Source organism: Parasteatoda tepidariorum, chromosome 6 (genome assembly GCF_982258835.1).
Source record: "Parasteatoda tepidariorum strain Cologne lab strain chromosome 6, Ptep-v5.0, whole genome shotgun sequence".
Taxonomy (NCBI): domain Eukaryota; kingdom Metazoa; phylum Arthropoda; class Arachnida; order Araneae; family Theridiidae; genus Parasteatoda; species Parasteatoda tepidariorum.
Genome location: NC_141760.1, coordinates 97,283,806 through 97,427,984, shown reverse-complemented (window position 1 = coordinate 97,427,984; position 144,179 = coordinate 97,283,806). Strand labels below are relative to the sequence as shown.

General features: G+C 29.0%; 1 long non-coding RNA gene across 1 annotated transcript; it reads left to right on the top strand.

Moving 5' to 3' along the window:
- Nucleotides 1–28,617: 28,617 nt before the first annotated feature.
- LOC139425212 (uncharacterized) lies at nt 28,618–137,114 on the top strand. The gene is made up of 3 exons (XR_011636489.2): nt 28,618–28,721; nt 58,868–59,100; nt 136,572–137,114. It is a non-coding gene; the product is annotated as an uncharacterized LOC139425212 (long non-coding RNA).
- The last annotated feature ends 7,065 nt before the right edge of the window (nt 137,115–144,179 follow it).

Here is a 144,179-nt window from a genome sequence, read left to right as displayed (position 1 = left end):
AAACAATTTTTTCAAGTCTATTTGTAATTGCAACAATTGTAAAATTTCCTATACATCGTCTCACTTGATATGCATTTCCAGTATTAAAAATGAAATAAGTACCTTTTTAAGTTTTTCAAAATCTTCTGTTCCTTCGAATCCGTTCTGTAAAGAAAAAGAACTTAATTTTTTAAGACTCCTAAAAATGCTTAAGTTCTTTAAAATCCGTTCTATAAAGTAAATAACGTAAGTTTCTGTTTTCCAAGAAACGTATCTCAAATCTTGTTACAGTAGTAAAAATAATGAAAAAAAAAACTCAGTGGTGTAATGAGCTATGGTGTTTTTTTGCAGTAAATAGCAGGTTTGAGTCCATTAAAGCCACTAAGCTTTCATAGTAAAATGAACAAGTCTTGGAGTCAAAATTTTATGATCCATAAAATCATCCGCAGTTTCTTTTACTTAAAGATATTTATCATGAATATTGTTTTAGAAAAGGGAAGAAAAAAAAGACTCGCATAGGCAGTGTGAGAAAACAACTTGAATGATTACGGTAAGAAAAGTCGAATGAAATAATGCCTATTTCCGCTGCTTGTTACTTTATTTCTTCTATTTAGGCTCTTTAATGAACCAAGTACAAATAGATTTAATACCGAAAATATTATCTAAAGTCGAAGAGGATTTAAAAATTATTGGTATTAGGATATATCTAAAGATATTAGATTTTTAGATAAATAAGGATTAGAAAGATATCAGAATTAAAATTGTATCAGGATTAAAGGAACAGGATTACGCTTCGGAGAAAACTGCCAAGCTTTTTGGCTTTCCCATAGAGTCAGAAAAACGGTAAATTTTACCATATTCTGATAGTTATGACTATACTTTTTTTTCTCGATGTAATGAATAATGATTGAAAAAAGGTTCAGAGAGGCCATTCTTAGCTAATAGAATAATTATTTTATGCGTGAAACTATCATTCTGTTACACGTAGTATTGCAATATTACTTTGCTTTAACTCTAGTTGGGTCTTCCTAAATTATTATTGGCCAATCCTTGCTCTTCTATAATTTCAGCTGCTTCAGTGTTCTTCCTTAATTTCTGTCCCGCCAATGCTTGGTATTTTCTTATTTTGAGATATGTTATTTTCATGTTTGTTGTTGAGCCACCGGAATAGAAAAACCGATTCGTAATAAATTAGTTCCTATCAATGTAATTTTCAGCCCACCTCAGAAGACAAAGAAACTCCATTATCATGCACTGAAACAAAGTCGACTTCGCGGACGAAAAGACTTTTTGATGGAATTGACCAGTCCTTCTTTACTAGGAGAGGATAATTATCAAAGCATCCACAATAAATTGGCAAGCGGATTCTAAACCATAACACTTCTAGTAATAGAGATATTTTACGATAGCACTATAATCAGTGTGGGTTGGGAGCAGCATACTTCTCTATCAGCCATCACCAGGATTCGATATTGTTGTTGTTGATTTACGTAGCACTTGATCTGCACAATGGGCTATTAGCGACGGTCTGGAAAGCATCCCTGAGGATGATCCGAAGAAACGCCATCACAAATTTGATCCTCTGCAGAGAGGTTGGCTCCCTTGCTCCGGTAACCCGACGACCTATGCGTGAAGGCGAGCATTCCACGATAGAACAGCTTAACGGAACTGATACCGCACATCCTCAGTCCCTTTGTGGCTGATCAAAGTGGTCACCCATCCTCTCACTGACAGCAGCGAATGATGCTTGACTTCGGCGTTACACTGGGAACAGTGTATTAACGATGCGGGACACCAGGATTCGAACGGGAATCAACTCACTGGGAAGTGAGCGCTTTACTTAATAAGCCATTCTGACTCTCTCAATTGATGTTACAATGCTCGATGGGATTATTTATAAAGATAATAGAAATCATTTTGAATTCATGTCAATGCCAACTTAGTGGCAGCCATTTTATTCTGATAAACGCTCTCACGTCAAATACTAGTTCAGTAATATCCATTTGCTGAGCAAAATCGTTCTCCAAAATAAAATCAAACTCTTGAAATCATTGCAAAGCAAAAAATAAGCATTTAAATACGATTAATGTAATGTGCTCTTAATAAAAATAAAATCTACATAAAATATTTTTTTCTTTAAGACAAACGTGACTTTAGAGCTTTGTTTGTTGATGAAACTAAAAGAACACTCGACATCAAACGCTCAGCGCATATTCGATCTAACCAACCACTTCTAGAACAAATTTAGCTCCAGAAAGAAATCTAGCGTGAGAGCTCTCGCCACCTGACAATCTTTCGGAAAAGTCTGTCATCACTAACTCCCTCCGAAGCAAAGTGTTTCGGCTTAACTGATGACCACGGGTCATCGCCCAATGACCAGGCTCCCGTGCTGTGATGGATGCGAAGGAGTTGAGAAAATTGGATAGGGTCCCAAGATGGAGAATGTGTTCAAGTGACAAAGTGGTCAAATACAGGGAAGAGGATCTGCCTTATGGCTCGAGAACACGAATTCTGGAGCTGTTGATGAAGTCCATTGATTTTCTCCTCTATCAAATTCGGCTGACAGTTAGACCTGGAAAATCACCTCTTCTTCTCATATAGGAGAGGAAGAAAGTAATCATATCTCAAATGAGGATTGTACTTTGACTGAGTAAGCATGGCGTAATTGCTTTGGTAAAAAAAAAGACTTTACCCCTAAAATACATAGATGTCCATGCAAAAAAATAATCATACCTCAAGTTATATCTTTGAATATTTGAAATAAAATATAAATAAAGGTATAATTTGAAACAATAATTAATCATGTCCCAATTGATATTTTTAGTTGTAGTTTTAATAAGTATTTTGAAGAAATCAATCATACCTTAAATTGTAACTTTAATCATAGTTTAAAATTCTGAAGAAACTAGTCATACTCGAAATTCTAACATTAACTAAGTTAGAAGAAATTGATGGTATCTCAAAATAATACCTCAAATAATAATAATAATACCTCAATAATAATAATCATCATCATAAGTGGTGCGGATCGTATTTTGATTGAGTAATACGTCATTGCTTTGCCTTGGTAAGATAAAATTCAAACATGAATATTTACGGGGGAAAATACTTTGTTAAAAATTAATTATACCTCAAATTATAACTTTCAATATTTGAAACAAAATACAATTGAAGGTATAATTTTAAGATAAAATTAATCATGTCTTAAACTATATATTTAGTTATAGTTTAGTACGTATTTTGAAGAAATCCATTGTACCTCAAATTGTATCTTTAATCAGAGTTTAAAATTTTGAAGAAATTAGTCATACCCGAAATTCAAATTAGTATATTCAAACTAGTTTAATTAAGTAAAGTTAGAAGAAATTGATAATACCTTAAAATAATACTTCAAATAATAATAATAGCTCAATAATAATATTATTAATAATAATAAGTAATATCTCAACTGAGCATTACATTTTGACTTTATTTCTTCAAAATACGTATTAAACTATAACTAAAGATATAATTTAAGACAGGATTAATTTCTTTTTCAAATTATACTTTATATATTATATATTAGTCATATAATAATATATAAAGTATAATATAAAGTATAAAATTCTTTATATATTATATATTAGTCATTGCTTTGAAAAGAGACTTAATCTGTAGAATATTTATGGATACTTTTATCTGTTATGATAAAATATTATGATATTATATTATGATATAGTTAAAAATTAATTATACTTCAAATCACATCTTTGAATAGTTGAAATTAAATGCAATTGAAGGTATAATTTGAAAAAGAAATTAATCCTGTCTTAAATTATATCTTTAGTTATAGTTTAATACGTATTTTGAAGAAATAAATCATACCTCAAATTGTATCTTCAATCATAGTTTAAAATTCGGAAGAAATTAAGTCATATCCAAAATTCAAGCTTAATTATTATTGAAAATGTTTAATAAATTTATCGAGATTCAAATTATATTTCTAATTATTATTTCAAAGATAGAAAATAAATAATTTCTCAAATTATATTTTTAAATATGCGTGAAAATTTAGTAGAAATTAATCGTACTTTTAAATATAGCATGAAATTTGGAAAATTTAAGTAATCTCTAAATCTTTAGTTAAAATTTATTCATAACTTTGCAGTTATAAGTTTGCAAATATTAATGATACATTAAATGATATGTTTAATTAGAATTTGTAATTTGAAACAAATTAATTATACCTTAAATAATATTTCTAATAATAATTTGTAGTTTGGGAAAATAGTCACTTTGAATCTAAAAATTGTGCAAGCTCTGGGAATTGTGCTCTCTCTCTGTGTGTGTGTGTATATAATATATATATATAAGTAGTAATAGCAGGCATGTATGCGGCGGAAGTGATGGGCAGTCAAGGGGTGCTTATTTCTGCCCCAACCGGAAGTTGCTTATTTCTGCCTCGTCTACAACCGGAAGTTGCTTATTTCTGCCCTCCTATGAACCGGAAGTTGCGTATTTCTGCCCGCATGCTTATTTCTGCCCGCCTGAAAATCGAAACTTCGTCTGCAGCGTCATGGGGAGCTTATTTCTTTTTTTCTTAAGCCTAATATATTTTTAGTTTCGGTTTCTGTTTTTAATTTAGTTTCGTTTTTTAAAATATTATTTAATTTATTAGTTTTTTGAGGGTGGCAACACTTATTATTTCAATATTAGTTTTTAAGGATGGCAACACTTAGAAACTTTGTTATTTGGGATAGAAATTGTGTATTATGAACTTATGACGTCATCTTTTATTACATAATACATAAATGATACCATGCTTTTGATCTAGTGGCGCCATCTATACTTAAATGTTAGAAAGAGACTATATTAATAACTCTTAATTTTAGTTATTTATTAATATAAATATAGTTGATATAAATGACTGTAATTATTTTAACCTAATCAATATTAATTAATACATTTTAAATAAATTGATTCAATATTAAAAATTGTGTTTACGTATGTCTACTGCGAATATTAAAAGTATTAGAATTAAAGCTATATTAATTTTTAAATCAATGAATATTATTTTATAAGATTAGATATTTATCACCATCGTTCGGATCTACGGCTATCAAATGTAGTCTTGTCATTTTTGAACCCAGAAGACAAGGGAACTCCTAGATCTCGAGACAATACATGTCTTCGAAGAGGACTTTGTGACTGCCCACGTTATATGAAGAGGAAAACCACGAAAAACCTCCTACGCATAGTCCGACGACAAGTAGGGGTCATGAAAACTGAACAGATGGCTTTGGTTGTACCTAATTTTTAGTTTTGAAAGACGCATTAATATAGATATTTAAAGAATATAAATTTTATTTTAATGAAAAAAAAAATTATCTAATTTAAAAAAACTAATATATAACAATATATCAGCGGTGTTCATTCAATCATATATTTAAATAAAAACTTGTTTCATCTTTAAAACTCATAATTTTATCAATTAAATTAATTTTATTGAAATATAAAATTACTTATTTTTTAATCACATGAAAAAATATTTGAAATAATTTTTATTAGAAAATGAATAACGACATATTTACATTATATTATCAATTATATATTAAATTTTCCTTAAAATTACAAATGAATTAAATGTAAGAAACATACAATGGGGGATTTTTGCCGCTATAAATTCATTTATATTCAAAAACATATTCATTTTATTATTATTTAATGTTATAATAATGCAAATAACTTACTTTATTTTTAAATTAAGAGTACACATAAAAAGTATCTTTAACGGATACTGATTACGGAACTTGAACAGATCACTTTCTCACAAAATTTTACACCGATAATTTCTATCCAGGCCGTTTGGGGTTTACACACGTTTTATCAATTAGTCATAATATCAAGTATAACATGGTGCTTCATACTTATTATAGAACGTGAGAATACAAATATTTCTCATGAAAATTAAGAAGATAAATCTCACTATGAGACATTTGAGTTTTATCTGTGTGGAACATTTTATCAATAAGTGAGAATTTAAAGCATATCACTGATTATTGAGCGTGGGATTATTACTATTTCTCACAAAAATTTAACAAAATAGAACTCCGTATCCTTTGAGTTTTATCTTTATTTTATTAGTTAATCACAACTGTAAGGATATAGTTTATCTATATACACGAGGGTATGGGAAGGACATAGTTAGAGCATATCTATATCAATAGTCTTGATAACAATCAGTATATATAGATCTGCTTCACGGATGACAATTATGTTGGAAATATTATTCCCTATGTTGTGGTTGTAATTTTTGTGCAGCAAGAATTTTATTTTGAATTATCGATTTGCGTATTAAGCGGACTACCTAAACTTTGGATTACTAGCCATGTCTAAGAGAACAAGAGATTCTGAAAAAAAAGTAAATAAATAAATTTAAAAAGCACTAATGTAACTCAATACTCACAAACTTTTGAATATACAGAAAAAATTATAACTAATAGTATGTAAAATAAAAACAGCTTAAAGGTAGAACACAAATAAAACCTAAGATACTCCATATACTTTTAAGAATATAGGAAAATATAATTAAAAATGTAAAATGAAAAAAAGAATTAATTTAAATAGAAATTGTTTAATAAAATAATGAAAGGAATATTACTTACTTTTTTTTCAGAATCTCTTGTTCTCTTAGACATGGCTAGTAATCCAAAGTTTAGGTAGTCCGCTTAATACGCAAATCGATAATTCAAAATAAAATTCTTGCTGCACAAAAATTACAACCACAACATAGGGAATAATATTTCCAACATAATTGTCATCCGTGAAGCAGATCTATATATACTGATTGTTATCAAGACTATTGATATAGATATGCTCTAACTATGTCCTTCCCATACCCTCGTGTATATAGATAAACTATATCCTTACAGTTGTGATTAACTAATAAAATAAAGATAAAACTCAAAGGATACGGAGTTCTATTTTGTTAAATTTTTGTGAGAAATAGTAATAATCCCACGCTCAATAATCAGTGATATGCTTTAAATTCTCACTTATTGATAAAATGTTCCACACAGATAAAACTCAAATGTCTCATAGTGAGATTTATCTTCTTAATTTTCATGAGAAATATTTGTATTCTCACGTTCTATAATAAGTATGAAGCACCATGTTATACTTGATATTATGACTAATTGATAAAACGTGTGTAAACCCCAAACGGCCTGGATAGAAATTATCGGTGTAAAATTTTGTGAGAAAGTGATCTGTTCAAGTTCCGTAATCAGTATCCGTTAAAGATACTTTTTATGTGTACTCTTAATTTAAAAATAAAGTAAGTTATTTGCATTATTATAACATTAAATAATAATAAAATGAATATGTTTTTGAATATAAATGAATTTATAGCGGCAAAAATCCCCCATTGTATGTTTCTTACATTTAATTCATTTGTAATTTTAAGGAAAATTTAATATATAATTGATAATATAATGTAAATATGTCGTTATTCATTTTCTAATAAAAATTATTTCAAATATTTTTTCATGTGATTAAAAAATAAGTAATTTTATATTTCAATAAAATTAATTTAATTGATAAAATTATAAGTTTTAAAGATGAAACAAGTTTTTATTTAAATATATGATTGAATGAACACCGCTGATATATTGTTATATATTAGTTTTTTTAAATTAGATAATTTTTTTTTTCATTAAAATAAAATTTATATTCTTTAAATATCTATATTAATGCGTCTTTCAAAACTAAAAATTAGGTACAACCAAAGCCATCTGTTCAGTTTTCATGACCCCTACTTGTCGTCGGACTATGCGTAGGAGGTTTTTCGTGGTTTTCCTCTTCATATAACGTGGGCAGTCACAAAGTCCTCTTCGAAGACATGTATTGTCTCGAGATCTAGGAGTTCCCTTGTCTTCTGGGTTCAAAAATGACAAGACTACATTTGATAGCCGTAGATCCGAACGATGGTGATAAATATCTAATCTTATAAAATAATATTCATTGATTTAAAAATTAATATAGCTTTAATTCTAATACTTTTAATATTCGCAGTAGACATACGTAAACACAATTTTTAATATTGAATCAATTTATTTAAAATGTATTAATTAATATTGATTAGGTTAAAATAATTACAGTCATTTATATCAACTATATTTATATTAATAAATAACTAAAATTAAGAGTTATTAATATAGTCTCTTTCTAACATTTAAGTATAGATGGCGCCACTAGATCAAAAGCATGGTATCATTTATGTATTATGTAATAAAAGATGACGTCATAAGTTCATAATACACAATTTCTATCCCAAATAACAAAGTTTCTAAGTGTTGCCATCCTTAAAAACTAATATTGAAATAATAAGTGTTGCCACCCTCAAAAAACTAATAAATTAAATAATATTTTAAAAAACGAAACTAAATTAAAAACAGAAACCGAAACTAAAAATATATTAGGCTTAAGAAAAAAAGAAATAAGCTCCCCATGACGCTGCAGACGAAGTTTCGATTTTCAGGCGGGCAGAAATAAGCATGCGGGCAGAAATACGCAACTTCCGGTTCATAGGAGGGCAGAAATAAGCAACTTCCGGTTGTAGACGAGGCAGAAATAAGCAACTTCCGGTTGGGGCAGAAATAAGCACCCCTTGACTGCCCATCACTTCCGCCGCATACATGCCTGCTATTACTACTGTCGTAGGCAAAGCTTTTTCGATATTTCATCATAATCTTAGCAATAGTACTTCTTTTAAGAGTAATGTTCCTAGATGCACACCTTATAACACTTAATTGAGTAAAAGTAGCATTCCTTATTATGTGGGGAATGTCTTTTCTTTTTAGCAAAATTAGAATAAACTAAATCAGAAATAAACTTGGATGAGATCGTGAGCACTAAGTATCATTAGTTTTTATAATTCAATTCTTCTCAAATAGAGTCAGAGTATTCATGTTGTTGAGCTTAATTCAAGTGTAGTACAACGAATACTCTTTTGTCCTTTAGAAAATTACTATTTTAATACTTGAAAAAGAAATCATCCCTGTTTTGAGAAAATCAAAACGACTAGGAAAAAGACCTCAACAAATATAAATTATGTCTGAGCTAAATCTTAATATAAAATTAGGAATAAAATGTAATAAAATTTTAAAACTTAAGTACATAAGTCATTAGTGTCTATTAATCGGAGCAGCTATTCCAATCTTCACAAATCAAAATATTTTAACGAATTATTTTATTTCAAATTCTAAGAAAGGAAATTTAAAAGTGAATTCGAAGTTTAAAAAAAAAACATATTGAGGTCGGATTTTTTGTAGGTTTCTAATTTTACACTAAAAAAAGACTATATTATAATATGTTTACTAAAATACTAAAATAGACTTATACTGGAAAAGAACTTTTCGATTGAGTACACTCTCTTTCAATTTTTCGAGGGAAAAAAAACTTCGAATTAAAAAGGTAGTTTCAGGATAAATTAAAGTTGTGGGGCTTATAAGCACCACTGGATGTGATAAGATGACTAAACTCTTCTAATTAAAAATATTTTTTCTCTAAAGATAGAAATTTTCTTTAAATATACAGTAATTCAAAAAGGATAAAATTTCTTATTATTTAGTAAATTTGTCTTCTGCTGGTTTGAATCACCAACAGAAGAATTACAAACCAATTTTTTTCTTTAATTATAAGTAATTTTTCTACTACTTTCAATTAGTCTGTCAAAGATAAAAATTATTTTACAACTTCTACGTTTAAATCCTGAAAATCTTTTTATGATAACTTTAAAATTATATATAAATGGAGAGCTGCTTCATTAGCAAAATTTTAAAGTAAATAAAAAAATATATACATCTTTCACATTATAGAAGATCAGGTGAAAGCGCAAAATAACAGCTGCATTATGTCCATCTTCCGTATTCTTCCTCACCCGTCAGAATTTATCTTAACAGATCTCAGCTGTTTAGTGAGCTGCAATAAACCATATATTTTGAGAAGAACCTTCTTCGCCAAATATTCGAAGGAGTTATAAGTACATTTTTCAAGTCCTAATATCTTCTGATATTGATAATATTTGCAAACGATTTTGAACGAATTCGTTTCTAAAAATATTTATGCGTTTTTAAAGAAGTTGATAAAGTAATAATGTGAGCTCTGTTACATTTCACTTAATTATTATGTCGTCTTTTTTATTATATCTGTCTATTTTTTTTCTTCATTTAATTTACAAACAGTTTATAATAAAATTGATTAGCAATACCAATGTTTTTTAACAAACAACCTTACACTCCAGAAGATGTTTTTCCATAGAGTTACTCACATATTTTTAAATTATTTTGTATACAGTTCTATTTAAAATAAAAACTATCGCAATTTTTCTCTTATAAAACAATAATGATATTACGAACAAACACCAGAGTCTCCTTTAAGATTTCATGAAAGCAATGAATATTTTCGAGTACTTTGCATTCTTTTTTATGGAAATGTGGCGTGTCTGTTCTTCAAAAATACAAAATCTGACTAGCTATTCCGAAAATAGTACTCGTTCAACTTCACTTAAAATATTCAAAATTACGTAAAATGACTTTTTCCTATGATATTTCACCAAGCTTCAAAGCCATCCTGATTTGCATTTCAGCTAGAACACAACTTTGTTATCATATAAAGAATCATTTCTTTCTTTCCAGTTCACGAAGGAATAAACAATTTGAATTTTAAAAACGAAATAAACTAATCACGAAATGGAATCTTTTTCGCGTGCATCTAATAATAGAAATGAAACGTGAAGAAAAGTAATTCAGAGCTATGCATGCTTAATCATTGCTATGTAAGAAATATGAAAATTACATAGCTCGCTGAAATTCAGCTCCGAGGCAAACAGTTTACTTATTTCTAAAAATAAGAATCATCAATTACTTTTCTTCAGTTTTATTTTAATGTCATGTTTATCTAAAATATCCTGTGCTACTCTTCGTTGAAACCGAAGTTGGAAAATAATTGAAACAAAAAATATTTAATGAGGATTTAATAGTTCGCTGAGCTTACGAATGCTAGTATAGTTAAGTTAGTAGACAAAATGTCATTACTCATTTGAATTGAAAGCCGTAAAATATTACGCAAATTTTTTGAAATAAATTTATTAATAGAAATTTTTAGAATAATGATTTTTATATTTTGATTTTAATCTTCGTAAGTAAATATTTGTGCAAATTAAGTTTGTTTTTGGCATTTAATGATGTTCGCGGTAAAGAATGGCTTCTTAAATATTCATCTGCTTTTCTAGGTGTTTCAACACAAGAGGCCGAAATTTAAACTCGATAGACGGTTTTATTTTTCTTATTTATAATTCTTTTACTTAATTTTTGCTGGTTTTAAAAACTATGCTAGTCTGGTTAAGAAGTTGAATGCTTGATTACTATTACTATACTGCATAATAATAACATTTCTCGTGAAAAATAAATAAATAAATAAGCATAATTGTGACAATAAAAACCAAAATATACGATATTTCAATCATTATTTTGTTAATTTTTTCCGTTCATATGGTAACGGTTTTCCACAAATTCTGGTTTTCAATATTGCAGTTCTTATTAACAAATATTTAGTAAAAAATGCAAAACTGAAAAATCAATTTAACGGAACAAATTGTCTTTATACCAGCTCTAAGGCATCATGATAAAACTTCCAATTTTTATCACATTTACCAAATTTTATCAGATATTTTAAGATTATATTTTATTGCAAATTTTACAAAATCAGTACGAAAGTGCTTCGGTAAAAATTACCGAGCTCTTTGGAATTCTTATAGACCTAAAAATACGAAACATTTTGCAATATTCTGGTAGTTTAGACCATACACTTTTTCTTATCGTACACGTGTTTGTTTTTAGTTAATATACTTGGTGAATTTGAAGAATTTTGATGAACCTGTATATTTTTATTCCATTATTAACATAAAACTAAATTTTATTGTGAATTTTAGAAAATCATTGCAAAAGAGCTTCAGTAAAAATTACCGAGCTTTTTGGTGTTCCAATAGACCCAGAAATACGATAAATTTTGCAATATTCAGGTAGTTTTGACCATACACTTTTTCTTTGTGCACACGCGTTTGCTTTTAGTTAGTATACTTGGTGAATTTGAAGAATTTTAATGAACTTATTTATGTATTTTCATTCCATTATTAGCATAAAATTACATTTTATTGTAAATTTTACAAAATTGTTACAAAAGAGCTTCGGTAAAAATTACCGAGCTTTTTGATGTTCCAATAGACCCAGAAATACGATAAATTTTGCAATATTCAGGTAGTTTTGACCATACACTTTTTCTTTGTGTACACGCGTTTGCTTTTAGCTAGTATACTTGGTAAATTTGAAGAACTTTAATGAACTTATTTATGTATTTTCATTCCATTATTAGCATAAAATTACATTTTATTGTAAATTTTACAAAATTGTTACAAAAGAGCTTCGGCAAAAATTACCGAGCTTTTTGATGTTCCAATAGACCCAGAAATACGATAAATTTTGCAATATTCAGGTAGTTTTGACCATACACTTTTTCTTTGTGTACACGCATTTGTTTTTAGTTAGAATACTTGGTGAATTTGAAGAATTTCAATGAACTTATGTATTTTCCTTCCATTATTACCATAAAATTAAATTTTATTTTAAATTTTACAAAATCATTTCAAAAGAGATTCGGTAAAAATAACCGAGCTTTTTGGAGACCCAGAAATAAGATAAATTTTGCAATATCCAGGTAGTTTTGACCATACACTTTTCTCAGTGTATACTTGGAGAATTTAAAGAATTTTTATGAATTTTTGTATTTTTATTTCAATAACCAATTCATTTCATGGTTGTCAGAAAGTATCTTTATTTGGGGATTAACGTTAAATACAGGTGTCTCCGATTTCTCATAGGTAAATTGGAATCAAAGGGAAATCTAGCGATTTTTTCCAATCACTACTCATTAGACTTTTTCCCGAATCCAGGGTTCGAAAAGGGCTGTGAACATTGCCACGTGTCAAATCTGGATCCCTGATGCTACTTCCCCTCATGTCTATTTGACACCTCACGCAAAACAGAACGGGATGATTCGTAGAGGGGTGTGTGTGAGTATTAAGGACCTTGTTATTTCCGTCTTACGGGATTACTATCAACCGAGATTGGTACGAGATTGACGGACAGACAAATTTTGCCGAACATTCGAACATGCATCTTTCAATTATATTCTAATACGTTAGAAAAGCAACGAGAGAAACAACGTTATAAGTAGATTTTTAAAAAATAACGTTGAAGAAACTTTTGTTAGCTACATATAACGTTAAAAAAGCAACTTTAAAGCAACAAAAAACAGCCTTATAATTAGTGAAAAAAGTAACGTTAAATAAATGTTTTGTTATCTACAGAAAACGTTAAAAAAGCATCTTTAAATCATAGGAAAAAAGTAACGTTCAAGAAATGTTTTGTTATCTACATATGACGTTAAAAAAGTATCGTTAAAGTAAAGGAAAAAAGTAACGTTATTTTTAGGAAAAAAAGTAATGTTATTTTTAGGAAAAAAATAACGTTAAAAAAACATTTTACTATCTACATATAACGTTCAAAAAGCAACGTTGAAGCAAAGTGAAAAAAGTAGCGTTATAATTAGGGAAAAGTAACGTTAAAGAAACATTTTGCTATTTGCACATAACGCTAAAAAAGCAACGTTAAAGCAAAGGGAAAAAGTAACGTTATAATTAGGGAAAAAAGTAACATCAGAGAAACACTATACTATATACATATAACGTTAAAAAAGCAATGTTAAAGCATAAAAAATTTACTTTATAATTAGGGGGAAAGAAACGTTAAAGAAATGTTTTGTTATCTACATATAACGTTAAAAAAGCATCGTTAAAGCAACCAAAAAAATTATTGTAATAATTAAAAAAAAGTGACGTTGAAGAAACGTTGTAAGATGAAAGAACGAAATACCGTTGAACGATCTATTAAGAAATGCTGATATTTTGCCGATATTTTCGTCTTACAGGGTTAATATCAACCGATAATGAAATGAGATTGGTGACAGATACATATTGCCGAACATTCGAACTTGCTTTTTCTAATAACATTATAATACATTAGAAAAGCATCGAGGAAAAAAAACGTTATAAGAAGGCAAAAGAAGTTGCGCTAAAGAAACATTTTGCTATCTATATATAACTTTAAAAGTGTAACGTTATAGCAATGAAAAAGGCAACGTTGTAATTAGAGAAAAAAAAGTAACATTAGAGAAACGTTGTAAGTAAAAAGAACGAAATATCTCTGAGGGATGTATTAGGAAAAGTCGATATTTTTAAACATCACGATAACGATATTTTTAAACATCACGATAACGATATTTTTAAACGTATTCTCAAGGAAAATATTGGGGATACAATCTTTGAAGCAGAATTAAATATAATTCTAAAATTATCAAATGCGATATTATCAAGATAAATTTCGAATTTAAGACTGCGACGAGTATCAATAACGATGATCACGGGAAACGAAATTATTTTGAGAATTGATAAATTTCATCAGAGTAACAAAAATATTGATGAATACAAAGATAAAGAAATCACCTAAGAATTTAAATCAGAAAATTTCGCGATTCATCATGAAATATCTAATATTTCCTGACGACATATCGCAGCGATAATCATCAATAATAGTATTATTTTGAGTATTGATTGAGTAAGTTCATTTTAATAAAGAAACATTGATTTTTGTAAAATGATGAAAATTAGTTAGTTTAAAAAACACTGCGATACATTCAGAAATACCGATATTTCCTGAAGTGACGAGAATCATCAATAATGGAATATTTTGAGTGTTGAATAAATTAAATTTGCGTAGCAAAAATATTGAACCATGTGGAAATAACATAAATCAGTTAGATTTTATTTTACTTTATCACCGGCGTTGAATAGCCGACCCAATTTTGAATTTACGAGTTACAATGTTCAATTCCTCTGTCTTGTAATTTTGAACCCAATGCATAAGACAAGGGAATTTCTATATAAGTATGGGGTGATATTTGCTTTCGTGGAGGACATTTTGATGGAACGTACCAGCGTCCGCTATACAAAAACCTCCCACGGTTATACTGATGGTAAAGAGACTCTAATCCATGATCTGTCTACCACTAAGGATCTTTTACGTCAGTCTTGCGGTTGGTGCGAGTCGGGTGCGGAATTCGTATCGACTAGCCATCGACTAGTATCCGGTTTACTTCATTGGAAGGCGAATGCTCTTTCTCCTGAGCCACCACTGCTCCGGGTTCAAGTAGTGGAGGGAAAATTTGCTTTCGTGGGAGATTTTCTAACCAACATTTAAGCAACATGGAGAGGAAAACCACAAAAACTTCACACAGTTAGCCTGACAGCAAGGGATATTTTTAAGACAGCAGTGTGGTCGGTACAAACCAGGTGCGGAATCCGTATCGACCAGCCTTCGTTAGGATTCGAACCCGGGTCACCACATTGGAGGCGAGCGTTATTTGTCCTGTGCTACCACTACTCAAAATCAGTTACATGAAAAAAATGTTGCGATATATTATGAATTGTGATATATTACACTTCTGATTATATCACTGTATTAAAAAAGCCAACACAATGCACCAAACACATATGCAAAACCTGCAAACTTCTGTTTAAATGGAAGGTAAAAAAATTGAAAAAGAAGTTAACAAATCTAATAGGATTTTCTCTCAGACAGTTTAAAAATAATAAGGCAATGAAAATTTTAATAAAAGAGTATTCCTATAATCTGATAAAACTCTCAATACAATACTATTTATTAGTTTGCTTTTTTTTTTTTTTTTTTTTCATTTTACTGATCTTCAGGTTGCATGGTAACAATTTATATCAATAAACTATTAGCATCACTGCAGTTGTCTGTAAGCCTAAAAATACTGTTGTTGCATATGTGTTGCATAAATTCGACACAATGCTGCTAGTTACTTAGATACATTGAAAATAATTCAGGATCTAACCACGTTAAAAAGTAATGCCACTCAGAGTGTCAGTATTTTATACCATAAAATCCATTTTTACCGTAAATATAGAACAAAAATTCTGATATACAATAATTTCTGCAATAATATTTACTGTAAAATTACTGATTCCATAGTAAATATTACTGTAAAATCAAACATTACTGATTAAAAATAAAATTCACAGTAAAAACGTTTACGGCAAAAATGCACTTTACGGTAAAATAGATTTTACGGATGCTTCATTACCGTAATTTGATCAAAACATTTTTACAGTTTAATGCATAGTTTAGAAAAACAAACAAGTTACTTGAACAAAATAAATTTTTCTGCATTTTTCCTTTTAAACAAATAATGATTTTATACTTTAAACTGGCACAACAATATTACATGACTCATTTAATAAGTATCTTTCACTTTAATTTCATGATCATTAAATAAGACAGGATGCGCTATAAAATAATCCGTCGGCGCCGAGATATTCATTCACAATTGGAATAAGAGTGCTTTAAAATGAGTCTCATCCCTCTTCAAAAGTCTGAGTGCAAAGTTCAAGCAGAACAAATTTAAAAAATAAAAAATGAAACTATTTTTTTACGTATTTCCTAGAGATTGTTAAATGGCAACATTCCTACTGAATTATAAACATTGTTTAACTGATATGGCGGTTGCGTGTCAATTTTTATATCTTAAATTTTGTTATTCTCTTAATGTAAGTGGGAGATATAAATTTATTTTAAAAAATTTTATCACGTAAAAATCTTCATGGGTGAGATTTTGTTTACATAAAAGGTTACTGATTATTCAAAACTTTTCATTTTAATAAAAACTAGTTTATTTATACAAAAAAAATTAAGTATAATTAGATAACTTGAATTGCAAATTTTAATACACATATAAAAAATTGGATGAAGTTCTATATGAGAAAAACTTTAACATTGTTTATAAACTTGTGTTATTTCAGGAAAAGAGGATTGTCTATTGTCTGTTTATAACGATTGTCGTTTAATATTTTTTTTACAAATAGTACTTTTATTACCACTAAGTCACCACTATGCCAACCGTAATTACGAATTTTTCTTATTATAATCAGTGAATAAAGGAACAAAGAAAAAATAGCGAATCAGTGAGTCAATGATTATCTTTAGTCAGTGACTTAGTCTATTACTTTAGTCTATGACTTTCTTTAGATCATGAATCAGTTACATAATGTTTTAGTCTCATTATTCTATTCTTCAGCTACTTTAAGTTGAAATTTGATAATCTTCAGACATGATTCTTTAGATTCATGAATCAGTTACATAATGTTTTAGTCTCATAGCTCTTCAGCTTCTTTAGGTAGAAATTTGATGATCTTTAGTCATAATTCTTCAGATTCATGATTCAGTTGTATAATGTTTTAATCTCCTGATTTTTCAGCTTCTTTAGAAAGAAATTTGATGATCTTTAGACATGTTTCTTTAGATTGATTCATAGTTACATAATGTTTTAGTTTCATGATTTTTCAGCTATTTTAGGTTGAAATTTGATTATCTTCAGACATCATTCTTTAGATTCATGATTCAGTTACATAACGTTTTAGTATCATGGTTCTTCAGCTTCTTTAGGTAGAAATTTGATGATCTTTAGTCATGATTCTTTATATTCAAGATTCAGTAATATAATATTTTAGTCTCATGATTTTTCAGCTACTTTAGGTAGAAATTTGATTACTTTTAAACATGATTTTTTAGATTTATGATTCAGTAATATAATGTTTTAGTCTCATGATTTTTCAGCCACTTTAGGTAGAAATTTGATTACTTTTAAACATGATTTTTTAGATTCTTGATTCAGTTGCATAATGTTTCAGTCTCGTGATTTTCAAACTTCCTTAGGTTTAAATTTGATAATCCAGTAGCTTTAAAATAATATGCTTCCTCTTTGGTTACTATAACAATAATTTTATGTTACAAGTTCCTTTCATTTCTTTCCCATAGTTGCTGATCTTTATTTATCATTTATCTAGTCAAAAAGTATCATACATTTCTTTATTTTACTTTTTTACATTAAAGATTCATCTTTCATTATCCTTATATCATCTTTTATAATAATGTATCAATAGTCTTTTTTTAATAAATTTTTTAATTAATGCCATATAATGAATTACTGCATAGTTCACAATTTAAACAAAACTTAATTATCTAAGAACAAATCGCGTTCATTGCTTACAAAAAAAACTACATAATCTTCATTCCCTCAACTATAACTTACATGAAAATTCCCAAATGCCTCTTAACATCAAACTCATTTTCCTAAGTCAAACACCCTTCAGGAAATTTCAATGACAAAAGAAAGATCTCGCTTACAGTATGTGTTTAAGTCACAACTATCAATCCTTACTTTAATAAAGGAGAAGGAATAAATAAAAATAAAAAATGTGGAGAATCATTGAAAAATAAGAAAATACTGCCCTATTAAACCATTTTGTGTAATTTGTAAGAGGGTATCACAGAAATCAAGTGTTAAAAAAGATTTGGGGAAAGAAAAAAAAACCCTTCTAGACAAATTGCGCCACAGTATGAGGAAAATGAGTGAGAAGGGCTAATATAGCGTAAGATCCCGTTATTCAGAGAGTAAATAAATACAGTTCTCTTGTTCAGTATTATCGGAACTCTATGTAGCGGATAATGAAGGCCGCGGATAACAAGGTGTCGCCTGCCTCACTTTTGATCTCTAGTACAGGGTTGTAAGAATTTGGCGAGTTATCATTGACTTAAATTCACTATTTCAGGATGCAATTTTCATGACATTGGAATAAATTTTCTTGAAAGTCGAAGCTAGCTTCTGTTTCATTATAACATTATTTAAAGAAATTTGTAAAACAAATAAAATAAAATAAAATAATAAGCTGAGAAATGACAAGGCACATTCTATTTTATAACCGGCATTAAACAGTTGACCCAACTCTGAGTTTACGACTATCAATGTTCAACTCAGTAGCCTTGTAATTTTGAATAAAATAAAATAAAATAAAATAAAATAAAATAATAAGCTGAGAAATGACAAGGCACATTTTATTTTATAACCGGCATTAAACAGTTGACCCAACTCTGAGTTTACGACTATCAATGTTCAACTCAGTAGCCTTGTAATTTTGAACCCAATCCAAAAGAGAAGGGAAATCTTCGATTAAGCATTGTGACAAAGTTGCCTTTGCGGAGGACTTTTTTGATGGAACGAACCAACATTTGCGTTTCATGGAGAGGAAAACCACAAAATCCTGCCATAATTAGCCCGACAGCAAGGGGATTCTAACCTATGGTTCATTTACCAGTGGATATTTTACGTCTGCTCCGTAGTCAGTGTGAACAGAGATTAGAATTCGTATCACAGCTGGGATTCGAACCTGGGTCATCCCATTGGGAGGCAAACCTCTATCCCCTAAGCCACCGCGGCTAGAGGAGGGGTATAAAAAAGATGTACGGTTAAACTTATTTATGAAAAGGAGAAAATATAAAAATAAATATTTCATGGATTACTAGTTTAGCAATATTTTTATAAATATTTTAATGCTATATCTTTCGGATGCATTTAAAATCGTATGCAATTTTGATAGAAATTAATATTTTTTTTATTATGATGCAATATTTTAGATGCATTTATATTTTTAAATAACTATATAATTTATATAATTTTTTTATAATTTTATACAATTTTTTTCTAATTTTATACAATTTTTTTATAAATTTTAATTTGGCAACAGGTAAAAATCGCTATTAAAGACCAATTTTATCTCCATACGGTATTCATTTTTTAATGATCATAAGACATTAAAATTTCTTGAGTTGTAGTTCTGAAACTTCAGATGGATTAAAATTTTAAATTCTTTTAACGGCTTTCATAACATTGAAGAACATTTTTCTTCTGTTGCATGAGACATTTTCTAACAGGTATTAGATACTTTCATATCACTGAATCCAAATCTGCAATCTCCCCCCAGGCTAAAGTTTTTTTCTTTTAAAAAATGACATTTTTGGTCCATATTTTTTGTCGAAATGAACCATTTTTAAAACATTATATATAAAAGGAATTCGCATTAATCTTGCAACAAACTTTCAGGGGAGTTAGGGTACAGCAAAATGATTAAAATTGCATTGAACCCCCTCCCTGGAAGTGTCGTCATACGCCACTAGGGCTGCTTCCCTATTATGAACTGCTTCTTTGTGGGCTTTAGAGCAGGACATAATAAGGAAGCAGCCCTAGCGTCGTACGACTACATTTCCATGCATGTGCTTCTATGCAGTTTTAATCCTAAATACGCGCTCTAAGTCCGCTAGAGCTTTGTTGCTACATTTACGTGAACTTTATTATAGATAAAGTTTTTAAACTTGTTTATTTCAAGAAAAAAAAGGTCTAAAAATGTCATTCAGAAAAATCTGTAACTTTAGGAGCAAAATAAATTTAAAAATTTGAAATCCCACACCTGAATCAAGCAAGATCAAGCAATTCGATAAATTTGTTCCCCAGTGTTATTAAAGTAAGTGGGAACGTTGTTAAGGATTTAAGGAGCGTTATTAAGGATTAAGTTACGCTGTAAATAATTTCGGATCAAAATTCAATAAAAAGTACCGGCACTCAGGCTGTCGTTACTTTTTACCGTAAAAACTTACAGAACAAAAAATATGGTGTACCCTAGTTTTTACAGTAATAGTTACTGCAAAATCATTGATTCAAAGTATTTATATAAATATTATTGTAAAAATGACGGCATGAAATTTTTCAGTAAAAATTTATTTTACGAATGCTGCACCCAAAGTGCTAGTACATTTTACTGTAATTTGATCTGGAATTCAATACAGTGTACCAACATTTTAAATTTAGCATTTGTAAAAATTAATTTTATTTAGCACACACTTTTATTTATTCATAACATAAGAATCTCTTCACGATGATTTCTGCTTTATGTACTATCAATGGACTGAAAAATCATGTGGCATGACCTTTAAAATACAATGAGGATCCATATATCTTTGGATGACATCAAAATAATATTAATGCCACAGCGATATTTACCTACAAATTATATATTGATTTCTAATTAAAAGGTTACGTAAAAATATTTCCTGCCATATTCATACGTCATCCCTTCTTAATATTATTCTCTGTTATTATAACGTTTTCGACATTGCTTATTATTCAAAAGTGAAAGCTTCAAAGTGAAAGTATTCATTTGATATATTATAAAATAATCACATAATAATTGCTTTAAGCATATGTGACACGCATAAAAAGTAGAAATAAAAGAGTTGATTTAAACTCATAATTTTAATAAATAAATAAATAAATAAATACATTTTATTTTGATAGGAAAACAACTGAAAATCGCAAATTATATTAAGTCATAATTTGCCAAAACTTGTTGCAACCTATTCCCTTCAAACAATAGTTATAATTTATAATTTCAACCCAAGCTTAAAAACTCTCAATACTTATGAATTAGCTTCTATAATAACCAAAATAAAAATTCTGATCAATGGCACTTTTAGGCACTTAAATGAGTTAACATTTCATAACGATATTTTCTAATATCTTTACGAATAATATTCATAAAGATATAAAGATATTTTCATCTCTCACCTAGTTGGCGAAAGAAGAATCCTCGCCAAAGATCAGTGAAGTTAACCCTAACACGCCGAGGGCAAAAGGGCGCACAATCTGTCACCAGTCCGCGTTTAGAAGACTTTAATTTCCGCAGCCCCCGACATGTTTGGGGTCCAGAGAGAATACGCGTGAAAAGGAGGGCAGGGGCTAGGGGTAGAAGTAAACGTCGTCGGAGGCGCCCTGGCAATACTACATTGTGATCAGTACACTCCAGTTGTACACACAAGCCCCGGGGCACTTGAATACTCCAGTCCTTTATTATATTGAGCGAAGATTCTGCTAGCATTAACTGACTGTGATATTAGGATCTGTGATAGAGGTGAAAATAATAATAAATGTAGGAAATGATTTTTTTTTTCTTCCTAAACATGCCACTTCCGCTATTGAGACCCTTTCCGCTTCCGGGTAGCATTAATTAATGTTTTCCGTACAGTTTCGTATGTGTAATGATATAACATTAGAACTATGTAAAAAATTTCTCGAATAAAAATGTCCTGGTTTTCTATTTTTAAGGCAAGCTGTAATTGAAAGAGTTGTTATTTGTTGGGTAAATAGTGATAAGTTGACTGCAAAGCTGTCGATTTAATGAATTCGAGTTTGATTTACTATTTGCTGAAGGATTGTCAACAAAGGGATTTTATATTAGTTGTCATTGGCATTATTTACAATGCATAGTTTAAATAGTTTTATTTTATTTTTTTATCAAGGGAAAACTTTGACAAAAATGGATTTGTATAGTTTCAATATTCATTAATTGTGCAGATGAATGTTTTATTTTATTTGTTTTGATGCAATATTCTTTTCAGACTGATAACTTTTAAACTTTTACTTAAAAGAGACATTAATTAAAATTGTGTCGATTAAAAATCAAGTTTTTAAGCTTTTGTATCATAAAAGTAATTAACCGTTTTGACGCAGAATTTTTTTTAAACGCATTCTTCATAATTTTTTCATTATTTTATATTAATTTAGGCCAATATAAGTGAAAAATCATGCATTTATCATTTTAATAATTTAATTTATAGTTATGAAACACCGGTTTTATTTTTCTGCGTTAAATGTAAAATCTTTTAAACTCGGTTCACATTAAACTTTTTTTTTATTATTATTATTTCCGCTCGGTTGCAGTTATTTAGATCTAAAAGAAACTGTGATTCAACATATATATATATATATATATATATATATATATATATATATATATATATATATATATATATATATATATATATATATATATATATATATATATATATATATATATATATATATATATATATATATATATATATATATATATATATATATATATATATAATCGTCCGTAGGAACACCGCGGTGTCCTATCTGCGTCAAAGGGAGGGTTAACTATCATGATTAATTTTAAGTATGTGAGAAATATTACATGAATAACACATATTGAATTCTATAAATATAATATAATATTTTTTATAAGAAAAATACTCTAACATGCTTAATTAAGCATTTTAGAATCTGTTCTAATTTATGTAGTAGCTCAAGAGCCTAAACAAACTATTAATATTTTTTGCGCATTAGCATTTTTATATATTTTTTGTTTCTTATCACATAATGTAAATAACAATGTGGAATCCTGCACACAAAATTTCAAAATTTTTTAAACTAGCTAGAGTACGTTTAGTTCTACTGTTGCTCTGTGTTTGTTATAACCAAGATTTCAACCGTTTTCTTACATCCTAAAACTGAATAATTGTATTTTATTGCCAAGCAGATTTTTATCTCCAATTGAAATTCAGATCAATTTCCGATTAAGCAAAGTGCTAAAATTAAATGGAGCTCTGTGCTTGACAATTGTTCAAGTTTTAGTCTTTTTCTGAACACCATAAGGACAAACTAGTTTGGTAATTAAGTCCAAACCCCACAAAAAATTCCCCCAGATTTTCCAAAAGTGATGTGTTTCACGTTTTTTATCCCTTTAAGTTTGACAAAATTAAACTATTTATTTACTTTTAACTAGAAAAGTAGTAGTTAAAGTTTTACTTTAATATTTAACCTAATGAAATATTCAGAATAGTATTTGAAAGAAATAGCAGAAATCGATATATATATATATATATATATATATATATATATATATATATATATATATATATATATATATATATATATATATATATATATATATATATATATATATATATATATATATATATATATATATATATATATATTTATATATATATATATATATATATATATATATACAATAATATTCAAAATATTATTTAGTTTATTCGACAGACCCACCTGTTTGCGAATTTGCAGTCGTATCTCATTACAACATTGAGTAAAGTTTTTATCGATGATTATGTCTGTCGAACGTAACAGTCTTTTATATCGAACGTAACAATATCTTGTTTTTTCGTCACCGATATACAACCAACACTCAACCCAGTGACAAAAATAAGTTTCAGAGTCAAAATATTTTATTTATTTATTTATTTACTTATTTTATTTGTTTATTTATTTATTAGCACACAATGATGTTTTTGTAAAATTGCTTTTGGGTTTGTAAGAAACAGCAGAAATTGCAACCGTGTTCAAAATAATATTGATTAATTTCGATCTAATGCTGAAATAATCACCTGTTTGTCACATTTACAGTCATATCTTATCGCCACATTGACTTATGGTTTTATCGATGTTTAAAAAACGAAACAGCTTCAGGATATTTCGCTAAACATGACCAGAAAGTATTCAACAAGTTGTAAAAATAAGTTTCGGAGCCAAAATATTTTATTTATTTATTTATTGGTACACAGTAACGTTTTTGTAAAATTTCAATTGGTTTTGTAAGAAACAGCAGAAATTGGAACAGTAGGTACTCAAATAATATTAATTAATTTCAGCCTAATACTGAAATAACCACCTGTTAGTCGCATTTACACTCATATCTTATCGCAACATTGAAAGTGATGATTTTATCGATGCTATAAAAAAGAAACAGCTTCGCAACATTTCGTTAAACGTGAACGGCCAATATTAAACAATTTGCAAAAATAAGTTACAGAGTCAAATGAATTTTTTCTAATTTTATTTTATTGAAATTTTCATATTTTTTAATCTAAAAAAATTACAGAGAAATAATAAAAATTGCGATCATACTCAAAATAATATTAACTTATTTTAATCTTCTGCCGATAGTAACACCACGTACATGCACTCCCTATCTCATATCAACATTGACTAAAGGTTTTATCAACGTAAGCAAAACGTAACAGCTTCATGTTGTTTCGTTAAACAGCACGGAGCAGTTAAGTTTTACTTACGTCGATAAAACCTTTTCTGAGCCAAATGAATCTTTCTTAATTTCATTTTTTTTACTCCATTGAAATTTTCATATTATGCAATCTAAAAAAATCGCGGAAGAAACAGTAAAAATTGCAATCATACTCAAAATAATATTAACTTATTTTAATTTTCTGCCGATAGTAACACCACGTCTCTCCCTATCTCATATCAACATTGACTAAAGATTTTATCGACGTAAGTAAAACGTAACAGCTTCATGTTGTTTCGTTAAACAGCACAAAGCTGTTGCTGTCGATAAAACCTTTACAGAGCCAAATGAATCTTTTTTAATTTTATTTCATTTAATTCCATTGAAGTTTTCATATTTTTTAATCTAAAAAAATCACAGAAGAAACAGTAAAAATTGCAATCATACTCAAAACAATATTAACTAATTTTAATCTTCTGCCGATAGTAACACCACGTCCCTCCCTATCTCAAATCAACATTGACTAAAGGTTTTATCGACGTAAGCAAAACGAAACAGCTTCGTGTTGTTTCGTTAAACGTCGGCGACCAATATCCAGGTGAAGATAAAGGAGGCGAAAAAAGCAATTTTTGCGTGCAAAGATCTTCTTAGGGAAGCGGGGGAACCTATACAGCCGCCGATGGCCTAATCAACGATTACGCAAAGAGAAAGGAGAGTGCCTTGTGAAAACGACCACGTGACCTTTGCTAGTATATCCATTAGAGATCTATCAAGAATCCATTAGATGTACTTTTAGCTCTTTCTGTCTGACCACTGCACACGCGAATGTAGCTGAATTATCCATTGTGGTGTCCGAATTGAGAACACTTTCACTGAAGGTGATGAAGAAATAACAGTGGTTGTGGTAAATAAACAAGCATGTTGTAAATAATTTTTTTATCTCTGTTTTTTTCATTGGTTTATAAATCTGAAAGATGAAATTGACTTTATCGTTCTCTAAAGCTGAATTTCAAATTCACCGAAATTAAAAACGCTACAGTTAGAATACCTTTGAATTGGAAGTACAATGTTAATTAATATTTACTAAACTGAGTGTTCCGTAATCAATGCCTTTAATGTATACATTTTTAGAATTTCAGTCAGAAAAAGTATGCACATTATGGAAAACAAATTATAATTAAGCAATGAAAAAACATTTCCATTGAAATCTTGTGAAATACTTTTATATTTGCCAGAGCGAGAAATGGCCTCTGAAGATGAAAAAACAGAGGTTATGGTAAATAAACAAGCATATTATAAATTATTTTTATCTGAAAGATGAAATAGACTATCGTTTAAGCTGAATTTGAAAACTTTTTAGCCAAAGAAATTACAAACGCTACAGTTAGAACGCCTTTAATTTAAAGTACAGTGTTAATAATATACTGTACTTAGTGTTCTATAAGCAACGCCTTTAATATATATTTTTAGAATTTTAGTCGAAGAAAGTATACACATTAGGGAAAACAAATTATGATTAAGCGATGAAAAAATAATAATTAAATCGAAATCTTGCAAAATACTTTTATTGTAGGCGGGAGGGAAAATGGTAGAACCAGTTTAATTACCTGATTATACTTGACAGTGTTTTAAATAATCGTCTTTCGACTCCTATCTGCTTCCTCCAGCAATAAAAACAGTGAATAAACATTTATATGCTATCTGTAATGTTTATACGCTTATTAGCTTCATTTTTAAAAAAGATTCGAAAAATATATATTAAAGTCAGTCAATACGAAACACCACGCATAGGCTATTTTGGAAAAAAAGAATTGATAATACTTCAAAGCTAAAGTAGAACGCAACAGTTGTGAATAATTGTTACGAATTTGCAACACTTATAAAAATAGTTTCAAAAATAACAGTTTTTTCATAAAACTAAAATTAAAAAAAACCTAAAATACGTATGTAAAAGAGGCCCTTAATTAATTTAGAAACCTGTAAAGACAGCCTTGAATTTGATTGTTAGTTTAAATTATTCTTATTAATAAAGCGAATGAATTAAAGAAGTAAACAAGAGAGAAAAAAAATTTGAAAAAACATATTGGTGAATAGGCGTATCAGTGAATTTGTTAGTGGCCGAATCATTGAAAGAGGGGAATCAATAAACTGGCGAAACGGTTTATTATAAACTTGCTAACTGCCTTCGGAGACCAATTGGACCAACCTCACGAACTTACTGAATAATATCATGCGACTGGGATAATCAGGTTGGTAGGGCACTGGGCCCATGTCCAAGAGTTCGTGGGTTCGATCCTAGCCGGCTAAAGACTCCCCGTGTAGTAAATGGTGACTGATGCACGTTAAATCTGTCTAGTCGCTAAAGTCCTCCATGTTCCCATAGCAAATCAATACCTCTATGGCTGCTGATCCGGGAGTTCCCTTGTCTTCTGGGTTGGTTCAAAATTACAAGAGTACGGAGTTCGACCTTATTAGTCGTAAACCCAAAACTGGGTCGGCTGTTCAACGATAGATATAAATAATAATAATAATAATATCATACAAGCCGTGGTGGCTCAGGGAATTGAACGTTCGCCTTCCAATGAGATGAACCGGGTTCGAATCCCAGGGATGGTAAGTCGAAACGAACTCCACATCCGGCTTGCACCGACCACAGTGCTGACGTAAAATATCCTCAGTGGTAAAAGGATCATAGGTTCGAGTCCCCTTGACGTCAGGCTAACCCTGGAAGGTCTTCGTGGTTTTCCTATCCATGTTAAAAAATGCGGGTTAGTTCCATCCACAGAATAAAAATCCTCTAGGACGTCAAATTTCTCCCAATACTTGATCCGGGAGTCCACTTATCTTCTGGATTGAGTTCAAAATTACAAGGATATGAATTTAAGCATTGGTAGTCGTAAACTCAAAATCGGGTCGACTGTTTAACGACGACTATAAAGTAATATCATACAACATAACAGCCTAAAAAATAAGAAAAATACAACAATAGAAATAACTATCTAAAAAAAAACTAGAATAAAACAAAGGTACATAACATAAATATTAAAACAATTTCATTAAGAAGCAATCGTTCGATCTGTAACCAATTATTTAGTTCAATACAAATCATTAAGTAAGAAAGCGAGAATTTCTCAATCTTATTCAGAACATCTTGGTATTTAAATTACGTAAATTACACAGAGTTCAGCACATATTACAACAAAAAAAATTACTTTTTTAACCAAAGAAATTTCTCGCTTTCATTATACCCTTTGTTTTAAAAATATTCCAACATTCCTTTTCAACTCATCAAGTAATGGTTAAAAATTTATAAACTAAAAACATTATTATCATTATATCCACCATGGCAAATCATTCTCAAAAAAAATATCGAATAATAACGCAAACATTCAATTAATGCGAGAATGTTTTCATCATTTTTTCCTCAAATATCAAAGATTTTTTTATACCTAAAGGTAACCACACTAATTTAAACTGCCCTTACTCAATTTGCTAAAAGAACGTTTTTATTCGGCGTCAATTATTTTGTTTATTTTGCATATTAGTCTTAGATCAACGGACGAAAATAACGACGGCGCAATTGATACCTTCGAACCACTTCCATCTAGCAGCAACTCAGAATTAAAAGATTGTCGTTTCAATTAATCCTATCAATAACCTCGACTCCATTTTTATCAGATCTCTAAAATCAAGCCAAAAACATCGTCTCCTTTGTCTAAGCAGTCGCCAAACATATCATTAAGCAGCCAGCGTATCGTGTGTACAAACACATTATCAAGCGGCAATTATCGATGGATTGGACTTACAGAAAACAATTAGAATTCGTCTGGTAAGTAATTTTTTCTTATTTTGTAAGTGAAAGGGGTAAAGGTAGAAAGGGGTTGACGCAGGAAAAAGAAATTTCATACCGGATGTATAAGTGTGTCTTGAACTGTAAAACGATAGTATCGATATTCCTTTCCCTTCCTTTAGTGCTATCTGACGCGTGACGCTCTTTAGATCCTAATGGCCAGTATGATACAATAATACGTAATAAATACCCGCCAGATGGAATAAGTTGATAAGAGCCCCCATTGTTTTTGGCTGGCATTGGCGCAGATGCAGTTCGTCTTGACAAATCTTCATGATATTGATACCTCCAGATTCTGGTGGCCTTGTTGGCTTGAGATCTTACGCAGTTATCTTCTCTTTCTTAGTTTTCTTGGCGAGTTTTTTGATTGTTTGTTTTTAATCGGTCTGGTGACAGGTTAAAATGAGGCCGATGTTGAATCACTGTCATTAATTGATTGCGTCGACCGTATATGTAATATTAATGATTGAAAAAGAGTTTTTTTTTAACCATGTAATATTGACCTTTATAACTTGGGATGCGGTTTTTCCAGTGTCAAAGATAGAAATTTACAAGGTTTTTATGTCAAAACTTTTATGTTTAACTTTCTTGTGCTCAACATTTCTGATATTTTTAAATAAACATGAAAAAAAGGCAAGACTTTTTTTTGGAATTTGCATGTTTATTTATTTATTTATTTTTATTGAGATTATTGTTGTTGTTGTTGTTGTTCATTTACGTCGCACTAGAGCTGCACAATGGGCTAGTTGAGATTATTGAGATAGATATTAAAAACAAATTAAATTGTAACAAAATTTTCATACGCTTAAATAATTGAATCACTGTCATTAATTGATTGCGTCGACCGTATATATAATATTAATGATCGAAAAAGAGTTTTTTTTAACCATGTAATATTGACCTTTATAACTTGGGATGTGGTTTTTCCAGTGTCAAAGCTAGAAATTTACAAGGTTTTTATGTCAAAAATTTTAGGTTTAACTTTCTTGTGCTCAACATTTCTGATATTTTTAAATAAACATGGAAAAAAAGGCAAGAAATTTTTTGGAATTTACATGTTTATTTATTTTTATTGTGATAGATATTAAATACAAATTAAATTGTAACAAAATTTTCATACGTTTAAATAACTGAATCACTGTCATTAATTGATTGCGTCGACCGTATATATAATATTAATGATTGAAAAAGAATTTTTTTTAACCATGTAATAGTATTGACCTTTAGAACTTCGGATGTGGATTTTCCAGTGTCAAAGCTAGAAATTTACAAGGTTTTTATGTTAAAAATTTTATGTTTAACTTTCTTGTGCTCAACATTTCTGATATTTTTAAATTAGCATGAAAAAAAGGCAAGACTTTTTTTTGAAATTTGCATGTTTATTTATTTATTTATTTTTATTGAGATTATTAAGATAGATATTATATTCAAATTAAATTGTAACAAAAGTTTCATACGTTTAAATAATTTTCAAATTTTCATGAAATTATATAAGATAATTTCCAAAAAATAGATAAATTAAATTTTTACTCATTCTTATTAACAGAAAACTGCTTTAGAGGTTAGAAAGAAAAAAAAATTTTTTTCAAGATTTACAACAATATATCTTAAACATTCCAGTACAAAATGTATTATAATCTGTCAATTTAAACTAAGGGTAAATTTTTGGAATTCCCAAATTTTTAAAAAAAAAAAATAAGATGTTTTGAGTGTCATTTTTATACAATGACATGGGACCACTCGTTTTTTGTTTAGAGAATGACACACACTGACCAGTACCATAAAATAAAAGAAAGAATGAGGTCGAAGTTAATCTAGAAACTTCCTTTTACAGTTGAATTTTTAAACATAATTTGGCTTTGTATTTTAATTCCAACTTAAAAAGTTTCTAGTCTCCTTCAAATTTTTAAAAAAGAAAAAAATACTCTGTCAAAAACAGAGTGATTGTTCAAGAATGGTCTCAAAATTCAATGGATTTTAATCCTACTGAGAAGTTATAGATATCTAAGAAGAAGAAAAAAAGTGATCACAGGTTTCCCATTGGCAAATTGGTTGTTGTCTGTTTTTTTTTTTTTTTCAGTTTGAACTGTAGATTAGAATTTCTGATTCTTAATTAAAACAATAAAAACGAAAATTTCATTCAAATGATGAAATTCGCTTTTACAACTCAAGAAGTATTTATGGGATCTCTTTGGTCCCATATCTCAAAAATAAACTCATTAACTTAATGTATAACAAAATTAAGAGTGAAAAAAAAAAGAATTCTAAAAAAATTGTCAAACAGCGGCAGTCGCCATAGCAACACATGCAATGACGACGCATGCGCACTGTTTACTATTACTCTTGAAAGCAGTTGAGAAGTGTGATGACGTCCAAATAATGTGTGCTCGCCATCAAACCCAAAACACCACCTATTTTTCCAATGGGTTAAAAAAAAAAAAAAGGAGTAGACAAAAACAAGCGAAAGAGAAATAGCCTCATTTATTCATTCCGATTCTAGTATGGTATATGGATGATGAAAATGTTACAAAATGTCAAAACTTGCTAAAATCTATGTTAAAATGAGTGAAACTGGTTCAGAAATCAAAATTAATAATTTCATATTAATATTAATAATTTAATTAAATATTAATAATTTAAATTTCCTAATAACTAGTTTTCGAAATATGAAAATGATTCTGTAAATATGCTCATTACTGCTTCATAAAAATTTTTTAAATAATAGTTTCCAAATTTCAAAAAATATTTTATATCAAGCTTTCATAGTCTGTTTTGTGTAATTCACTTCGAATAATTTTTCGAGCGTTTTGAATTTTTTATTTCTTTATACTGAATTATGCTTTTCTGTCTAAGCATCATTTAGTCAATATACCTAAATGACATTAAGTTTTCGGATACTTTTTCGTATAGTTCTTTATTGTACTGTGATGACTTCGTTTTTATGTGCCTGAAGAAACATGAGCAAAATAAGGAACATTAGTTTATTAGTGAAAATTAGTAATAGTTCTAAAATTACAGTTCGTCGTCACGGTTACTCAAAATCATAAGCTTGCGCATTAGCTTAATAGTAGAAACTACGCTTTCTTACATGGTTTTCAACAAAATTATTTAGTCATGGTCAATCTAATATCACAAGAAATTTACTGCAGTTTAACATAATATTCATTTAGTCATGGTTTATTATTTTAATCATTGTTATTTCAATATGGTTTTACTTAGAATTTATATACATTTCCTTAAAAAGCACAGGATGAACCTTTGAAAGAAATGTGTATAAGATAGAAAGATTATAAAGTTATAATATTCACCTCATAAAAACAAACGCACGCAAGGTAAATTTAGTCTTCTCGCAGTGATTTTATGGCACTTTTAGTTCTTATCCAATACAACTATACGCACTCAACCAGTTTTTTCAGTCGTAAAAATACAATATAACGATTCGCTGATATTTGCATCGTTGATTTTAATAACCGAAATATCAATATCAACGCGTTTAAAAGCAGTAGTAAATAAATCTGGAGCGTTTTTTCTCGCTCTAAGAATATTAAATTCCCATTTTTAACAGTTTATGGTGTTTTGTAGCTACTCACACTTCCATTAGTACTTACATTTCAGGCTACTTAAGTGATTAAATGGAACCTAAAAACTTAAAAGTCGTTCGCAAAAGCAGACAGTTCTCATGTAAATAAAAGAAGATGTCATCCGGTTCGGCAATCACGGAAGACGACAGGATTAGATTGTTATGTCCCCCGTAACTTGTCGTTTTCATAGAACTTTCTGATACTGATGGATATTTGTTATGTGATGTAATAAGCCTAATTTGTTTTATACTTGAATGAATTTTCTACCTACTGTGACCATAGCTTTTTAAAGAGGCATAAACTCGTAATTACTCGTCTTTAAATACAGACCATAAAAGGAACATTTCTAAAAATTCGATAGGGACTTTTCAGAAATTAGGAACATAGAATTGATTGAATTCGAAATGTGTACGTGATAATCATTGCCTTAACTATGTCGTACAATACAAAAAATCAACTAAGTGACCAAAAAATAAATTAAGTGATTTATGTTTTTGTCTTTTTTCTGTGACAAACTACTTGCTGCAAATTATTAATCAGAAAATTATCAGTTTTCTGAAATTTCATCTTAGCTTAGAGAGTAATAGCAATGTTAGCAAGGGGAAAAGTAGAACACTTACTTTTTTTTCCAATTATACAATTGCACTATGGTTGTTCAAAAATTTTTGGAACCTTTAGGATGCAGATCGCATAAAATTTACATAGTCCCCCGTAACTTAATGTTTTCACAGAACTTTGTTATACTAATGGTCATTTGTAATGTGATGCAATAATCTAAATTAGTTATAAATTCTGCATAAATTCTTAACCACTCTTCTTTAAATACAGACCATAAGATAACATTTCTAAAGTTACTATGTGTTCTCAAAAAATTTGGACTGTAGTACTTGGAATAAATTAATGAAATCCTGAATTCCCTGCAATTGGTAATCACTATCTTTACTATGATTGTTCAAGAAATTCTGATGGACTTCCTGATGCAGGTCTTATATTTTTTTCATGATATTATGTTCCAAATAGCTTAAAGTTATAATAGAACTTCCCCATACTGATGGATGTTCGTTATATGATGTAATCATCCTAATTTGATTTAAGCGCTCCGGTGAATTTCATACCAATTAAGGCCATGGCATTTTAAAGAAGTATAAACTCTAAACTACTCGTCTTTAAATACATACCAAAGAGAAAAAAAATGTCTAAAAATTAATAGATGTTTTCAAGAAATCTGGACTGTAGTATACTTGAAATAAATTAATGAAATTCTGAATGTTCTACAATTGGTAATCACGGTCCCTACTAAGATTGTTCATGAAATTCTGAAGCACTTCCTGATGCAGATCTTATGATATTTTCTTCATGATATAATGCTACCCATATCTTAAAGTTATAATAGAACTTTTCGCATATTTATAGATGCTTGTTATATGATGTAATAATTCTAGTTTGCTTTATGCGCTTCGGTGAATTTCTTACCTACTAAGGTCATAGCATTTTAAAGAAGCATAAACTTTGAACTACTCATCTTTAAATAGAACTACTCATCTTTTTTTTTCTTTTGAGAAAAAGAAAAAAAAATCTCAAAAAATCAATAGATATGTGGACTATACTGGAATTATTCAAAATATGGTTCAACACTTTAAATTTATTCATATTTAGCTCTTTAAACATAACGTACATATGTTGATCAAGTATTAGTTTTTTTTTTTTTTTTTTTTTTTGCAATATTTTCTGCTAGATATAACTTTTTAGTAAAATCATTATGGTTTAATAGAAGAAAAAAATTAATAGTGTATGTGCATATAAGAATATTAATAATTTAATATGCCGACCGGCCTGTGTAGGGGGCAGGGAACTGTCCTTGCATCAGAAAGGTTCTGGGTTCGAATCCCGGGCAAGGCATGGATGTTCTTTCCTTCTCTGTACTATCTGTCCTTACTGTGGGAGCGACGTTGGCCCACCTTATATGGTGCCCTTGAAAGAGAGGCCAACAAAATCGCCCTGTATATGACTTAATTGACGAATGTTAACACAGGTGGGCATTAGAAAAAAAAATAATAATTTAATATAAGTACCTAATCTATTTATATAAAAGAAGTATAGTTACCAAAAGAAGATGATGAGAGTGTTTGAGAAAATATTTTAAAGTTATAAAAGTCATAGATTGGAAATATCCTTGTAAATTTAACCAAGGATTTTTTGGAAATATGTATTCTGCTAAATATAATTTCTTAGCAAAAACACTAACGTTTAATAAAGGAAAAAATTAATAGTATATGTGGCACATAAGAGTATTAATAATTTAATATAAATACCAAATATATCTACATGAAAGAGGTGCATTTGCCTAAAGTAGATGGTAAGAGTGTCTGAGAAAATATTTCGAATTATAGAGGTCATAGTTAGGAAATATCCAAGCAAACTTATCCAAGAATTTGCTCGATTCAATTTTTTCATATAAGGCTATAATATAATTCGCTTATAAATCTTTACAAAAACCTTTTGCCATTTAAAAATTGAAATTTTTCATGAATTTAAATCCCCTTTTTATATTTCTTCAACTATAGCGTACACATATTAACTATAACTAAAACTCAAAACTTTCGAAACTTCAAAAAAGAAGCAAAATTAGGCTGCATACAATGCAAAGCATTATCTAATATAGCTTCCAACAAAATGGATAAAGTTTTAAAAAAAATATTCCTTAAAAGTAAATATCAGCTTTTATAATCAATCTTAACATTAAAGACTTAAAGACCTTTTTCTTAAAAGCCCCTCAACTCGGATTGAGAGAAAATAGCTCGCTTTTTCCGCTCATATGAATAAATTTAAATCAATTTGCATAAAACGGTACTTAGTTTGAATAAACAGACCCCTTATAAGACATGGAAAATTCCGGAGATGGGGGGAAAAATCCGGTATCTATGCGTACCTTTTCATCTTGTCGCATATAAGCGGAAACGAGAAAAATATTGCATTTCTCAAGCTTTTTCTTAGACATGATAAGTTATGACAAGGAAATTTATACTTGTCAGCAGTCTAGATACGAGATTCTAGATACATTCTAGATTTTGAGAAATAGAAGAAGCAGTTATTGCGTCTATGGAAAATCGTAAAAAAGTGATGAATGAAACTGGGTTTCTCGGATTTCAGAAAGAGTTAGGAATATTTTTATTCCCTCAATTTCCTGGTTTGAAATGCTTGCATATCACGACCTTAAAAGATCTTATTTTTTATTTTATTTCGTGTGATATTTGCAATAAGTCTAAATACAATAGCTCTGTTATTGTGTATGAAACTGAATTTTCAAAATGAATTTTTACTTTTTATCAATTTTGTGCTTAGAATTCTTTTTTAAATAAAATTCTCTGTAGCAATTTATATTAAGAAAAAGTAACATATCATTAAATAAAGCTCAAATTTATAGAAAAAAGTAATATATCATTAACTGAAACTCCAATTTATAGAACAAAGTAATATATCATTAAATAAAGCTCCTATTTATAGATCATTAAATAAAGCTGCAATTTATTAAAAAAAAAGTCATATGTAACTAGAAAAAAAACTTCAATTTGCAAATACTGCCATTGAAAATCAACTTAAAAGTCACAAATTAATATATAACCTAGGAGAGAAAAAAGCACTATCGAAACCAATCGAATCACAAGTGAGAAAGACAACGTGAAACACATCAAAACCAATTTGTTTGCCTGATGAAATCTGGAGGTGTTTCTAATAACCACCTTTCAACTTCTCTCTGTTTTCTCCCACAATCAAATAAGTTTTGATCTTTTTTAATCCCATCTTCCTCAATGGTGATTTAATATCGAAAACAATCGAATCACAAGTGAGGAGGACAACATGAAACGCATCAAAACCAATTTGTTTGCCTGATGAAATCTGGAGGTGTTTTTAATAACCACCTTTCAACTTCTCTCTGTTTTCTCCCACAATCAAATAAGTTTTGATCTTTTTTAATCCCATCTTCCTCAATGGTGATTTAATATCGAAAACAATCGAATCACAAGTGAGGAGGACAACATGAAACGCATCAAAACCAATTTGTTTGCCTGATGAAATCTGGAGGTGTTTTTAATAACCACCTTTCAACTTCTCTCTGTTTTCTGCAGCAATCAAACAAGTTTTGATCTTTTTTAATCCCATCTTCCTCAATAGTGATTTACTATAGAATTTTCTTTTTTTCTTTTCTTAAATAATAATTTATGATGCGTATGCTTTTTTTTTCTCACAATTTTTACAAGGCTTCTGAAAATTTATATGATGGATGATGGTCATATATGCATATATTCTGGCCATTATGATGGATGGTCATAGTGGAACTTCCTATAAATCATCGAAATACTCCTCTTCACAATTATACTGCTTGGTTTTGATACTTTGTTATTAACAATTTTATTTGTTCTCCATACTAAGCGAATTCAATACCAGTAGCAATAATACACAAAAAAAGGCGAAGTGAGGTTTTGAAGTTGTGGCAATGAGAATTACATATTGTGTGAATTTGTCTTCAATAGCGTATAAATCTAAAATGTATTCTATTAAAAATTATTAGTACCAGGCTATCAGAAATAATACATGAGTTAGTCTAAATGTTTCATACAAGTGATCAATTAGTCTAAATACAATAAATAGAGTTAGAAAAATAAAATAGAGTTAATTTATGATATAAAATAGAGTTAATTTATGATATAAAATAGAGTTAATTTATGATATAAAATAGAGTTAATTTATGATATAAAATAGAGTTAATTTATTGTATAAAATAGAGTTAATTAATTCCAAAATAGAGTTAATTTGAAAGTGTAAGGCTTTAGTGTCAGTCTTCCCTAATAAAGTTATGTTATGTTTCGATTTTTTTTTCCACGCTCGAACATAATTTACAACCCCTACTTTTTTTACTTTGTTTTTGATGGGGATTCGAAGACTTTATTTTAAGATTGCTGTTTAGGAACATCGTGTAGATATTAACTCATTAAAAAATGTGTCTCTAAGTGATAAAACAACCGAAAAAAACTCGCTTTATTTACATTAGTACTTACATTTTGATTTGATATGCAAACATTATATGACTTAAAACTTTGATACTATAAAAGTTTGCAAATAAATGTACTTTGCGTAAGATGGAAGAAAAAAAATTCATTTAAGTTTGAGAATTATTAACTCTTAAACTTGTAGTAAAAAATGCCATGCCGGCCACTCTGCAACCTGCAGAAACGATTTCGTAGCGCTGTGCTGTCTGTGGAAGTGATGTGCTGAAAAGACTATGAAACTTAAAACGAGTTTTTTTTTATTGATTTGACACATTACCAGAAGGAGAGAGAGAGATTTTGGATTGTCAGATACAAATCTTAAAATCTATGTTGAAATTTTTAAGCAAATAAGAAATTTTTTTTTCAAGATTTATATATGTAATCAGTTTCCTATTTGAACTGTTATAATGACAGAAGTTTATTTCTATATATCGTTACCGCGTAAAATTACTCATAATTTATTTTTTCTTATGGTATTACACAATCTGTAATTTATTTCAAGTACAATTGATTAATTTTTTAAAACCAAGTAACCGTTCGTTTAGTAACATAAATGAAATCTCATGAATGAAATGCTGTTGCATAAAATTATTACAAATAATTATACTATTCATAAAGAGCATCCTAGTTAACTAAAGAAAAAAAAGTAAAAGATTTCTGACATACCAGGAATACCTAAAAAAAAAATTTCATGATTACTATGCAGCTAACTATTAGAAAAACTATTTCCTGATAAGAATTTGAAAACAGTCATAAAGGATTGTTCAATTTATTTTTGAAAATACTACTAGTAGATTGAATTTCTCTTAATAACTAATGACATCTATTAAAGATAGACTTGAAGTACGTCCATAATTATTTGTAAGCAAATTATCTCTCATTTTCCCACCAATTCTGTCAAGAATTTAAATAAACCGCATTGATAGAACCTCCGAGATTCATTAAGCTCTATTATTGAATACAATTTCACTCACTTCCCCTGATGAGATAATTTATTTCCAATTGACACCTAGAATAATTTATTTTAGGAATTGCATTCAACTGAATCTAATAGGCATGGAAATTCTATTATAAATAATAAATAAATCGTTATACGGATAAATTTGTTGCCCTCAAGTTATAATAATTGACACTCAATAATGTCACATCAGCTACTACAGGACATTAACCTAGTAATTTTTCCAGACATTTCCAAATAGATACGATGACAGCCCAATGAGGAGAACAAAATGGCGAAATCCGGAATCAGATTGACAGTTTGTTTCCAATTTACGATTTTCAATAGCATTGCTTCGGGGAGATAAATCCGGAATATTACGCAGATGCGGTAATGAGCGGTCAATCTCATTAAAATTTCAGTCAAAGTCAAATATCCGACTTAAAACTACACCAAAATCGTCCATGACAGACAGTGCTGTGATAAGGTGAAACTTTCGAGAAAGCATTAAAAAAGTATTAATTCTATTTTTTTTATTTTACTGTTGATGCTAATATCATTTGGGCACCGAGAAATGATGGATGGTCTGCAATAAAGTTAGTCACAATATAAAACGGCGTTTCTTTCAAAAAAATAAAAGGGAGATTTGGTAAGGAGGAAAAAAAAACTTCTATTTTGCTACAATGGAAATCCAGGTAAGTGACACATCTTTCTGAACGTGTCAGCAGTCCTCATCAGTCAACGTCACTTGTGACCAGCTACTTTTTATTTTTTTATTTTTGCTTATTACCGCTCGGACTAGGGTTACTTCGTAAGAGAAATGTATCGCCAGTTTCCGGTGCCATTTTCATGCTTAAACAGTTTAGATTGAATTTCTTCAAGGAAAGAAATTAAGAAATTGAAATATATTTTTCTTAAATGACTCTGGTTGTATACTAGAAAGATGGAGTTCATAGTTAGTATTTTATTTTATAACCATCATTAGACAGACTACCCAATTTTTTGGGTTTGCGATTACTAATGTTTTACTCCTCAGCCTTGTAAATTTGAACGCAATCCAGAAGACAAGGGAACTCCTGGATCAAGTATAAGGGTGAAATGTGCCTTCGTGGAGGATTTTTTTTATGAAACTAACCCGCATTTGCATTACGTGGAGAAGAAGACCACGAGAACCTCCCGCGGTTAACCTGACGGCAAGAGGACTCTAGCCCATGATCCGTCTACCACTGAGGATATTTCCCGTCAGCACAGTGGTCGGTGCAAGCTGGATGCGGAATTCGTTTCAGCCAGCCATCTCTGGGATTCGAACCCGGTGCACCTGATTAGAAGGCGAACGTTCTATTTTCTGAGTCATCACGGCTCTTATAGTTAGTATAATGTAATTATTTAAATACATTATTACGGATATTTTAACTACCGCACCAAATTTTACCATTTTTTTGTAAAAAAATCATTTATACCAACTCAAGTTTGATATCTTGCGCTTTTTATGTTTACAATTTAAAAAAAAAAAAATTATTCTATTTTCTATAGTATTTCTAAAATAACATTTTTTTTATAAATTTTTATGAAATTTGGTAATTTGCATGCCTGATAACTTTGTTTTAAAACTACAAATCTAAGTTAGCGTAAATAAGAAAATTACAAGCCGAAGCCCCTGAAAGTTTTAGTATGGGATTTAATTCTGAATATACTATATGACTGACTTAACCTCATCTAGTTTCAGTAGATGACTAAATCTCAGCTAGTGTCAAAACTGTTTGGAATCTGTCAAACATTTCGATAAATATACACCGAATCGAAAAGCGAAAGTAGTGACATTCAAAATTTTTTAAAAGCCATCCAATGATACAAAGCTCAATCTTTCACTGCCACTCCCGGGGTGGGGTGTGTGTCTGGAGGACAAATAAATCTTAATACAATCTTATACAATCTTAACACGATTGCATTAAAATCTCTGAAATCTTAAATATGAACTTTTTTTCCTTGCAGATTCGTATTCTCCAGAAAAAAATTAACCTCATTTGAGTCGTAGGCCTTACAGATGGCGCTATAATCGAGAGAAATTAAATAGGGTACAAGCTGTTTAAAATGATGCATCTTGAGACCCATCAGATTAAGAAGATAAAAATAGACATGTTTAAAGAAAAGCATTTTATCAATTTTTTTTTTAATTTCTTTATTAAAAAATTACCAAAACCTTTTCACTTTTATTAATATTTATTTTTATTTTTTTCTATATGGTGGGTTTCGATTAACCATCATTTTTAACAGTTAAATAAATAAAAGACACGTTATAAAAAATTTTTATGTTTTTTTTTCCTTCATTTTTTTCTGAAAAAAATACCGAAACATTTTTAATTTTATTTATTTTATTTCATTTATTTATTATTTATTTATTTTTAATTTATTTACTTATTTTTTTATTTATTTTTTGTTTATTTTTTATTTATTTATTTATTTATTTATTTATTTATTTATTTATTTATTTTTAATTTAATAGCTCTCGATTTCCATCATGTTGAACCGTTTGTACCCAATTTTAATTTTCTTGGTTAGAGTGCCATCTGTGAAGTGCAAAATGGAGTAATTCCAATAAGATTACTTTTTTCTGGAGAATCCGAATCTGTAATAAAAATGAGCAGCTCATATTTAAGATTTCATTGATGTCTTCTGACCCACCCTAGGTGATAGGTGGAAAAGATCGTGTTTGGTATCACCGGATAGCTTTTAAAAAATATTGAATACAGATGCATATAAATACAAAGAGATTAATTGTAGAGTATCCGTTTTCGTTTTTTTAATAATTTTTTTTTTTTTTTTTTGTAATTTCTATTGAATCGAGTTTTTATTGTGTGCTGTTTAGTTTTCATTTAGTTTTTCTCGTTTTCATAACGTTATTTATTTATAGAAATTAAGACCTTGAAGCCTATTATTTTATTAAATATCTCTAGTAAAGTTAATAACTCGCTAGAAATATTTAAGAATAAGTAATTTGTTTATTTAAACCATTAAAATTTAAAATGCAACGAAAGATGCGAGCTTAGAACGCTCCGCATAAATTAATCAATTTGATATTTAGTAATATATGTTAAAATTTCTTCTCATTTTGATCATATAGAGCAGGGGTGGTGAACCTTTATACACCAACGTGCCATTCTTTCTAGAAAATTGTTTAATGAGATCATAGACGTGCCGTCAAATAATTTTGACTTCGTGATTATTGGGAAAATAATAATACTAAATACCATCAACTCAAAATTCTTTATTTACATTGAAAAAAAAAACATTTTGCAATGTCTCAGTTATACGCGTAATTCAACTTAAAGTAACATCAGTTGCTGCAGATTAAATGACAAATAACTTATATTAGGTCGTAAGAAGTTAGTTTAAGTAGGACTGTTAATTTTTTTTTCTTGCTAGTCATTTATTATTAGCTTTTTATGGTTATTAATTGTTTTTTCTTAGCATTAATTGTTAATTTCTTTATTAGTAATTTTTTTATTATTTTGTGAATTTTAATTTAATTGTTACATATGATTCATAGTGTAATAACAATTGATAGTGCAATAACAATTGTGATCGGTGGCGTGCCCAAAATATTGTGTCACGTGCCATAAATGGCACGCGTGCCATTGGTTCGCCATCCCTGATATAGAGTATAATTTCTTCACTTTTTTATTTAAGTTGAATATTTCATAGCCGAAGTTGTTAAACTTTTTTTTTTTTTTAATTTATTTCTTTTTTTTAGGGTATTTTTTTTCTTACAATTTTAGGATTTAAATGAACATTATACAATTTTTATTGTACCTATATTTTTTCCGTAGTTATCCTGTGTTATTTAAGGCATCCAAATAAGTTTATCCTCGTATATACTTGCAACAGCATAAGAAAAGAACCTCACAAATAACAGAAGTTTCTAATGGAATAAAAACCGTGGTAAAACGTACAAAATATTTTTTTTTCACCACCAAAAAAAAGAAGAAAGATTTATCGCCAAATCAGGCAACCCACTAATATGTCATTGTTAAAAGTCACTCCTGCTAATTGCGAATGACAGAATATTTCAATAGTTGTGTGAGATAATCCTTCGCACTCCCATCCCAAAAAGCATCCTTAAAAAGACGTTTACCCGGCGCCGTCCAAAGAAAACTACAGACGCTACTAAACACAAAAATGATCGTCTTTTCTGCGTATGGATTTAACAGGATTAACAAATAACAATAAAGTATGGAAGACGAAGAAGAAAAAAAGCATTTTAATATCCATCTTGAAGTGCGACTGCATTTTTGAGTATTCCGAACCGGATATCAACGGACGTAATTTTCTATTTAAGTTGTGATGGGATAAATTCTTTTCAGAATTCTCTGAAAGTCCGTACGTTTCATTTCTATCCTATTTGTTTGTTATTGGTTGATGATAAGAAGTTGGATTGGAGATTGGCGAGAATAACAGACACTTTTTTTGTCGTGTTTCAGGCATTAAAGATTATATTTAATCACTCGCTTTTCGTTAAACTGGAGAATAAAGAGGCATTTGTCCCTTGCAAGTATTCTTTAGTATCTAAAATAAAGGGACGAATAATTTTGGATTAATGCAGGCATTATATTTTAACAAATTGAAAATGGTGCCAAATGGTGTTGTGTTGTTAACTGGGTATTTTAATTCTAGTGTTATTAGTGCTGGTATCTTCCCTAATATTTAGGTGAATTTATTAATATTAAGTGAATATATCTTCCCTAATATTTAAGTGAATATATTTAAGTGAAACTAGTCAGAGGGGCTGCCGAGATAGCCTGGTTGGTAGGGCACTGGGCCCATGTCCAAGAGTTCGTGGGTTCAAACCCGAAAACTCCCCGTGTAGTAAATGGTGACTGATGCACGTTAAATCTGTCGAGTCGCAAAGTCCTCCATGTTCCCATATCAAAAAATTAATACCTCTGAGGGTACTGATCCAGGATTGATTTATATATATATATATATATATATATATATATATATATATATATATATATATATATATATATATATATATATATATATATATATATATATAGGGCCCTATAAATTATGCGAAGATGCGGAGGATGCGGAAACCCGCATAATTTACAATTTTCCGCGTAATTGCAGCATATCTGTATAATTTTTACTTTTCAGCAAAATGTATTCGTTTACCAGATAAATTTCTCCTTAAGGGTTTTTTTTCAATTGAAATATATCTTCTTTTTCAATTCCAAGAATCTTTTTGGTCAGGTGGTCAGTTCTTTCCAAGAATCTCCCCCCCCCCGGCACATAGCTTCTTATCAGTCGCCATTATCTTCAATAGGAAGCTGGTTGAACAGCTTTCGCGGTGTATAGACAATAGAGGTCACCTCTATGGTATAGACCACAGAGCTAAAAAGTTGGGGAAGAATGACCCTCCCCCAAACTCCAGTCCCACCTCTTTTCTTTGTAGTTCCTGGAACTCCACAAGATATTGCTTGAGGGCCATGCATTCCGCTTTATTCATTCTTCGAGTATGCATGCGAATCTTTTCATTTATTGATTTGAAATTAGTTTAACTCATTTCCACACAAATAGTCACTGTAAACATGTCTCTATCTAAAATTAAAAAAAATGCCATCCATATTTCTGCACAGGATAGATGTAAGCAATATCAGAGTATTTTTCACGCTTCGGATGGAATAATGTTCTGTACCTCGTGTAATATTGCCGTGGATCACACAAGAAAGTGTGTTATCGATAAGCATTTGGATAGTAATCGTCACATAACAAATAAAAGAAAAAATGAACAAGAGGACAGCGAAGTGCAGAAAAAAAAACAAGCAACCGTGTCATCAATGTTCAAGAGAAAAACCGAATGTGCTGAAATGCGCAATCTTTTAAACTTTGAAATTGTTGACGCATTTACGAGTGCTAATATTCCGATTGAAAAACTGGATCACCCCAAAATGAGAGATTTTCTGACGAAAAATATTTCGGGTGCAAGTGCTTTACCTTGTGCTAATTCTCTTCGCCAAAATTATTTACCAAAAGTATTTGAAGTAAAGAAGAATGAATTGAAAGAAATTCTTCGTACTACTGATTCACTCTGCATCGGCTTCGATGAAGGCAGTGATGATAAAGACAATTATGTTTTACATATTTTAGCTGTCCCGCAATTTACAGATACTGCAATGATGCATCCTTATCTTCTTGATAGCATTCATCTTGAAGCTGTACAATCGACTACAGTTTCTCAAGCCGTAGTGCAGTGCTTGACAAATATGGAGATTGATTTCAACAAAGTTTCAGCAATCTTAACAGATAACGCAACTTACATGACTCGGGCATACAAGGAAGTGTTGCGTACTCTACTGCCCAATTCAGTGCACATGACCTGCAATGCTCACATTCTTAATTTAGCTTCTGATCAGTGGCGTGAACATTTTTCAGAGGTTGACAAATTCACAGGAAACTTTAAGAAATTGTTCAAGCATTGTCCTGCAAGAAAGCGCCGCTATTTAAAGTTTTTAACGGATAACAATAAGAAAGCTAAACTTTGTCCAGTACCAATAAAGACACGGTGGAATTCTTGGTTTAAATCAGTGCAATATCATGCTGAATATTGTAATGTTTACATAGAATTTTTTAGCAGTGAAATAAACCTTACTCCTGACACTGCTTGTCTCAATCAGTGCAAAGTTTTGGTGGAAAGCAAGTACGTTTGCAAAGATTTTCAATTCATTGCAGAACACGCTCAGTTATTAATGGATACTCTTCTCTTTTTCGAAACATGTGGTGTATCTATTCATAAAGCTTACAATAAGATTTTTGATCTGCGGTCTAAACTTCGATGTAATTCTCAGGCATCATACTCACGAAAAGATTCGCGCAACGTATTTCTTCAAGAAGTGTTTCACAAAACAATTGCAAAGTTGAATACTTACTACTCTCCAGAACTAGACGTATTCAAAAAACGCGGGCCCAAGTTTAGTCAACCTGCATTAAACTTCATGAAAACTGCTCGAGTTTTCGATCCAGAACAAATAGTCAACCTCAATATTGAAGACGACGATGTATTCAAGAATATTCCAGGAATGAGTGGTCAAGATATAAAACTCGAGTATGCTGCTTACAAAGAATATGTAAAAGAATGTTCAAACCAGGACATAATTAGATTCTGGAATTCAGAGGTAGTCTCAGAGAGATTTCCAGAACTTACAAAAAAGGCAAGACAAGTGCTCTCAGTGCTTCCTAATTCAGTAGATTGTGAAAGAGCAGTATCCTGCTACGGCCAAATTTTTACAAAACAAAGACAGAGTTTGAAAGAAAACGCAGCTTCTGGACTAACTTCTCTCCATTTTAATAAACTTTAATAATTGTTCTGATGTAGAAAATGGATGTACAATGCATAAGAAGGTAATTTAGTTGAAATATTTACTGTATTCATTGAAATTTTTTTATTTATTAAAACAGGAAAGAAAGTTGAACTTTTTTAAGAGATTTTTTTTTCAGTTTCAATTGTTTTCTGGGTCATTCGCAACCGATATGCATAATTTTTAAAAGACACCGCATCCTTGCCGCATAATTTTTAAAAATCGCCGCATCCTAGCCGCATAATTTTTAAAAAATTTCCGCATAATTTATAGGGCCCTATATATATATATATATATAAGACTAGTCGGTCAGTGTTAACCGGAGCTTTTCTACTTTTTATGAGAACCCTGCTATTGGCCCCTGCTAAAAAACTCATGCGTTTCAAGTCTATTTTATTTTCCTGGTATCATTAACAATGTAATTAATAGACAATTTTGCATCGTATTTGCATCATTGAAGATTATATTTAATCACTCATGTTTCTTTGAATTAAGGAATAAAGAGCCATTTTCACTTTTTACTAATATCTAAATTAAAACAGCAAATAATTTTGGATTGATGCAAGCCCTGAAATTTATAAAATTTTTGTAAAATGAATACCTTAATTCTATGGATGATAGTGCTGGTTTCTTGCGAATGAGAGTGAAACTAATCGGTCAGTGCGAACCAGAGATCATCTGTCTTCTCTAGAAAACCCTGCTATTGGCTCAATTAGAAGTTGAATTGAAAATTGACTAGGATAACAAACACTTGGGTGTCGCGTTTGGGGAATTGTATTAAATATTATAATTAACCATTCTGGTTTGGTTAAATTGAAGAATATAGATACTTTTTGTTCCCTTGTAAGCATACGTTAATATCTGAATTTGAATACCAAATAAATGTGGAGTGCTATACTCAACAAATTGGAGAAAGAGGTGTAAAATGGGGAATTAGTTTTGTAAACTGAGTACCTTAATTCTAGCTACTTTCTTGTGTATGATAAATGTATGTTAGTGAAGCCAGTCGCACAGTGCTACCCAGAAATGTATTACAAAAGCTCGTATGTTTCATTTCGATCCTATTGCTTCTTTTTGATTTTGCAGAAAATTAAATTTGTTTTAGTCAGATATACACCGAAGAGGCATTACATTATGACCACCCTCCATCTATAACAATGGGCTCGCCCAGGTTTTCATGGTTTCTTGCCCAGGAACAATGTTTTCATGGGGCACATTAGGGCCCATAATCCTCATAGAACAATCCCTGACGTCTGTAAGCTACTTGAACACAGTTGCAGACCAGGTTCACCCATTCATGGCAACAGTTTTTCCTGCGGGGGATGGTGTTTACCAACAGGATAATGCACCATGTCATAAGGATCGAATCGTCGAGGAACATTCCAGTGACTTTCAAGTCATGTCTTAGCCCCGAAATTCACCTGACCTTAATCCAATAGAGCATTTGTGGTCCTACTTGGAAAACCAAATTCGTGCTGCCACGCTAACCCCTCGCAATGTGAGGGAACTGCGGGACCAGTTGGTGAGCGCTTGGTACCAGATAAATCAGACTACTTATCAGCTCCTTGTGGAATCAATGCCACGGCTGGTGCTAGCAGTTTCGAGGGCTAAAGGTAGTCCTACATGTTATTAGCAGGGTGATCATAATGTAATGGCTCTTCGGTGTATATGTGTATACATAGATATACAAGAAGGCTCCGCTGCTTGGTTGCTATGCTTGCAAACTTCCATGGTTCTCCCGCAATCATATGTGCTACTCGAAAAAAGAAAGAAGAAAAAAAATGTTTTTTCAAAAGTCAAAATTATTCAATTAAGATGTATTGAAAAGTGCGTAGTAAAAGTATGTCTATTCCATATTCAATATTCCATTCCCTTCCATTTTATTCTATTCTAGTTTAACTAAACCATGCCAATCTGTTCTATATTATATTTCATTTTATTCTATTCTATATTAAATTCCTTTTTATTCTATATTAAATTTCTTTCTATTCCATTCTATATCCTATTCCATTCTATTCATGTTCTATTTTACTCCATATTCTTTTCCTTTTTATTCATATTTTATTCTATTCTATATTCTATTCGTGTCCTATTTTATTCATGTTATATTCTGTTCTGTATTCTATTCCTTTCTATTCATGTTCTATTCTATCGTATATTCCGAATATTGTATTGTATTCTATTCCATACAATTGTATTGTATTATATTCTATACTTTATACATTGTATTACGTTCTATATTTAATGCACTGAAATGTATTCTATTATGTATTGTATTTTCTTACATTGACATTACAAAACGCCAACACTATATAACACTTCTGTAGCCAGAAAAGGACAAATCAAAGTAAGGAGAATAAGATTTTCCAGAGAAACCCAATGATTACGAAACAGGAAAGGGTTAAAATCCCTAGAGATACCTGACATTGGATCCACAGAAGGGAGTCGCATGTTCTGTGATGTTGCCCCTTTGGTTCCTCATTAAAAGCACCCCTTTAAAGGAGTCCCCCCCTTCTTTTCACACCTCATTGGTGGGGCATTACGTCCAATTACTCCGGATAAATGTCGGAATGAGATCTAGAAGAGAAGAGGAAAAGGCTTAATTGGAATAGTCTTAACATCGTTTTGGATGTAGCAGCTTAGATTACCCCCGAAAACCCTATCATGTCGAATCACTGATTTAAGCCACATCTATTCTATTGTTATCGGTAGTTTACGTGGAAGAAAAAGTACGATATTTCTTTACAACAGAAACAAAATTATCTATACTTAAAAATTATTTTTCCCTTCCCTTTCTATATCAAAAATTGGTTGTTGAAGGTATGTTGAAATTAAAATTGCTCTGAAGAATCCTTTTCAAAATAACAAAATGTCCTTAATCACCAACCTCAATGAATATTATCAAAATCCTTGCCATTAAATACAGTCAAAAAGTATACACATCGGGAGTTTTAATTTAATTTAGGAGCAGAAGAAAAATTCAAAATTGAACAAATTAATGAGCCTACACTGTTCTGTGCTGCTACACTGTTAAACAATGAGCCTACACTGTTCTGTGCAATAAGCCTACAATGTTCTATTCTGTAAGCCTGAACAAGTTCAAGCTAATTAAATGCTTTGCACATTTTCTTATTAGCTTAAAGACATATGTGCTGATATTAAAGTTGTTCATAATAATGTAGCTGCTCAGAATACATGCCAAAGGTTAATTGCAAAATCCTATTTTTTATGAACTGCCGACGTCAGTCTACAATGCATCAAGCTAATTAGAAAAATCTTGAATGTTTTCTAACCAGCCTGACAATTTTTAGGCTTATTACAATGAGTCCATTGATCTTTAGGCTATTTAGAGAATATATCATATATTACCTAAGCAATTTCAAACCATTTGCAACGAGCCTACGCTGCTCGCTGCATTAAGCCTAAAGAAATTCAAGCTAATTAAATGTTTCTTGAATTTTATATTTAGCTTAAAGACATATGGGCTGATTATAATAAGCCGACCAAAAAACCAAGCTTGATAGAAAATAATGGAAACCTTTCCAATTAGCGTAGCACTTGTAAGAGGAAGACATCGTATGAAAATGAATCGCATTTTTAAATTAAACTAAAACATATGTATTCCAAAAATTAAACTTATCCGAACTTTAATTTTTCTGACTTCTTCTCGAAATAATTGCAGCTTGAAAAGTTTAAAGAATTCTCTTGGATAAAAAAAACTTGTTATAGAAAATATCAGAATAAAAAAATATATATTTCTCACCTATATAGGTATTCTACTGAAATTTTTCAGTATACATATATGCAAGTACATTACAAATGAAATTTCATCTTAAGCCCTCATACGAACTTGGCGAGAAAGAAAAAATTATTCAGCAATCTTCCAACGCCAACACTTCACTTTCTAGGGAATAAAAAAAGAAGACAATGTGACAAGAAATCCTATTTCTATCCGTACCTTCATGTGGTTGAATTTGCATTTCAGGGGGGACTCTGAGAAATATGACACGGCAGTCATATTTCGAAGACCCAAAAATTTTCTCGTTTTTCCAAAAGGGGTGCATTCGCATTTCAGGCGGTTTGATCTTGTTCTATCAGTAGGGGAACTCGGTTAAAGGCTTGGGAACACTGTCTTTCCAAAACATTTTGAACGTCAATCACTTTTTTTTTTGAAAATGTATGATTCAGAGAAAAGTAAATGTGAAACTCGGTCCATTGACTTGAGACTCTCAAGTTAAAAATTTGCATACTTTTATTTACTTATACTTTCCTTGCCATCGAAAATGCATTATTTCTGTAGCGAAGAGATTCGATGAAATTCTATTTTAAATTTGAAACCGATTTCATAAATTGCCTCAAAAATAAATTAAAGGGGTCACTGCAAGTAACAGAATCCCTGTATCTGAAACGTCGATAAGTGTAATTTCTAAAGAACATTTTATAAAAATCGCCGATGCAAATAATCGCCGATGCATCACTTTAACAAATTGCTTTTTTTTTCTTTTTTCTCTTTTTCTTTTTTTTTTTTTTTTTTAGATTTTCAACAAGACTTTATTTTCTGATAATTTTTTTTAAAAAAATCATTAGATTGTCAAAGTTTTTTCAGAAAACTACTACTTAGTATCGAAATTTGCACTACTAGTTGTCCGGCAGTGGACTGATCGTTAAGACACGGTTCCCAGCAGATCACCGAAGTCAAACATCACTGACTGCTGTCAGTGTACGGGTGGGTGACCTCGTGGATTAGTCTGCATAGGGACCGAGGGTGTGCGGTATGGGTCCTCGTTAAACTGTTCAACCATAAAGTGCTCGACTTCGCGCGCAAGTCATCGGGCCACCGATGGGGGGGGGGGTGCCATGCCCTCCGCAGAGGATCAAAATTGTGATGGCATGTCTTCGGATCATCCTCAGGGATGTTTCCCAGACCATCGCCAATAACTCATTGTGCAACTCTAGTGCGACGTAAATGAACTACAACAACTACACTACTTGTTTCTTTGTTTATCCGAAAAGCTTGCGCCGATGTTTGGTAAGTATCACTTAGGCATGTCTAAAACTGTTTAAAATTATGGAAATTGAAAATAACGATGAAATCGTCATTCGATTTCAAAATGAAAATCATGCAAAAAATCATTGAAATTTTCGATCGATTTCGAAGGGAAAACAAGTGACGGAAATCGGTGACGCATCTCTCCCATTTATACTAATTAGAGACATAAACTGAACAAAAAATTCCAAAAATGAGAAAGGTCTTCGGTGATTCGACAGATGTTGGTAAAGCACAGTTGTGATGCTCAAACCCATCCACTTTATTCACAAGACCTTGTGCTTTCAGATTTCTAGCTATTTCGGTTATAATTAAATTTTCTTAGTTGGAAAAAGGAAAGGTTATCTGGAGAAATATTCAGGAAGAAATGATTTTTAGTTACAAACCTGTTTTTGATATGTAATTATTTTTTGAATGATTTTGGAACAAAATGGCACTCATAAAATTTAAATTCTATGCATCAAAATTCATAATTTTCCTTCAAAATCGGTAAGAGCTTTTAGACAAACCAATGCATGCTTTTATATTGTTAAGAAAATCAGTTGAAAATTGGGTAATTAATCGTGTTTACGGAAATGGGGAACACTGCTGTAAGAGGACGTCGTCATTTAAAGTTATCACTAAAGCTAATTTTATCCGGGCTCGTATCAAGTTGAAAAAGTTTTTTAGAATCAATTATGGGGAACCCTGAAATCGATAAAATGAACCATTATATAGTGCAAATCTGTTACTACCTTGATAAGCTTTAAGTTAAACCATCATTCCTGTCAAGTTGAATTTTATAAAATAAAGATTTTATAAAATAAAGTTTAAGAATCGTGATATTACAATAGAACACATTAAGGATGCAGCGTATTAAACTTGCAGCATCCTGACTCGTATCAAGTTAAAAAGCGCTGCACTCTTGGCAAAGCTGGTAATGTTATATAGAAGTACCTTAAGCCATTATACTGAGCAAATTTACTGAAACCGTAATAAGGTGTTAAGTTACAGCATCATTCAGATAAAGTTGGTTCATTATATGCTGTAATCAAGTTTGAGAATTATCATATTTTGATGGAAACAGAGCACTTTGCACTGCACTCTTGGAAAAGCTTGGAACGTTGAGCAATTATATTGGTTTCTTGAACCATTATACGATGCAAGTTTGCTGCAACCGTAATAAGATGTTGAGTTAAACAATCATTTCGATAAAAATGAATTATAATATCGCGTCATCAAGTTCAGGAATTATGATATTGTGAAAAAGCCACATTAAATTTGCAGCACACTAAAGTTACAGCATTCTAACTCGTATCAAGACAAAGTCAAAAAGCCCTGCACTCTTGGAAATATCGTAATGAATGTACCTTGAACCATTATATGGGCAGATATGCTGCATACGCAATAGTGTGTTAAGTTACAGCGTCATTCCGATAAAGTTGATTCATAATATCATGCAATCAAGTTTAAGAATTATGATATTTTGATGGAACCACATTATGGTTGTAGTATATTAAAGTTGGTGCATTCTAATTCAAATCAAGTGAAAAAGCAGTGCACTGTTGGAAAAACTTGTAACGGTAAACCATAATATAGGTTTCTTGAATTATTATACAGTACAAGTTTGCTGCAACCGTAATGAGATATTGTGTTAAACAATTAATCCATATAATAATGAATCATAATATCGCGTAATCAAGTTTAAGAATTATAATATTGTGATAGAACCACATTAAAGTTGCAGTATCCTACCTCGTATCAAGTCAAAAAACGTTGCACCCTTGAAAATCTTGTAACATTGAACCATAATAAAAGTAACCATTATGCGGGTAGATTTGCTGCAATCGTAATAATGCGTTAAGATGCCCCATCATTCTGATAAAGCTGATTCATAATATCATGTAATCAAGTTTAAGAATTATGATAGAACCACATTAAACGTGTATCAAGCTAAAAAGCGCTGCTCTCTTTATAAAAACTGGAATCGTTGAACCATTATATGGTGCAAATTTGTTGCAACCGTAATAAAGAGTTAAGTTGAACCACCATTACAACAAAGTTTATTTATGATATCATGTATTCAAGTTTAAGAATTATGATATTATGATCGAACCACATTAAAGTTGTATCATATAAAAGCTGCACAGTCCTGACTCGTATCAAGTCAAAATACGCTGCACTCTTGGAAAAGTTGCAAGTATTGAACCATAATATAGGTACCTTAAACCATTATATGGTGCAATTTTTCTGCAACCTCTATAAAGTGTTAGGTTCCGTTAAAGTTGAATGATAATACTGTAAAATCAAATTTAAGAATCATAATATTACGATAGAACCACATGAAGATTGCAGTATATTGAACGTTATTGTAGTTCAGCAAGCTCCAAAAAGTTTTTAACAATTACTCTTTCATTTTTATGAATTATGAATTACACTTCCAGTAGAATTTTTTCACGAAACCCTACCGTCAAATTACGTCAATATATATAAAACAGGTTTTATTGAAAATTTCCAATCAGACAGCATTTAAGAATCCTGCTGACAGGAAATTCTGATCCCTTAAAACTGCACCCTCGGCTAAATGTAAATCGATACCCCCGTTTAATAAACCAAAATAAGCTGATATTCTTTAAATATTTTTTATAAACATATTCTCATGGTCTGGCGGTTCCATAACGGTACCCGTTTGTGTAACTGTGCCGAGGGTATCATTTCCTATACCTAAAAGAAGGAATTGTATCCTATGCGGTGAAATTTGAACCGGTGATTGTCGTGGATATATCTGTTTAGAGGACCACCCTCAATGTTAGTGTTCTGTCCAGAAACAGATGATGGATAGAATAAGGAAATATTTTGACTTCTGAAAGTCACCCATATAAATGAAAATCGTTCAAAAAATATCTTTGTTTCTTTAGCTGTAATGTGCAGTCGCATTTAACAAGTTAAGGAATTGCAAACAATGAGGAATTAAATGCATTAAAGAATTTTATAGTGTTTTTTTTTTTTTAAATTTTTTTACTTAAAATTGCTTTGCACGCATTTTTTTATACATGAAAAATAAATATGTTAAGCTTTTATGACATATAGCATATAGAAAAATTACGTCCATAAAATAAGGATGTTTACCTTTTCCTATTTGTTAAATTTTAAAATTATCTAATTTTTTAATAAAAAGCTGTAATTTTTTTTTTTTTTTTTTTTTTTTTTTGTAACATGGTTTTGAGTGTAACATAAAATTTTAACGTCGAAAAAAATTTTTGGTGTATATTTTGATAAACAATTTTGATGTACAATTCGCTAAATGAAAAAAAGAAGGAAAAAAAAGGATCATATTTAGTTACTTTTGATCTAATGATTGAATCTTCACATTCTAGGACTCCATTTTAAAGGCTCGAGGGGATGACCTCAAATATGCTAATTAATTGGTGCAGACTATATTTTAAGTCTCGAAATCAGACACAAAAACATACTTTCTTAGAATATACATACTTCTCTATCTACGGATTCGGGTTTTTGCCCCAAAATAAAGGGAGTAGTCGTAATTTGGGAAATAAAATTTCAATAAAATTTTAGTCCTTGTGATATTTTCCATTTATCAAAATAGATCACTACATGAATATAATTTAACTGCTTAAAAAAATTGATTTTTTTTCCTCAGAAGTTTCTGCTTGAAAATAACAGAATGTATCGTAGTATTTTTTTTTTCTTTTCTTTTTTGAAATTTGAATGATGTTTCGACTTTTTTGCTTTTTTTCGAAAGTGTGTACTACATAAAATTGACCAAAAAATATTGAAACGATTTTAATAAAATAAAAACAGCATTTTATTATTGTTCATATTTATAGCAATCGTTTAATATTGTGTGCAGAATTAACTTTTGTTTATCTTATAAACTATATGAACAGTAAAAATATCACGAACTTTACTGTAGGAGAACTCAAACTTATTTTTTCTTTGTATTTAACTTATAATATTTTAGGCAAAAAGCCAATTTGTAAGAATTTTAAAAAAGAAACACGAATTTCTTGTCCAATATTATAATTTCAATTAAAAGTACCAATTAACGAAAATTTAAGCAGAATTTTTTTTAATTTGCTGGATCATAGCTATCATGTAAACTAAATTACAAATTTATTACGAAATAGCCGTTCTTAGTTTATTGACGTAAACTATTAGCAGTCGTAAACATGGACAAGATTTGCATTCTTATTAATATTTATGGACGTAATTAAATTTCCGTTTCCTTTCTTTCTCGTATTATAACATTTCAGAATTATTTACTGCAAAAAAATTCTAATCATCGTTTTTCTTTCCTTTTTTTTCTATTACAGACTTACAATCTAATAGTTTCCAAAGATAAAAACAATTTTAAAATACTTTTTTAATACATCCATTTTTCAGTTTTAATAAATAATTTCCTTATTAACTCCTCATTTCAGTAGTGTATGAACCTCAATATACTTAAATGTCCTCTCTCCAAAATTCCTGAAACAAAATAACATTAGCGATTACGACTTATTTTCCAGTCCGGCAATAAATATTATTTCTGATGATTTTAACAAAACACCAACGCAAAAACCGCAAAATTATTTTATTCAGAATAAAAATAAGAAAAAGCCGTTGGCTAACTCTCCCTCAAAAAGTCTAATCCTCTTCCTAGACAGGATCATCGCCAAATTTAACCACTTAAACAGCTCATCTACGAGTCAAGGTGTCAATTATGCTTACGAAAAAGAAAACAGATTATTTCAGCAGGAAAAAACACCTTAACTTTTTCTTAAGGATCTACGAATTACACATCAGAAGTGAAGAAAAAATTATCTAATGTACAAAAAATAACATTGACTAAGTAACTCTAAGCATCCGAAATTTCTTAATCTTGTTGATCGAGTAGCCTTCTCGCAGCATGATCCGCATACCAGTCCGTGTTTGCAAACTTCAAGATCTGCAGGGAAGGGCAGTGAGAGGGCCTACCGGGGGCCCACCTGAATAAACAATGGGCCTAAAATATCCCAAAGTGAGAAATCTCGCCATACGGGGAGGATGAAGAAGCCTGCATTAGATAGAAATGACCTGTTTGCGACTGCGTTTGCACAAAAGATTGGTAATCTGATAGCCATGTTTTTCGTTCAAATGGTTGTTGCGTAGTACAGGTTGCATAAACATAAAAACAAGGAAAGTGAAATGAAGGTTAGAGTTATGTTTAAAATCAACACAAAATCAGTTACACATTGTTCATGTTTAACTTTATCAATATAATTAAATTTCTGAAAAACGTTAAAGCAAAACAAGTAAAATTCAGGTCAAATTTATGTTTTAGATTGGCTTATAATTCTACGTACAATTTAGCTTTTCGATATATTGAGTTTTTGAAAAACGTAAAATCAAGGAAAGTTTACTTAAGGTTGGATTTATGTTTAAAATCAGCACATAATAAAGCACACATTGCATATTTTAATCTTCTCTATACAATATTTTAATCTTCTCAATACAATTCAATTTTAGAAAAAATAGAAATAAGTCAAGGAAAATCAAATCAGATTTATGTTTAATATCACCACATAATCAAATAAACCCACCGTATTTTAGTTTTCTGGATATTCGTGAATTTTACATAAAATACAAGCAAGGCAAGTAAAATTAAGGCGTCATTTGTGTTTAAAATCAGCATGATCAGATACGCAATGCATATTTCAACTTCCTCGATGCAAGTCAATTTATGAATTAATTATTCGTTACAGATTACACCAACAAAAAAATAACAACAATTTTAAAAACTCTTATTTTCTTAAAATGGACGATCAATCCCTTGTTATTCTAAATTGGGTTTAAAAATACAAGAGTATGAAGTTAAAATTTATTTCAAATTCATTACTTGGCATGAATATTCCTCAAAGCAAACACCTTAATTCATAAACTGAATTGCATCGAAGACATTGAAATATCCATTGTGTACCTGATCATGCTGATTTTAAATCTAAAGCATATCTTAATCTTACTTGTCCTGCTTATATTTTATGTAAAATTCAATATGCATATTCTGTTTGATTATGCGCTGATCTTAGTTTAAAATTAACTAGAATTTCACTTGTCTTGTTTTTATCTTTAGTAACCTGTACTACGCAACTAGTTAGTCGAGTTAGATTCATGTTTAAAAATCAGCACGTGATCAGACGCCCTAAGTACTTTTTAACTTGATTTGATTGGTTGACTCCGTTACGGAATAGAATTGAATCTATTTTTTATTATCATTATAATTATTATTGGCGTTGAACAGTTTTTTCTTTTTAGAATATTTTTTGTACAAAGCTGGTGAAATTTATGTTTGCTGGTAAAATTTATTATATCTCATAAATTGAGCCATGATGGCGCAGGGAATAGAGGGTTCGCCTTCTAATGAGGCGAACTGGGTTCGAATGCCAGTCGATACGAATTCCGTACCCTGCTTGCATCACCCACAGTGCTGACGTGAAATATCCTCAGTGGTAGACAGATCATGGGTTAGAATCCCCTTGCCGTCAGGCTATCCGTGGGTGGTTCTCGTGGTTTTCCTCTCCATGTAACGCAAATGCGGGTTATTTCCATCAAAAAATCCTCCACGAAAGCAAATTTCTCCCAATACTCGATCCAGGAGTTCCCTTGTCTTCTGAATTGAATTCAAAATTGCAAGGCTATGGAGTTGAACATTAGTAGTCGCAAACCCATTTAATTGGGTCGGTTCTTCAATGACGGTTATAAAATAAAATAAAATCTCATAAACAGTCAATGGCCAGGATAGTTTGATTGGTAGGGCACTGGGCTCATGTCCAAGAGATCGTGGGTTCGATCCCCGCCGACCGATGACTCTCCGTGAAGTAAATGGTAACTGATGCACGTTAAATCTGTCGAGTCACAAAGTCCTCCATGCTCCTATAACAAATCATACCTCTGTTGGTACTGTTCCAGGAGTTTCCTGTCTTCTGGATTGGTTCAAACTTACAGGGCTGCGGAGTTGAACACAAATTGGGTCGGTTATTCAACGACGGTAATAAAAAAATAAAAAAATTAAGAAAAATTCTTATAAATTGAAATGCAATTTTCATTTCAACCTTCTAGAATATTTATATTATGCATTCGCTTAAAGAATATTCAAATCCAAGTAGCAGATTTGGAATAACTTTTATCGCCACATTCTTGTAATTTTAAAAGCAATTAAAAAAAATATGGGAAATTATATGATTTCATGAAAACACCAACAAATAGTACAACAGAAATATGCCCTAACCCAGATTATGCCATAATGGCCATGGCATTATAATTTGAAATTTTGAAATATATTGATGGGAAATTTGTATTGATTAAAAATATTTTTTTCGAAATATGTTATTAGGAATATATAAACTGTTTTTAGAGTTTTGCCTTCCTTTGCTTATTGTAACTTATTCAGCTTAGTGTAATTTGAATAACAAAACGCAAACTTTAAATAATACTATAATTAAGAAATTTGAGAGAAATTTGTAAGTGAGAAATTTTATAAATAAAAAACCAGCGCTGTTTTCTTTTTTTAAGAAAAACTAATTTGTTCATTCTTGTAACTGTTAATAGCGAACGTAATAACTATTAAAACGTTTAATTTTCTTATTCTTCTTATTATTATTGTTGTTTATTTCATTTATTTAAAAAAAATCAAATGAAAACAAATGTCGAGCAATAAGTGAACCAGAGAGAAATTTTATAAATAAAAAACCAGCGCTGTTTTCTTTTTTTAAGAAAAACTAATTTGTTCATTCTTGTAACTGTTAATAGCGAACGTAATAACTATTAAAACGTTTAATTTTCTTATTCTTCTTATTATTATTGTTGTTTATTTCATTTATTTAAAAAAAATCAAATGAAAACAAATGTCGAGCAATAAGTGAACCAGAGAGAAATTTTATAAATAAAAAACCAGCGCTGTTTTCTTTTTTTAAGAAAAACTAATTTGTTCATTCTTGTAACTGTTAATAGCGAACGTAATAACTATTAAAACGTTTAATTTTCTTATTCTTCTTATTATTATTGTTGTTTATTTCATTTATTTAAAAAAAATCAAATGAAAAAAATGTCGAGCAATAAACAGTTATTCTTTTTTAATCTTTGAATAACAATTTTCTCTTTCTTATTTTTCTTTTATGACTCTCCATTTCTTTATAGAAAAGAAGAACGTTTTTGATATGTTTGAATGTGGATACGAAAAACAGCCATTTGGTTGAAAACTCACGAGGTTTTCAGGAACCAGGGAGAATTTTCTCCTTACTCCATCGGTAGGAATTCACTGCCATCTATCGGGATTAGGATGAAACACTTAAACACAACCAAGATTTTAATACTGAGTGTGTATGAAGATGCTATGTTCACGAAGCAATAAAACAAGTTCTACTAAACAGGTAAGAAACACTTGTTATCTAATTTTTCGAACTCGTAATTCCTAAATCATTCATTGTGTTCAAAAGGACTAGTGATTATGTCTAATTATCTACGGTATTCAACCAAGCGCAATGTAATTTCGTACGTAAATTGAATGTACTTATTTAAGCTTTGATTTTTAGATTGATGAGTATTTAATGAAATAAAGATTATAATTAGTTCAACTACTTTGAAGAATGAACGTGATGAATTATTTTTATTCCTGTTTAATAATACTTCTTATCGGTCAAACATTATGAAAAATAATATTGAAAGCAAAGTTTTTAAGTTTTAAAAAATAAGAGAGATAATATCTCTTTATTATAATCTCTTTATCATAAGTATAAATTAAATCGAATCTCTTATAATTTTATTAATTTTCCAGAATTTTTTTACACAAATATAAATTGATATATTGCTAATTATAAAATATGTTTCTAATTGTAAAATATACTTTTAATTATAAAATATATTTCCAGTTATAAAATTTTTAATTACAAAATAAATTTCTCGCATTACACATTTTTTAGTAATTAACGACCAGATTTAGAAATCCGAGAACTTTAAGCACAAAACTGTTGAGAGTTTAATCGATCCTCAAATTTATATGTTGTTCATTTACAATATGTTTTTAAACATTTTATAACATAAATAAATTATAATAAATTTGAAAATTCATGCTTATATTTATTTCACTAATGCTTATACATATTTATTTTCTAATAGACAATTCTTAGAGAAAAATACACTCACAAAAAAATATTTGTAACATTTAGGAAGAGCCCAGCCATGTAAGTACCGGACCTCTCAGGCCTTTTAATAAATCAGACCCTATTAACTCATTTTTCGTTAAATTCTTTAACGGTATTCGAAACTTTCTATAGTAAAGAAAATCGGCTAAATAGTTGAATGATAACGATTTTAATAATTTTTTTTAATTTTAATAAAAACTTATTTATGAATATATATCATTCACAGCAATTTGGGTTTCTGATACTACATTATCAGACTGACCTATTAAAAATACGAAAGCAAAATTTTTAAAAAAATCACCAGTGACTATGAATAAGTACCATCAAGAAACCAATATATTGCTATTTTCTGTAGTACTATTTTAAATTAATATCGCTCGATGTACAATATATTTTCTACTATTACCTGATTTTTATTATTAGCAACCTCTGAACTAAATAAATCACTGCTCATTACGGCTTGTTTATGGATGCGTAACAATGCAGAAAGCTCCTACATCTTTGTTTTACATGTGTGTACAATATGTTCAAATATCTACATGTATGTAAATATTTGAAATTTATATTTTTTTAAATTAATTCAGGAACTATGTCAATTATAAGTTAAATAGAGATTCAGAATTTAAAAGGATAACTATTCACAAAAATAATATTTAAACTTGTTTTTCTCACTGTCATTTTTTAACGTTTTCTTGTATATAAAAGCATAATGAATTTTATTTATTAAAGTTAGAGCTTTGAAATTTTTTTTAATGTGCACAGATATATAGACAAAACAAAATTTGGCAAGGTCTGGAGTCTTTGAAACCTTTTAAAAAAATATCAAACATAAAATTTGGGGGAAAAACCTATTTTTTTAGAAAAGTTCAGACAAAAACTAAATTTTTAAAAAAAATAAATAAATAAAATAGAAAAATACTCATCACTGCACAATAAAATATATGCCCAGTTTTGTTCGCATTTGTATCAACGTGATAATGAGAAAAACTTTTTAGCTGGTATTTTAAAAATTGAAAAACTAGCATCCTTTTTAAAAAAATTTATTTATTTAAAAAAAATTAAAATATTTAATTATAAAAGTCATTTTAATATTTTTTTGCTGAAAATACGCTTTAATATATAAATATCACCAAAAATACACTTAAATAATTTTTTTGTTTTTTATTTTCGCCTTTCTCCCGGGAAATAAAATTTTGGGTTTCACGTACCTTTGAAATAATTTAGTATGCTATGTAATATTAGTAGCTAGTAGCGTATACACAACTGCTTCTCAATGGCTCATACCTGCAGTGGAAAATAACTAAATGGTGTATAACATCCAGAACAATACTGATATCCAAAGTATCAAGCATCTTCACAACAAGAGTATCTATAATAAGCTGTAAGGAGGCCCTTCATAGAAATATTCACACTACAAGGCTGAACTGGATCTGTCGCCATTTAGCAATCTACCAATCTACTAATTGCTTGCACTTCTGATGTTTTTATTCAATTATCCTTTTCACTTTTGTTGCCGCAGATATCCAATTGATTAAATTAAGCACTTAATTAATTAATAATTGCATTAATCAATTAAATAATCAATTGGTTAATTAATTGATTAATAGTTGATTAGTTAAATGATAATAATCAATTATTAGCCATTTGTTTAATTAATTGATTAATAAATAAGGGGAAAATATGTAAAAAATGCATCAGCCTCTTACTTGTAAAGCTTCACTGTTTTTAAAACTGCACTGAATCTAAAGTGCCTGTTGAGGCTTTGAATGAGGCTATCTACTATCGGTCAGGAATTTTTTTTTTTTATTAAACTTACATACTAAATTGAACAGAAAAATAAAAAAATAAAGTCATAAAATATTTTTGGAAAACTATTCTTAGAAAAAATTTTGTTAGAAATTTAAAAAAAAAAAAGAGATTGATAGTAAACATGAAAAAGTAAAAAACAAAAATTATGAAGTAGTTTTTAAAAAAATTAATTGCTATGATGAAAAAAAAAATATTACACACTTTTTTGAAGATTCAAAACTTTTGAAGATCTTGCATTTTCGAAAATCTATGCTTTTTTACCCCTTCATAACTGCTAAAAGCTTTCCTTTTTTTTAATATATATGAACTTATTTATAATAAAATGTATTATATGAATGTTTTTACAAAAATATTTTTATAAATGGAAGTTCCTGAAATTTGAGCAAGACAAGTTATGTCAGAATATACTCTCTAAAAAACATGAAAATCAATTGAGACGAGCTTTTTTATGTAGAAGAATTGTTTCGAAAACAAAGATTGTTATAAGCTTAGCGTCTTTACTATTAAAAACAATTTTGTTTTCAGTGCCTAATAAAAAATCATTTTTGTTGTTCATGGTTGTCGAGGAAATTCAGGAAAATAGCCTTTATAATAAACCTATAAAAAATATTTTGTGATAAATTTAGAAAGCTGTCTTCATTTGAAACAGCTTTTTCATTCTTTTTTTATTTTATCTGTCTATTTATAAATTTATTCTTTCTCGAAAAAATAAAAAATAATGATAAATAAATAAGTAAATAAAACTATAATTTTTATCTAAATTTTAATTTTTTTCTTCCATTTTTTTCAATAACATTCTATTTTATAATTTTAATAATTTTCGCTTTCATTAATAATTTATAACAAATAAACAGTGCGATAAAACTTGCAACAAAAAAATTTAATTTTTTAAACAATAAAGTGAAGATTGCTTTTATTTTCGAAGGAATATTTTATATCGCTCATTATAAATTTATTAAAAGGGATAAAAAATTTTAAAATATTTACGTTTCATGCTAATTTTTTTCACAGGGAAAACTTAGTCAAATAATTGTAAAAATGCTTTATTTATTAATAAGAAGTAGCTATTATTTCAAAACATTGAAACTCGCAATATATTTAATGTAGCTTAAACTATAGGTTATCTTGTCTACAAACTACTATCTTATAGACAAATATCATACACAGTTTAGGTTAATATGACGTGTTTCCCAATTTTTTTCTACGAGTTTTTGTGATTTTGTTATATTTGAGCCGAAAAATAATTTAAAAAAACACGTAATGACAACCGTTAACACATATTTTTAAAATATTTATGAAAATCCAAACGAGGCAAAGATAAAGAGTCGCTACAATAATATTTAAACAAAGAAAAACATTATCAAATTCTTACGAAACTTGAACAAGGAAAGTTATATTTAATACAATAAGTAAATGAATAAATAAAAATAAATCTGCTTGATTGACGGAGAGTACTGAGAAGGGTTAAAAATTGATTCTTAGAAACATCTTCAAGTTTCATATGGGAATCTAACTGGCTTTGATGATTTCAGTCCCGCTTTCCTCAATTGAGATTGATTAGATTTCGAAAATGCTGTTGTGGGAAGTGAGTAGTTATCGACCATATCAACCTTCATCTATGTAAAGGTACCCCAACATAGAATCGAGTTAACATGTTATACTAGTTAATTGATATTATATTTTTATAGTGGTAGATACACTACAGTTATCCCCCACCAGAATTTTATCTGTGATAGAATTCGTTGAACGGATACCACTAGTTGATTCATTGCTGTTTTTGTGAGAAGCCGAGAGAGCTGTATTAAGATCACCATACTTTTTTAGTGTTGTTTGTGGGAGCTGTATTAAGTTCACGGTTGTGGTTGCTCCTGTGTTGCCATTAGCAGTCGAGTGTATGTATGCTGTTGCGTGTGATGTGCATGACGTTGCGCGTGATCGAGACTGAGTCGCAACAGCGTGAGGAGGCGGATAATGTCGCAGTCACAAGTAGCAAGTCAACTGTTCAGTGTGGACCATCCATCGAAGTAGGTGTGTTCAAATCGTAGTGGGCGTTTCTACCAAGGTAGGCGTGTTCGTATCACGTCCGAAGGTCACCAGTGTGAGGAGAGTAGATATCGACAATGTCAACGTTCATCTATGAAAAGCTACCCCACCATAGAAACGAGTTAACATGCTATATATACTAGTTAATTGATATTATATTTTTGTAGTGGTAGATACACTACACTATTATTAGTTGTTCCATGAAATGTTAGTTTGCGTCCCTTATATATATACTTTCGTGACTTCAATTTTAACAGCGTGCGAGTTGCCATGAATATGAAAGCATAAACGTACATGTTTAGAAGTTTCTGAGAAGGAAAAAATTCTTCAAGCAATGAAAATCTGAAACAAACTGAGCTATAAGTTGGGAAGAAAAGAAACGTTAAAAGCGTGTAATTGATATCAACAAGCAAAATATTTTATATTATGTTTTAATTATGCTTACGCAGATTCAATAATTATAATTTTCTTCAATATTATTGTTATTCATATATGCTGTTTTTTTAAAAGAATAATGATTGTTTTGTTTCAGTAAGTTTTTCTATTAAATACCATTTATTTCAATTTAAAATTGTTTATTTCAATAATTTATTATTGGCTAACAATTTAAAAAATTGTTTAGTTTTAATTTTATTTGTACTATTAATTTATTTTTCAAATAACGAAAAAAAATTAGATTGTACTTTTATCTGAAAATGAGATAAGATTTAGAGATCCTCATATTATAGTTCAAGTATTGTTAAAACTTTGAAAGCTTCCCCCCCCCCCGTCTTATTTTTCGTGTTTTTTCCTCTTTTCTATTTAACGATCTCTTTCAAAAACACAAAAATAAATAGATAAAAAAAATTAAAAAATTAATAAATAAATGAAAATAAGAAGAATAAGCATAACTTTATAAAAGTTAGATTTGATTAGAGTATGATTATTTTTGCTTTGGTAGCTTCTTAATTTCTAAAACATTTTGGGATATTTTTTTAAATTTTTAAAAGTACGATAAAAATGAATATTTTGCAATATTAATGTTGGAAATTCTTAAAGCATGATAAGCGCTAACAAAGTTCCGGAAAAAAAATAACTAAATTTTATTTTGTTCAAAATAAACCTAACGTTTTTATCATTGAATCCTGTTTTATTATCATTTTATCATTGCCTTTTTTTATCACATTTTTATCATTAAACCATTTTTTTATTTTCCATAAATTCAAAAGCCAGAAATATCAAATTTTAAAATTTTAATTTTTTTTCTTTTTTTTTAATTTTGAAAGAAATTTAGTTTTAGTGCATTTTTTTTTTTTTTTTTTTTTTGTATGCTTGTGGCACAATAGCTACAAAAAATAATGCAAGCAGTTTTAAAAAATTGGTTTATAAATAAAAAATAAAGTTGGACCATTTGTTAAAATAATAATAATAACTAAAATTTCAGTATTTATTTTATATTTGATACCAATTGCTTTATTAAATCATGTAGATAAACTTTTTATAGTAAGGAATGATTAAATATTTAAAGGTGAAGCTGAATTTAAAATCACAATATCTCTCCCATTAATTATTAATTGCTAAAATATATTACCAACAACACTAAATTTAAAAATAAAAAAAAAGCTTCTAAATGTCAAAATTTATTTTATATGTGTCCAACAAGAATAAAGCATAATAAATTAAAGTGTCCTATATTTCAATCAAAAACAGACACGCCGGAATCCGTAGTCTGGTGAATTTATACATGATGTATATGAATATATTTTTAAAGGTGAATTTAAATTTAAGATAAATTTAGTTAAATGAATAATTTTTTAAGGGGAATTTAAATTTAATTTATCCTACATTAAATATTAATATTAAAAAATATGAAATAGTAAGTACTAAATTTGTTAAAAATGAAATAGTACAAAAAAATAAAGAAATCGGAAACATTGAAAGAAAGATCCATTGAAATAACTATTTCCGAGGAGTTTAAGAGATGAAACTGCTAAACTTAAGATCTCTATTTCTGTTCAATTAGTTATAGCCAAAATATAAAAGTAAGAATTCTTAACATGGAAAAAATCAGTGAAAACTAAAAAGTACAGAATTGCTTAAATTTATTTCCTTTCGCCCAGCATGAATAAAGGGGCAGGCAACAAAATTATTATAAATTTAAGAGGCAAAAGCAATATCTTCAAAAGAATTTAAATCACGAACTTGAAATTAAGGTCTCAATTTATTTTACGGTAGCTATTAATAGCGATAGTGTAGAAATGTAGACTCTAAATTTTCAAAAAGAAAAAAAAAATGGCTAAATTTATTTTCTATGCATCCAATATGAACAAAAATGAATGAGACAAAGTAACAATAAATTACACCGGGAGGAAACGGGAAACAGTTGTATTGAAATATGTATTGTGAAAATTCAAATGAAGCCGAATTTAAGATTTCAAATTCTCTTCCATTAATTACAAATAGCCAAAATAAAAAAATATGAAATCTGAATTATTTTTCTAAAAAAAAAGAAAACATACAAGTATAAAACTGTCAAAATGTATAAATTTATTTCCTCTATGTGCAGTATGTGAAAAAGGGAACATACGACAAAGGTAACATAAATATCAGGGAAAAGATAGTTGCATCGAAATATGTATTCGGGAAAGTTTAAGGCTGATTTTGAGATCTCAATTTCTATTCCATTCGTTATTAATAGCAAAAATACAGAAATGGGATTGCTAAAATTTCAATAAGAAAATGGACAAAAAAATAGTACTTGTACCAAAAATGTTTACATTTATTTGTCATGCGTTCAACATAAATTAAAAGTGAACAAGGTAAAGGTACCCTAAATATCAAGCAAAAACAGAAGAATCGGAATATGTATTCGGGATAGTGTAAGATATGAAACTGATTATAAGATCTCGACCTTCTGTTTTTCTAATTATTAATTGCCAAAACAGTGGAGTGTAAATTCTGAAATTTCAAAAAAAAAAAAAAAAAAATCGATAAAAAGGAAAAATTACAAAAATGACTAAATTTATTTCCCATGCGTTCCGTATGAATTAAAAGTGAACAAGGTAAAGGTACCCTAAATATCAAGCAAAAACAGAAGAATCGGAATATCTATTCGAGATAGTATAAGATATGAAACAGATTTTAAGATCTCGATCTTCTGTTTCTTTAATTATTAATTGCCAAAAATATAAGAATGCAAATTCTAAAATTTAAAAAAAAAAACAACAACAGAAAATCGATAAAAAGGAAAAAGTACAAAAAATGACTAAATTTATTTCCCATGCGTCCAGCATGAATAAGAAGTGAATACGACAAAGGTACCATAAATTTCAGTGAAAAAACAGTCGCATCGGAATATGTATTCTGGAGAATTTACAAGTCCACTGACAAGCAATTCAGTGACAGGGAAGATCTTGAAAAGAGCGCTTTTGTTATGATAAACGATTTCTCTTCACCTTTAGATAGCAGTGTATGTTAAACTTTGCAAAATTGAAATATGTTTTTTGATGGCTGATTTCCGGCATAAATAAAACCAGCCAACCATAAGACAATAGGGTGTTATTTCACACGGGAAAAAGCGCTTTTATTTCACTTTTAGAATCAATTCCATATCATTTTCCATCACGAATCCTTGAATTTGAGATCAAAATGAGAATTTTCTTTTTCTTACATAAATTTTTTGTGGCGTAAATAAAAAAATAGAACTTCATTCACCATAAGCAAAAAGATTTTTAACAGTAAAAATAAGCTTTTTTTTTTCTTAAAGAAAAAATGTTTCTCATTGGTTTATTTAAATTAAGTAAAAACAAGTTAAATATTTAACACAAAATGCTTCAATATTTTAATAATTCTAAGTTACTAACACGAGAAGAAAAAATCTTTTTTAAAAAATACGACTTATATTAAATTTTTTTATCAGGGTCTATTCAACCGATTTCTTTCAGATTTAAAATTTTGCATTAGCTTATAACAGTGTCAGAATTTAATAGTTTCGATAATCCTTACATTGAAAAAAAATTATTAAAATTTAATTTTTGCTTAAAATTATTTTAGAAAAAACTTTAATTTGCATTTTTAGTTCCAAAGAAGAAAAGAAAAAACATTCAAAATTTATTCCAGTTTTTTTTTTTTTCGATTAATTTCATTTAGCATATATAAAAAGTGAAAAATTTTATATTTCCACCCACCACGGAAAAACTTTTTTTAAAGCTTTTCTATGCTTCTTTGTTTGCTTGCTTTTTAAATATTTTTTCTAATTTAAGTATTGAATAAAAAATTACAACATTTCAAGAAAAATTTTCACTGTACTAGGTGTTTCTCAACATTCGCTAACCCGAAAAAAAATTCATGATATTTTACTTTTCAGTCACTATTTAACCGATTTTATTCACATTTCAGATTTAGGCTTCAGCTAAAAAGGATGTAAAAATTCATGAAGTTTAAGATTCCATTATTTTCTACTATTTGCATTAAACAATAAAAATTTGCAAATAAAATTATTTCTTGTAAACAAATTATTTTTCTGTGCGCAAAACAACTTTCAACTATCTCAGTTCATTCCCAAATTATAATTTAAACTTTTTTTTTTTGATATTTTAAATTTTGTAACCTTTTATAATATAAAATTGCTTTAAATTTTTTCATGAAAAAGGGGGTAACCATGATCTATGAGTGAGGAGCTTGGTAATATCGTTCAACTTACTGCAACCTTAATCAGGTTTAGATTTGAATCAGGCTTCATTGATTTGATTGCATGACACCCTGGTTCAATTTCAACGTAAAGATCGCTAAATTTAGCACTTGATTAAGTAATTTGCACTTTATTAATGATACTCTATTAAAAAATTCACATAGATTCGCAGCAATCTATTAGTAAATTTACACGGTATTACTGCTCCAGATATCAATACTATAGTATGGTAAAACATTAAACCAATATTTACTTAAAGTACATCTGAAAATCAGTATATCAAAAATTATTAAAGGTGATATTCTTTTTCTCAATGTACAGTGCACAAAAAATAAAAATTAACGAACCACTCTTAATAACTTTTGATCTAATGATCGGATCTTTACATTCTAGGACTCAATCTTAATGATTTGAGGGGGTGACCCAAAATAAGATAATTACCTAGTGCAGACGATTTTTAAGTTACGAAATCAGACACAAATGCACACTTTCGCTGAAAAAACATACTCTTTTTTTTTTTTTTTTTTTTTTTTTTTGGATTAGGGCTATATTTCCGAGAAAGCGGCTGCACCCTAAGACGTAGTAGTAGCAACATTCTGAGAAATACGGCCCCAATAGTTCGGTCAGGGAAGCTGTCCAAAGTTTGAACCACTTAATGTTAATTTTACTTAATGTTAATTTTACTTTTTGCGAAACTCGTGAACGCTTTAATCGATAAAATAAAATAAAAATTTTACAATTATAATTTTTTTTTTATCTGAAGATAATTCCATGCAAAATATAACCTTTAGCAAATATTTAGTGTTCTTCATTATTTTATTTTATAATAGTCGAAGAAATTCCGAATTGTAAGATGCACAAATTTTTACATTATTTTAAGGTATGTAATTTTACATGACAAAATACATAATTTGAGCGAAATCGATCGAATATTTCCTGAGAAATTGAATTTAAAACATACGATTTTTTTCAAAATTCATTCTACAGAAATATCCCATATTGTTTGTTTACAATATTTGTTTCAATTTTGACTTTTTTCCAAATTCCAACACACATTTTTAAAAAGAGATCGAGGAAATTATTTTAAATATTACACGCATAAAAAAAATTCTGGTAATATTAACATACTGTATGGTAACTACATTTCTGGTTAAAGTAAGGAGAAAAAGAAACATAATTTTGGTTAACAAAATCAAAATATATGTGCTTAAATTATTCATTTTGTAATTTTTCCATTCAAATGCTAGCGATTAATAATTTCAGTATCGAAATTCTGATTTTCAAAATTAGAGTTCTCGTTACCACACATTTAGTAAAAAATACAAAACTGAATTACAAAATGAATGGTTTTTATGCCATGCTCTAAAGCATCAAGAAAAAATTACCATATTTAAAACATTTACCAAATTTTATCACTTGTAATCAAACCATATTTTATTGTTGGTTTTACCACAAAATTATAATCAAAGCTCTTCCATAAAAATTACCACGGTTTTTGGAGTTCTCATAGAGCTTTATGAGAACTCCAAACAGATGGTAAACTTTACCATATTTAAGTAGTTTTGACCCATTTTTTTATCAGTGTAGTAATAGAATTAAGAGAGTTCACTTACTGTAGTCTTGAAAAGAAATGGGTTGGTTTCATCTTTTATTGACATAACAACTTTTAATTGATAAAGAATAATAATTAACACCATAAACTTATTCCAAATGTGTATAATGCTTCTTTGGACTGATTAAATGAATGATTCAACTCAATGAGAGTTTTGTATTTACTAGTTTATATAAATTTCTATAATTTCTATTCAATTATTTTTTAAATTTAATTTTTATTTATATATTTATTTGGATTATTTTTAATTTTAATTTTTTTCTGTGTCTATTTATTTATTTATTTACTTATTTTTAATAGTTTTTGATCTTTCAATAAAAAAAAAGTTTAACTTGCTTATAGAGCTGAAATGTTAGATATGCGTGATAAGCGGCTAATACGAGAAAATTTTTATTTCAATTCCCCATTGGTTCTTTTATTCGTCCTAAATATGACTCCTAAATTCCTTCTGGACTTTTTTGAAATGCATATATAGTTTTGAGCTTATTTATACTGTTGTTCCACACAAAAAATTATTCCCTCGAAATAATAAACAAAAATCGAATGAAAGAAAGGGTAATACTTTGTGCTATGTAGACTAAAGAAAAGAAAAAGCAACGTGAATAAAACACAAATGAAATTATCAACAATTTCAATATTAATCAAGATATTTTGATTATCTTTATGTTTATCTTTACCCCCATTAAACCTATAAAAGGCAAATACTTAAAATGTCCTTATTTAGTAAAAACTATGTGTTACTTTTGGTTTTACAAGAAATTTATACATATCTTCAATTTCTGATTCATTTGGTTAAGATATTAATGTCGCCACTAAAACATTTCTGGAACAAAATATTTCGCATAACTCTTCCAGAAGGTTCTAGAAAGAAAGAAAAAAGCAACAGTCAAAGCAGCTTTCCCAGTATTTTCAGCCTTTCAAAAAAAGGAGAGTAATTTACTCTCCTTTTTTTCTACCAAAATGTGCTTTCAATGTTTTTCGTATGCTTAAAAGAATTTATGGTAAATAGAAATCTGCATAATGAATTACAGTTTCAACTTCATTAACCGAACTATTTGAACTATCTGTGTGTTTATCTTTACCACATCAAACCCATAAAGGATAAGCACTTAAAATGTCCTTATTTGGTGAAAACCATAAGTTATTTTTGGGTCTGCCAGAAAGTTATACTTGTCTTCAATTCTGATTCGTGTGATTAAGATATTAATGTCGCCACTAAAACACTTCTCGAACATAATATTTCGCATAACTCTTCTGGAAGATTCTAGAAAGAAAGAAAGAAAAAAAAAGCAATCATCCGAAAAAGCAACAGTCAAAACAGCTTTCACAGTATCTTCAGCGTGTAAATTACTTTCCTCACATCTAAAAATTTTCATTTTTGAATAAATCTGAATATTAACGGGTGCAGAAAAACCAATTAACTCTGCGAAAGCTACCCACACATACTTAAAATCAGCGCTGCCTTGAGAAATAATTGGCGAAAAAAGGATAAAGTGACAAACATTCATAGAGGAGGACAATTTCTATACTCTGGAGGATACTTAAAATGCTGATTCACGTCTGGCGCAATACCTCGCAATCCCACCCCCGCCAAATGTTCTTTAATTCAATATTTTACTCTCTTCCCTTTCAAAGGACGTTGGAGCGAGAATGTATTTAGCATAAATTAAGAGCGCTAAGTGGCCATTTCGATAAATGGGTTGCCAGGGTGGGAATGTGAAGGGAAATTCACTGGAGGCCAATAAAGCTTAAGCCAGTTTTACACGGGAAATAGACTTCTCGGGAGAATTTATTTGCAAAATTATCATTTTGATGGGCTTGGCGAACTATTGTAAAACATTTGGCGAGTTTTTTCAATTAAGATACCACGTTTTACTGCATGATATTCTATTCAAAAAAAATTACGTTCTTAAATAGTTAAATTCGTTTCGGATTAAAATCTTTAACTTTATTAGTGTACGGTTTAGTAATGCCATAGCACTATCGTGATATCTATGCAGATATAACTGTGTAGAATTTTCAAAGGAAAAACTTATTACTCGTATAAATATTTTATTGAGAAGAACAACATATTGTGTTCTTAAATGTTTTTCTAAACATTTAAATTCATTTTTGATTAAAATGTTTAGCTTGATTAGCTTACGGTTTAGCAATGCAATACCACTATTATGATACTATGTGGATCTAACCGCGTAGAATTTTCGAACAGAAAACTTTAAACTTTTTCAAATATTTAACTGTGAAGAACAGCATATTATGTTCTTTAAATTTTTAAAAAAAATTCAATTCGTCTTTGATTAAGATGTTTGACTTTAGTAGTTTACGGTTTCGCAATGCCGTAGCACTATTATATCTATGCAGATATAACCGTGTAGAATTTTCGAATGGAAAACTTTAAACTCCTATAAATATTTCACTGTGAAGAACAACATATTGTATTCTTTGGAACCACTCCCAAAAGCTGAAGTAAAATATTCTAGAGAAGGGATACAAAAAACACGTCAGAAAATATTTTTAAATATCTTTTTTTCATCTCATCTATCAGAACATTTGAAAACGATTTTAATAAAGCCGCTAATTCTGAGTTTAAAAATATTTCATTATTAAATTTCATTACAAATCTAAAAATGAAGAATAATCAAAGAAATTTTGGAATAAAAATTTTATTTAATAGACAATACCATGCCGGGAAAAAAGAATTAATCTGAATAACTTCTCTGTACTCACGTAATACAGTTAAGCTCCTTTATAACGAGCTCTGATTTAACAAAAACTTGAAATAATCGAAAAAATCGAAATTACTTCGTTAGTACAATTGTTTAGTCGATTGGAGATCAGCTCGGTTTTAACGAACAAATACCGGTTTTAGCGAGTAATATTTTTGTGATTTATAACATTTCTCCATACTTCCACTTCTCCAGGTTCGCTAATCCCTACTTAAAAAAATTTGTTTAAAATTCTGAACACAATTGAAAGTTAGTATGGGTCATAAATTTACCAAACACGTGAAATTTTTACAAAAACAGAGTTGGGGATGCTTCGAGCCATGAGTCTTATCCGAAAAACATTAATACCCCAAAGAGAAAATGAGGCAGCTGTTTGCAAAATAACCAACTTTTTTTTGTACTATACGGAAGTAACAAATAAATAAAGTTAATATTTTATTTATAATTAAATAAGCTTGTATGAACTTTTGCAATTGTTTTCGTAAACCAGTTTTTTACGAGTACTCTGTTGTACGAGAAAATATTGAAGTCCCTTCACGCTCGCTATAAGCGACTTCAACTGTATAATATTTCAACGGCTCCTCCCCCGAGAAATCGCCCTTTACCCATTTAAATTCTTAAAAATTAAAAATGCAAACAAACTTCCAAATATGTGATGTATGCATATTTGGATAACAATATCAAACATTACATTGAAATGGAACAGAATTAAATCATTTGTTTAAAGCCCCAACAACTCTGCTTAAATCCATTTCACACTTCTTACCTATCACAACACAATCACCATATGTTGTATAGCTCATAAAGTGTCAAATACCTTCAATAACACCCTCCTCCACTGAATGGACAACAACAGACATCCCCATCACCCATGGTGTTCGACACTATTTCGAGTCCAAACAAGTTAGTTTAAGAACGTTTGAGTGTCACACAATCACAAAGGGGCTTAGAGACCCCCTGAAAATGTGCTGACAGTTGTTGTTGAATAGCATGTTTTGAAAACGACACTACAGGATTCTTTTATTCACACAACTATTTCTAAGAATATATGTATCTGATTTATTTTTTTCCTTCTTATTGTTGGCTTGAGTGTGCTTAACTTGCTCACTACTGGTATTTTTATTGAAATTTGTTCTCCACAATGTGAAAATTATACGGTTGGCAGCTAAGCAGGAAGGAATCAAGTTTCTGTATGCGATTATGTACTGCTACTTTTTTTTCCCCTCCATTCAATGAACTGAAAAAGCCAGCATGTCTAAAATTATTCAGTTATATTTTTAAAAACTTCTGTATAAGCATGTTATTATTAATTTTATGCAATAATGCATACATTAAAGCCATATTGTATGCATTTGTCTGAGCATGTTATAATTTTATTATATCTATAATTTCATATATCTAATAATTAGCACTTATATAAGTATTTCATATTCAATTTTATGCAATAATGCATAAATTAATACCTGATAGCATTTATATCAATATATTACATCTTATTGTATGCTACAGAACCCATACTACTGTATAATTACTAATAAAATGTATACTTCTTATATGTCGTAAAGCGCACATTAATGGCTGAGGATATTTATGTAAGTATACTTAATTTATTTAAATTTACTATTTTACTTAAATTTAAATGCATATAAATTTATTTTTATATACTTTTATATATTCAATATATTTTACATATTCAAATGTGAAAAAAAATCTAAGATTATGAAAAATTTATACACTGTGCAACAATTTAAATAAGATCTAATATAGTTACATAAATCCAATCAAAGTATTAAATTGATTTAAACAAATTTTAAGATAAAATTTTAGGATAAAAATTTAATAAGTCAAAATGGAAAAGAGCTAAAAGCACCTAAAATCAAATTTGTCTTACGTAACCAATTTCAATAAAAAGTTCGAAACCAAAAATAAGCAAAGCGAAATTTTAAAGACATGTATGTTTGTGAAAACAGCACTTCATCAGGGGACACGCTGCTTGCTAACACGTCTCTCTGTTAGCAGATAGTGTGCCCATTGATGAAGTGCTGTTTTTGCTAACATACATATCTTTAAAATTCCGTTTTGCTTATTTTTGGTTTCAAACTTTTTATTGAAATTGTTTACGTAAAACAAATTTGATTTTACGTGCTTTTAGCTCTTTTCCATTTTGACTTATTATTTAAAATTTTTATCCTAAAATTTTTATCTTAAAATTTGCTTAAATCAATTTCATACTTTGATTGGATTTATGTAAGTATGTTAGATCTTATTTAAATTGTTGCACAGTACATAAATTTTTCATAATCTTTGATCTTTTTCAAATTTGAATATATAAAAGTATATATATATATATATATATATATATATATATATATATATATATATATATATATATATATATATATATATATATATATATATATATATATATATATATATATATATATATATATATATATATATATATATAAATTTATATATATTTAAATTTAAGTAAAAACACGTTTGATTTTCATTTTTAAATTAAATTATTTACGTGCATGGCAAATTCGTTTATACACAGTTATATTTATTTATTTTTATTCAATAGTTTTATTCAATAGTATAATTACGCGTGACAAACTGTTTAAAACTATTTATTTGCAAAAGCTTTTATGGGAATTTGTTTTTTATTTTACTTAATTTTTTTTTCAAAAGTAAATTTAACCCATACTTTTTTTTTTCAATAATAAGCAGCTGAATATCCATATCATTCAATATTTAAAAGAAAATGTTGAAAAACGCTTTATTTTTCTTTCAAAAAATTTATTTCAGTTAACTTTATATGAGTTCAGTTACATTATTAATTAAGTTATTTCAGTTCAGTTCAGCAAAAATATTATTTATTTTTATATAACTCAACTGAGATCATTTTAATTATGTAGACATTAGTATTAGTTTCACAAAATTTCTCAAAAAGTCGTATATTTTCCGAAAGAAAAGTAGGTGTTTTTAAAGTTAATACTGTAATCTAATTTCATATAAGTAATTAAAAAATACCTTCGATGCATGCATAAAAATAATTTTAAAGTATACAGCTATTTCAATATTAAAAGCAAAAATACACAAAGAAATTAAAATGTCACAGAATCAATCAAGTTACAGTAACGCTTTTTTACAATATGTTCTGTAATGTATCAATTCATTCTGAGTCTCGGTACCAAAAATAATGATTGATCATCAAAACGGTTATATGTTTGAAGAGCTATTTCATTTATTTATTTATTTACGAACACTATGTTGCGGCACAAAGATAACCTTCTTATTTTTATGGTTTCCTGCGAGCATTATTCTTCTAAATTTCAGAAAAGAATAGTAATCTTTTATGCTATAAAAATATCTTACACGTAGAAAAACTCCCCCAGATTTCTAGAATACAAAACGATTATTCACTAAAAATAAATTTAAACGAAGGTTGTTCCCTATCTTGAAGTTCCAAAAAAAAAAAAAAAATCTCCCGAATCAATAACCTATCAAAAATTAAAGTTGGCGATATTTGGTCTCCTCTCAGCAACCCTGAGATTCGAGATGGGGGACCCAGAGGCAGACGATACGGGGCCCTTGGAGGGTCCTCCAACGAGACACCCCCCACCGTGGTTTGTACACAATGGGAATGTGGGGAAACTCTTGAAAAAGTTCTTCTGTTCTCTTGTCTGTACAATAGCGTTTAGCGAGTCCTCAACAGACTGAAGAGCAGGAAGTTGTGCCAACAAATACTTAAAGCAAATCACTTGTGCCAGTTGACAATGAAGGTGACATGCTGGCACGACTCGGGCACAACACATGAATGAGTATGGCAAATAGGAGTTCTTCGTTTTGTATGTTTAAACCGCTGAAGTGGAAGTTCCGAACTAGATCTCCATCTCTTTTCCCTGATTCCGAGACTTTTATCTGATCTATTCTTATGTATTCCAATTATCTTTTGCGCAGAGGGTATTCTTGGAAATTCTTATTCTAGCTAAGAGCATTGAGGAAAATATTGATTTAAATATCTGAACTCTGATACTTGGGTAAGATATTCAAGAAGTTTGATAAATAAAGATTCTGTGCAAATGCACGATGGATGCCCTGGAAGTTTCTGGGTATAGGAGTATTTTTTTTCTCAATCCTTTACGTTGATTTTTATTTAAATTTTTCTAGTACTTTTCTAACGTTAAATGAAGCCGGGTAATTACATGTTTACAAATTACAGTTGATATTTTACCACAAGGCGAAAAATTATCAAAAATAAAGGATATTTTAATTTTATGAAATGTTTTTATAAAGTAGAATTGAATTATTATTGATTTTAAAAAAGATTATAAATATCTATTGAAAATACTTTGCCTCTTAGTCCACATCAAACCTTTAAAATTCCTTTGAGGCTGTTCAAATAATTTGTAAGATTGTCTTTAATTATATTAGATTCTTTCACAAATCTAGTCAACAAAATTAAGCAAATTACAAACTTTTCCCATGCTTAAGTAAAAAAGTCTCATCCTCCTTGTTTTTTACTTTAATTTTATTGTTATTATCAAATTTAAAAATTAAATGTAATTTTTAATAATTAAATGTAATTGCATGTAACAAAATTTACATTTCAAAAATTTAATTATTTAATACGTTAATACATAATGTTAAATTGATTATTTTCGCTACATTCGATTAACTTAAATAATTTTCTTAATAATTCTAAATTACTTTGCTGTCAAAATTTTTGACCTCTGACATACCTGTAAAAAAAAATTTCCAACTTTTCCGTTCCCCAAATTTTAACTTTTTTTTTTAGATTTAGAATTTTTTTAAATGTATTTTTTTCCCCAAATTTTATATCCGTCGTTGAACAGCCGACCCAATTTTGGGTTTGCGACTACTAATGTTCAACTCTGTAGTCTTGTAATTTTGGACCCAATCCAGACGATAAGGGAACTCCTGGATCAAATATTGCGTGAAAGGGTAATAAAAATAGCAAAAAACCGGAAAAAGTGAACAAACAATTTTAAAAAATTTTAAAAAGATATAATCTTTTCATCAGCTCACACGATTATATCTGCAAAAATGAGTGCTTTCTAATATTGCATCAATATAGCCAAAGCAAAATATATCAATACAATAGTGTGAGAAGCACTCAAAAAATTTTGCAAAAAAATTACAACAACTAAAGTAGAACACAATAAGTAAAAAAATTGTTGTTTTACTTAATTTTCGTCGTGTTTTTTTGTTTTTATTTATTATGCTCTCTCTCTCTCTCTATATATATATATATATATTATATATATATATATATATATATATATATATATATATATATATATATATATATATATATATATATATATATATATATATATATATATATATATATATATATATATATATATATATATATATATATATATATATATATATATATATATATATATATATATATATATATATATTATCTTAGCTCAAAGCATTTACCAATGCTTTGCATTAAACACATTGTTAATATTCTTTAATTTCATTACACAATCCAATATTTAATGCAATTCGTGGGAAATCAATACAATACGGCCTACGTAAAGACACACCTATTCGGGTGTGTTGAACTGCCTTATATCAAGCACCCTCGAACAAATATAAGAACATTTTTTGCGATGATATAAACGTGCATGTGCTACATACTTTAAAGCAGCAACAGCTGGAATTTCCTTCCCAACAGTCGAATGAATTTTTGTCGAAAATTGGCACATCCCCACCTTAAAAAATGAGCTCTCGCCTACGTTGAAAAGATGCTTTCAAAAGTACCCCTGAAGGCATACAATTTTTCTTCTTTTTATTCCCTTCTCTTTTTGGCAGCATTTGTTGGCGCAGAAATATGGTGTAAGTTTTTATTGCCGGTATTGAAATCGGAGTGGCCGTTATGTCCACTCCTACACTATTCAACTCTTTTTTTCAGAAATATTTTTGTGTATTTTATTTTATTCAATATGAAAGATGGATGGCCCTTTGAGCGATGCAAAACTGTGACTTATCTGTACTTTATCATTATTGTATTATTGTGAAACAATTAAAATTATATTGACTTTAATTGTCTACCCAATTTTAAATATCGTATATCCTTATAATAAAAGAACCTATCCAGAGGGAGAGTTTTATTTTCAGAAGCCAGTATTTATTTAAATTTATGTATTTAAATTCATGTATTTAAATTTATCTATTTAAATTTAAATAAATATTTTATTAAATTTGTTTTATTTTTATTAAATTTACTTATTAATTTTTATTATATTTATTTATATTCATCTAAATTTATTTATTCAAATTTATATGCCCTGTACAACTTGCCAGTAATTTTTTCTTCTTGATAATTAAATATTAAAAATAGCAAATTTTTGATCTATTATTTTAAAAAAGTTATAGTTAGCTAACATTTAATAAGTTAACAAACATATTAGTTAACTTAAGTAAAACCTTTGAAAGGTTAAAATGAAGCTGATGGCTTTGAAGGAAAAATACTTCTATATAGTTTTAATTTTTTAATTATTTTTTAGGAATTCAATATTTAGTAATAATCTAATATATAATAAATGAGAAAAAATAAAAAATTAAAATTTAAAATAACTTTCTAATTTTAATTGAGTTTTTGAAATTTAATTTTAAAATAGTATTTGAAAAAAAGTAAGAAAAAACTGAAATTTATAGTTTCAAAATATGTTTAGATAACATTAAAGAAATTTGAAATATCAAACAGCTGCGACTCATTTGGTGGTGATCAAAAGCATTATTAATTAAGTTTTTGCTTTTTTTCTTCATTAAAAAAAATTATTCCATAAAAAAAATTCCATTTGGGTGCGTGAATGGGCCTCCAAATTTCCTTATCATCTGCTCCGTATTGTTTGTTTTAAATTTTTACTTAGTTTAAAATTTTTCGCAATGTTTGATTTTATTGATTTTTATTAAGTGTTAAAGATAACTTAATTCGATAATAAAGTGTCGAAAAAAAGGTAAGTTTTCTTTAGGTGAGTTTTCACATTAAATTTTTTAGATTTGATTTCATTTCTGAATCAAACTGGATAAAAAGATATTTAAAATATGAAATTCGAATATAACGAATAAAATCACAACGTTAGTGAAATAAAAAAAATTCTCTATCTAAACTTGATCTAGATTCCCGTTCGTTTGAAAATGAAATAAAAGAACCGAAGAAAAGGAGACTGATATAAAATTTGAAAACAACAAATAAAATCGTGAAATTGGTAAAATTAAAAAAAGTTTGACCTAAACTAAATTTAGATGTTAGCATTAATAAAACAAAAGGAAATCAAAATTTTTATTTATTTATTGCATTTTATAAAAAAGGAAGAAATATCGGAGTTACATGTTTTGTTTATAATTTCACAACGGAACAATTAATATTTTATTATTTATGTACATACTCACTTGCTTTAAAATATATTAACGTTTTATACTTCAGTCAAAGACAGATTATCTAAATATTTAAAAATTTAAACTTAGAAAATGAAAAGTTGAATAACGGAATTCCGAATTTTGAACAATTTTCTCTAATAGCCCTTATTTTGTCATTATATGTAGTTCTTTGATAAAACGTAAGATAAAATGCTTTTATTACAGTAAAGCACCGTCTATACGATTCTCATTCAACTTTTTCTTTCTTTCTTTTTCTTCTCATTTATACTTCATTTTATTGCAGTTCCAGTTCATTTCTAATGCAATGTTTAAATATTGCGTTTATAGAGGAGGAAAAGAAAATAAATTATTATTGTTTATACGTCGTTTTTCTATGTCCTTGTTTATTTTATTTTATTTTATTTCTCGTTTAGGTTCATAAATATTTTTCCAGGATTAACAAAACTCGAAGTAAGAATCCAAATATTTTCCCTAAAATATTTTTTTTCTTTTACTTAAATGGGATTTGTATGGAAATAAATTTATACAATTGTGTACTCAAGATGTGAATTTAAGGTGTTTTTTTTTTTTTTTTTTTCCACTTTTGTAGGAGTTGTTAGTTTTCAGTTTCGAATTTAAGGTGTTTTTTTTTCCACTTTTGTAGGAGTTGTTTGTTTTCAGTTTTAATTACTACTGCGTATTTCTATTATTTTCTATATCATTATTATTTTGTGCCAAATTACCAATGCTATTTCGTTATCAAAACTATTAAATTTATGAGGATTTTCTATTAACAAGTTTAAATTCCGTTATGCTTTTTTTCATTTATCTGTCAGTTGGCATCGGTCCTTTATAACATACATATATGGTGCATTCACAGTTTTTTTTTTCTTTTCTTTTTTCGTGTGCAAAGATGTAACCTATACTTTTTTTTAATGTTTGTTTGAAAAAGTAGATCAGTAATTGAACTGTTATATATGGATTGGAATTCAAATTACTATAAAAAAATAAAAAACAGTAAATAACATTTTATTTTCATGAATGAAGAATTGCAGCTTATTTCAGATACATAAGCTTATTTTAAAATTTTAAATGCAAACTGCAATTCAAATATTATTTTATGAATACTTCCAAAAAATTATGCTTACTTTTGGGGGGAAAAATACATAATATATTTCATATATAATGGTTGTGTTTATAATGGACATACAAACATCAATTCAAATAAGTACAATTATAGTCATAATCTAAAAGTTGATCTTTTAAGATTTGAAAAATATTTTAAAATAAAAGAGCAATGTATTTGCTGTATTAAAGAATTAATCTTGAAAATTAATTAATGGAAAATATTTCAAAATAAAAAAGCAAAGTATTTGTAATACTTAATAGTTCATCTTATAATATTCCAAAAATATTTTTAAAGTATTAAAAATAACATGGCCTAAAAGTTGATCTTATAATATTTGAAGAATATTTAAAAGTAAAATGGCAATGTATTTGTAGTATTTAAAACTTATCTGCCAATTTAAATGTAAATATATCTATTATTTGGAAGGAAAAAAACTGATATTATCATAAAGACCAAAGGAGAGAACGGTGTATGTCCATTTTTCTCTAAAATGACAATTAAATGGCTGTCTGTTGCCTTTTGAGGATTACTAAGTTTTGAACAAATCAATAACTAAAAACTCGGTGTTCTCCCCGACAGTTATTACTCGGTAAAGACAGGCCATACAGGAAAAACTCTTCCTTCCGGCGTAGAAAATCGTTTTTCAAATCAGCTTTTATGGACATTGGCCGTTTTTTATCTATTGCCTTCATTAGAAATATATTTCAAATATATAATGGTCATGAAAACCAAAGGTAATAAAATATTTTAATAGAAAAGTATTAGTTATAATTATATAAAAACTCATTAATTAAATATATTGAAAATTAAAAGGTTTATTTTATCATATTTGAAACAATATTTGAAATTTACTTTAAATATATTTCGAATATAACGATTGTCTTTTTACTTCAAGCATAGTTAAAACATAATTTTATTCATGGTTAAAGAATTTAATATTTCATGTTTGAAAACTGCAAATGAATATATTTAAAATATAATGGTTGTTATTTTTTGAAATTCAAATTAAAATCAAAATATAACTAATTTGTATACATGGTTCAAAATTTTATATTTTTATATTTAAAAAAAAACTGTAAGTGATTTATAACCAACATTCCAAACATGTTGGTTGTGTTTACATTTTAAATACATATTTGAATATTTTTTACTATTACGATATTTTTATCGTTTTAGTTATCTTTTGAATGATTACAATGACTATAAATTTTGATAGAAGTTTGCCCTAGAATTTTATTTTAAATACAAATATTTTGATTGGGGCTTGTTTAAATATGACGTATGCTTAATAGAATTAAGTGAAATGTATTTAATAAGTATGTTTTTGGCAATTTTTCAACCGCCACGTCATCGTCAGCAATATAAACAAATATCAACATTATTCAATGCTAGAGTAAGAAAGTTGCAACTACACCTTTGTTGTAAGTTTTTACTTTTACTATAGTAATATTATTTTAGGATTAGATTCAAGTAAAGAAAGTAACAAATATATCATTAAAAAAAAATTGTTTTAATATTTTATAAAATTTGTGCCGAAACTCCTTGAAGAAATTTTTTTCAACTTTCTTTCCTCCGAATTTAATTTTTATTTAAAATTTTTCAAGTGCAATTTTTTTTTTCAATTTATTTTTTTCTTATTTTTATTTGTTCATTTTGTTTCAAAAAAAGAAAAAAAAGAAAAGATAAGAAAACAATTTCAAAACAAAGGAATATTCATATTATAAGTAAACATTGCTCAACAATTTCAAAATCATACCACCATTGGGTGCTTACATAATATTTGAATATCCCTTACTACTGTATTTTAATTACTTAAATATTGTCCTAAAATGTTTTGAACCAATAGCTTTTATGAACTTTGATATCAAATCCTATCATTATTACATAGTTATTAAGATTAAAAAAATAATTAGATATAAAAAAAATCAAAAAGTAAACTTAAAATCTATTTTTTATATTATTTCTCAGTTTAGTTGGTAAAGCTTATGAAAAAAATAAAAAAGTATTTATTATTTATAGTACTTATAATTAAAAAAATTTTTTTTGGTATTTATAATTATTAAAAGTATTTATAATTTTTAAACCATTTTAAAAAATATAATATAAAACACTGACTATTGAGAGAGCCAAATTGTTATTTAAGTAATGAAAAAAATGTTATGAAAACTGCTCGAAACATTGAAAAAATCATTCAAAGCAAAGGCTGAAATAAAAGTATCAAAAGCTAATTTATTTGTCAGTGGAAACTGAGAGGAGTTCGTATTTCGGTAAAAACTGTCTTTTATTAACATAAAGAATTTTAAAATTATTGTGTTGAAAAAGTTTAATTTACAATATTTTTAGCCTATTTGACGATCACATAATATAATTATATTTAAAAATGCATAAAATAACGTATACTATTTTCCATAAATTGTTTTATTATTATTAAAGTTGTTCTATTCAGAAATCTTTCCTTAAATATATCTGTCATGTGCATATTTATGAATTAAGTTATGAATATGCACTGGTAATATAAGTGGTAACATTTTTTAAAGTAAAGCTGTAAGTAAGAGTTATATATGTTTTTAAAAAATCAATTTGAAAGTTGTTGTTGTTTTTTTCAAAAGCCTTTTATGGTAACTATAACGATAACCACTATGAATACCTATTGTTTTAGAATTATTAATATATTTATTACACAACCTTCAAAAAAATTTGAATACAAAACATTTCTATTCTGGAATACTAAACATTTCTATTCATTTAAACTAAGAATATTTACTCCTTTGATAAATGATAGAATTCTCGATTTAAAAAACAAAATAAAGTAAAATAAAATAAAAAAGTGATTGACACACGTAATTAAAATAATATTTTATTGGTTTGATGGTATTTCATGGACCCTAACAACCATTAGCTGCAATAACATTTATTAAAATAAAAATATTCTCCGGCAAGACCATTTGTAAATAATCATGTAAATAATCACGTATAAATTCTTTTTCATGTTATAACAGTTATTAAAATATAAATAATTTTTCTCGTGATTACGTTGATTGAACTGTAAATAAATTTTGCTGTTTTAACATTTATTAAAATGTAACAAAAAAACTTTCTCATGTTTGCCCATTTATTAAAATATAAATATTTTTTCCCGTAATAGCATTTATTGAAATATAAAATAATTCTCCTGAAAGATCATTTATTAAAATATAAATAAATTTTCCAATGATAACGTTTATTAAAATATAAGTAAATTTTTCCGTGATAACATTCATTGAAAAAAATAAAAAAAATACAAAAATAAAAAAAATAGTTAAAATATAGGGAGCTAAACTCGAATTTCGGACAGAGAATGGTTAATAATTATAAATTTCAAAACTTCGGGTTATAAAATTAATTTGAAACATCATTTATTGAAATATAAATAAATTTTCCAATGAAAACATTTATTAAAATATAAGTAAATTTTTCCGTGATAACATTCATTGAGAAAAATAAAAAAAATACAAAAATAACAATAAAAAAAGTCAAAATATAGGGAGCTAAACTCGAATTTCGAACAGAGAATGGTTAATAATTATAAATTTCAAAACTTCGGGTTATATAATTAATTTGAAACATCATTTATTGAAATATAAATAAATTTTCCAATGAAAACATTTATTAAAATATAAGTAAATGTTTCCGTGATAACATTCATTGAGAAAAATAAAAAAAATACAAAAATAACAATAAAAAAAGTTAAAATATAGGGAGCTAAACTCGAATTTCGGACAGAGAATGGTTAATAATTATAAATTTTAAAACTTCGGGTTATAAAATTAATTTGAAACATCATCTATTAAAATATAAATAAATTTTCCAATGATAACATTTATTAAAATATAAGTAAATTTTTCCGTGATAACATTCATTGAAAAAAATAAAAAAAATACAAAAATAAAAAAAACATTTAAAATATAGGGAGCTAAACTCGAATTTCGGACAGAGAATGGTTAATAATTATAAATTTCAAAACTTGGGGTTATAAAATTAATTTGAAACATCATTTATTGAAACATAAATAAATTTTCCAATGAAAACATTTGTTAAAATATAAGTAAATGTTTCCGTGATAACATTCATTGAGAAAAATAAAAAAAATACAAAAATAACAATAAAAAAAGTCAAAATATAGGGAGCTAAATTTGAATTTCGGACAGAGAATGGTTAATAATTATAAATTTTAAAACTTCGGATTATAAAATTAATTTGAAACATCATTTATTAAAATATAAATAAATTTTTCCGTGATAACATTCATTGAAAAAAATAAAAAAAATACAAAAATAAAAATAAAAAAAGCTAAAATATAGGGAGCTAAACTCGAATTTCGGACAGAGAATGGTTAATAGTTATAAATTTTAAAACTTCGGGTTATAAAATTAATTTAAACGCTGATTAATATTTTTAAAAAGCATATCTTTTAAATTGCACGCAAATAAACATACACGATAAACATTAGTATGTATGCTCTCTGCATTAAACAGCTTTTATTTTGACAAAGGACAACGTGAATAATAATATTCGGAGCATTTGAAGACTAAAATTTACATCTAAGTGAAATGAAACAAAAATCAAATCAACTTTTGAAAGAAGCATCCCTACTCTTCTCTGAAACCTGAGCGATAAATAGCCATATCACGTAACCCGAGCGGATGGTTAGATCGGCGCCAAGGGATGAATCCGGATCGAAAACCGTCTCGACGTGGGGTCACTCCACTTACGTAACAGTCATTGCAGTTGCTCCGCCTACTCGATGATGATTGGCGGAGAGGATGGCACGAGAGCAAATAGAATTAGACCCGTTATCACGTTGCTTTGGTGGGAACGAAGAAAAGCTGGAGGGAAGGAAAGTAGGGGAAAAGCAAGGGCTCTCCCGCCGCTATTATGGTGATGCTTTTGCCTTCATAACTTAATTTACATTCTCAACGAGCAATGTGTGATTTTGGAGTAAGTAGGGGTGCTCAGGGCGGGGGTGCGGGATTGGATACAGAGGGAGGAAAGGGAGTTAAAAGAGATGGTGAATATGCCGGCGGGGCTGTTTGGTAAGCTGTCAAAACTTGTGTTGTACAAAAGCTACTGCCATTCTATGAAGAGCCAAAGAGAAGGCATAATGCCTGATGCGGAGTTATTCTTTTTCATTTTATTTTATTTTATTATTGATTGTTTAGTTTTATATACGTTGGCGGTGGGGGTTTTTGTTACGCCAAGAGATGTATGTGAGTCCTTTCCATCAGGTTTCTGTTCTCTTTTCTAGTGTTTCGAACCATTTTTTTTTTTTTCATTTGTGAGAATGGCATCACGCCTTTGGCGTCCAATCGCGTCTCTTATTTTTAGTCTCTGATCTCTCGTCGGAAATGTAAAAAGAGAGAAACAAACCGAATTTTCGCGAGAGGTAGCGCCTGCTGTTTTATTTTTCCTTTTTCATGTTGGTTATAGATCAGAAAGATAGTGTTGACAACCAATTCTCTTATGTTTTATTTGTTTTGCTTCGGATGCGCTATTGTTATGATTTCTTTTTCCGGTTCGTGCATTAAAATCAAATGGATCAGATGCTACTATAAAAATAGATATGCGCTCCTAAATTTGCATATGAGAAAAATTTTAGAACATTGAACTGAATGTTTTAAAATACATTTGCTCAAACGTGTCTCATGAATATGGTAAAAACAAATATTTATTTACATCGTAAATAATTATGATTGCGAACAAAATCAGCGATCGCCCAGTGATGGGAATAACTCCTATGATTGAAAAAGTAAACATATTTTATGCAACGTTATTTGTAGATCATAGTAGAAAGGAAAATATGCAATAATCATAACACAGAGAAAAACATGGAATAATCATAACAGAAATGTGCTACAATTATTACGTAGAAAAAATAGGCAATAATTACAGCCTAAACAGAAATAAGCAATAATTATTAAGTTGAGAAAAATATGCAATTATTATAACAACGAGAAAAGTATGCAGGAATCGTAACGCAGAGAAAAATACGCATTAATCGTAACATAAACAGAAATGCAGAAATAGGCAATAATTATTAAGAAGAGAATCATTTGAAATAATTAGAAAGAAATAGCCATCGAGAAAAATATTCAAGATTCATAACATATGCAATAATCTTAACATAAACAGAAATATGCCATAATTATTACGTAGAGAAAAATATGCAATAATTATAATAACAAGAAAAATATGCAATAATTATAATAACAAGAAAAACATGCAATAATTATAATAACAAGAAAAATATGCAATAACCCTAACACAGAGAAATACTTGCAATAATCATAACATAAACAAAAATATGTAATAATTATTATGCGCAGAAAAATATGCAATAAATATAGCATCGAGAAAAATATCCAAGAATCATAACACATATGCAATAATTCTAGATGATATGCATGATTAATAAAAACATTAGAACCGTTTGACGTAACAAAAATTTTAAAAGCGCTCTTTTTTATTGATAACAAAAAATTTATTTCTAACTTTAAAGTCAAATCTAGATTATTGTAAACAGTTTAAAGCACAATTCGGTTTTCGATTGGGAAAAATCAGGGCTGTGAAGTCGTGAACAAATATAGCTACTTAGGAGTTGATGTGATTTGGCAAAATTTGTTTGACTCTTGAGTGTTTAAAGATAAGTTCTGTGTGCTTAGAAAGAAACTTCTGAAAATTATTCTATCAAATATTTATAATAAATAGCTGTAAAGTATTTCTATAAAGTATTATATATATCAAAGTACAAAGTTTAAAAATTTATAATAAATAGGTTACAAAAATAACTGTAAATCTGTTTCAGCTCTAAAGCTCAATAATTTAAAAATCACAAAAAAACATTAATATTATTATTATTAAGAATTATTTATATTATCTTTATTTTAGACGTATCGATGATTAGATAATTTTGAGCTCTTTCATAATAGCTGTGTAACTTCTAATTATTTTCAAAATATCAACAAATGTATGAAAAAAGTTAATTCATCTGATAGTTTTTAAAATTCTTATTATAATTTTTATATAAATATTTATAAAAAATTTATGCTGGTTTTTAAGAAATTATATGCCGCATGTATTTTGATCACAAATATATTATTTATAATTAAGTGAAAATATTATGAAAATATTATGAAAAATATTATGAAAGATATTATGATAAGATAACTTCTTCTTAATTTTGATAACATTTTTCAATTTAAAAAATCAGTCTTTTGAGTCTTAAATTCTAAAATTAAATATCATGGAAAATGCAAATGTTTTTTGGACGGGCTTTTAAACACTTTTGAAAACTGTCTGATGAATTAATTTTTTAATGATAAAAACTGAAGAATATTGAAATTCTATTAATCATATTAAAAACAAAGTTAAATAACTTTGTTCTCATCGCTTAAATTTCACTTTTGCTGTAATTGGCCTGGAAAAAATCGTTTTATTTCATTCGGCTTTTATTCAATTTTAAATTTTAATTTTTGACACAAAAAATGTGGTTTCTAACGACTTATTCATTTTTACAACCATTTTAAAAATATTCCGTGAAGTTGATTGCAGAACATATACATTTACTTGTAATTTTTAGTTTTTTATTTTAGCTGATTTTTATTCAGAAATAAAAAAGATAAGCTGTAATCATTGTTTTTATTTGTTACGTCCAACTTAAAAAACTATTATAAACGAATATTTCTGCAGTCTTATTTATTTACTTATTTAATTTCATTTTTTCGTGCGTCTTTTGCACTTTCCATCAATAGAATTTGAAAAACAAAAGTATCTGTAATATTTTATTTTGAGATTCTTTATGCTTGGTTTTAAAAAGAAAAAGAAAAAACAATACAGTTTAAGATAGCAGTTGAAGACAGTACAGTTTACGTTAAGCGAAGAAAGGGTATAAAATTTTAAATGTCTTTGATTTTCAAATCGCAGAAATCTTTCAAAAAAACCTATTTTCTCTTTAAACTCAAGTTTTATTTTAAATGACTTTTTTCCAAACTTTCAGAAATCTCATTTCATAGACAGTGAATAAGGCTAGATGAGGTGATAAATTTCTTCGACTTTCGAACATTTTCCATGAGTATAAATCACACTTTTATCTCCAGTAACCCTTTGAAAGATCGCCAAAAAGTCTACCTTTAAAAGTTTAATGACGATAAGTTGTGACTTTCTCTCCTTTAATGGTTCCCCCAAAGGTGAAAAGGTTTCCAAAAGAATGCTTTTAACTTTTCACGATTCATTTAAATCACTTTTCTATAAAATCGCTGGATCGGATTCAAGGATTTTTTTTTTATATTTATATTTCCTTGAATGGAGAAAAGCCTTGGAATTTTATCAAAATTTTCCTTTATTTCAAGTGGTTTGGACAAAAAAGTTTCAGACAATGTATCAATTTTTGTGAATATGCTGAAGTGCTTGCTTTTTAAGCTTAAGTGCTGAAACATGGAGAATTTTTGAACTACGATAAAATGTTCTTTAAATTTATTTGCTAAAGAATAAAAGATTACTTTCAAGATGAATCAAAAGGCTTCTCAACTTTTAAGTAAACAAACTTAATTATTTATTAATGTTAACATTTATTAATAAAAACTTAATTAATATTTTTGTTTATAATATTGTATGATTCTTTCAGATATCATACAATATTAGATCATTCAGATATCATATATATCATAAAATAAATTGATTGAAATTACATCATACGTGTGTAATTTTAAAAATTTTTGAGAATATTGAACTCTAACATAGTATAAAATTGTGGCCACATTGATTTGGTTCTAAGTTGAAGAGTATTATTGTACATTTTATAAGCATGGTTACACGATACAATAGTATGAATCGAACAGAAACATAGTTTAATTTAATGATATTATGATTGAAAACACTGATATTATGTTTCAGAGTTAAATCAACATTTCTGCGAGTATAGCGAACAAAAGCTGTAAGCATACTGTAAAAATAATTTAGTAAAATATTGTACAAATGTACATATTATCAATTATTATTTTTGCATAATATAGAAATGTATTTTCTGGATAAATGATTTTTCTACACTCAATTATAGTTTTGAATACATGTTCATCGAACAATTTATTTACAAGAGTAAAATCGGAGAAAAAATCCTGTTTAAATTACAGTACTGTATGGTGACGACATTGGCAAAAAAAAATAAATAAATAGAAATAAATAAATCCGGTAATAAAAATCAATATGTATGGAATTCAAACTCTTCATTTGGTAATTTTTCTATACATATAGCAACTGTTCACCGAAAATATTGGTTTACAAGATGATAGTTTTCATCACCGTACATACTGCTCTAAGGCATCATGAAAAAATTACTAAATTTTATCACATATTATGTAAATCATATTTTAGTGTTACTGTTTGAAAGTTTGAGATGAAGTAAGGCTTATATATGTTCTTTTTAGAGGTGCTAGAGATATTGGAGGGCAAGAAAACTAATGACATCATTACCAATATTTTGAGCATTTGTATTGAATACACAAAGAAATTAACAGACGTAAGAACGTGTAAATTTAAAATTCTTATTTAAATTTAAACAAATCAACTATTGAATTATTATAATTGATTTTTTTAGTGGTTGTGTAATTATTAATAGAATATATATATATATATATATATATATATATATATATATATATATATATATATATATATATATATATATATATATATATATATATATATATATATATATATATATATATATATATATATATATATATATATATATATATATATATATATATATATATATATATATATATATATATATATATATATATATATATATATATATATATATATATATATATATATATATATATATATATATATATATATATATAGTTATTTTAAATAGCAACACTTTTCGAAATATTATTTTGTTTTACAGCCTTTCTATTAAGACCTTTCTTTTTAAGTCATAGAGGAAAAACACCAGCTTTAAATAAAAATAAAATTACAAAAATAAAAATATTTAAAGCAAAGACTCTTCAAAACAAGTGTTGGAGTAACCAATCAAAACTAAAAACATCCCGGGTCACATTTTCAAAAAAAATAAGGATCGACTTTTCCTTTCTCTGAAGAAAAAAGTAGAATATGGGTAGCTCTAATAAAAAAAAAAGAAGAAAAAAGGATCCGAACATAAAAATCGATGAGTAACTAAAAAAGGGGGGGAAAGAAAAAGACTTTTTCTCTTGCATTATCTTCTTTTTTTTTCCTTCTCCCCTGCAGATTCATTCTCAGCGTATGCAGGCGCTAATACCTGCATATATTTAGAGTCGAACTCTCCAATTACAGGAGTTTCTCTTGTTCGTAGTAGGATACCGGTAAGATACTCGGGGAAACGTTGCACGAAAATTCAGAACGACAGTGACTTGTGGTAACTATTTTGCATACACAGCACTTTACATTATATAGTGCTTTATAAACAACATAATATGTCTTTATCTTTATCTCTTAATGATCATCGTACTTTTATACGGAGTTACAAAATTAAAAAATAATAATAATTAACTAATTAAATAATTATGGAGCTTTCAAATATTGCGTAAAATAATAGAGGAAGTAGGGTTTGAAATTTGCATTTTATTTTCAAATGCAATGTATGAGCAATGCATACGTAAGACAATTTCTTTAACTGAAGGAAAAACTATAAAAATAATTAAATTTGAGAAAAAAATTAAATTTTGAAAAAGTTTTGCGTAACTTGTAACTTATAGGGAGATAATATTATTTATTTCAGAATAATTTATTAGAAATATGTTTACGTAATATCACAACGCTTTCTTATTAAAAAAAATTCAATACAATTCTGCAGAGTATATCTAACAATAAATTCAATGAATAAAAAATATATGCTAAGTAAACAAAACAAAATATATGCTAAGTAAATAAATAGTTACACTAATAAAGGATTCAGAAAATATATGGTAAGTAATATCTTACATTTATTAAAGCCTTCATGTAATCATTTAAGTATCTCAAAATTTTCACAATAATGTTTGAATCCGGTGTAAAAATTGAGAAAACATTTTAATAGTATATAACTAAGCGAAACTTTCGAATTAAATAGCTAATTCGTAAATGGAAATTTTAAATTCTATTTCCAAAAATCACACTTATTTAGTATATTTCATTCGATTGAATTTCATTTTTCCTTTGAAATATTTCGTATAATTACAAAAACAACAAAGTTAATTTTTTTTTTAAATATTATTGATAGTTATAGGAATTATAATAATTATTTAAAGCTCAAGGGTTACAACTGGTCAAAATAAATTTAAAAATCCAACTTTTTTAATTTCCATGGATTAATGGCAACTTTTTTAATTGAAAGAGTTTTGACTTTGGCTTTAAGGACAATGAACTCAAAATACTGGCAAATTTTGTAAAGCAGTTTTATAATAATATTAGCAGAACCAACAATAATTAGAATAAAATTAAATTTTAAAAAATATTTTTTTATCAAAATTTTAAAATAGCAGACCCTTCCTTTAAAAGCATTTTTCCAACAATAATAATGATAATAATATCAATGCACTTTTAAAAAAAAGAAGAAAAAAAACATTGTAATTATAGCATATTTTTTGCAGAAATTATTTTTTAATTGCTCGTCGTGGTTTCTTACATAGTTGGGTATCCATACATTGTGGACAAGATATTTGTAAACATGACTTAACCAAACAATATTGAACGTAAAGAAACTAAATAATAAAGTTTTATTGCATAGCTAAGTCCTTACACCACTTTGCCTAAGCAGGTAAAGGCTAAGAATAGCCATGAAAGACTATAATAAATACGAAAAAATGGTTGCAAGAATCGTTACTCAAATTCAGATGTTGCTCTCAGCTGAATGGTTGCCAGTGCATTCTTGAAAGATCAAAAACAAAAAAAGACTTTCGCCAATTTGGCGGTTCTTTTATCAAAACAAGTTTTACATTTTCGAAGGATAGATTAGAAAGAGGAAGAAAAAAAAAGAAAGAATTATTTTAAAACCTGAAAAAAATTTTGAATACCTGAAGTGTAAAAGTTGGCTTAAGAAATTCCAGATATTGACTCAAATACTTTTAAACAAGTGGTTCTGTTTTTCGTAAAAAATAATGTGTAAAGAAACAAACCTAACACAATAAAAAAGCTAAATTTTTCAGAGAAAGAGAAAAAAACGGACACTTTAAATAACTTTTGATCTAACAATTCGATTTTTACTTACTGGGAATCAACCTAAATGGTACGGAAGCCTAAGCTTAAATATGCTAATTAATTTATGCCGATAATATTTTGAGCCCCGAAATGAGGCTCAAAAAGGCACTACTCTTAATTTGTATACTTTTTTCAGACATATTTGCTCCCCTGAGCCATCAAGGCTCAGGGGATCAAATATGTGCTCGTCTTCCAACGAGGCGAACCAGGTTCGAATCCCTGCGATGGTTGGTCGATACAAATTTCGCATCCGGCTTGCACCAACCACAGTGCTGACGTGAAATATCCTCAGTGGTAGACAGATCATGGATTAGAGTCCCTTTGTCGTCAGGCTAACCGTGGGAGGCTCTGGTATTCTTCCTCTCCATGTAACGCAAATGCAGGTTAGTTCAACCAAAACGTGTTCCTCGAAGGCAAATTTCGCCCAATACTTGATTCAGGAGTTCCCTTGTCTTCTGGATTGGGTTCAAAATTACAAGGCTACGTAATTGAACCTTAGTAGTCGTAAGCCCATAAATTGGGTCGGCTAATCAACAACGATTTTAAAATAAAATATTTGCATTCTTGATTCTCAAAATACGAGGAGGGTGATAGTCGCAATCCGACTAATATATCCCAGGTAGTTTAGTCAGGAGAGTAGTCGAATGAAATATTAAGTAGTAGAAATTTATGAGATCAACATTATTAATCCTTATTTGTATAAGCTAATCTTTAATCAGTCATAAGTAGTGAACAAGCGAAGACCGAATATTTTTTTAAAAATCATTATTATCTAAATTTAAAGGCCTTATTTTAATATGGGTCAAAATCCACTTATTACACAAAGTAGGACTTAGTCTTACTTTAACGCTCATAGTCAGTTTTACTTTATTCTTAAACTAGTATACCTCCAGCTTTTTTCTGCGGCAAAACAGAGAAGACCGCGAATTAGAAAAAAAAATAAAAAACAATACACTCATAAAAATTTAGAGCTATTTGTTTCAAAATCAACACGGAGGAAAAAAAAATTCTTGTGAAGTTACCTTACTTGCGTAGTAAAAACCATATTTGGAAGATGAAAAATTAAAAAAAAATAATATTTTTGGTGATAAAACTAACACCAAAACTATTAAACTATCATTTGGTATTTAAACTATTCATTTGGTAATTTTTCTGTTTTATATGGTAACGATTTACCGGAAATTCAGGTTTTCCAAGTTACAGTTAATAATTAACACGAAGTGAAACGAAGTGAAAGAGTAAAATAAATTTAATGATTATTAATACTTAATTATTCTTTAATTTAGTAATCATTCATTTTTATTTTTGTTTACAATTTTTGCCACATTTACAACACTGTAATAAAATTATATTTTATTGATAAATTTACCAAAAGTCATTGGCAGAGCGCTTCGTCAGAAATTGCTGAGCTCTTTGGTCTTCCCATAGTTCTAGAAACACTGTAAAAATTACCATATTCTGGTAGTTTTGACCATACTTTTTTTTAACTGATTAACTGAAAACAAAATGGAGTTGGCCCACTACTTAACTGTAGTGTTAAATCACACTTTTTCCAATGAAATATTTTTCCACCTAACTGTTTTTCAATATTGTTTCTAGATAGGTGCTTTATTGTGAGTCTCTCTAAGATAACAGCACGGAAACATTGCATTGCTTACCAGAATATCTTAGTTTTTCTTTTCCCGAAACCGTTATATTGCATCAAGGTCTCTTATTTAGTGCTATGTTTTATGAAAAATGCATTTGATTTTACTAAGTAAATATTTTAATATTACTTAATTTTATAAGTGCATCTTTCATTTGTAAAATTTGCAAAAAATATTCTTTTAATTATTCAATTTATGTTTTTAGATACCCTGGCCAATTCAACTCAATTTTTAAAAACTATCAAATGCAAAATAAGGTTTTTCTATATCGTATCGTTTGTAACTTGCCAACAATATTAAATATTGTGTTTGTTCATTATACAATATACTACAGTTTTTTTTATGTTTGCTCTAAAATTTTTCATTCATAACAATGAAATCAGTTTTAATAGTGCTTATTCTTTTATTATTTTATTCAACATTACATGAAAATATGACATTGTTTTTGCTAAAAAATATTTTTGCTGTAAAAATGCTTTACGAATTTTTTTATTTACTGGTTCATTTATTTATTTACTTACTTTGCTTTCGTTCGCTCTCTTAAGTTTTAAAAACTAAATAAAATACTTTTTCTGGAATTTTTAAAAACTTTTTAATGTCATTGTTATTTTAGTTCAGCTGTTTAGTTATTCTTACGTTTCGTATTTTCAGTTAAATATTATAAAAATTAAAACACAGTTTTGAAAAATATGTGTTTAAATACTATGAAGCGTCATAAAATTTCATAAAATAGTAAAAGCCTATTTTTAAGAAAAGTATTCTCAAATACAATATACCTGCTTTCCTCCCTTATATTTAAATATAGAAGTTATATGTTTTATAAAGTTATAAAGGATTAAACACGAAGTTTTTAAAAACTATTTACATTTTCCTTGTTTTGTTTTAAGCATTCTGTTGAGGCTGCTTTTATAAACTCAAAATATCGGGTTTGAAATATTTGTCTAAGTGAAATATGTAAATTTCCCTAAATTTTAATTAGGGAAATCTAAATTTAAACCATATAGGGACTAAAATCTAAATTTGAAACCATATGTTTTAATTTTAAAAAAAACATGTATTTAAAAAATATCTATAAATAAAAATCAAAAAACACTAAATTTAAAACAAAATATTCTTATTGCCATCATTCAAAACGTCTTTGCAGCTGCAAATTACCCAGCATGCAATAGGCCTTAAAACATTCAAATATAGAAAACACACAAATTTTCGCCTCTATTTAATAACACCATAAAGTATGTCTTATAGTCTTTTAGCCAAAGGCAAAGAAAAACAATAAGAAAAAAACTCAAAAACAAAATGGAACAGCTCCAAGATTCCAACTTCTTTCACTCCGTATTTAAAAAACGAAACAAAACAGTGCAGCTGCTTCCTACCAAGAAATGCAAAATTCAGTTGCACCAAAAATTGGTGATTATTCCCCAAAAGCAGCAACCCCACAACCCATCATCCAGACAACTTCAGGAATAGCACGAAGCGTTGACAACCTGCTGGCTGCTTCTTTACTAGTGTTGATAATGATGTGTTGGGGGGGCCCGGGCCACATAATAGCCGCCTGAATGACATGTTGGCACGTCGCCCCATTAAGGGCCCCTCCCATTCCATGGTCTTCCCCACCCCACCATTTGTCAGTTCCCCATCTAGTTGTGACAACCTTTCTTTTATTGTTGAAGCATACTCTTGTGGTCAACATCCAAAGCTAAAGGGGAGAGGGCTATCTAAGGTATACACTAGGCAATCCCCCCTTACCTGTCAGCCGACAAACCTCTACTTGTAGCTTTTGTCAGAATATTTTCTCTTGGCAAGCTTTGTTTACTAGTCTTGGCGAAAGTGCATGTGACTCCCTTGACAGCTTTAGGGATGCTTAACTAGCAATCCTGTCCCGCCAAGAAACAGCGTATGTGACAATCTTTGCATAAACTCTGCTATTTTTTTTCTTAATTCTCTTGGCGTTATTATTCAAACTTTTGTTGCCTGAAGTGACAGGTTCTTTACTAAAGTTCGACGTAATTATATTATTCTCTGGTGGATGGTGTCTCGGAGAATCATTTTCTAAAAATGTCTTCTTGGCAAGTTATCTCGAGAAAAAAAATAAATTAGTAGGAACGTAAATTAAAGGATGGAGAGAGGGTTGAATAAAAAAAGTTGAACGATTTTTTTTTATAGGTTAATCTTTTATCTGATATTCTTAACGCCAGTTTGATCTTAGTGTTTATTTTGGTACTTGTTTCAGATAATTTCTGCGTTGTAGCTTTTTTTATCTTCTTCTTTTTAGCAAGCGAGTAACTATGCAGAATTTTTATGTTTGCTTTATATCATGCCTTATTGAAGAAAAGAAATGGCAATGGTTCTGGGGGATCATGAATTATCAGTCTACGTCAGCTAATATTACTTTTTTTCATCGATACTTTTTTCTTTGACTACAAATTTAGTTTTGATCCTTTTTGACGATCATAAATTTTTATAGTTTTTAACCCTTTGCATACGGCTGGTACAATAAGTGGACCTGAATAGTTTCATCATGCTAAGCGCCTTAAGCAGAAGGTTAAAAGATCAAAGCTTATCGACTTTTCGTATTATTGCGACAAGCAACTTGCTATTCATGAGCGATACATTTTCTTTCTTCTTACATGGCAACACCGATATTTATTTTACTTTTTTGTTCTTTCTTCATTGCTTGTACGCATTACCAAGAATAAAACATAATACTGTAGTTTCATACGGAACTGTTTGTTGTTCGTTACCCAGTGGCGGCTTGAAGCTCATCCAGCTTCAAATCGACTCGTACCAGCTCATCTGGGAAGTAAAGGCGGTCGGTACGTACTATGACCACGTTGCCACAATCATGCCGAAGGTCACGAAATTATGAAGTCTTAACCTCCATTACCCCCTGTCCCACAACGGGCTGTTATAGGAATTCTTTACTTTAATGTAGATTCATATTTTTTAATCGAGATAATTTCTGGTATTTTTTTTAAAAAGACTAAACTATCTCAATAATTTTTATACTATAATCAATATTTATACTATATTATACTATAATCAATACTATATTTATACTATAATCAAGTTGCATGCATCTTAAATTTAGTTTATTTGTAATTTTTTTTCTTTTAATTTGTTTACGATTTGTAACCAGGAAAATGTAAATGTTTTACGAGGCTAGTGAACATATTATTTTAGACATATTATTTGATTAGGAAGCATATTATTGTAAAAATATGTTGCATCTTAAATAAGATGTAAACTAATCATATTTCCGCTTGATTTGAATCGCATTATCGTTTAATGAAGTTTCAAGAATTAGTATTAATTTCAACTCCTTCTCTAATTTGCAGCATATTTGAACAATATTACAGTTCAGCATGCCCACAATTTCTAACAGTGTTATGAAAATAAAAGATCACAAGTTCGACTCTCAATCCATTTTAAAATTTACTCACTAACAATTATCGCCCCTATACTAAATCGTAGGCTCAATTTTGCACATTTCTAAAAGTGATTGAGGATAAAAAAAAATAATAATGAAAAATAAAAAAGTAAAAACTTAACCAATTTTATTTTATTGAATTTTTATATGCGTGTTGAACCATGAAATCCATCAGATTTGCTGTAACTTTAATATATTTTGAATTAATTAGAGAAATTTTACATAGTGTTAGGGTTCTCGCTAACACCAACGCCATTTGAATTCCTCATCTCAAAATTTCCCACAGATCTCAGAATTACTAAGACAACCACAATGGAAAATTTCTCTTTTTTTAATCATCTTAAAATAGTTCAACTTGAATGAAAACATGATTTAATTTAATCTAAAGCAGTAAAGTTGCACCGTATTATGGTTTTAGGTACCATATTGATATTACGGTACCGTACGATGAACCAATTTTTTTAATCGTGTACAACTAAATTTCTTCGATCAATAATTAAAATTTACGCATCTCCCTAAAGAATATTTAAAAGGAGAGGGGGGGAAAATGATTTTTTTTTATACCAGACGATAACGGATTGTTCTTGGTGTGTTCAAATTTTTTTTTTTCTTTCCTTTTTGTTAATCCTATTTTTTCTATTTTTTTATTAATCCTAATTTTGCCCTCTCCTTTTCCTACTCATTCGAATCATCACAGATGTGTAGGTTGTTCTTTGTGAAGGAGAAGAAAAAAAAAAAACTAGGGTACCCATCTTCATGAGCAGGCGTTATTGGAGTAGTCAGATACCCAATCGGGTGATAGATTCTGGATGAAAGAAGCCGATCCACCCCCTATCCAGGCTCTATACTAAATTGGAGGCTCTATTGGCTGAAAATATCAGTCCTGCTAAATCGATTCTATTGTGTGTTCGAATTGTGACTTTTTCTACCCCTACTATCTCTTCTTTCTCAATACCAGCATTTTTTTTTTCTATCATCCGGGGTATTTTTGTACCATCCTCATCATTTTATGTTTCCTTTCTTTTGAATAAATTCGACTGGAATTGATAATTCTAGAGATTTCAAGGATCTTACGGGTGCATTGTAAGGCTCTTTCAGTTTTTTTAAATTTTTTTTTATTTATTTTATTATTATTATTTTTATAATTCAGGAATTACGCTTTATCTAATCGTATTGTTAGGTTCAACAATCCATATCATTCTAGTTGAAACCGTTTTATATAGAATGTTCGAAAAATGCGGGATATTCATAAAAAAAAAAGTTTTTTAAAAAAATAGAAGAAAAATACATTTTTACCATATATGGTTGATATGTAATAAAATAATGAGCTTGATTATTTTTCATAAGGGAAATATTAAATTTTTTTTTTATAGTTTTAAATAAAATGCTTGAGATTAAAATTTAAAAATATAATGATACTTTGAAATAGCGATATTTTTTTGTTCAAAATAGTTCTAAAATTTTCAAATAGATTCACATAATTACTTTTTCTCCTTTTTCTTAAAAAAAAAAAAAAAAGAAAATAATGAGAGAGAAAAAAATCTCCTGAAATTTGAAACTTAAGTGATACCTTGTCAAGTTTGCTCTTCTAAAAAAATTAGAAAACAATAAAAATTCCTTTTGCTACAATTCCAAATTTTGTACACTGTAAAATTCCGGTAAAAAGTAGTTGAACTCAGGTTGTCGATATTTTTTACCATAAAATCCATTTTTACTGGAACATGCTAATTTTTAAACGTAACTCTTTCAGTAATAATAGCCGTAAAATAACTGAATCATTCTAAAGTAAATAAATATTACTGAAAAAAATAAGCTATAATATTTTACGGTAAAAATTATTTTATGGTAAAAGGAATTTTACGGCAAGAGGGATTTTACGGATGAGGCAACCAAAATGCCGGTACTTTGAACCATAATTTGATCCAAAATTTTTTACAGTATATTAGTTTTAAAACTTCGCGTCAAGCTTTAAAAAAAAAAATTTATTGAAAGTTCAGTACAATTATGAGCATTTAAACTGACTAACTCGTTCAATGAAGCCGTTTATTAAATTTTTAACTCGTTTATGCTCATAGTTTGTAAAAAAAAAGTGTATTGAAAGTTCTGTACAATTATGAGAATTTAAACTGACTAACTCGTTTAATAAGGCCGTTTATTAAATTTTTAACTCGTTTATGCTCATAGTTTGTAAAAAAAAGTGTATTGAGAGTTCTGTACAATTATGAGCATTTAAACTGATTAACTCGTTTAATGAAGCCGTTTATTAAATTTTTAACTCGTTTATGCTCATAGTTTGTAAAAAAAAATGTATTGAAAGTTTTGTACAGCTATGAGCATTTAAGCTGACTAACTCGATTAATGAAGCCGTTTATTAAATTTTTAACTCGTTAATGCTCATAGTTTGCAAAATGTTTAAGATGTTAAAAGTTCTAAATAAGGAATTTAAAATTTTCTACGCTACATTGCCGAAAATTCGATGATCTGTTATTTTTAAAAAATAAAGTTAATCGGATGAATAGTTTCTGAGCGAACGAGCTTGAAGAAAAAATGTTTTCTGAAAGACTCAGTTTTGAAGATTCGTATGTGAGCTACACAACTCATTGAAAAGTTTAAATTTTAGAAAAATTTTTAATCCATTACTTTGTATGCTATAAAATTTAAAAAAAAAAAAAAAAAACATCGATTATCGATTTTCGAAAGACTAAGGAGGGGAATGAACATGCATCTGAATTCCAAAGATCTTAAACCTAAACTAAACAGTTTTTTGCGAAATACTTTGATGCCTTTCTGTCCCCTACAAAAAAAAAATTTAATTAATTAATTAATTAATTAAAATTGGCGATACGATTAAATTAGCTAAATATATATACTAACAAACATTGCGAAAATTTCCTTGTCAGTAGTATATTGTATAATGTCTGTTGGAAGCCATATTTTTAATAATTATCATATTTAAATTACTGTTATACAATGCTGAATAGAGATGAACCAATAGTGCTATAATTTTCTTTTCTAAAATAATTAAATTTCTTTTATCGAATAGCAGGCACTGAACTTTATTCGTTTCGCCTTTGAAGATGCCAGAGGTGTTACTCATTTCGCGTTACCCAGTAGGCACCTGTGAACCAAAGTCACGGAGGCGAGTAACATTGCCCACGCCACACTGCCACAAACCCGTTCATAAGGTGGGCCACATTCACATATCACACACAACTGAGGATAACACACAAGAGAGAAACATCCATGCCCAGAGTGTGGATTCGAACCCGCGGTCGTTGGCTTTGCAGTCAGGCGCGCTAACTGCTCGACCACCTGGCTGGCTTGTCTAAAATATAAAGTAACTTATATGCTGGAGGCTATATATTTAACAATTGTTACACTTACACATTGTATACACAACTAAACAAATTCCGCTATAATTTCTAAACGTTCTATAGTAAATTGTATGATATAACTATATTTCTAACAATCTTATAACTATATTTCTTGTCACCCTCGAAACTTTTATATAAACTTTTTACGTACCTAATTTTTGTTTAAACATAATTAAAGTCATTTCTTAATTTGAAAAATCCATTTGTTTACTTTTCGAAATCTATTACAGCATTTTTGAAACTCTTAAAATTTTTAATTTATGTATTATTTTTAAATGCAAATAATAAATAGCTATCTTCATTAATGAACTATAATTTATAGTTATTTTCTACTTATTTTCCGAAGATAAAAATTTTATTTTGTACATAATATTTTTCATGAAGTCACTTTTATATTTATTTCAAAAAAAATATTCTCCCGATCTTTACTAAAACTTTCAAGTAATTTCCGGAAGTTTTAACCTCTCTATTTCCAACTTAACAACGAGCTGAACGAAAATCGCGTTTCAACAAAACATTCAGACACGACACACTTTAAACAGAAATGACATCATAAAACTTCCACTCCAAACGATAATCGACACATTTCGCGTTATATCGTTGCGTGTTGACCAACCCTCGTGACGCTTTTACAAATTGAGTTGCCAAACCCTACATTCAGATAACACGCTTCGTCCCTAGTCTCTTCCCTAATAAGACCGAATAGATCACGGGACATAAGGGAAGAGGGGTCTCCAAGTAGCCTCCCCAACCCCTTACAAGCGTTAATGGAACATTTTAGAATTTCCACTTTCCTGATCTTTGGAGTGACCACTGGCTTGTTTAAAGTGATGACGCAGGGTCAGCGCTGCACGAATTTTGATAAGTTTCATCTAACTGCATGTTCTATAACGCTTTAAATTGCTCCGAGTGGTCAGTCGGAATTAGAAGAATTGAAGTATAGTGACCAATCTTTTTGCCCTTTGGCAGAAATGAAATACACATTTTCCAACGTTTGCACAGTTCGTGGATTAATTTTCGTATATTAACGATTCCCTTCAATCAAAGATTCTTAATTTCTATTTAAAGCATTTAAAATGAAAAATAATTATCAAAATACTATAATTGTCGCATATTAATGATTCCCTTTAATCAAAGGTTATTTAAAGCTTTTAAAGTAAAAAATAATTATTAAAATATTAAAAGGAATAGTAATGTTTAAATTATTGCGTATTAACTACTAAATTGTTAATATTTAATTAAAAAAGATTATAAAATTTAAAAAAAAAAGAAAAAAAAAAGAAAAAGAGAAAAAAAAGAAAAAAAACATTGACACAGCTAAATAAATGGTGAATACAGTTTCTCTTTTTTTTTTACGAAAATGGTACAATTTATATTCATTAAGGTTTCTTAATTTCTATTTAAAACATTTATATAATACTAGTGGGCTGCGCCCCCTGCTCGCTAACGCTCGCCAACCCCCGAAAATTGCTACGCAATGTTATATGGTTTGCTCCGCAAACCAAGCTCGCTTCGCTCGCTACTAACTTAGGTACATTGCAAATGCACAAAATTCTAAGAATTCAAAACAATCATTCAAATCCATATAACAACTTTTTTTTCTAAAAAAAATTACATCTTTTTAGTAAGTACTGAGTCCTTAAAATAAATTTGAATTCAAATAAATGACATGTAATTCGTTAAATCTATTAAAAATGTGCTATAGTATAAAATCTTAAGATAAAATTTCTAAAACTGATATCTCTTTAAAAAGATTAAAATTTCGGCTATAATTAAGTCTATTAAAAATTTAAATAAGTGAATTGCAATGGAAAAACCTGCATAAACAAATAAATTCTAGTAAAACAAATAAATTCGTGATATAAATCAAAAATTGTCAAATAAATTCGTAATACATGAATTCGTGAAAAAAAAACGCTTTCGACAAAAAACCAAAATAGAGATCTATCGACAAAGACTTCTGCCTAGCTTATGCTCTCCCTGGTTATTTCAGTTTCCGTTTTTAAAAGCGCTATATGTTGAGCCATCTTAGCTAGATTTGGCATGTGACATTTTTAGCGGTAATCATTGGTCTATTTTCTAGCGTTGCCATTCGGGGAGTTGTAATGAGGCTTTTTTTTATCGCCGTGTAAGAGAAATATATATATAGATATTAAATAACAATGAATAAAAGACTCTTGGAATAAAAGTGTAATAATATTAATAATTGATATGTTATTCATAAACTGGAAATGCAAGAAAATGTTTTTAACAGAATAAAATAAACTGCGTAGAATTAAATATGCCACCAATTGCTAGACTATGCAACAATAAAGTTAAATATCCTAAATATCATTATACTAAAAAGCTAATCAAAATCCAATCAAGAATTTTTATATTTATTTAAAATGTTTAAGGGAAGTAATAATTAAAGAAAAGAGATAAATAAAAGAAGAAAAAGGGGTTACAATAGCATTAATAAAGCTAGTGTGCATAAGCTGGAAAAGTTGTGAACTATTCTTACAAAAGTTTTAAAAAAAATTATTCAGCTCAATATGATAATTTATTCATATATTTTTCATATATATTCATCTCAATATGATATTCATTTTTACTTATATATTTACACATCCAATATTCGTTGGTAATTACCCAATTCTCATTACAATAAACCGAAGCAAATTCTGGCAAGCTCAGACGTTTTAATAAGCCTACATGCTTATGGGCTGATTATAATAGGCCTAAAATATATCAGATTGAGTAGATAATATTTGAGACTTCTCCAATCAGTACACATTACAAATCAATAAAACATTTGAAATGAACTGGGTTTTATAATTAACTTACGATTCAACCTACCTATGATAATTTACAATTAATTTTCCTTATGCATGCCAAACTTTATTATTATATAATCATAATAGAGTTTTTCTATACATTTCACACCTGCTATAAGAAATAAGACCTCGCTTGAATGCACACATAAACTCTTTCGATGTATTCTCTCCAATGTCGATCACTTAATCTAGTCCTCATAATACGGCAAGTAACACAATTAAATTTAGACAGACAAAGTAAATCTTTAATATGTTTTAAAAATCCTAAATGCATATGGGCTGATTGTAATAAGCCTAATATATATCAGGTTAAGTGGGAAATGGCGGAAAACTTTTCTAATCAGTGTGGCACACTAAAAAATCGCAACGAGATTTGCAATGAACTGGATTTCATAAATAGCCTACGACAAATGTATGCCCAACTATATATTTGTATAGTAAGAATGGAGTTTTTTCCGTAGAATATATTTCTTCTTCTCTTTTTCTTTCTTTAAAAAATAAGCATTCACTTTAATGTACACATAATTTCTTTCAATGCTTCTCGCAGATGTAGATGACGTACTATCCTCCAAACGAATCAATGGCAATCCTCATAGGAAGGCCCAAAACTAAACAACAACACAGAACTAAACAGTTTTTTAGAAATACTTTACCTTTCTGCTTCCTACAAAAAAAGAAGGGAAAAAACGGCATAATGTGGTTATAAATGAGCAATAAAATATTTATATTTCTTCAACAAAAATTTAAAAAAAAAAAATATGTGGGACATAAATATTGCGAAAATTTCCTTGTCTATAGTATGTTGTACAATATCTGCTGGAAGCCACATTTTTGATAATTATCATACTTAAATTACTGTTATACACCGCTGAACATAGATAAACCCATGGTACGATAATTCTCTTGTTTAAAATATAAAGTAACATGTATGTAATATAAAGTAACCTAAATAGCCTACGACCAAATGCATGCCCAACAATATATTTGTATAGTAAGAATGGAGTTTTTTTCTGTAGATATATTTCCTTCTTTTTTTTCGGCTTTAAGAAATAAGCGTTCACTTTCATAAATTCTTTCAATGCATTCTCGCCAATGTAGATGATAACGTAACATCCTCCTAGGGCGAATCAATGGCAACCCTCATAGTAACACCCAGAGCACCCACTTGACACATTTGTCTCTTCCTCTCATCATCAAAGCTCTAATGAGTGCATGTGCGCATTTCTATCCTCTTTCACTAATACACTGCCGCATCGCTAAAATGTAATGTAGTTAGGTGCCACCCCATACCGTCCCAGCACCACCATCTCCCATATATATACTAATGAGTTATTTTAATTGAACGATAAACACTCCCCGCAAGCTTTTCCGGAATTTTGCAAGACAGGAATTCCTCCGTGGGAACAAAAGCTCCATGTGAAGAGGGAGTCTCCTGTATAATTAGGCAGGAACCCGAAAACTTTGGACTAATTGAGAGAGCCAGTCCGCGGTGCATTGTTCTCAATTCTGACCAGGATTTGAGAATTCTTGCGCCCAATCATCCCTTACTCCTAAACAAAAAGGGAAAAAGATGAAGATAATGAAAATGATAAAAATAAGAGACACTGCTTATTAAACAGGAGAAGTTTGGTATAGTTAAGAAGGAGGAGAGAGCTCCTGGAATTTCATTGTCTGTGGCTGCTCCTTGTTTTACGTCATTGATTTTGAGAACCGGAGCGTGAAATAAGATCTTCAACCGACCCGGGAGATATTTTGAGTCATTTTGTTCTGTGGAAATTGGGTTGTCTTTTAGAAGACATTTTTTTTTAAAAAAAAGAACACAGAAAGCGGTAAAATGACCAATGTAATTATTGTTACTAAATCTGTTGTGCCAGTAACTTGGAGTGAAATTAATTTTTTAAAAAAAATTGGAAATTACTGACTTTTTTTAAAATTTATATTAAAAATTTAAACAAAACATGAATGGTATTGCAAATAAATATTTTTTGAACAAATATAATTTATATGGTTTTGAAAAAGATCTTTATCTCAAAACTATTTTATTCTTCTTTTTATTTAGCAAAAGCAATGTTCACTGTGTTATAATTAATTAATTAATTAAAATAGTAATTTATTAACTATAAATTTTGGTATGCCAGTTTTCCTCAATGATTTTTTGATTTTGCATGACTTGTTTCCTAGATTTTAATTGAAAAAAGCTTGTTGTTTACAACGTACAGTAAATAATTTAAATACTAAAGTGTCGTTAGCTCATCTTTCTGGACATGTATAAATAAAAAGGCGTATTGTTGAGAATGAAGCAAATAATAGAAATTCATCGTTAAATAATGATTTTGATAACTTAATAGCCTTGTTAATTTGGTACCTAATATTATTATTGTAGAAAACAAGAGACAGTCTTTCTCAGTAGTAAATTTAGTGATATTGATCTATGCTTACATTTCATTCTTTTTATGATTTTCGATCAGATGAAACTGAGGGGAAAAATTTCTTTCTCGAACTTTTCGAATCCAGACCAAATATTTACATACTTAAATCTGTAAATTAATTTATTAAAATGCGTGCATATAAACGATTTATAACAAAATTTATGTTTTTTTCTTTTTCTTTTTTTGGCCGTATAAATGAACTTTTTTAACGTTGTGCTGACAAAGAATGAATTGGGACTGCAGTGAAACGATGTATAAACAAAAAAGACGCATAATGAATATGACGTATAAATGAGAAATGCTTAACGGTGCTTTATTGCACCAGCAGAAAATTAAATAACTTCGCAACAGAAAATTTACTCCCATCAGTAGAGGAAAACATTTTGATTATGGTGACAGATGCTCATGATTTGAAGAGCTCCCTACCTCTATTATTCATTTACATAATACATATAAAATCTATAACATAAAAATGATTATTATAAAGTTATATAAGAACTTGTTAATTTTTTAACCATTGGTGGCACTCAGTTAAGACTCAGTGTTTAAATGCAGGGTATGTTAGGATTTTGAGTGCATGCACTCTTATTTTTGCTGTTAAATTTTTTTAAGTATAAAAATGCATTGTTTCGGAGTGTATATCAATTGTTACTATTATCATACTTGAAAAAATTGATAATTTTTTATCCATATAGAAAAATCATACTTTTTGGACAATTAATGGAATGTAGTTATTATCTGTTGGATTTTAGAAATTATTGTTATTAACATTGAGAAATATTATTAACAGATGTCTCGATACATAAGAGAATTTGATAGCTTTCGATGAGGGCTTTGCTCTAAGAAAAATAAAGTATCGTCAAAACTTCCATAATACAGTGTAATTTGCCGTGTTTCTGACTCTATAGGAACACTAAAGCAATTATTACCTAAAGCGCTTTGTAATATAGTTATTATAGTACTTTGCAATATAGTATAGTAAAATATAGTAATTTGGCAAATGTGGTAAAATTTAGTAATTTTATCATGATACCTTGGTATATCAAAACACATTTATGCGGTTAAATTTATATTTCAGTTATGTATTTTTAACTAAAGTGTAAGGTTTTTCGGAAAATCGTTATCGTATGCTCGAAAAGGTTACCAAATGAACGGTTTAAATAAAATTTAATAAATATTAATAATAAATATTTTGGTTCTATTAAACAGAAATATGTTTCTTTTTTGTTTTTGCTTTTTCTTTCTTTCTTCTATTTTATTTCATTACCGTCGTTGATCAGCCGAACCAGTGTTGGTTTTACGACTACTAATGTTCAACTCTGTAGCCTTGTAATTTTGAACCAATCCAGAAGACAAGGAAACTCCTGGACCAGTACCCCCAGTGGTCTAATTTGTTATGGGAACATGGAGGACCTTTGTGACTCGGCAGATTTAACGTGCATAAGTCACCAATTACTACTAAGTCTTCGGTCGGCGAAGATCGAACCCACGACCTCTTGGACATGGGCCCAGTGCCCTACCAACCAGAGTATCCCTCTAGAAATTAGACTAGAAAAGTTATTACTAGAAATGTTATTATCATACAGTGCGGTAATTTTACCAGAATCTTTTACGCGGTGTGAACTCTTCAACATTATAGACATTGACGGCAAGAATATAGAATATGTCATACCTCAAATCCATACATATATGCATAATAGTTTAGTGCACAAGAAGAAGAAAAAAGTATGATGCGGAACATCCCGAATAACTTTTGATGTAATGATCGGATTTTCTTGTTACTAAGACTTAATCGAGAGTCTCCCCTTAAATATGCTTGCAATATTTTAAATTACGAAATGAGACCCAAAAACGTACTTTCTCTGTAGAAACATTCTAATTTTACAATGGAATGGGATTCCTAATCCTCAAATTTGGGGGGTAGCAGCAATCTGGGAAATATGACCCCAGTAGCTTGATCAGGAAAAAATTGCTGAAAGTTTTAAGCACTTAATGTTAGTTTGACTTTTGCCTATTTAGGCAAGTCTCAGGAATTTTTTAAGCAAATTAAAAAATCTTTGATCAAAATTATAAAATTCGTTTATCCAAAGATAATTCCATGCAAAAAATTATTTTCTAATTGTTACGTCAGAAAGGAAGAAATCTTGCTATAATTTGTTTACATTATGATATTTTGAAGAAGAAAAAAAATTGGCACTTAAAATTATCCTCGGTTTACTCCAGGTTTATCTAAACTCGGTTTTTGAAATTATCAATGATTGTGAAACAAAGTTGCCATGAAAAGTTTCTCCCGCGATATAGCGTCTTCTAACAAATATATATATTTTTTTTAAAAATTTATTTTATTTTAAAAGTAAGTTTCATTAGTCCAAAAGAAATTTAATGTTATTTCATGATGATTCATACTATATTAATGAAACAAATAATCAAAATTTATTCCTCGTATATGGCATCTCAAATAATCACACCCCACAAGCCACAACTGAAGTACAGAAACAGCCTTGTTAAGTATTCCAGTAATATTCAGCCACACTAATAACTCATTCACATTCACATCCATTTCCTCGAAGGGTGGCTCCGCACAGATGATAAATGGAATTGAATGGAACGTTCGAACGGTAACGAATAACGAAAACACAAACACCATTCGATGAAACTACCATCAGATGGTCCTCTCGATGATTGAATCTCCGCTTTGCCAGAAACTTGACCAATCACTTTCGGTAGAGAAACAGAAGAGAAGAAAAAGAATAAAATTCTGACTATCAGCTGGATACCAGAGCTTATTTTGGACAACGGTCAGTTGGCGAAGGAAATTGATTTCTCTCCGTTTGGCTTGGCGGAAGTTTTTGTTCCAGTTGTGAATAATACGTGACTGGACAAATGATAAGATGGAGTAAGGAATTATCCAATGAAAGGAAGTAAGTTGTTTGGAATTTCCCTCGGTCGCTTTTTGATCGATGGTTAACACGAAGAGATTCAGAGGAGTTGTTGCGTATTTGTTTCTGGAATATATTGAAAAGAAATGTGAATGGAAAAAAAAATTGCAGTTTACCCAAATACATTTTTGGAATAGAAAAAGATTATCGTGATAAAAAAAAAAGTTTAATTCACGAAATCTATTTTTCGGCGAATTGATTACTAAAATAATTTTTAATGAATTACAGACATGTTGCTGTAAATTTATTTTTATCTCGATATTATTGAATTAATTAAATAAAGCCATTTTCTGAAAAATGAATAAAAATAATACACACAACAATGATATTAATGCAAAAATATTTAGGGATAAAATAACAAGTTAATACTTTAGAATTTGTAATTAAAATAGAATAGAAGAAGTGGAGTTTCCAGTGGAGTTGTTGCGTATTTTTTTCTGGAATATATTGAAAAGAAATGTGAATGGAAAAAAAAAATTGCAGTTTACCCAAATAAATTTTTGGAATAGAATAAGATTTCCGTGATAAAAGAGAAGTTTAATTCTCGAAATGTATTTTTCGGCGATTTGATTACTAAAATAATCAACGACTTACCGCCAAGTTGTTGCAAATTTATTTTTATCTCAATATTATTGTTGAATTAATTAAATATAGCCATCTTCTGAATTAATGAATAAAAGTAATACATATAACAGTGGTATTAATAGAAAAATATTTAGGGATAAACTAACAAATTAATACTTTAGAATTTGTAATTAAACTAGAAGAAGTGGAGTTTGCAGTGGAGTTGTTGCGTATTTGTTTCTGGAATATATTGAAAAGAAATGAGAAGGAAAAAAAATTTATAGTATACCCAAATACATTTTTGGAATAGAAAAGGATTATCGTGATAAAAAAAAAAGTTTTATTCACGAAATCTATTTTTCGGCGAATAGATTATTAAAATAATTTTTTATGAATTACCGACGCGTTGTTGTAAATTTATTTTTATCTCAATATTATTGTTGAATTAATTAAATATAGCCATCTTCTGAATTAATGAATAAAAGTAATGCACACAACAATGATATTAATTCAAAAATATTTAGGGATTAAATAGCACATCAATTTCCTAGAATTTATTTCTTGGTAAATTGATAATTAAAATAAATATTTTAAATAAATATAGCCATCTTCTGAATTAATGAATAAAAGTAATACATATAACAATGATATTTATAGAAAAATATTTAGGGGTAAAATAACAAATTAATACTTTAGAATTTGTAATTAAACTAGAAGAAGTGGAGTTTGCAGTGGAGTTGTTGCGTATTTGTTTCTGGAATATATTGAAAAGAAATGAGAAGGAAAAAAAATTTATAGTATACCCAAATACATTTTTGGAATAGAAAAAGATTATCGTGATAAAAAAAAAAGTTTAATTCACGAAATCTATTTTTCGGCGAATTGATTACTAAAATAATTTTTAATGAATTACTGACATGTTGTTGTAGATTTATTTTTGTCTCAATATTATTGTCGAATTAATTAAATGTAGCCATCTTCTGAATTAATGAATAAAAGTAATGCACACAACAATGATATTAATATAAGAATATTTAGGGATTAAATAGCACATTAATTTCTTAGAATTTATTTCTTGGTAAATTGATAATTAAAATAAATATTTTAAGAGTTTGCAGCGAACAATTGAGTATTTTTATCTCAATAGTGTGACCGTATAAATTACAATAAGTGTTATTCGGTATTAATTAACAATAATAATAGTGTTGTTAATTTCAGCAATAGTTGATCCATGATACATAATACGCAAACGAAAAAGAAATATGAATTGAATAAGAAGGTTTTTAAGGGAAATTAGCAAGTTATTTTGAGAATTTTCCCCGTTTGCGTTTTAATCTATATTTATTGCGTAAAGACAAATATTTTAAGAGTTACTAACAAACAATTGAGTATTTTTATCTCAGTTGTATGACCGTGTAAATTATAATTGTTTCGTATAATTTAACAATAATAATACTAATGTTAATTTCAACAATAATTTTTGATCCTTGATATACGTAATACGTAACCTCATAATACTTAACCGAAAAAAAATATATGAAATTGAGGAAGAAGGTTTCTAATGAAACTTACCAAGTTCTTTTGAGAATTTTCCTCGTTTGCGTTTTAATCTATGCTTAATGCGAAGAGGCAAATATTTTAAGAGTTACTAACAAACTATTGACTATTTTTATCTCAGTAGTATGACTGTGTAAATTACAATAAGTATTATTTGGTATTAATTAACAATAATAATACTAATGTTAATTTCAACAATAGTTACTCATAGTTCATGATGCATAACACGTTATCCAATAATTTATGAATAACAGAAATATTTAAAAAAAATTGACTGCAGTGCAAAAAAAAAAAATCAACTTTAGTCCTACATTTAACTAAGTACCCGATTCAAAATCATATCAATCAACGTCTCTTTTAACACATTTTTTTTTTTATTCAGTAACAATCTAAAATGTTACAAAGCTAGTAACAAATGTGTGTAATTTGTGTGCTGTGTTTACTTTCCACACTTGACTACCTTCTGTCATGTCTGCGCCAGTTAGTCGACTCTTCATCTGTGTCCGATGCTTTACACAGCCTAATACAGGACTTGCATTAGTGAACCTTGACCTCTGTAAGCCTTGTATCCGGCATACAACGCAAAATATTGACGCAAATCTGCTCGGGGTAAGCTTGGGAAATGAGAACAATGAGTTTTTTTGGGGAGAAAATAACGTCAAATAAAGAAAATGAAGACTAAAGTGATGTCCAAACACAGACATGGTGTTGCCAGATTTGGTAAATGAAAATAAACAGCTCGAGAAATAAAGACAATAATAGATTTTTTTTTTTCTATTTTGTTTTACCCTTTCACTTTTGTTTGTTTGAGATAGAAAAATATTTGCAACTAATTATTCTGTTTTGTTTGGCTCAAAGAAAAAACATTTTTAGTTTTAGTTTCTTCTTTATGAAATATTGAATTCATTGTTTTAGCGTTTTATGTAATTTTTTTTCAAACAAATAATTGAATTTCATTTGTGTAGGGTAAGTAAATAGCTAAGCAAATAAATAAAATTTACAAAGAGCAAAATAAAAAAAGATTTTTGCGTTGTTTTCAGCTAACATCCGTGCCACAGTATTTATTATTATTATCATTATTATTAGCAAATGAACACAAAAATTGGAGAAAAAACGAAAGTTGACAAGTAAGCAGTGCTTTCATGTCTCCATAGACTAACATGGGAATCTGACTCCTGAATGCCCTTAACACTATTATCATTACATTCGATTTTTTTTTTATGCAAATAAGTCAGAACTTGTGCGCTGAGCATGGGATGATAACTAATTATAATTGAAGAAGTGTATTACATGAACTACTAATCTTGACTCGCATTTCAACTTCTTAATTTTTAAAAGCAATTTTAAAATAGAAATTTTTAGCTAAATCCAAGAGAAAATTTAATGTAATAATAACTCCTAACATGGAACAGTAACTAATTGTTATTCTATACTGGAACAATAAGTAATTTTTATTCTAAAATGAAACAATAACTACTATTATATAGTGAAACAATATTAAAATATATTATATGGTAAAAAAATAACTAATTATTAATCTATAATGGAACATTAGTCAATTATTATAATTTCATTATGGAAAGATAATTAGTATTGTATAATTGAAGAACACTTATTAGTTTAGAGCAAGAACACAGTAGTATAAATTTATATTTTTAACATAAAAACATAAACACAATTCCGACCAGAATTCCTATATCTTTTATCAAGTCTAAGATAAGAATGCAATAGAACAGTAAGTCCTAAGATTGAAGAAATAAATAATTATTATTCTATAGTGGAACAGTAATAATTATTATTCTATAAAGGAACAATGACTATTTGCAAGAGCAAGCGTAAGCTACTATACTTATTCCACCTTTCAGCTTTACAAAGAAAAAAAATCAAAAGCAATTTCAGACAAGAAAGTTTAAAATTTAAATCAAACCTAAGAAAGAATGCAATGGAACAATGCAATAACTCCGACCATCTTATAAAACAACTTTTACCTCGGGCAGATTAAACCAAACAGTCGAATACCCTGCACAATAAGAGGAGAGTTAATACCTTTTTCTTATGGCAATATAATCTTCCCAAGTACAATGTAAGCGAAATTTTTACTCAATAATACCGAATTCTTGCAGCATTATTTGCCCGCCAAGCGGTTGCGGAAATCAAAGAGGGCGGAGAATTTCTAAAAAGAGTGAGACGCTTCTACATTTTCTATAATCTTAGTTTAATTAAGGGTAAGTAATTTCAGAACTGGCGCGTTGAAAAGACGCTGAGAGAGTGTTGAAATGCTGCGTCTTTCGAGGTTGACGTCGGTTGTAATCCCTTAATAACTTACGCTATATTTTCCCGACACAATACCTTCGCCTCCTAGCCATTCTCATTTCTCCATTACAATTCTTTAGGCTTCCATAGGCGTCATCTTCAGGCAAGATTTCATTCTTCTTTAGGCAGAAGCGTAAATAAGCAATAATGAAGAAAAGGTTGCAAAGTGTGATTTCTGTATCGCCAGTCTTGGCGATTTATTTCATGCCAAAGAGAAAAATATCTGTTATTTTACATTTTGAATGATTTTGAGACTTTTTCTTTGTAGGTGACACTAATAACTATCCAGCTCGACTATAAAACCGTCATAAACTAGAAAAGGTCTAAAATGAAGAGTGTTGTTGTAAATATTCATAACAGACAATGTAGATATACAATGCACTCTCAGAAATAAAACTCTCTCTTTTTACGATTCAGCAATCCTTGAGCTGAATTTCGTTAACTTCGAGAATCATTTCGTTGATTTAGTGACGAAACGAGAACTATCAAATACCCCTAGCAACGATTTTACTTTGGCCCTTTTTGATCTCAAAATTGGTCAACATGGCTCCTATAAGAGCATGCATCGAGGGTCCAATATCGGGATGTCTAGGTTTTTTAATATTGGTCCTAGAATGACCCATATAGGGCCTGCATTGGCCAATATAGAACCCATATTGGCTAAATAATAGATATAAAATATCAGGGGAATCTGGCAATTCTATATAGGACCGATATTGGTTATAAAGTGGCTGTAAAATATTGGGTTTATCGGAAAATTCTATATAGGGCCAATATCGGAAAAATAACAACCCTTAGAACGCTTATTGAACCGTGATTCATGAATATTGGCCCAATGAGAGCCCAAGTTATTTTGCTGCTAGGTATATGACGAAAATGTTTCCTCAACTCCGAATCTCATCGAAGTTTATTGTGGGAGATTTTTTAACAAAAATGACGTAACTAGAAAAAAAACTAGACCATTGGAAATAGAAGAACGAAACAAGTTGACCTGGCTTTATGGTGGTTATGGAGTTGCTCTCCTATCAAGAAGATCCCGAGTTCGAATACCATTTGGGCTTGTATATAATTTATCTTGCTGTTCCATCTGTCTCTATTGTGTTGTTAGAACGATGTAGATCCATCTATATGGCACCCACGAAAAAGTGTGTAACAATACAGCCCAATAGTTACCATGAGGCACCATTAGTGAAGCTTGGTAACTACCGGGCATTGATGGATATTTTGAAATATTTCTTAACTTTTGATGAAATTCGTTTCCTCGAAGAAATATCGATAGTTATTTCATCACTTTTACGAAATTTTCACTCAGAACACATACCAGAAAGTACATTCGTCGAAAACACAAGTTCGTAATATTTGAATATCCATTTTTTACAGTGTGAGATATAGGTTAGCTTATTTTAGAATAGGACATCAAACCATTAAAATTGAATCCCTGCAGATGAAAATCTGATGATTTGATCAAGAGATATTCAGAGTGCTCGCTTTTTTACTTTGCACACTGTGCATAAGGCGTCGAGGAAAATTAACCAGCGTGCGTGTTAGGTTATAAAAATATACCTGAATGATATCAACCACTCACGGTTAGCTCGATGACAACGGTACTTCAACCAATGATCCATCTACAGCTGACGATATTTTGTGTTAGCTCTGTGGTGATTTAGAAACAGGGAAGAATACGAATCAACCAGTCATAGCGAGGATTCGAACCGTGTGTGCCTGTGTCAGAAGCAAACACTCTTTTCCAGCAGTAAAGCTACTATTGTTTGGAATAATTTTTCAAGTATAAGTTCGTCTTGACTGGATATATTCAAGTCAGATAACAGTCATGTTGAGCATGTTTGGGAACCAATAAACCATTTACATGTAGCATGATGTAAGCTAATTGCAGTAAAAAGAAATAATCCGATACATGATTCTTTGTTTTGCCATTTGCGTTCGAAATTAAAAAGTTTAAAGTAATTCACTAAAATTATTGGCTGTTCAATAGCAGTAAAAAAATAAAAAATAAAATAATGAATTCTAATAAATAATAAGGTTTTTATAATACGTAAATTGTGTATTAGTTTTTAAATACCAAGTTAACACAAATCAATAATTCTAAATATTCTGCAATTTCATCTGCAAGCCTTTGCATTTTCTTAAGTAAACTTTTTACATTTAACCATTACATATTTAGCTAAGTAAAGTCTTGCTATTATGAAAACATAGCTCTATTTTATACAATTAGCTATTTCATAATGTAAAAAGTATCTAAAAAAAGAAATGTTATATGCTTAAAAAAGATAATCACACCATGCTGAACCCTTAAAAATTCGCCAATTCGACATGTTTTCTGGTCATGTCTTTCCATTTATTTTCCAGCAACCCTTTTTAATAGGGGGACTTTATGAACGATATAGCAGTGATTGTAGAGATGTGCGAGATTATAATACAGCTCCAAAGTATAAAAGAGTTCCTGGCATCAGAAACTGACGATAGGGTCTGTCCCTCATCTCCTCTTTCCCAACATTGATATATTAACGAATGACCCCCCTTTCATACCCCCTAACCCCCTTTATTCTAAAACATGGAGCTTTTATATGGGGAGGGTTACAATACTTTTCAAGTTGAGGTCGCCAATACTAATCTTCACCAAAGACAATGATTTATATCGGATATTTAATGTGCGAGTTAAGTATTAAAATGCTAAATCACACATAACTATATATGAATATTTTGAATTTCTGGAAAGAGTTCTATGGAAAAAAAAAAGTTTAATTATCGATGCTTATTTTAGTATCGTCGAGGCTTAATTTATTATAAATAAGAAAGTATTTTAATTAAGTAATTATTTGATATGAATGAATTGTATTATAATTCATTTTGTAAATAAACATGCCCTAACCAACTCAACTATTTAAATTACTTTTTATCTACAGAAATTTATAGATAAAAAAGTTTAAATGCAGTTGTAATAGGCAAAATATTAAAAATTTCAAAACTCAGATTATTTTTTCGGATGGAAGGGAATGCCTTGTAGAAATTGTTTATAATCTGTGAATACTGAAGAATTAACAGTTAATTAAGTGTAATTGTAATGACTAAAACAATAAAATCTTAAGATCTTGGTTTATTTTTCAATATGAAATGAAAATTAACCGCAACTCATTTGAAACTGCCTTTATGTATGTCCGCTTTTATGAATGTCTGCCTTTATGTATAAAGTATGGTTAAAACTACCGAGGAATATAGAAAAATGTGTAACATTTCTGAGTGTATGGGAGCACCAAACAGCTGGGTGATTTTTACCAAGGCACTTTGGTACTGATTTTGATATTAAAATTAAAAATAAAGTAAGGTTTTATAATAAGTGATAAAATTTGGTAAATGAGGAAACATTTGGTAATTAAATCATGATATTTTAGAGCATGGGATAAAAACCATTTATTTGGTTAAAATTGCTTTCCAGTTTTCTATTTTTAACTAAATGTGTGGTTGTAAGAACTTTAATCTGAAAAATAAAAACTTTTGGTAAGCCGTTACCGTATGAAACGGAAAATTACCAGATCACTTTATGGTTCAAATGCGATATTTTTTTTTGCTTTTATTAACCAAATATCTGATATTTTTTCGAAAAATGTCATTACTATGCAGTACGGTAATTTTACCACAATTTTTTTCTCCGTGTGCAAAAACAGAAACATTTTAAAAAACATTTGAAATGTTTACCTTTAAGAAGTGACTTTGGTGTGAACTTTCGATTTATTTAGTATTAAATTCCTTTCGTCATGTAGTTATATAGGTTTTTGTCATTATTATTTCATATTTTCTAGACTAAAATTTTAAATAAAATATGTGAATCGAATGCCTTTTGTTTTCAATGAAAATCAAGATAAAAATAAATATTGCGTTCAATTTCATTAAATTTATTTTAAATTATTGAAAAAAAAAGTTTGATCCCCGATGTAATATCAATTCAATCCTATCCTAGCTGGAAATAGGCTATCTGCCAAAATACTAATTTGCTCTTTTGCTTTAAATGAAATTACCAGTTCAAAAAATTCACACGAAAAATAACCTGTGCAACAAACGTAACATAAGAAAAGAGTAATATTGTTTCATATTAAATATAATGCTGACCAAACTGCTTTTATTTTGATTTTTTTTCCTTATAATTTAATGAACTAAGCAAAATACAGGAATTCATAATTCTTTAAGCATCTTTAATAACATTTTTAATTTATATGACTATTTTAATACTTAATAAGTCCCCTTGATGTCAGAATTAGAGCATTGAAGCCAAATATTTATATTTAGACAGACTTTATTTTGTATTTATAGAAAAAAAAATCGCGCAGCATTCATTTTTTGCGATAATTATTTACTTTAATGTACTATCATTTATTGATTTTATCAGTATAGAATTATACACAAGAAAAAAAAATTTCATTACATAATCAAAAACATTGAAAATTTTTATCTAAATTTTGCATTGTGAAAAAAATTATTATAAAATTCTGGTGCAAACTTTCTGGGACTGTCAGTGATATTCTTGTAACATGCGAATGAACCTATTAAAAATAATTCCTTTTCTTAAAATATTAAAAATTTAATCTAGATGTTTTAAAAAAAGTCTTTTTATTATAAGTTGGAAAGTACTGCAACATATTTAATACAGAAAACTTTCGATATTTTATAAATTTTAAAAATCCATTATGATTTATTTATTATTATGTAGCTCTATATTTCAAATTTACAATAAATTTTAATATTTCTTTGATATGCTTGATTTGTAAATTATGATAAACTCTAGGTATTGCATAAGAATACATTTAAATGTTTACTTACACCACTTAAATTCTTACTATTGCATAACTGTACCATTCAAAGGATTACTATTATATTCGCACACGTTTTAAACACTTACTATTTCATAAGTATACCAATTAAATGATTTTTATAGTAGCATAAAGAAGTATACATTTGATTCACTTATTATTGTATAAGCATACTATCTGTCGCATAAGTATGTCACTTAAACGAGCACTTTTGCATAAGCCTACCACTTAAAACTGCTATCGAATAAACATACATTTTAAGAGCTAACTGTTGCATAAATATACAAATTAAAAATTTACAATCCCAAAAGTATGCAACTTAAATGCTTTTTATTACGTAAATATACTTTTACACTTAATTTTCACAAATATGCACTTTGTTAACAATTTACAAAATTAAATGTAATGCCATTTATGCATACATTTTAACACTAGAAAGACTGAAATACCAATATTGCCCAAAAAGCAGTCAAAATGACTGCATTGTGAAAAAATAACTAATGTGTAAAAAAATTTGTTTAAAATTAATTTTTAATATTTTTGATATTATTTTCAGTTATATAACAAGTTATTAGTAAATATCAGCAATAAAAATAATTATAAAAGTCACAAAATTCTAAGAAATTGTGTCATTATATTCATCATTGTTTTTCTAATTGAAATTAAACAGCAGTCAAAATGACTTCCTTGGAGAATCTAGTGTTTAGCGGCTTTTTTTTTCTTTTCTTCCAGACGTGGACACAGTGTTTAACGGCTACTATATAAGTAAATATTTTCTTTACAATTAATAGTCTATTGCCACATTTAGCAACTGTTGTCAGTTAAATAACACCATATCATCGCCAAATGTGGCAACCCTACTTAAAGAGAGTGCCTAACTCTCAAAGGACACCAAAGAATAAGCGCCTACTGTCATCCTGATTAAATTCCCGCATCTTCTCCAATTTCACGTCTCACATCCTACCCAGAGACCATTCTTCAGGAATTTCTCCACCCACACCCACTTGCACAACATACATCCCCACCCCATTACTCTGCCACACAAGGAAGGGGGTTGAAAACAAGACTTTTAGAAAAGTCGGCTGCATTAGAGGATTAATGCCAATGTAATTGAAATCATCATAATTGATGCCAACAAGGCACCCTGCTTTCCCTTCGTTAAATCTTAAAAGCGTCGCCAGCAGGCAGCCTAACCTTGTTAATATATTTTACAAAAAAAAATTGCTTTCTGCTTGCCAAGAGCGAGGCCAAGTTAGCTTGATTGACAGTGACCATATTCAGGGTGATTATTTTAATTAATTAATATAATTTAGTTAGGTTAAATACAGCGTGAGCCCCTGTCTTATTACGTTAAGGAGTTTGGACGGAAAGTTTTATGAAGGAGTGTTCGAATTTTGATGATTTCTAACCCGTTTAAGATCAAGTAATCCCTTAAGTTCATCTTTTTCATTAAGGTTGAAGTGTTTTAGGGGATTTTAATTTATGATTCGCTTTGATTTACTAAAGAGAAGAAATTATATAAGATTTCTCATTAGAATTTTCTTAAAGGGATCATTTTGATTTTCAAGTTTAATCTGTAATGAAAAATTTGAATGAAATAAAAACTTAGTGACTGAATCTGGTATAATAAAGAATACATAAAGCTTATTAAAATGGAGAAGAAATGGTACCAATTAAGCCTTCTTAACTCAAATTTTTCGTAACCGCCGTGATTTTCGTGATGCTTATGTTTTGAGATAAACTATTGTTTATGAATTGGAAAACGATATTATTTGGATTTTCTCATTGGAATATTCTTTAAGGAATAATTCCAATTTACAAGTTTAAACAAACTACAGAAATTTGAATGAATTAAAAATTTAATCATTGAATTTGATATAAAGAATACATAAAGCTGTGTAAAATTATCTTCAGAAAATACATTAATTAACACTATTACAACTAAACACTAAAAAATATATAATTTAATGCAAACATATGAAGCTTAATTTCTCAGAACTATATTAAATTTCAGGGAACTCAGAGATAAAAAAAATATTTATAAGTTAGAAAGGGCTATGTTAAATTTCTCGATACAATTTTCTTAAGGAGATAATTTCCGTTTTTTAAGTTTAATCTGCATAAAATACTTGAATTAAATAAAAATTTAGTGATTAAGTCTAATAAAGAACACATAAAACTTGTTAAATGAGAAAGAGCGATACTAATTGAACATATTTAACTCAAATTCCTCGAAACCGCATTTAATTTTGTGATACTCGGGTTTTGGATCTAAACAATTATTTACAAATTATTATGAGGTAATTACTTGAAATTTCTCATTCGAATATTCTTAATGGGATAATTGCGATTTAGATTTCTAATCTGCAGAAGAAATCTGAATGAATTAAACATTTAATGATTTAATATAATATAATAAAAGTGCAATTGAATTTGAATTTGTATGACTTAGATTTTCGGAACCGTATTAAATTTTAGAACACTCAGAGATAAAGAAATATATCTATGTTAGAAAAGGTTTTGTAAAATTTCTCAATACAGTTTTCTTAAAGAGATAATTGTGGTTTGTTAGTTTAGTCAATATAAAATATTTGAAAGAAATAAAAATTTAGTGATTGAATCTGGTATAATAAAGAACACATAAAGCTTATTAAATGAGAAACAGCAATACTAATTGAACTTTTTTAATTCAAATTTCTCAAAACCGCATTTAATTTCATGATATTCAGGTTTTGAGATTAAAAAAATTATTTGCAAATAATTATGAGGAAATTATTTGAAATTTTTTATTAGAATCTTCTTAAAGGGATAATTCCGATTTAAATTATAAATCTGTAGAAGAATTTTGAATGAATTAAACATTTAACGATTTAATATAATATAATAAAAAAATAACTGAAGTCTTTATTGAATTAAATAAAATTGAATTTGTATAACTTAAATTTCTCAGAACCATTACAAGTTTCGTGATACTCATATTTTGAGATAAACAATTCTTTACAAATTCTTATGAAGAAATTATTTGAAATTTTTATTTAGAATATTCTTAAAAGGATAATTCGATTTAGATGTTTGATCTATAGAAAAAATTTGAATGAATTGAACACATAATGATTTAATATGTTATAATCAAAGCTTAACCCCGTCCCTCCCCCATCATGGGGCATCCGGAGAATTAATATGTTATAATAAAAAATATATAAATCTTTATTGAATTAGATAAAATTGAGTATGTATTAATTTAATTTCTCGGAAACATATTAAATTTCGTGATTCACAGAGATATTTTTAAGGTAGAAAGGGAGAATTGCTTAAAATTCCTCAATGGAATCTTCTTAACATTAGATTGCTCAAGGAAGTCATTTTGACTACTTTTTAATTTCAGTTGGAAAAACAATGATGTATATATTGACACAATTTCTTAGAATTTTGTGACTTTTTGTAGAACATATAATTCTTTTTATTGTTAATATTTACTAATAACTTGTTATATAACTGTAAATAATATAAAAAATATTAAAAATTAATTTTAAACAAATTTCTTTACACATTAGTTATTCTTTCCCAATCCAGTCATTTTGACTAGTTTTTGACAATATACTAAGGTTTAGATATATACTAAGTTTCAGTCTTTCCAGTGTTAAAGAGATAATTTCGATTTTCAAGCTTATCACGAAAAAAAATGAATGGGTTAAGTTTGAACGGGTTAAAAATTTAGTGATTGAATATGAAACAAATTGAATCTGATAGGAACATATACAACTTATTACACAAGGAGAAAAAAAAATGTTTTAATTTAACCTGTTTAACTCGAATTTCTGTGACCCATGCTAAAATTCACAGCCCGCAGATTATAGGTTATACAATTACATCAATATAACCTGAAATTTACTAGAAAACACAGGCTTTTATTTTTTTTAAAAATATTTTTTTTTCATCGATTTCAAATGTATACAGCCTTGCTTATGTGTGGAACAATGCCTGCCCTAGAATAAAAATACGAAATATCATAGAGAAAAAAAATACTATTTCATTTTGTTCTAACTCCAAATATTATATAGATAATGACATTTTTTGCCGTTCCAGAAACAAGCCGAACCCAGCTCTCCACATCTGTCAGTATGACAGGTGACTAATTGAGTTCAACTTCTCCCTCCAATATCTCCAAATAAGATGGAACAATAAACAGCTATGGTTGCCAGATTCAAGAGCTCACAGCGATGAATCAAAATTCCTCCGAATAAATGATGCTTGAAGCATAACGATCAATTAATAAAAGATAATATAATGATTATTATTACAGTGCTGTTTTCCTACATTTCATTAACACAATAATTGTCATTTAATCCTTTCACAATCTTAATTTCTTTAAATGGAAAAAGTAAAATAAATAAACAAATAAAAATAAAAACATTTTTGTCAAAAATAACATAAATTTTAAAAAAAAAAATTCATAAAAATAATGCTAAATTTTATTTATTTAGTTTAATTTGTAATTACCGAGATTAGAATTTTGCTTATTTTTCTCTCGTTTGATGCAGAATCAAATATTGAAGGATCATTTATCTACTATAACTAGAAGACATACAACGAAACAATTAATTCAGCTAAAACAATTCCTTTTTCATTTTTGTTTGTTTTTGTGATAACTTAAAATAAGAAACCAATACTATGAACTAATTCAGAAAAACGTGCAACAAAACTAATTTTTGATTGATTAGAGCTGTAAATCACTCACATTACAAAATGCTTATCAAATCCTATGAAAAACTCTTCGGGATGTAGCCCGCAAACCATTGATGGATGAAAGTTATAAAATTGATAGTTAGATCTACTCAATAAATTTGGTTCAATAAATTTGGTTTGGTTCAATCAACGTGAAAGCATAAAAAATTTATTTGGCGACACTTCTATTCTACGAATCGTCAAATCTCCGTAGAGTCAAACTTAGTAGCCTTACGAGAAAATGTGATGTTAAGTACAGGTGTGAAAAGCACTTTCACCTAAAACAGCTATTCGTCAATCTTTGAAAAGTAACAAAGCATTTCATCTCCCCAATTAATCAAATAAAATTACTTCTGATAAAAATTTTGTCGCATTTGCCCAAGGGACAGTACAGAAATCTTAGGTTCATTATTTTTTTTTTATTTATATTTTAATAGCGTCCTCTTATTTTTGTCTTATTTTGTCATATATAGGCATACCCTCCAACTGCTACGGAATTTCCGTAGTTTCAGAAATCTTCCTTTCTGACGGTAACAAAATTAATGTCTTAATATTTAAAAAAAATTAATTTTAGCGTAACTTGTCCACTATTACTTATAAAAGTGCAGGCCATATGGCTAGATTCTTAAGTTCTGATAAAAGTTTTATGAGAGATCCATTTGCTTTAAAATTTCTACTTTGGTTCGCTACCACTAGAAAGAATTATTTTCAAAATCCTCATAAGTTGGAGGGTGTGTATATAGGTATTATTCTAAGGTATTAGAAAAAGTTATTTAAATAAAAGTAGTATTTTTGTATAAAATCAGTATAAAAAGAAAATGAATTGTTTTTTAATAAAATTGTAGTGTGAAGGAATATCGGCTAGCTCAAATTAATTGTAAATTAGGACAAAAGTGACTAAAAGTACACTTAATAAAGAATTTTAATTAATAACCACAGATACAAACATAAATTACATTTGAACAAAAAGTAAAAGAATTTAATATTTAAGAAAACTCGGGGAAAGGGGAAAAGTCATGTTTAGGGTTTCATATATCCGAACTTGAACTGAGTCTCGGTGGTGGGGACATAGGTGGCACCACAGGGTATGGGTTTGTTACAAAATTAGTTATAATTTCTTTAAATCAGCCACATTGATTGAATTAAACTTCAACATATTTCATGCTGATTATACATATTGCTGAACAACATATTTCATGCTGATTAAATTTTGAATTTTGATAATTATTAATCATTTTTGACCTCCCCCCCTACAATGACCTTTCGACAATAATCTATCTATCTCTCTCTCTCTCTGTATATATATATATATATATATATATATATATATATATATATATATATATATATATATATATATATATATATATATATATATATATATATATATATATATATATATATATATATATATATATATATATATATATATATATATATATATATATATATATATATATATATATATATATATATATATATATATATATATATATATATATATATATATATATATATATATATATATATATATATATATATATATATATATATATATATATATATATATGAGAAAGCAACACATTTCTGAAATCCACTTAAAACCAAACTATCTCTACGTGCCAGGCAACAATAAGAATATAAAAAATAACAGCAACAAAAACAAAGAAAAACATCACTTTTTACATAAAGTGTCGGCGCAAGAACAACACACATACAGTGACACTTCATCAAAACGTAGCATCCAATCCTTTTATCTCTTGTCACGCGAATTGTCCATTCATACATACCCCCCTTTCTCGACATATAACTCAGACCGTAATCACACATGGTGTTGCCACGGAGGTGGAACAAAGAATAAACGAAAGAGAAAAAAAAGAATGTCATTAAAATACTTCCCACCCCAAAAACATCGTTTTCAGTACCTTTAATGAAACCTAGTATTTTCAGACTCTCCATCTTATTACAAAGTACGCCCCCTTCGAAAATATTCTTGGTGCATTTGTAGAGAGACCCTGTTGCCAATGTACCCGATGTAATCTGGGATTTTTGGCAGGATAAGTTTGTTCTTGGATGAGATTTTGTCGTAAATATTTTGCTGTCAAAAAAGTGTCTTCGTAGATAAAGTTGGAGTAGGAAAAGAAATAAAAAAAAAAGGGAGAAAATGTGTTGTTTTGATATGAATTTTACCTTTCAGGAATGGGATCCAAAATTTGCACGCGAGATGTTTTCGTTTGATGATGTTTGTCTCAAACGGAATTTCATATTTTGTAAGTTGTTGAGTTGTTTTATCTTCCAAAATTAAGGTGATATAGGTCAAATATTTAAATTCTTAGTAGTTTTAGTTGTAAATTCTTTTACCAGACATTTCTTCGAATTTTCAGATTTAAAGTTTTAGATTTGCGAAAAATTAAAATCTTGATTATTAGAAATTATACGTAGTGATTAAAGAAAAGAAGATTAAAAAAATTTTTTCGATTATTGGTCTCGATAATGTAAATATATTACATTTGTAATATTATCTTTTGCAGTTTTAAACTAGTATTAAAAAGATGGGAGCAATGATCAAATTCGAAAAATTATAATATTCGATTTTAAGATTTATTATTTAAACTTTGGTTATGTAATTAAATCTTAGGATATTAATCTTCTATAGTAAACGTTATTTAATAAATTAATCTAATTATTATAAGGATTTAATAGATTTGAGAGTTTTGGCAGAATTAGTTTATTCTTGGTCAAGATATTGTCGTAAATGTTTCGTCTGTCGAAAAAGTGTTTTTAGTAGATAAAGTTGGAAAAAGGAAAGAGAGAAAAAAGGAAAGGGGAAAAAAGGAAGAAGAAAAGGAAAAAAAAGAAAAGGATGAAAATGTGTATGTTACTTTGAGGGAATAGGATATGAAATTAGAAATTTGTTCGCGAATTGTTTTCATTTGATGATGTTTTGCTAAAATGGAATTTTATATTTCCTAATGATTTTTTTTTAAATAATAAATTCAAACATCCCTTTTCCGTTTCGTCTCTTTTTTTACTCCTGTTCATATGCATACCATTCATATCATCATTTAATATTAAGATTATTTTTTATTTTAATTTCTTGATCGATTATGTGACCGGATTCCTCTCATAACGCTGCATCAGTCAATAGTAATTTGTTTATTCTGAATTTATAGTAATTAATATTAAAACTCTGGGTTCAGTACTAATTTTTTCGTCCTTTTCTCATTTATTCATCCCTTTTCTTAAAATCTTTCTTTCTTAACATTTATACTAAATGTTAATACATTAAATCTTATTGTTTAATGTAAAATCTTTAAATATATTACTATAAATCTCCAAACTTGAATATTATACCTATATTTTTCATGCTAAAGTAATATCTATACGATTAAATAATTGCATTGTTTAATTTCAACATTAAGTAATGCTCCCAGTTACTACATTATCCATTTATAACACTAGACAGTGACCACAATAGTCAGTTAGAGGACGCTATACTGTGGAGGAAACTTATCATGACAAATTCTGTTTTATTTCGATTGATAATTTGTAAGTTTAAAGTAAAGTATAGAAAGATGTGAGTTCTGATAGTAAGACAAAATAAAGTTTCAAACTATAAGAAGAAAATTTCTTCAAAATATCAAAATGCTAACAATTTATGGCAAGATTGCCTCTTTATTGCATAATTCTGAGTAATCCTGTCGTAATTTGTTTGCATTTTGACATTTTGAAAGAAAAAAATCAGCATTTGAAACTTTATGATCTACTCTCAGTTAGACCTGAAAATTTAAAATTTCAGTTAAGTAGCCTGGTAGACTCTAATAACTTAATAGCCACTTTTTCCTCAAGCCTGGTGAGTCGGTGACTTTTCGAAAGACAAAGTCCTTTTTATTTAATTGCCACAGTTTCCAAACTTTTCTATATTGCTGGGATTGAATTATATTTTTTAATAAATATTCATATTAGAAATAATCTACAACTATAAAAAGTTAATTCACCAATAAAAATAATTGAAATATGTGGCAAAAATTTCTTTAAACATACTGACTTTAAAGAACTTTATTTAAACTTATTGGAGGAGGCGTAATAAATTTAATGCATGCATTAAAACTTCGAAATATGCTAATTCTTAAAGAACTCTCCTTTAAGGAACATGAGGAAACATGACTCATGAGAAAACATTCATGTGGAAATATGAATCTTTCCATTACGGATAGTTGCTAAATTTTAAGATTTAATATTTTCAATATCCAAACGCAAATCCCATTGTTTTAATGCTGATAAAAAAAATTTAAACAATGATATCTATATTATCCAGTTAACAACACTGCTCAATTACTACTGTGGCTAGTTAATAGATATTTAAATGTCATATTAAGTCTTAACATTTAATATTGACTCTTGACGCTTGTGAAAAACCTTAACATTTAATTATTATTTAACAATTTTCAAATTTAAATGTCATTCTTATATTTTTCATGTAAATAGTGAGCCGTAAAAGATTACTATCTACAACACCAAGATCCAATTATTACTTTGTCCAGCTAAACTATATTTATCATGAATTGATATTTATCTCAAAAATCAATCAAAAAAACATAACGCTTTATAAACAAAGATACATAACAATTATCATTCTCAAATTTGTCGATATCACGTCAACACAGTTATGATAAATGCGTTTCTCGACATCAAATCCATTGTTATTCCATCGACGTATCCCAGAAATGAAATCAACCTACTGATAGACATCAGCATTTATCTGATTTATCAAGGATTAGCAGAATCAAGTTTGGTTGTTCGATAGTCTGATATATACTCCCTGAATTTTATATCAGTTTCATCCACTTATTAGTTCTGCAAGGGTGGCAACATGCTTCGAAACCTATGAAGAGAGAAGAGCCTTTGTTCTAGCGAAGCTTGAAGACAGGATTTATAGCAGTTTTTAATCTGATTGGATCGCATGACAGGAATTTATTTTTGATTTATGCTAATAACTGGATAATAACCGGACGATTAGGGAATCTTTTCAGCGATCAAGAGGACATTAAAAAGAAAAACTTGTGACATAACTTGTCAAAAGTGATTTTTTATTCACCTTTTCGTTTGTTACGTCGTATTGTGTTTGCAATGATAGAAACGAAAGCTATTTCTTAAAGAAGATTACAATCGGAAAATGTATAATCCATCATCATTTATTTTGATGAGCAAAAACTTTTCATATTATATTATCCCATAAATATTGTATAGTGAAACCTTTGATCGTTCAAACCTACGTAGGAAAATTTTTTCTTCGGACAGTACGGCGACGGTATTATACCAGCCTAAAGAAAATCTGTTGTTTTTGATGGGTTAAATAATAATCTTTTATAATTAAAATTACTAATGAGATATTTTAATGGGTTAACGATACTATTTGATAGTTTTATATTTCTTTCTGATTGTTAGATTTCTTTTTCTCTATTTTTGTTACGCTATTCTTAATTCGAACATTTCCTTCAATATTTTTCTAATTATTGTATGTAATTATATTTTCTTTGTATTTGTTTACTGAGTGTAAACAAAGAAAGTTTGGAAATGGTCAAATAACTCGAGAATTATTCATGGAATCAAAGAGTGGAACTAGATACAATCATTGCTATTTAAATCTATTCAATGATACCAAATTCGATCCACTACGGATGGAGCTGGGAAAAACTTTGAAATCTTAAATACGAACCCCTATTTTCTTATTGCAGATTTGGATTCTTCAGAAAAAGTAACTATATTTGAGTTGTAGGTTTATGCATTTTGTTTTCCGGTAACCGAGAAAATTAAAAATGGTACAAATTGTTTAAAGGAGTAGTAACTTGATACAAATCAGATTGAATATAAAAATAAATAAAAATAAAAATGTTTCTGTGTCTTTTTTTCTTTTTTTCGAAAAAAAAATTATAATAAATTTAACGAGAAAAATCAATTTAACGTTTCTATTTTTATCTTCTTAATCTGATGACTCTCGTGATTCCCCATTTTAAACTATTCAAAATAGTAATAACTCGAGATCCATCAGATTAAAAATAAAAATAAATAAAACAAAAAATTTTCTGTAATTTTTTTTTAGAAAAAAAAGTCGATAAATTATTTTTTTCAACATGTCTGATTTTATTTCCTTAATCTGATGGGTCTCGAGATTCACCATTTTTAACAGCTTGTATTTTGCCTACAATTCGTTACTTTTTTCTGGAAAATCCAAAACCGCAATAAGAAATATATAAGTCTACATAAGCCTACAATTCGTTACTTTTTTCTGGAAAATCCAAATCCGCAATGAGAAATATATATGTCTACATAAGCCTACAATTCGTTACTTTTTTCTGGAAAATCCAAAACCGCAATAAGAAATATATAAGCCTACAATTCGTTACTTTTTTCTGGAAAATCCAAATCCGCAATAAAAAAAAATAGAGGATAATTTTTAAGACTTCAAAGTGGGCCCCCAATCCAGCTTCAAGAAGAAGGGGTGAAGGTCCGAGTTTGATATCATAGATATAATAGCTTTATATATAACTTTATTATTATTATTATTAGATATATTATAACTTTAAAGAATATTGACTGTGATTATTTTCACATTTTCGACCCAATGAGTTTTCAAGATATTTGATCATTTAAATTTTTTTTTTAACACTCTGTATGTTTTATGTGTAATTTTGGTTTATGCTAAAAACTGGGGGAAAACCGAACTATTCGGGAATCTTTTCTGTGCTCAAGAAGACATAAAAGGAACTTCACCTCTTTGTTCGTTTCTTTATAAACCTCTTCGTTTCATACACCATATTGTATTAGCAATGATCGAAACGAAAGCTATTTCTTAAAGATGATTACAATCGGAAAATTGATTTTTTAAAACAGGTCATTTATATTAATTTAGTTACAGTATTATATCCACGGCACATATTTTTAATTTAAGTTTGTTTGTCTGATAATGGAAAGATTATAGAATATTTCCAATAATTAAAAGGGCATTAAATAGAAAAATAAATGACATGTGACATTTAACATAAATCTTTTTTATCCACCCTTTTTTGTTTGTTACAGTACATTTCTTGTTATTTTTTTTAAGGAAGATTCGAGTAAATATACACCGAAGAGCCATTACATTATGACCACCCTGCTAATAACATGTAGGACCACCTTTAGTCCTCAAAACTGCTAGCACTCGCCATGGCATTGATTCCACAAGGTGCTGATAAGTAGTCTGAGGTATCTGGTACCAAGCGCTCACCAACTGGTCCTGCAATTCCCTCTCATTGCGAGAGGGTAGCGCGTCAGCACGAATTTGGTTTTCCAAGTAGGACCACAAATACTCTATTGGATTAAGGTCAGGTGAATTTGGGGGCCAAGACATGACTTGAAAGTCACTGGAATGTTCCTTGACGATTCGACCCTTATGACATGGTGCATTATCTTGTTGGTAAACACCATCCCCCGCAGGAAAAACTGTTGCCATGAATGGGTGAACCTGGTCTGCAACTATGTTCAAGCAGCTTACAGACGTCAGGGATTGTTCTATGAGGATTATGAATCCTAATGTGCCCCATGAAAACATTGTTCCTGGGCGAGAAACCATGAACACCTGGGCAAGTCCATTGCCGTAGATGGAGGGTGGTCATAATGTAATGGCTCTTCTGTGTATACCACCTATCAAAATTTATTTTGATTATCATCTAAATAAATTAATTAATACGCTGTTCTACAAATGTTCTTACTGTGAAACATCAGTTATTTAGTGGAACCAGTTCTTAGGCCAGGGACCATAACTCAAAAAAAAAATTACCTAACATTGCCTTTCCTTTAAATAAATAAAAAATATTCAAAGAAAATAATAATTAATTTAAAAAAAGCTGTTTAAAAAAATTCTTGTAATTTGCCTTTACTTTTATTAAAAAATTAGTAGCAATAATATTTTTTTTTAAATTCTTTAATTTTTTTTCTTCTTTTTTGTTCATTTTTAAAATTACATTCAACCTTTCTGCTTTTTGAAATTATAATAAAGCTCTTAATATTTCATTGACATTTATTCTTACTTACGGACCAAAAAAAAAGAACTAAGTATTTTGGAAGGTGAATCATTCCAGATTTATTCTATTTCCTTTATGCAAAACATGTAATCGTCTTTTCATTTCGATTTATCCATTAAACGAGTCATTTATTCCCATTTAATCACACAATAAAAATATATTTTTCGAATTTTTATCAAGCAATCAAGCGCATAAACTTACTACACCTGGTCTCCTAAAGTAAAATAGACATATTCAACATTTATCGGCTTGCTGAGCTACACCTTATCATTGAAAATTCCACATTTAGTTCAAGCAGGTATTTTCCCCCAACATCACTAAACAGGATGTGGACAAAATTATTCACCACTTTTGATCTTTTTCGTTGGCAAAACGACAGTGTCACCCTCGTCGATAGGCTAAATGGTGTCTACCATTCTTGTTTCCGAATCTACGGACGTGTCTGGACTTGCCAAGTGAATCTGATAAGTTGTGTCACTGATGCGTTCGGCTTCTGGACTTAGATTGATAGTCGGATTGATTGAAAAAGATATTGCTATAGATTTGATCGACGCACAAAGGAGATGTAGTGAACAGAATAGGTCGTTGTGATGATTTAAGGAGTGGTCTTATAGAAAATAATGGCAAAGTGACATGGAGAAGGTTTCTATATAAAAAGAAAAAATAGTCTAGCAATGATAACATTCAAACAATACTTTCAGATACTTATGCTATTTGTATAGCTCTTGATGTGCATATGTTTTATTCAATTATAAGATAGATAATTAGATAATGTTTATCTATATACCTTTCAGTAAGTATTTAATTTGATTATTGCAGTGATAGTGTATATTTTTACATGAAGCTTTATAATGACAAAAATGGACAATGGACATTTTATTGAAAGTATATCTCTCTATTAATCTAAAGACAAATGTACAATGTAATAATGATATTTTTTTCAATTATTGGGAGTACAAATTAGTTCGATCCGTTTTTAAAAGATGGCTCTGCTGTTATGAATGTTTCATAGTGACAGCTGGTTTCGGTGGTTTCAGAAAGGTTAAACATCTGTCAATAACATTCAGTTTATATCGCTTTGAGTTTCATACAAAAACCCTGTTTTTTACTTTGTTGAATATGTCAAATTTTGTGGTAACTAAGCAGCATTTGCGGGAGGTTTTATGTTTCTGCTTTAATTGGATGAAAAGTGCAGCTGAAGCGCATCGAATGCTTGTAGAAGTTTATGGTGACAATGTTCCAACTGATAAATCGTAGGGAATGGTTTCGACGTTTCAAGAATGGTGAATAGTGCTGTATACTATGAGCTGCTACAGCCTGGTGATTCCATTACGGGCTATCGGTATAGGCTACAATTGATTCGTTTGAGCCGTGCATTACGAGAAAAACGGCTGGAATACGAGCAAAGACATGACAAAGTTATTCTTCTGCATAATAACGATCAGCCTGACGTCGCAAAAGTCGTAAAAAATTAATTGGAAACGCTCAAGTGGGATATTTTGCCGCACCCGCTGTATTCGCTGGACATTGCTCCTTCTGATTACTGGTTGTTCCGACGGATGAAGCATGATTTGACAGATCACCAGTTCACTTCTTTCGCAGAAATCGAAAATTGGCTCCTAATTTAGATCGTCTCAAAAGTCGAGACATTTTTTCGAGATGGAATTTGAAAATTGCCTGAGAAATGGTAAAAAGTAGTAGCCATTGATGGACAATGCTTTGATTAATCTGTTCATTCATTTTGCTCTGAAATAAATGCATTTTTGACCACAAAAAAATGGACCGAACTGATTTGTACTCCCAATAAGACAATATTTTTTTAAATTGTTTATTTTATTCAAATCTGAATCACTAGAAAAGTATGAAGCAAAATGGCTAAATGTAGCTCAAATTAAAAAAAAATCAATACATTATAGTTTCAGATCTATAAACAAAAACCTTACACAGAGTCGAAATACAAAATGGCAGGATAAAGTAACAAAACAATCACTTTCCAAGAAGAAAAAAAAAAGTGGTTTAACCAATAGGAAAAAAACTAGAGCAGGATAATGAAAGAAGAAAAATAAGGGACAGGTAAAAGGGGGTCGTTTGGACACCCCCAGCGTGCAAGAAGTAGGGATTAAATTAGAACAAATTTTGAAACATTAGAAAAAATGAGACACTAAAAAGATATTTAAGATTTTAATTAAAATGGATGAAAATTAGTTCTAAATGTAGAATGATTCCCAGAAGTCAAGGTCTGTAGATTCAGAACTGTGTTGAAAGATTTTAGCAAAAGAAACTCAAACCTTTGCTTAGAATTCCACCTATGTAAGTTGATGGAAAATCGTTAAATATCCTGATGATGGACATATCTTTCACGTTATTGTCGAAATTTAAGGGTACGTTTAATTTGTCCATATTGACAAGAAATTGGATAAAAACATTAGCTATTAATATCCAAAACCGAATCTTTTAGAGTTTTGAAATTTGGATTGTTTGCAGGGTAGAAAATGACATTAAATACAATTTTATTTAAAATCATAGCAATTTGGGAGCTAATTCTCGGATCATGAGGTAAACCAATCAAATTGTTGAAGCAAGAACGACAGAGTTTGTTGGATTGGGTGATTAATTTCCTATAGATGGAATAAATAATATTAGAAGGAAATCTTAGGTCAACAATGAGAGCTTTAAAGCCTTTTTTTCTTAGCACATAGAACAATTTTATCTTCATTTCTTCATCGGAGATGTAGTTACTTACTGGCTTAGGGTCATCCGATTTTAGCGTAAGAATATTTTTAATGCTTTTGGATCCAATCTTCCCTGATATTGAAAAAAAAATTGTAAACTGTCCCTACCTACGCTTACGTAACACATTTTTTTTTCTTCAAAACAAAACAAAAATAGGCAGTCAAGTATTATACTCAGAACATTTAAGTTTTGGTGCTAATGAATCCATACTAAAGGATGAAAGATGAATTGAGTATAAACAGCCTAAGTTTTTGTGAGTTTTTAGGATGTCTTTTATGCTAATAGTAAATTAATTATTTAACAACACTGTGTGAATTAATCATTAGACTTCGTTGCTAATTGTAAAAAGTAAACTCCAACACACTATTTTTTACTTTCAACCAATGTACTAACTTGTACTAATTTTACTATTTGAAATATCCAATTCATATTTTATTATCTTCCAAATGGAAATGAAAAAAAATATTGCATTGCCCTTTTGCTCTTTCAGAAAATTACAAGAAATGTGGCTTAGCTTATGTAATCCGTATGAATTGTTGTTCTAGAATGCAAGTTATTTTAAAGGTAACTACGTTTTGATAAATCGTTGCAAATCCCTCCTAGTAGCATATAATTTAAGCAATAATAATTCTTCAGCTACATACCACAATTCACTGCTTCTAAGGAAAAGAAAATCCGACACTTATAAAAGGTCAAGATTTTAAAAGCTTACCACATTAATATATAACTACAGCCAAACTATTAACATATTTATAACTATATATCTAATATATTATACTAAAGTATATATAGTTCACTATAGTATACTATACTATAATATATTAGTATACTATAGTAGATATAGTTCAAAAAGTTAAGTCTCATTCTCCAACACTAGGACCGAAGATTTCCTCCTGCTCTGGGCCAAAGATTGTTTTATGGATTTTCCCTTGGACGAATCAATACGACTTTCATACTTTGTTAGAATTATACTGTACTAATAAGAAAATGAAAAGAGTAATCCTTTGTGATTTGTTCATGATTAATTAAATAACGTTAAAGTCTCCTATTGAATATTTATTTAAATCTAAACGCGTTTCAATGCCATATAGTGCACTTTCAACAGCAGAGGAAGTAAAAACAAATATGGTCTTTTTTCCTAGTGTTCTCTATCGAAGATGGAGTTAAGTGAGAATCAGCACAGTATTTATCATCCTTTCCATTTCATTCTACTGATAAAGATGGTCCATGTAGAAGGTAGACTGTTACTTAATCTAATATTTAGGGAAGTACAGCATACTTTACCATATTGTACAGTCACACTGCATTGTATTATAATATAATAATACCAACATTAATGCAACCCAATTCGCTTTAATACAATATCTTTCCAGTATAATTAAAATTCCCGCATTACCAAGCATTTTTTTTATGAGATCCAAAATTGAAGATGATGTGGAATTAAAACAACTTATATTCCCCCTATGCCCTGTTTCTTTCCTTTTTCTAAGTAAAAACAGTCTTAAGACAGTCCTCTTTTAAGCAACTAAACTCTTCTCATTTAGCTGAAATAAAACTAACTTACTGTGATTTTATTATTGTTTGACTCTTGGCGTTTTCTTTATAAACTCTGTAATTAACTGACTCGCTTCTGCATTTCAGGATTTTAAACTTCCTTGTTTGCTTTTAACAAATTGAAGATCTTCGCCAAACCACTGGAGAAAAAAAAAAAAAGAAGAAGAAGCAAAAGAAGAAGATCATCCGGATGCCAAAACAGCGGGTTGTCGACGAAAAAAGCTGGATCGAGTCATCTACAGCGATCATCAGTGACAAGTTTTCCTCTGATAATACTTCAGCTGTTTCGGATTAACGAGGGAGTGATTCTACGAAACGGTTCCTTATTAGCGTTGCCACGCAATCCGAAAGAACTCACTTTTGACGGTCTTAAAAACAAAACTGCAGTGTATTTTTTTTTTCTTTTGCTGAGTGGCAACAGAGGTAACATCGGCATGAGTCTTTTGAAATGCAAGACCTTCTGTTGCGTCGTTGTTGTTTGAAGATCGGTTTTGTTTGTTGTTATAGGGGTAACTATGTTTTGATTCAGACAGCACTGTGTGAAAATATTTAACTTTCTGCGTTTGAAAAGTTTCAGACGAACAGTGTGTGAGAAAGGTATTTATTATAAATAAAATCACACAGAATAAACTCTTGCAGATTTATTTTATCAAAAGTTTTTTTTTTTTTTCAGAGATTTCAAAAGAGTAAAACAATATACAGGGTATTTTAATCCATAAATACTCAAGTTGCAATTTTTCAATAATATTTTATGGATTAATCTAAATCGTGAAATCAAATAACAAATGCAAAAAAAAAAAAATCTGCCAATTTTTGTCTTTCATTTATTTATTTAATCCCTTTGCTATTCACATTTTATTTTATTTTTGTTTTTTAAGAAGTTAAATTTTTGAACGCAATAAAAGTGTCAACAAAATAAAATTACCAACATTTTAAATTGTGTAAGATTTTAAGAAAAAAAAAAGGGGATTCGAACCCACTATCTGCTTCTGCTTGCTACACGTAAAAGGACGATACCCATCATGGAGGGCATTAGTTAAAAACTAACTGGCACTTTAATTAATTAATTTAACACTTAAGGTCATTGATTAAATTTTTATCTCTTAGAGGGAAATTGCAGAAAATTACTTTCGAGTTAGGCTTGAAAAAAATAATCAGTATTATCTATCGAACTTTTTATACGTATGTTGCCTTCAATAGAAGGGGTTTTTTTTTTCTTTCTTTTTTTTTTAATAAATTGAATTTGAGCCTGCGGACAGTGCCTAAAAAAGATTTAGGGACATTAACGAGTTAAAACCAATTAACACATAATACTTTGGTTTTTGGTCAAAATTATATATTTTTTCTTTACATGACGATATTCTTGGACAAGTTTCCCCTATGCTTTTATTCTTGTAGTTTCAGGTCTAAGTTAAAAGTATATATGATGTTCTAAGAAACACTTTTATACATTTTTGGGTATTTTTTGAAAACACGACAATTCTAATTATAATTCTTTCATATTAAACCAGTTAGTTAATGTCAATAAAATAGATGCGACTAAAAAAATTAATACAAGCCTGGCAAAAAAATGTAAAATTGCAGTTTTATATTAGAATGCTAAATAAGCGACTGCTGCATAATATTTCACAAACTTCTCTAAACCTAACTTAATAATTGGTGACGCCGAGTTTTTTCAAAGCTATTTCACCAAGGGAAAAAAAGTTTAAGTGCCTCACACTTGAGGCGAAGCTATAATTTTAAACTATATCATTTCAATTCGCAAAATATTATAAAAAAATTTTGAATTTATAAATGACATCAATTATTTCTTTTGAAACCTGCTTCAAATGTTTCCTGTAATGCAAAAATTGAAGAAGAAAAAATTGTAAATTGCCCGCTAGTATAAATTAATGAAATTGACACAATCAAAATAATTTAAAACACATGGAAAGAATATATAAAGTTATCTTTTTATTTATAGCCCCTCTAAAAAAAAAAAAGAAGGATTATACTAACTAAACCCTTAATTTCATATTTAGGGATGATGACATGATCATAAACTTTGTATTTAACTGATTAAGTTCGCCCTTTTATTTTTGATTTCAAGAAGAGAAATAACTATTTTTTTTTCCAAACCGTATACGTCACCATATAATCCCTTAATAAATAATGAAACAATATGAGACTATGAGCCATTTTTTGTAAAAGCTAGCCCTTCCACTCGATTTTTAAGCCTTCTGTTTTTAGAAACCAGCTCACCGGCAGGGAACTGTCCTTGCATCAGAAAGGTTCTGGGATCGAATCCCGGGCAAGGCATGGATGTTTTTCCCTCTCTGTACTATCTGTCCTCACTGTGGGAGAGACGTTGGCCCACCTAATATGGTGCCCCTGAAAGAGAGGCTAACAAAATCGCCCTGTAAATGCCTGAATTGACGGATGTTAACACAGGTGGGCATTGGAAGGAAAACATTAGGAAGGTATATTTTACAACTGTGTAAGGATATCGTTAATACTTCTCAACCAAGTTTACAAAAGAAATACTTCAGATAATTTATCACAATAATGAAGATAATGTCATTATAGGAAGCTACAAGCAATTTTTGTAAAGCCGGCATTCCAACTCAATTTTTAAGCCTCCTAATTTCAAAAACCTGCAAATTGTTGCTGGATTATATCATTATGTAATTTTCTTTCCTTTTATGGATATCATTAATACTTTTTAGCCTTGTTTACAAAAGAAAAACAGCAGATAATTTATACAAATTAATCAAAAGAAGTCTTGATGACAAATGGAATATGCTAATACAAACAAAAAATACTCGCATACTTAACTAAAACTTTCGCGAGGAATGTTTTCACCGAAATCTATTTTTTCCAAAATAACTTCCGCATTTCTGAATTGCTTTCTTTGATAAATATGCTGACAGAACATCATTAAAATCTTGTGTTTCAATTTTCCAATCATCTCGACGCACGAAACTCAAAAAAATTGTATCGTGGTAATCTTTCCTGGATTCTATATCGTATCTCTCTTATAGATATCTCCATATCCTCTTTCGTGATCCGTACCTATTTGACGTCTCAAAAAATTTCACAACATTCGAAAAAAAAAACGAACTTCTCGTGACATTGAACTGAATGATGTTCCTCAACTAGCGAAACTCTCCCACGATACTTCTCCTATACCACCATCAAATGATTGCTAATTGAGCCTTATGAATTATTATACTGCTTCAATCTTCCCCGTACGAGGCAGAACTAAACAGGAGTTCTAGAAATGATCTAAACCCAACACGCCATACCTTCATGAGCCAGCAGTTTTAGTATAAAGGGAAAACAAAAAAATATGGAATAATATCCTATGATATTGCAAATTTTAGTTCATCAGATACTTCTGGCCTTGAAGGCTTATCGCTAACTGTATTCTTTTTTTCAGTAAACATGGTTTAGTTTTAGGTTCCTGATGATCATTGAGTAGATGGCGTGCGATGTATACGACGATTTCTCATGACAAATGGCGTTTCATATTGCATTTTAGACCCGTGATAATTTACAGTCACGAGAAATGAGTGGTTATCGAACTTTTCTCGATGTCGCTCTGGTGACGTGGGAATTTGGAATGATTCTTGCAGATCGAGCTCTTTGCCTGAAGCAGTTTGGATCGTTTTTACTGGAAGAAGTGCTTTTCAAAGAAAACAACTCAATTTAAAATTGATTTGTTCCCTCTTGCTCTTAAGAGGACGCCATGCCACGGGAGAAACTTTACGTTCCAAATTCTCTTTACTAATTTAAAATTTAAAAGAAAGAAAAAGCGAGTTCTGGCTATCGAATAGTAAAACCATGAATTTTCAATTGCTGGAAAAAATGTTTCAAAATATCAAAATGCAAGCAAATTATGGGAAGAGAATTTTTCCATTGCGTGATCCTAAGTTATCTCCTCATAATTTATTTTCATATTCAGATTTTAAATAATTCTTTTCAATATTTGAAACTTCATGCCTTACTCTAGGTTTCCCTGTTCTCACTTTCTCTATACTTTAAATTTTAAATAATTTATTCAGGCAAAAGAGAATTTATGAAGAAAAGTTTCTCCCGTGGCATGGCGTTCTCTTAAAACAGTGTTTTTCAAAGATTTTTCGCCATTAAAATTAAAAAATAATAAAAATTGCTACATTTAAGTAACTTACAATTGAGGCAAAGGTATAGTTTTAAACTATATGTACCATCTTACGGTAAGAAAATATTTAAACTTTTGAAATCACTTAAATATTTTAAAAATTACGAAACTCTTTTGACCCTTTGACGCACATGGGACACCGGTGTCCCTTCTATTCATTTACGTCGCACTAGAGCTGCACAATGGGCTATTGGCGACGGTCTGGAAAACATTCGTGAGGATATCCGAAGACATGCCATCACAATTTTGATCCTCTGCGGAGGGGATGGCACCCCTTCTTCGGTAGCCCGACGACCTGCACGCGAAGTCGAGTACTTTACGTTAGAACAGTTTAACGAGGACCAATACCGCACACCCTCGGTCCCTACGCAGGCTGATCCAAGTGGTCACCCACCCGCACACTGACCGCAGCCAGTGATGCTTGACTTCGGTGATCTGCTGGGAACCGTGTCTTAACGATCAGTCCACTGCGGGAAAAATTTTTGTTAGGAAGTGTTTGGTGAATTTTATCTTTAACGCAGAAAAAGACACCTGTGTTTTTCAATGTGTATTTCATAACCATAAATTATTAAAATGTGAAATATAATGTTTTTCACATATTTTTATCTAAACTAATACAAAATAATGAAAAAGTATGAAAAATAAGTTAAGTAAAAATTCAGTGTCAAAGGGTTAAAAATTCGCAATTTATCAAGATTTTTCCACCTACACAAAAATTATCAACAACAAAAAAATAATAATAAATAAATAAAAAATAATTCTTAATTTTTTCCTACATTTTATGAGCCCAAATAGCGCAGCATTGGAGTAGCTTTACGTACCTTAAAAAATATATCAAAAACGCTTTTCGTTTTTACAAAATTGCTGCTTTTTTTCTTATTGTAGTTCAGAGTTAATATATTTCAGAGTTTCAGAGTTAATATATTTCAGAGTTAATATATTTCAGAGTTAATATCATTCATTTCAGAGCCATTTTCAGAGTTAATATAAAAGCTTAAGATTGTCTAAACTTAACCTAACTGTATTCTATAACTTGCAAACTCGCGACAATTATGGAAATAACATTCACTAAAAAGCATTATTTCATTAGTTGACCGAGAATAGCTTTAACTAACAGAAACAGCCTTATAGAAAAACAGCCTTAAATAATATTTTGAAAAGAAAAACAAAAGCAGTTGTGAAAAAATTGAAATAGAAAATGCTGAAACGACCTGTTGCGGAGTCTGTAATGGAATATTGAATGTTAATGTATTCCATTAAGCAATTTATGAAAATAAAATTAATAATAATGATTTTATACGTAATTTCCCAAGCGTGCGTGATGTGACATGTCAAAATTCATTTGTCATATATTAAGATGTTTTTAATCAAAAGTTCAAGCTACCTGACATAATAAATAAATGTTTGCAATTGATTATTACCTATATGCTTCCAACATATAACAAAACTAATCAAGTTCAAGAACTTTCTTTCCTGATTTATCAAGAAAAATTCCTAATTTATCAAGATACATAATTTATATATAATTTTCAAAATCGCAACACCTGTACTTTGAAACACGTAATTTTGCACAAAATTGCCCCACCTTAATATGGTAATGATTTAAATTATATCATGCATCAATTCAGAGTGAGTCATAGTATCATATTGTAAATGTATTAGCTAGCACCGTATTATGGCTCTATTTAATTCCTCATTAAGATTGGCATGGTAAAATTGATCAACATGAATCAATATTTTTAGCAATACGATATGGTTATACATTATGGTTGATTTTTTTTTTTTTTTTTTTACCAGAAATGTCATTTCCATGCTGTACACTAATTTTACTTGAATTTTTTCTCTGTGCACAATACATAGCATTTTGTATTATTTTGTAACATAGTTTCAAATGTATTATTTCAAAACATAAATTATATTAATTGACTTAAGACACAGTTTTTTTGAAGCAGTAATAACTTTTTGTCAGCCAAGAACTAAAATCTAATTTTATGCAATTAGGCTGAAAACCATCGAATCGTATCCAATGTCATTTCATACACTTGAAAATTCTTTTTTTTCAATGCCCACTTGGAGAATGACCTAGAGGTCATACAGGCATCTGAAGGGCAGATTTGTTGGCCACTCTTTCAGGGGCACCATATTAGGTGGGCCAACGTTGCTCCCACAGTAAGGACAGATAGTACAGAGAACGAAAGAACATCCATGCCTTGCCCTGGGATTTGAACCCAGAACCTTTCTGATGCAAGGGCAGTTCCTTAACCTCAACACAGGTCGGTCGGCACTTGAAAATACTTATTGAATAAATTTTTTCATTAAATTTGCGCTGCCCGATGCGTTTTGTGATTTAAGAAAGAAAGTGTCTTATGAAGGCGAGTCACCCCGACAACTTATACAGCTCAAGAATCACGAATTTTTTCTTTCGAATGAGTGCCATGTCAGATTTTTTAATTTATTTATTTCTATGGAATTTTTTTTTTATCACTTTTTAATGTTAATGTAAGGCGACCCATGCATATTCCTGATCAGTCGTTACAAAAAAAGGGGACAATTGCACACATTGTAAAGGCTAAGTCAATATTATCTCTAGCTTTAAATTAGTAAGCATAAAAATTTTCAAAAATAATTAGAAATCTTGCGTAATAACATTCTAATTTTTTAAACTATTTTTAGCAAAATTTTTCGGATTTTTGTTTGAATTTAGAACTGAATTCTATTAAATCTAGTTAGAATTTATCTAAATGCTAATAAGTTTTAAGCATGTGCAAAGTCATGATAATTATTACCGATTTATTAACCAAAAAAATATCGACCATTTATTTCCTATATTAATAAAATTATAGATCTGGAAATATATTCCTACTTATTTTTTTTTCCTTTGAAAAATTAAAGATTTAAATTGATAATATTTTCTCAAGAAATTTATAGATACCTAAGGATAAAGAAAAGTTTTAAAAAAATTTCAAAAAATCCATGGAACCGATGGAATTTATAGAATCCATGATCCGAGAGAAACAAAGTTTGTGTCTGTTATGGTGGGCATCATTTAAGCAGTAAGAGCAGCATTCCCTCATTATACAGTTGTGGGCTAGGGGGATCATGGTGGCTAAGGCTCTACAGCTTCGTGATCAACAGCATGATTGCGACGCTGCGCACTGCCCGTCTTTACTTCCCAGACATGCTAATACCCATCAATCTGAAGGTGGGTAGTCTTCAAGCCGCCACTGGGGATCGAACCTTAGTTCTTCACATGGACAGTTCAGTGCCTTGATCACAGAGCAATCACGGCTCACTTCATTATTGAATCATTTAACTTCAGTCGATCATTTCAGATTTTCTTGTTAGAATTGAGCCAATAAAACCAAGCATTAGAAGCCAGGAATTTTCCCAGTTATCCAATTTTTCACCAACAAACTGTAAGAAAGATGACATTTCAACTTATATTCATAATGCTTCTACTTATTCTAAGTTCATTATGCTTCAACTTAATGACGTTAAAGAAATAGACGTCATATAACAATTGAAACTGATCGGGA